This window comes from Pelobates fuscus, chromosome 5 (genome assembly GCF_036172605.1).
Source record: "Pelobates fuscus isolate aPelFus1 chromosome 5, aPelFus1.pri, whole genome shotgun sequence".
NCBI lineage: Eukaryota > Metazoa > Chordata > Amphibia > Anura > Pelobatidae > Pelobates > Pelobates fuscus.
The window spans coordinates 127,496,382-127,599,457 of record NC_086321.1 but is presented as its reverse complement, the minus strand read 5'-3'; the positions used below and the strand labels follow the sequence as shown (position 1 = coordinate 127,599,457).

General features: G+C 41.2%; 1 protein-coding gene across 2 annotated transcripts; it reads left to right on the top strand.

Moving 5' to 3' along the window:
• Window positions 1–284: 284 nt before the first annotated feature.
• CAMKK2 (calcium/calmodulin dependent protein kinase kinase 2) lies at window positions 285–87,323 on the top strand. Of its 2 annotated transcripts, XM_063454254.1 has the most exons (17): window positions 285–362; window positions 25,617–26,184; window positions 27,982–28,029; window positions 48,794–48,847; window positions 52,106–52,157; window positions 53,988–54,121; window positions 60,011–60,047; window positions 60,617–60,638; window positions 66,316–66,404; window positions 68,925–69,124; window positions 70,107–70,160; window positions 71,485–71,558; window positions 71,767–71,854; window positions 80,231–80,359; window positions 81,607–81,707; window positions 82,462–82,512; window positions 84,841–87,323. In XM_063454254.1, the coding sequence occupies exons 2-17, from the start codon at window positions 25,666–25,668 to the stop codon at window positions 84,911–84,913; spliced, it is 1,725 nt and encodes a 574-aa protein (XP_063310324.1). In that variant the 5' UTR covers window positions 285–362; window positions 25,617–25,665; the 3' UTR covers window positions 84,914–87,323. The 2 variants fall into 2 exon arrangements, with proteins under 2 accessions (XP_063310324.1, XP_063310325.1); XM_063454255.1 differs by lacking the exon at window positions 82,462–82,512.
• Window positions 87,324–103,076: the final 15,753 nt, after the last annotated feature.

The window sequence follows — 103,076 nt, the reverse complement described above, 5'->3', positions numbered from 1 at the left end:
ATGGAGCAAAGCGCTAAATCCTAGGACCCATTCTGTTGGTTTCCATGGTGATTGCTCCTTATTTAGCACAGTGTTCTTATCTCCCCAGATATCTGAACCAGTGCTTCCAGCACACTGCTGGTTAATAGAATCCTTCGCTTTGCCGTCAAAATAGAGTGCAGGAGCCAATCACAGGCTCGCTTTCATCTGCGCACATCTGGCCATTCAGAGCCAAGCTATGAGCTCGGGGAGAAGTGCAGGACGGTTATAATGGGGGAAGTCCTTCTCAGCCAATCACAGAGCAACTCTCATCAGCTGGTGGAAGCGCTGCTTTGGCAGGAGCTGGAGCTGCCCTGACCCTGTGCCAGTCACCCTGGAGGCAGGTAAGCTGTGTAGCCATGTGTTGCTCCCATGCTGTGATAGATCAGGGCAGTGAGGGTTTGGGTGCTCCCCTGGTAGGATGTTAGTAAATAGGCTGAGGATAAATCAGAGAGATACAGCGCCCATTACACCCCTGCCATAAACCCTGTGTATTTCAGCATCCTTTACTAATCCTGGCCACTTCGCCAATCAGCAACAAATTGTGTAAATATGGGGAGTTTTTGGCCCCCCATCAGTACATCTTTTCCGCAGCTTGACTGATTTATTATTACAAGTCTAAGAACCTTCTGCAGCCTGATTTTCTAAATGTGTGGAAATCTCTGGACCAACCCTCCCTTCCCCAAGAAGCATCCCATTGTAAATCCTTGGTTTTCGTGGGGGTTTTCAGTTTTTATATATATATATATATATTTTTATTTTAGCATTGCCAGTTACTGATCACTACAATGCGAATTATGCTCAAATGCTGACTGTGCGTGATGGGAGTTGTTGTGTAAGAAAACGTGTATCTGGCTGCTTGGAACTCAAGTTACCCCATCCATTAAAGTCCTTCTTTGGACTTCATAATATTATATTTGCCTGTACATATTCATAGAACTAGTAATTTTATGCTTCATATATGTTTAAAATGACTTTATTGCCTTCCAAGTATATTTTGTTTTTGCCTGTTGCTGGGACACTCGAAGCTTAAGGGTTAAATAGTTATAGTACAGATTGAATCAACAATCATAAGTGAAGCAAGATCATACAAATGTAGTAGAAAAAAAAATGATACAGAAAGAGTTCAGTTACCCTGTCACAAATTGCAAATGTACATCTGAAAGCCATCCAGATCTTTAAATATTTCCCACAATTTCTTCGTTCATATGAGTTTTTTTTTTTCCATCTTACATCTGTTTCTCAGATTCCTGTTATAGCTCTTTTCCTGTCCAGCAAATGCTAACCCCCATCAGATCACACACTGATTTGGGCAAAACTGGTACTGCAGCTTCTGCCTGCTTATGTTTCCTCCATAGAAAGCACCCTACCCAAGCCTTGGCTGTGCAGATGTTTATAAACTTGAATTATAATGATGCTTGGCCAAACCATGAACTGGCTAGTTATCATGGTTGATGTAGTTTACAATTCGGCTGAAATGTTGGGAAATACTGTTAACACACCTCTGCAGTACCAATGTTCGCTATCATTGCCCACATAAATTCATACTCCAAGCATGTACTAGCAACCTTGCACCCACACCTGCGGAAAATGTACTTCACAACAGCTGGAATGCCAAAGGTTAGCTATCACTGGTTTGAGGCATGACAACATAGCTGTGAGATTGCTTTAAGTCTTAGACGTTAAGTGCTCTTTGGTAAATCCCTTTACAAGTTTTCGGATTATCCCTATGCTTATCCGTATTAATTAACCGATAATGAGGTGTTTTTTCTCCTTCGTGATTTTTGCTAGATGCTAAAGAGACAGCCAGAGGCGACAATACATTTTGAATAAAAAAAAAAAAAATCTTTGCTCAAATAAACCGGTTTTCTTGCGTAGACATCAAAGGATGTTAGAGAGAAAAAAAAATAATGTTTTTATCTACCTGGAAAATTAGAAACGTTCATTGTACTCTACCTTCTTAAATAGTTTATTATAATTGTATGGTTTAGAATTCAGAGTAAATTAATGCAAATTGCTATCCTTACATTCAAAAGACTGAAATGCAAAAATATTTTGTGATGCAGTTCGGTATTTGTGATACAGTATGGTATAAGAACACACTGCTTGACCATTTATATCTACTGTAAAAGCTCACAGTTTTCATGGCGTGGTTGAGAAAGGTGCAAATATTGATTGGTTTAGTGCAGTGATGACAAACCTGTTTTAATGTAAGTAAATGCCTCTCAGGCATACAACATGACCCAGACCCAATTTTTTTTTATCAGTTTTTGTTACTTTATTGTCACAATTTCTGTTAAAGTTCCCCTTCTGTCCTCTTGTAATTCACTCCTTCTCTTCCTGATATTTGTATTCTGTTACTTTCCCCTCCGTATATAGCTCTCCTCTACATCAACTCCTCTTAACCACTTAACTCATAGCTCTAAGTCTCCACTCCACCATTCTTTCAAATTAGTTTTTTTTTTCTTCTCTCTCTCTGTGTCCCTAACACGTCTGTCTTCCGCTTCTGTATAAGACCCCCCCCCCCTTAACATCCCCTTCTCTTACAGTTTTGCAGTTCTATTTCAGTGCTCACTCTTGACCCTTTCCATATCTGTATACACCACTCACACAGTCCATTATATTTTCCCATCTTCAAAGAAGTCTCCACTCCCACTACAACAGTATCCTTCTCCCACATCATGTCAGTCCTCTTTTTTTCCCATGAAATTGGTTATTTCCACATTAGTCTGTCGGTTCTATTTCCTTCATAATAATAGCCCTTGTCTTGATCCCACTATTTATGTTTGCATGCTTTCTTCCACTGATAACACTGGCTACCACACTCACTCTTTTCCATTCTTCCCATGTGGGGTTTATCCCCTTTTGTCTACTTAGCACGATGCTTTAGGACAGTGGTAGGCAACCTTCAGCACTCCAGATGTAGTGGACTACTTCTCTTTTGATGGTTTGCCAGCATTCTAACTGTAAGAGTATTATGGGAGATGTAGTCAACAACATCTGGAGTGTCACAGATTGCCTACTCCTGCATTAGGATGTCCTGTTTTATAGGATCGATGCTACCCTATAGGCAATAGAAAATGACCAAAGAAAAAGTTACCTGCGCTCTCTCCTTAATCCCTATGTATATTTAGACAAATGGAGGTCATTTAGTTACTCCAATGGCCATTGGAGGGATTGCCCGCCTGCCAACGTCAAGGCAGACCCACAATGGCCATCCTTCCAACCAATGGCCATTGGAGTAACTAAATGACCTCCATTTGTCTAAATATACATAGGGATTAAGGAGAGAGCGAAGGTAACTTTTTTTTTTTTGCACTATATATTGGGGTTGATGTGTACTGTGGTCGTTGCTGTCACCCAGGAGTGATGGAAGTGAGCGCAGGACTTGTCTTTTTGTATTTGTAAACAGTACATGCGAATTATCATAAAATGCATTTCTGAACCAGAATGTAAAATTCATGCCCTAATCTAGCAATCGCAAAACTATGGACATAGCAATCTGACATAGTTTTGCGATTGCTAGATTAGGGCATGAATTTTACATTCTGGTTCAGAAATGCATTTTATGATAATTCGCATGTACTGTTTTTTGCTTTCATAAACGCCGCATGACTGAGAGGATGAGTGCAGGAGGATTTTCATTTCTCCTGGCTATTGTACCATATGCCAGCTTAAACATGTTTATAACAATTGAGAGCTCATTAATTATGCTGTCCGTAAAAGAGGTGGCTGTGGATTAGTCTGATGGAATCTGCCTCATCTGCTTTTAATCATATTATGACACTTATAAATTCACATCTACTTGTAGCTATGTTATCTGGCTAGTGGATTTTTGATCTACTTTAATTTTCCTGATCAAGTAATAAAACCGTTTTGTTCATGAATATTGTTTCCACTGAATAATCTGAATAATTTGTTTTTTTTCTAATCGTGCGGTGTGGACAGACTTAGAAAATTTAAGCTACAACAGCTCAGATGAGAATATCTACCACTTCGTTCAATTTCAGTTTTTGACCAACCAGTTATCAACTTTATTTATTTTTGTGAGTGTTTGTTACATAGCTGAAAAGAGACTTGCGTCCATAAAGTTCAGCCTTCCTCACATAAGCTTTTGCTGTTGATCGAAAAGAAGGCAAAAAACCCAGTCTGGAGTGCTTCCAATTTTGCAACATACTAGAAAAAAATACCTCGTTGACCCCAAAATGGAAGCCAGATATCTCCTTGGATCAAGCAGCTATTATCCCACTAATTAGAAATTATATCCCTGTATGTTATGTTTTTGCAAGTATTTATCCAATTGCAGTTTAGAACATTGTCACACAGCAATTGTATTTCTGTCTTGTATTATCCTTGATGTCTTCATGAATAAGTTAATTAAGATTTTCCTATTTTGACAAGTTGAAATTTTCTGGACATGTTGACGAAGTCTCACATATTTGTGTATGTGGCGTTACCCTCATAATGTTTTTCTGCTTATTACCGATACACCCACAGGGAATTTAAATGTATTATGTTTTTTCTTTTTGCAGTGATTTAAAGGTAGATCATTTTTGTCTTTGAAGCAGCTCTGTCACGCCAAACTTTTCTCTCTTAAGTAGATTCCTCTTCGTTTCCTCTCCAAATATGTTCTTCTTTTCTGATCTTCTTCTCGTAAAATACATAAGTCAAAGTTTGGACTAATTTGCCTTATGTATTTTTTTTTTTTTTTTTTTTTAAAACATGACAAAGGGTTGAGCTTAAGGCAAGTTTCACTAATTTTAAGTCCAGTTTCCCCACAATACTCGCGAGACACACAAAAAACAGGTTAAGCAATGACCGAGCCGATTTTTAAATCTCTTAAAATACAGATAATTCAGTGGAGTCTGTAAAATATTATTCAACAGTCCCTCCAATGCAACAAAGATTTGTTAGAATCCTGTGGTTTAATCAAGCCTCCTAACAGTCCTAATTCTGTCGGGATAGTCCCTATTTCAGAGTCCTGTCTTGCCGTCCCTATTTTGTCCTCTAGCAACACAGTGCGTGGCCATCATTAGATGTGGTTGTGCTCTGAACTGTCACTAATACTATGCAGAGAGAGCTTCAAAAGCAGGTTGTGTGCCAGTCAGGCAGGCCTGTCCTTAATGGGCATCACTTCTTTGGGAACACACCATAAGCATACCTCCCAAAAGTCTCAGTTTTTTGGTTTTGTCTCACTTTAGAACCCTGGAGGTAACTGTTCTCAGGCAGCAAAGCATTAGATGCACTCACACTGTGCGGCGGACACTAAGACCATGCAGGGAGTACTTCAGCAGCTCTCCCTGCATGGTCCTAAAGACAGCCAAGGTACCTGTCAGTGGTTGGGCTCACCCAGCCTCCAGATAGGCCCACCCCTTTTCTAGGCAGGCCTGCCCATTATAGGTGTTGATATTAATGCGTGTTGCATCACTGATGATGCCCTTTTTAGGGTCCTGTCTATTTTTTGTCATTTTTTTTTCTTCTCCCAATTGTTGGAGGTATGCTTCAAGGCCCACCCATCTTGATCTCACACCTTCCCAATTGTGCTTTTTGTACATTTCTAAAATAATATCAATAAGGAGTTCAGTTGACCTTCTGGGTTTATGTAAATGTGTCTCTGTGAGTAAGAAATGTAGACGGTAACGGTAACCCCGTTCTAGGGCGCCTTCCTTTATTTGAAAAGCCTAGACTTGTGTAGCAATCACTTTTTCGATGATTCTTTTTGACGTCTACAGATAATGCTTTGTGCTATTCAACCTGCTAAGCCCAGAGGTTGTGTTGTGACAGCTAGACTTCAATAATAAAATATGACCAATATAGATGTAGGATTTCAATCTCGCTTGTGCCAGGATATAAATGTCTCATTGGCAAGCTCTATTGTCATTATGCTCATGTTGGTGCTCTGCAGACCAGATGTGGCCTTCTGTGGATTTCGTATGAACATTTTTTGCCTTTTATTATTTTACTTCTTTAATAATAACCAGCTCCGGTCTAATGTGACCCTTTAACATTGGTGAGACTGTAAATTATTTTATTATGTTTATTCGATTTATCCTTGAATATCTGTATCAATAAAATCTAAATGTTGATCTGACTATAAGATAACATATATTTACTGAAAATTCTCCCTCTTATTAGAGAGCACCATTTCATTTTCAGTTTTTTGTATGTGCCGAATGTACTCTGCAGATCTTTATTGATTTCTCTGTTACTTTAACCGATACAATGGGTGCTGTTTACAAGGCAGTGTTTCGACGAAATGTTTAAAAAGTGAGGCAATCAGTCAGATCATTTTGTTGGTTTCCATGGTGATATCCCAAGTTTTATAAAGTTATCCTGCAATTTCTCCTTATAAATTACCACAATGTTGCTTGTTGCCATGGTATGTTTGTTTGCACGTGGGTAGCTAAAGGTTTCTCAATCGTTGTTTCATTCAAGAACACATTTGTGACAATTTTACGGATCAGTCTCTCCAAGCCTATAAATCTGCTCATTAGGCCGTCTTCTGCCTGCATTGTTAAGGGTCTTGTACCCATACAGTATATTCAGAATTATTAAGCCAGTGTGAATGATCCCTATGAGCAGTGTCTGGTTTACCTTCTAAGATTGCATTCTCCTTTGCCTGTGGGTTGTTCGGCTTTTGTTCAGATAAGTAGGCTTCATTAGAAAATCCTCCGTATCCTTGCGAAAGAAGAGACTAACCTTAACTGACATTCTGTTACGTTATCCCATGGCATTGCTGTATCATGCTAAACTACATTGATCTGCCGGTACCCTTGTAATGAGGTTATTTTTCAAGTACTTTTTCAGTGTTTGTTGAAAGCGAGCCAAGTATCTCAGGGTAGCAGTACTCTCCCAATGTCGTTATTTTTGAAAATTATTTATTTTTTAGAGGCGACGTTTAAAATTTGTTGTTTATACTTCAATCTCACAATTTCCATGTACTTCTTGCCTTGTTTGTGAGTGGGTTGTTATGTTCTCGATGGTGCTACGACAAATTTACTTCTAAAATCCATTTTCATAGCATTGATTTTTGTTTTCTCAAAATGCTTTCATTTTGCACCTCTGTGTACTCTCGTAGTGTATGTTTACTAATGAAAAGAAGTTGGAAAAAATAAATAAATTAGGAGTACAGGATTTACTGAAGTTATGGGTACATATGGTAAAATAGATGTATCTATTCATTTCTAGCCCATTTGGCTAGCACCGTGTATAGAGTAAGCTTACCCACGTGTTGCCTTCAACGCATTTGATCAGGTTTGTCAAAACCACTGTACGGCGCCAGGGGACTGTGGACATATCTTATATTGATGTTTTATTTTAGCATCTTTAGAAAAATGTGCCCAATGCCACTTTGTCTTTAGGGTTTACTGTTCCTTTAATATTCATAGCTTTGCTCGTGCTTCCAAATAGAGCGTGGGTGTAAGATCACAACCATTACATTTCAAAAAGAACTGTCTCTGCACTGCTGATGTGTAACTTCGGGCATCCTAGAAAAATGACATATGGAAGATTCATTTGCATATTCCGCCTGTTTTTTGTGTTTATTCTTTTCCAGCAGATTATTTTCTAAGTGCATTGAGCTGGAGCTATCAGATCAACAGTTTTGTTTTGTTTTTTGGCTTTAGATGTCTCTCTCAAGTCATTCTTAAACTCTTTGAATGCAATGAATGTAAGCCATGCTAAAATAGATACAGGGCAATTCTCTAAAGTGAAAATTCTAATTTAAGACTGGATTAACTGAACTGAAAGCATAACAGAGAATATTTCCAGTTTGGCTCTTTTGACCTTAAAGAGATACTATAGTGCCACAAATACAAAGCTGTATTCCTGGCACCATCGCTCCCCCTGCCTCCCCACTCCCTCTCCCCCCCCACCCAGGTGAATAAAGTTTTTAAAACCCATTTTATTTACTTGCCTTATCCTAGCGCCGATGTGCTGAGTCGTGTCTTCGCCCCCTCCGACGTCCCGCAACGAGCTGGCACTAATGCCGTGGGAATTAGACCTCCCTATAGGAAAGCATTGATTCAATGCTTTCCTATGGGGAAAAATCTGATGCTGGGTGTCCTCATACAAATTGTGAGGACGTCCAGCGTCAGATAATGGACCAAAGGTCTGTTTCAATCCAGAAAGTCCTCTAGTGGCTGTCTGGTAGACAGCCACTAGAGGCTGACTTAGTGCTGCAATGTAAACCGTTTTTCTGGAAGTGCAGTGTTTAACATTGCGGCACTAAGTGTAAAACGGACACTGCACCCAGACTACTTCAATGAGCTGAGGTGGTCTGGGTGCCTACAGTGTCCCTTTAAATTTGAAAAGTCATTGCAGCTGTAAGCCCACTGCCGTTTGGTTGATATTAGTGGGTTCACACTAGCGCTTTTCTCAGCTGTACAAGACCTTGTACAGCAAGTTCTCATAACTCTCAATGTAAATACTTGTACAACAGCTATGCATCCACTGAATAATTTCATTTGTGGAGGAAAAAACCATTAATGGAATTTTTCGGCAAGGTGACTGAATCCCTGCCACAGATTCTATTTATGACTTGTTTCATTCACACGGTGCTGCTGCACTACATATCTGATAAATGCACAGCACACCTAGTAAAGACAATGAATAGGCCCATGATTGTCTGTGAAAATTCTCAGCCATTTCTTTCAGATCTTCAGCAAATTCAGAGTTGTCATTGCTAATTTTATCAATAATTGGTCAATCCTGGCATATCTGTATGTTTAACGTAACTGTGTAGATTTGCATTCTCCCCTCCCCCCATTTTTCTTTTTAACCGTGCCTGTGTGTTTTTATAATAAACCTTTCTAATTAATACCAAACAGATTCTGATTTGTGTTGCCTATGGTGACCGTACATGTGGAATGATCTGGATTGTAAAGAAGTAATTTGAAGTGCTTGATAATTTGTCGCGTATCTGTATGCTGGTCATTTACTGTAGGCTATTTCCCCATACGCACTAGACATATGTGAAGAAATTAAACTTCCTCCCAAATACCAAGAAATGTTGCTGTCTGTTGAGGTTTGTTTCATAAACCGTGAGTTTTCATGAACTAGGTTAAAAAAAAATAAAAAAAATTATATTTCCATATAGAGTAACTGTACAGGAAAAATCTGTAACCCTGGCATATGCCCAAAATGGAAACCTCAGATTTTGATTTCATATAAATTAGCTAAATGTTTTGATCACTGACTTTTGATATCTGTTCATAGCAAAACACGGAAACCTAACTTGTATACATTTAAAAAATATTTTTTTTGAAGGAACACTCTTTGCACCAGAACCGCTTCATTGGAATGAAGTTGTTCTGGTTCCAGGAGGTCTTCACGAATTGTTTAGGCTTCTATCCAGTGCTGTTTAGCTCGTTCCCCCTGTCATTTCACATAGCTAATTGGCTGAGAGTGATCAGCTGACTCTGTCAACCATTGAGCTAGCTGTTCTCAGCCATTGAGTTAGCTCTTTTGAACCTTTGACAGAGCTTCTGGCAGAGAGGTGGGGACTGTGCCGGGTGGACCTCTGGCAAAAAGTCAAACTGTTATAAAACAGTATGGCTACTTCCAGTAGGGGGTGGCAGGGCATTTGTTACACCATAACCATTTTAAAAGAGTGTCCAGTCTGCTTATAGAAGCAGAGCTGCTCAAGTAACCAACTTATTGTGTGTAGTAGTCTGCGGCCAGATGATGTACCTGTTCCGACCATTGTGGTTGCATTGAAATTGCATGGTGACGATTTTAAAACATTGCGTTGATCAGTGGCTGTAGACAAGAAAACTAAAATAATTGTAATTTTGTTTGTCAAACGTCAGTTTGCCCCTAACAGTGAGACTATTCCTGCACTGAAACGGTTAATAAAGCTACACTACCCTGTGTGCCTATCTATAATGTGAATCCTATTAATTCCCATCAGAGATGAGCCATTTGTAAGGGAGAGAAACTGTGAAATCTCGTTTGTTCCCTTCTCAGATAAGAATTCGTGTCACGCAGCGAGGGTGCATTTAATGAGCAGAAGCAAAGTATGTAGCATGAAAAAGGGTCAGGCATTTTAAGATGACAACTGATATGAGAATAGGAGAAACAAAGGAATAGATGTTGTATGGGTGTCAAGTAAGTCGTTATCATAGTGAACCAACATCCAGCATATTGGCACCTGTGTTTAATAGTTAATACTCCATAAATGTGCAGTAGTTAAAATACTGAATTGTAACCTCATGCCAAGTATGATCAATGACGTCTTGGTTAACACTACATCAATCAATCCGTCAATGTGTAAGACCTCTAAACGCATCTTAGTATGAAAAGTCATTAATTAAAGGGACACTATTGTCACCAGAAGAACTACAGCTTAATGTAGTTGTTCTGGTAAATCTAGCATGTCACTGCATGCATTTTTTTTATTTTTTTGTGTGGAAACACTAGCCTTGTCAGAGAAAAGGCACTGTTTACATTACTGCCTAGAAACACCTCTAGGGGCAGTCACTCAGACAGGCACTATAGGTGCTTCCTGTGTCATGTGCAGCACTGACATTCAGAGTCTCTGCTTTACTTTCCCCTTATATAGACGCATTGATTCAATGCATTTATATGAGGAGATCCTGATTGGTTAGTGCTATGTTTGGCTCCGCAAAATCTGATAAATTCTGATGATGCCAGCCAAGGAGGCGGTTCAGGGGTGCTGGAAATAAGGCGAGAGAACACTTTTTAAGGAGGGTGGGTGGGTGGGGGGGGGGGGGCACCTAAATAGTGCTTTTTAAAACTATAGTGTCGGGAATACATGTTTGAATTCCTGACCCTATAGTGTCCCTTTAACCCCTTAAGGACACATGGTCCTTAAGGGGTTAAGCTGCAGAATTAACATCAATCCAATGTACAGGAGGGATACTGCAGTTTTTTCCATTTCAGGAAATTACATCAAAACAGAGCTAAACAAAGATACATGGAAAGACAGAGGAAAGCAAAAATGAGCTAATCTTAGAAAACTCTAGGAAATAAACAAAGAAGAGGGGGGTTACTTTAAAGGAATAAAATAGATTATTCACTGCACAGGAAAAGGTAGTAATGTAATGGAAACATTCTTTGTTTTCTTATTTTTTGCTGTGCATCAGCATGTTAGAGACAAGCTTAACCCCTTAAGGACACATGACATGTGTGACATGTCATGATTCCCTTTTATTCCATAAGTTTGGTCCTTAAGGGGTTAAGGTACCCCAATAGCAATCCTCAGGCATTACTTCATGCATTACATGTGAGGGACTTGAAAGGCATGCACAATTTTATATTATAAGCTGGCATAATTTTCATTTTGGTGCATCCCTAATTATGTTACTAATTTATGTCATAGCTTTTAAGTTCTATAAGATGCATTGCATTGGTGATAGTGGTGATTGCCATGAATGCTATCTGTGTCCAGAATGACTTCATAGGATTGGAGATAAGAGATTGTTCCAGTTTAGGAATAAAGGTTCGTAATGGAGCTGTTGAGAATAGTTTATCTGTTGTATGCACCATGCATGTGCCACTGGCAAGATTTTAACTTAATTATACACGGCTTTCAAAAAAACTTTAGCAAAATTTTTAGCTTACTTTTAGCGAATCATATGTTTGTGCTAAAATGTAAAAAAAGACTAATTACTAGGGTAAGCCGGCACAGAAGAGACTGGCATGCCTATTGAACAGGTGAATATGGTATGGAAATATATAGAGAAAGTGGGCATATATATATGCTGGACCTGCTGGCAAAACTGCCAATGGAAAAAAGGGTAAGTTAACATAGACATTGGTGTGACTGGCATGGAACCACATGGGCAAGGCAGGCACGGAAATACACTGAGAAATGGCACATTTACACATAGTGGACGCTGGCATTGATATGCACATGGCATCATGGTATGAAAATGCATGTGATCAGTTTTTATATCAACCCTCAATAATTATTTTTATTGCACCATAAAAGTGCATGCTTGATCAGTCTTTAATATTTGTTTCTACCTCTATTGGTGGCATTTGTGCTGCTTCAATGCATTATAGGACCCGTGCACAAATAGAGCTTTTATTTTGCTGTCCGGCCATGCATACACTCCAGAGCATGTGTGACTGGGTAATAAATAAGGTCAGGACAATCTTTTTGTGTTCTTGCTTTTATCCGCTGGGTTAGTTGCATATCAAATTTTTCTACAAATATTACTGTAGATGCTCTGCCTTTACAACACATGATAATAATGGAAATCCCTATGTGAGCAATTAACTTAGAAAAATGATACACTGCTCAATAAAACATTGCAAGGTAGGTTATTGTAGATGCATTTTCACTAAAACTTGATGGTGTTTTATTGAATTTCAAAATTAAATCCTCTTTTTAATAATTTTTGTTTGTTTTCTGTTATTATTCTGAAAAAAAAAAACAATCTGTAGAGGCTGATCTCTTTTTATTTTGTAGAATTTTTTTTAGCTTATCACAAATACTGAAAAGAAATTTGTGTATTATTTGTAGACAGGAAAATATAAAAATACTGCAATTTAACGAACCCCTGAATTTTTAGAAATATATTTTAGAAATTTTTTTTTATTATTCTAAATTCTTGTGTGTATGAAATGCTTGAGGTGTTATGCATGTGTTCGATGATTTGCAGTGTTGCTGTGTTTGTGTCGGGAGGAAGATGGACCTTGTGGAACTGTTGGCATAAGTTGATATACAGTTTCTTCTGGTTTGATTTACTATAAAGCATTTGGATACATGTAATATCCATATTGTATATCAGATGATCTAAGTGTCTTTGCTGACACTGGCAGTATTTGCACCTTTTGAACATTTTGTATATACCATTTTATAAATAATCACACTTTAGTTCCTTTTGCACCTTTGAGATGACTAGGTGCAATATGTTGTTTAATGACTACCTTCTGCTAGATATACACTTTACATTTTTCACGGCTTGTCATGTATCCGGTTTCATTTACGTTTAATGCACAAATTTATTAGCTAAAATGGTTAACAAATATGGAATCACATCTCTATATGTATATGTTGTGACTAGGAGAGATACAGTGTAGTGGTGTGCATGATGTGGTACACCAATTCAGCTGGGAGGCAGTCAGACAGATGTTTAGCAGCATCATGACCATAAACAGGGCAAATCTGCTTAGATTTTGATTTATTATTATTTATGTGTAACTGTCTAAATACGAACTTCCAATTTAGGACATAATGTGTTTTTTATAATATACAACTGTTCTGGGTTGGCATATCAGGGTTGGCAAGCATGAAATTTGAGTTTCTTGTACCTTCTATATATACAGCTCTGTATACCTGTACACTCTACCCCCTCAGTATCCTAGCTGGCTTTCTCTATAACCCCTGTTTAATATTTGCCATCAAACAATGTTTTCCATTAAGTAGTTTTGTTTTTTTTGTTAGCTTTTTTTTTTTCCTGTCAACCGAGCTGCTGAAGCCCCGTTTTACTATCTATTCATTGAGTATGTAATACAGCATTTGTGGCAGCATTTTCATGCTCATAAGAATACCCCAGAGAATAAAATCACAATTTATCAGTCTGTGTTCTACATCAAAACATTGTAAAATAATTCCCATGAGTCAGTTGGCACTGTAGAAAATGTTATTGTTGGTTGGTCCTTCTCTCCCCCCCCCCCCCACCCCCATCAACTTTTTTGGTAGATACAGCACAACATATCATAACACAGCTCACATGCATTGAGCTAATTTGAAAAGTATTTTTTTTTTTTTTTTTTAAATGCCAAGAACATATGTTGGACTGAAAGGGTAGAACCAAACACAGATAGAAATTGCCTTAATGCAAAAATTATATCCTTGAATGTGATCTATCTTGCATAGAAATGTCAAACTTGGGAAGCCTTGTTTCCTCTTTATTTGAGATTTTAAACACCAATGTAATTGTTTGTCCCAGCAGTTAGCTTTATTTAGTGCTGTCCTCGAATTTCATAATAATGGATTTCAGTCAAACAGCAATAATTGAGTTTGTGTATAAATTCATTGATGACATTCCCTGATATTGCCACTTTGCATACCTTACAAACTGCTGTTCCTATGACACTAATTAACACTTCAAGCTGCTAGGTGATGTAGACTTGTCACCATATCTCACAATTTACCCCATCTCTCAATCAAGTAGTTATACATGCAGAACATCATTCAGAAAATTAATTTGAGTGTTTTTGTTAACAAAACCACTTACGTGTGTGTGTGTGTATATATATATATATATATATATATATATATTGGAAGTGAGCAAGGCAAGCTCATTGGCTAATGCATCATAAGAATCTGTTCAACCCTTGGGTCGCAGGTTCAAATCCCAGCAGGGTTGACTCAGTCCTTCATCCTTCCAAGGTAGATAAAATGAGTACCATGATGTTGGGCTAAGGTAACACCCCCAGGATGTACTTGAAGACCAGGGTAATCGGAAAGTACTGTTCCTGGTTAAATACTTTGATTATTATTATTATGATTATTATTACGTGAAGGTGAAGTGGATGCCTAATGTCTATAATGCCATTACAGACTGTATAGCATTAAATACTAACTGCAAACATCATTTGTAATTGACATGTATGCAGTAACACATATCTTCTTGTAATGTATATTATATATTGTGCATTCAGTCTCTTTTGTGGTAGGTTTAAGATCTGTCTTCATTCACTACATATATTTGTGTGATTCCGGTGTTTCATATAAAATTAATCACCGTGATCGTTTTGTGGTAAGCTGTAATTGCCACAGTTTGTACAACCTAAAAGAAAACTTTCGTAATACCTGCGTGCAGGATCCACATACGTCAATTCAATAGCTATTTTTTTGCTTTTTGTCATTGAAGCACTATCAAGCATTAGCCCCATTCAGCGTCATCCTATGGTAACACTAAACCTTTTGAGAAGTAAAGGAAAAATGCAGTTCTATGCAATATCTGTTTGATATCCACTAGAGAAGTGTTTTCTGTAAAATGTAATCAATGTGTTTCTCAGAAACACTGGTCCGAGAAGAGGCAGCCTCTATGCACCAAAACTACTACAATAAGATCTAGTGGTTCTGGTGCTTAAAGTGTTTCTTTAAATATTGATCTAACAAATGTATAAATAAATAAAATAAAAAATATTTTCTCTTTTTTTAATGTAATACTTTTCCCTTCGTATAGTGGCAGTACTTACAAGTGGGATGTTCCTTAGGATTCTGGACAAGAAGCTTCCCCTTCTTTAGAATTTAAATGCTGTGCTCCGCCTGCTGCCTCCATATAAGCTGTAACTCAGAGACACTCACCAGTTCTTCTTGTCCCGGCAACGTGACGGACAGGTTCCCCCACAGTGCAGGTGGAGATTTGGTGCGTTCAGCACAGGTTGCTGACCGGGAGGTGAGTGCCCGATTGTTTCCCGGGCGGGAACTGAGCGGCAACAGTACTTCCGGGTTCGCGTTACGGAACGTGACCTGGTACTGTCTTTTGTGTTTTTTTCTGACGGAGTTCCCAGGCGGTCCTACTTCATTGCTCATTACGCATGCGCACAGCGGTGGAACGCACGCCCGGGAGGCTTTGCGTTCCACCAAACACAGAATCGCGCTACTAAGCATGCGCAAAACTGTGTTTGGCGCCAAATTTAAGATTTGGATACATGGCTGTGCAGGACCTTCCTGACCCCAAGGGTGGGTGTACAGTTCTGGTTCTCCGTGTCACCTGCCCTCCTACACGGATCTTAGGTGATTTAAGGTGAGATTTAACTATTGAACTCTCCTTTTTTTCACCTTTCTTTATGCATGCTTCTCGAAAGTCCTATGTCTCCAGATAAGACAGATATAGACAAGATGTCAACTTCTGTTCCGAAAACCACAAGTAAATCTAAGCACTTATGTTGTCTGGAATGTGCGTTACCTCTACCTGATGGATGTCGCAAAAATACATGCAATCAGTGCGCAACGGATAGGCTAGAAAAAGCCGAGCAGACTGATATGGCATCCTTCCTGGGCTGGTTTCAGGAAAATTTGTCCCAGACATTTGAAGCTTATAAAGATGCTGTGTATAAAGAACTGACTATTCGGGAGAAACTGCCCACACAGCATAGGAGGAATAGATCTCCTTCTGTGTCTGACGTCTCGTCACCTTCGGATATTTCCAGCCTGGCTTCAAGTGTGGAGGAGGGTTTTCCACCAGAAGAGCTGAAATTTTTTTTAAAGAAGTGACGACGGCGGTACAAGAAACTGAACCTACCAAGGGTAAGGTTAAAGGTTTCCCAATGTCTCCTTAAATCTTGGATCTCCATCATAGAGAATGAAAGAATCCTGAAGACGTACGTTCATTTCAAAACATTTTGAACTGCTGTTCAAGCTACAGTCTGGAGAAAAATGGGAAGATCTTCCTAAGTGGATGTTCAGATTGCCCAGCTATCAAAGAAAACCACTATACCCATTGGCGAAGTCTCAGGACTTAAAGACCCAATGGACGAACGGGCCGAAACTTCGTGTAGTAGAATATTCCAGGCCGCAGGATATCAGTGCTGAGCTGAATTTGCAGGCTCAGAGCTCAGAGCGTTTGGCTACAAGCCCTGGAGGATTCCCTTATGGGAAATCTGATACAGATCCTTCCCATCTCTTGTTCCTGCTGAAAGATGAGTTTTCTTCGTTTATCAGCGAGGATTATGGGTTTGTCGTCAGTAGCCAGAAGAGCTCTTTGGCTACCAACATGGACAGCTGACTCTGCGTCTAAGGCATCCTTATGTGAATTACCCTTTGAAAGGAACAAATTGGCACTCCTTTGGAAGACATTATTAGACAGATGTCTGATACGAAGAAAGCCCTGCCTCTGGAATCAAGAACCCAGGGATATTAAAGTTTTCAGTACAAGGGTCAGAGGTCCTTTCGTTACCAGGGCGGTTTGGCAGGTTTCAAAAGCATGATGGCCTCTGGCCATACCAGCCTGAAAATCCCTGATCTTGTCAGATCTCAGAAGACATCCAGTCTCGGGCCTGGTTAGTACTTGTATGGGAGACCAACTAGGTACCTCAAATAAACAGCCAGTGGTCTAGTCAGGAATCCAACAGGCATGACAAAAGAGGAAGTTTTTGACGCCATAAGAGTGGGAGGACGCCTTCGGTTCTTCGCCCAAGACTGGGAAAGAGTGCTTCATATAGGTGGATTACAAGGACCATTTCAGAAGGTTACAGAATAAAGTTGCATCGAAACCACGTCCATCCTTCCTACTGTCAAGCTATCCATCAGGAGTAAAACAAATGCTCTTCTTCTTTAAGAAAGGTGGTAGAGTGGTACCCAAACGTTGGGAATTTCAGGGAGTTTACTCACGCCTTTTTTTCTGGTTCAAAAACCAGATGTATCTTTCCGGCTGATCCTAGACCTGAAACTAGTAAACACCTGCTTACCATGACAGAAGTTCCGTATGGAACGTATTTTTGTCTTTTGACACACATTTTACAAAGGGAGATTACATGGCAGAGTTGGTTTTTAAATATGCTTATCTCCATGTACCGGTTTCAGAATCTTCCCGGAAGTTTCTCAGGTTTGCGGTTCTAGCAAGAAAGCGAAGGATTCTCCATTTACAATTAAACTCTTCCCTTTGGCCTGTCCTCAGCTCTTCGAGCTTTTACGAAAATCTTGGCACCCATAGCGGCGGTTTTACGTCTGAAAGGTATCTCGATTGTTCCAGGCCTGGACGTTTGGTTCCTGAAGGCCCAATAAAGACAACTGCTGAATCTTCATCTCAAGATTACAATGAAGGTTTTAAGAGATCACGGTTGGATCCTGAACCTGGAAAAATCCAAGCTGACTGCGTCACGAAGTCTAGAGTTCTTGGGTCTTAGAGGAAATTCACAGTCCCTCTCTCTTTTTCTACCATTAGTGAAACAAATGAGGATTTTAAAAGCCGTATCAAAGCTGCATAAAAACCTAAGTTCAATCAGAGATGCTATGAGGTTCTAGGCCTCCTCGCTTCTGCAAACCCAGCAGTGGCCTGGGCAAAGGCAGAAGCAATACGATTGCAATGGGACTTCCTTTTCCAATGGACACGATAACAGGTAGATCTAGACTCTCCCTTCCACCTATCCAAAGGGGTGAAAGGACTCCTGAACTGGTGGAAACACAGAAGCAAAATCTCAAAGGGCCTATCGTTTGCTCAGAAACAATGGTTTATGATATCCACATATGCCTCCCAGATGGGTTGGGGCGCCCATCTAGCTTCTCAGTTCCGTCAGGGTCTTGGAACAGAGTGGAGGCAGGCACTTCCTGGAGTTTCAGGGATTAAATGCGGTTTGGAAGGCACTGGTTTCCTTCCGTTCAGCCATCACCAATCAGGCAATGAGGATTCAGTCGGACGATGCCACTACAGTGTTTTTTTTTTTTTGTATCGCCAGGGTGGCACGAAGGTAAAAGCTCTGCAAGAGCTCTGCTACCACATATGTCTTGGGCTCAAGCGAATCTTCTCGCTATATCAGCTACCCATATCAGAGGGTCTCTAATCGTTGTTTCAGATGGCCTCAGCCGTAGACTTTGGTCTCAGGCAGACTGGGCACTGTCAAGCCAAGTTTTTTTTTTTTGGAGCTGGGTTCACGCTTCGGCAGGCCGGAGATAGACCTGTTTGCCACAAGGAGAAACAGGAAAGTACAATGTTTTGCTTCTCTCCATTCAGGATTTACCCAGTTGTCCTAGACGGTCTATAGATTCCTTGGACCTTCGACATGGCTTATGTTTTCCCTCCTGTCGCTCTTATACCACGGATTGTTCATAGGTAAGATGGAGAAGGCAAGTAATTGGCAGTCCTGCCCTTCTGGCCGAACAGGAGTTGGTTTTCGGAAGTGGAAAACTTGACAATCTCGCGTTGGCATCTCCAGTCTCTTCTCAAGTATTGGAGAATGTGACTCTTCCCGTGGAAACTCTGGAGATTTTTCACCTGACGGGATGGTTGCTGCAAGGGTGATCCTTCAAGGCCATGGTCTCTCTGACCTTTATGTGATGTGTTGCTGTCTTCTGTCCGCTGGTCCACTTCGTAAATCTATTTCAGAGTTTGGATGAAGTTCAGAACCTGGTGTTCACTTCGAGGTTGGATCCGGCCAAAGCCTCTATCCCGGAAAGTCTTTCTTGTTTGCAAGATGGGTTTGAAGCCGGCCTGGGAGTTTTTTACGCTCAAACGCCAGATTTCAGCTCTAAATCACTTCCTGGTTTGTGACTTTGCCTCAAACCTGCTTTTTTTCTAAGATTTCTTAAGTCCATAAGGCTTAAGAGGCCTCCTAAGTTAGTACCTTTCCCTACTTGGGATCTGTCTCTGGTGCTTCGAGCCCTTTGTGAACCACCATTTGAACATTTACTGGAGGTTCCTATCAAGTTTCTTACCTTCAAGACGGTTTTCCGGGTGCCTATCACCTCTGCTAGTTGAGTAGGTGTGATCCGAGCTCTCTCTTTCTCTCCGGAATTCACCTTTTTTTTTCAAGACTAGGTGGTCCTGCACACCAAGCCTTCTTTTTTGCCTAAGGTTATTTCTAGTGCTGCAATTACCAACCTATTGTCCTACCGGGTTTTTGTCATTTTCCTACGTCGGATCTGGAAAGAATGTGACATCTCCTAGATGTTAGAAGATCCCTGAAAATCTGTCTTCAGAAGACTCAGGGATTAGATCCTTAGATCTATTTGTATTCTTTCATGGCACTAACAGGGGTTGTGCTGTCTCAGGACCCTCTTTGGCCAGTTGGCTAACGTATACAATCAGGTTGGCTTATCAATCCAAAGGGATTCCCCTTAGTTTCCCTTTAAAGGCTCGTGCCGCTAGAGCTATGACGACCTCCTGGGCTGAAAATGCAGCCGCCTCACCTGAAGACATCTGCAAAGCTGCTGCTTGGTCTTCCTTACATACTTTTATCAAGCATTGTAGGCTGGACGTATTCTCATCATCTGAAGCTGCTTTGGGCGTAAGGTGCTACAAGCTGTGGCCTGCTGAGTTCCCAACCTTTGTTGTATGCAGGGGTCTTGCTATATCCCACTTGTAAGTACTGCCACTATACGAAGGGAAAAACAGTAATTTTACTTACCGTAAATTCCTTTTTTCTTAGTATAGTGGCAGTACTGGCTTTCCCTCCGCTTTCAAATAGATTAAATTCTATGCATCATTCGGTCTCCGTTTTTGGTTCTTTTGTATTACTGGTGAGTGTCTCTGAGTTACAGCTTATATGGAGGCAGCAGGCAGAGCACAGCATTTAAATTCTAAAGAAGGGGGAGCTTCTTGTCCAGAATCCTAAGGAACATCCCACTTGTAAGTACTGCCACTATACTAAGAAAAACAGTAATTTTACTTACCGTAAATTCCTTTTTTTCTTAGTATAGTGGCAGTACTTACAAGTGGGATGTTCCTTAGGATTCTGGACAAGAAGCTCCCCCTTCTTTAGAATTTAAATGCTGTGCTCTGCCTGCTGCCTCCATATAAGCTGTAACTCAGAGACACTCACCAGTAATACAAAAGAACCAAAACGGAGACCGAATGATGCATAGAATTTTATCTATTTGAAAGCGGAGGGAAAGCCAGTACTGCCACTATACTAAGAAAAAAGGAATTTACGGTAAGTAAAATTACTGTTTTTCCCTTCGTATAGTGGCAGTACTTACAAGTGGGATATAGCAAGACCCCTGCAAACAACAAAGGGTGGGAACTCAGCAGGCCACAGCTTGTAGCACCTTACGCCCAAAGCAGCTTCAGACGATGAGAATACGTCCAGCCTACAATGCTTGATAAAAGTATGTAAGGAAGACCAAGCAGCAGCTTTGCAGATGTCTACAGGTGAGGCGGCTGCTCTTTCAGCCCAGGAGGTCGTCATAGCTCTAGAGGCACGAGCCTTTAAAGGGAAACTAAGGGGAATCCCTTTGGATTGATAAGCCAACCTGATTGTATACGTTAGCCATCAGGCCAAAGAGGGTCCTGAGACAGCACAACCCCTGTTAGCGCCATGAAAGAATACACATAGATCTAAGGATCTAATCCCTGAGTCATCTGAAGACAGATTTTCAGGGATCTTCCAACATCTAGGAGATGTCACATTCTTTCCAGATCCGACGTAGGAAAATGATAAAACCCCGGTAGGACAATAGGTTGGTAATTGCAGCACCAGAAAAAACCTTAGGCAAAAAAGAAGGCTTGGTGTGCAGGACCACCTAGTCGCGATGAAAAAGGTGAATTCCGGAGAGAAAGAGAGAGCTCGGATCACACCTACTCAACTAGCAGAGGCGATAGGCACCCGGAAAACCGTCTTGAAGGTAAGAAACTTGATATGAACCTCCAGTAAATATTCAAATGGTGGTTCACAAAGGGCTCGAAGCACCAGACAGATCCCAAGTAGGGAAAGGTACTACTTAGGAGGCCTCTTAAGCCTTATGGACTTAAGAAATCTTAGAAAAAGCAGGTTTGAGGCAAAGCCACGAACCAGGAAGTGATTTAGAGCTGAAATCTGGCCTTTGAGCGTAAAACTCCCAGGCCGGCTTCAAACCCATCTTGCAAAAAAGAAAGACTTTCCGGGATAGAGGCTTTGGCCGGATCCAACCTCGAAGTGAACACCAGGTTCTGAACTTCATCCAAAAACTCTGAAATAGATATACGAAGTGGACCAGCGGACAGAAGACAGCAACACATCACATAAAGGTCAGAGAGACCATGGCCTTGAAGGATCACCCTTGCAGCAACCATGCAGTCAGGTGAAAAATATCCAGAGTTTCCACGGGGAGAGTCACATTCTCCAATACTTGAGAAGAGACTGGAGATGCCAACGTGAGATTGTCAAGTTTTCCACTTCCGAAAACCAACTCCTGTTCGGCCAGAAGGGCAGGACTGCCAATTACTTGCCTTCTTCATCTTACTTATGAACAATCCGTGGTATAAGAGCGACAGGAGGGAAAACATAAGCCATGTCGAAGGTCCAAGGTATCGATAGACCGTCTAGGACAACTGGGTACTCTCCTGAATGGAGAGAAGCAAAACATTGAACTTTCCTGTATCTCCTTGTGGCAAACAGGTCTATCTCCGGCCTGCCGAAGCGTGAACCCAGCGCCAAAAAATTTAGCTTGACAGTGCCCAGTCTGCCTGAGACCAAAGTCTACGGCTGAGGCCGTCTGAACTAACTTTAGAGACCCTCTGACATGGGTAGCTGATATAGCGAGAAGATTCGCTTGAGCCCAAGACATATGAGGTAGCAGAGCTCTTGAAGAGCTTTTACCTTCGTGCCACCCTGGCGAAAAAAACCACTGTAGTGGCGTCGTCCGACTGAATCCTCATTGCCTGATTTGTGATGGCTGAACGGAAGGAAACCAGTGCCTTCCAAACCGCATAAAACCCTGAAACTTCAGGAAATGCCTGACTCCACTCCGTTCCAAGACCCTGACGGAACTGAGAAGCTAGATGGGCGCCCCAACCCATCTGGGAGGCATATGTGGATATCATAAACCATTGTTTCTGAGCAAACGATAGGCCCTTTGAGATTTTGCTTCTGTGTTTCCACCAGTTCAGGAGTTCTTTCACCCTTTGGATAGGTGGAAGGGAGAGTCTAGATCTTCCTGTTTTCGTGTCCATTGGGAAAGGATGTCCCATTGCAATGGTTTTGCTTCTGCCTTTGCCCAGGCCACTGCTGGGATTGCAGAAGCGAGGAGGCCTAGAACCTCATAGCATCTCTGATTGAACTTAGGTTTTTATGCAGCTTTGATACGGCTTTTAAAATCCTCATTTGTTTCACTAATGGTAGAAAAAGAGAGAGGGACTGTGAATTTCCTCTAAGACCCAAGAACTCTAGACTTCATGACGCAGTCAGCTTGGATTTTTCCAGGTTCAGGATCCAACCGTGATCTCTTAAAACCTTCATTGTAATCGTGAGATGAAGATTTAGCAGTTGTCTTTATTGGGCCTTCAGGAACCAAACGTCCAGGTATGGAACAATCGAGATACCTTTCAGACGTAAAACCACTGCTATGGATGCCAGGATTTCCGTAAAAGCTCGAAGAGCTGAGGACAGGCCAAAGGGAAGAGTTTAAATGTAAATGGAGAATCCTTCGCTTTCTTGAAACAAGAATGCTTGGGCACTTCCGGATTTGAACCCGGGACCTCTCGCACCTGAAGCGAGAATCATACCACTAGACCAACAAGCCAGTGTTGCTAGAACCGCAAACCTGAGAACTTCCGGGAAGATTCTGAAACCCGTACATGGAGATAAGCATATTTAAACCAACTCTGCCATGTAATTTCCCTGTCAAAAGACAAAATACGTTCCATACGGAACTTCTGTCATGGTAAGCAGGTGTTTACTAGTTTCCATCTGGTATTTGAACCAGAAAAAAAAAGGCGTGAGTAAACTCCCTGAAATACCCAACGATTGGGTACCTCTCTACCACATTTCTTAAAGAAGAAGAGAATTTGTTTACTCTTGATGGATAGCTTGACAGTAGGAAGGATGGACGTGGTCTCGATGAAACTTTATTCTGTAACCTTCTGAAATGGTTCTCGTAATCCACCTATGAAGCACTCTTTCCTAGTCTTGGGTGAAGAACCGAAGGCATCCTCCCATCTTATGGCGTCAAAATTTCCCCTTTTGTCATGCCTGTTGATTCCTGTCAAGACCACTGGCTGTTTATTTGAGGTACATAGTTGGTCTCCCATACAAGTACTAACCAGGCCCGAGTCTGGATGGCTTCTGAGATCTGACGAGATAAGGGATTTTCAGGCTGGTATGGCCATAGGCCATCATGCTTCTGAAACCTGCAAAACCGCCCTGGTAACGAAAGGACCTCTGACCCTTGTACTGAAAACTTTAATATCCCTGGGTTCTTGAATCCAGAGGCAGGGCTTTCTTCGTATCAGACATCTGTCTAACAATGTCTTCCAAAGGAGTGCCAAAAAAAAAAAAAAAAAAAAAAAAATAATTTTTTGTTCCTTTCAAAGGGTAATGCACATAAGGGTGCCTTAGACGCAGAGTCAGCTGTCCATGTTCGTAGCCAAAGAGCTCTTCTGGCTACTGACGACAAACCCATAATCCTCGCTGATAAACAAAGAAAACTCATCTTTCAGTAGGAACAAGAGATGGGAAGGATCTGTATCAGATTTCCCATAATGGAATCTTCCAGGGCTTGTAGCCAAACGCTCTGAGCTCTGAGAACCGCTGAACCTGCAAATTCAGCTCTGTACTGATATCCTGCGGCCTGGAATATTCTACTACACAAAGTTTCGGCCCGTTCGTCCATTGGGTCTTTAAGCCCTGAGACTTCGCCAATGGGTATAGTGGTTTTCTTCGATAGCTGGTCAATCTGAACATCCACTTAGGAAGATCTTCCCATTTTTCTCCAGACTGTAGCTTGACTTGAACGCACGTCTTTCAGGATTCTTTTATTCTCTATGATGGAGATCCAAGATTTAAGGAGACATTGGGAAACCTTTAACCTACCCTTGGTAGGTTCAGTTTCTTGTACCGCCGTCGTCACTTCTTTAATAAATTTCTTCAGCTCTTCTGGTGGAAACCCCTCCTCCACACTTGAGCCAGGCTGGAAATATCCGAAGGCGAAGAGACGTCAGACACAGAAGGAGATCTATTCCTCCTACGCTGTGTGGGCAGTTTCTCCCGAATAGCTTCAAATGTCTGGGACAAATTTTCCTGAAACCAGCCCAGGAAGGATGCCATATCAGTCTGCTCGGCTTTTACTAGCCGATCCGTTGCGCACTGATTGCATGTATTTTTGCGACATCCGTCAGGTAGAGGTAACGCACATTCCAGACAACATAAGTGCTTAGATTTACTTGTGGTGTTTGGAACAGAAGTTGACATCTTGTCTATATCTGTCTTATCTGGAGACATAGGACTTATTCTAGAAGCATGCATAAAAACAAAAGGTGAAAAAAAGGAGAGTTCAATAGTTAAACCTCACCTTAAATCACCTAAGATCCGTGTAGGAGGGCAGGTGACACGGAGAACCAGAACTGTACACCCACCCTTGGGGTCAGGAAGGTCCTGCACAGCCATGTATCCAAATTTTAAATTTGGCGCCAAACACCGTTTCGCGCATGCTCAGTAGCGTGATTCTGTGTTTGGTGGAACGCAAAGCCTCCCGGGCGTGCGTTCCACCGCTGTGCGCATGCGTAATGAGCAATGAAGGAGAACCGCCTGGGAACTCCGTCAGAAAAAACCACAAAAGACAGTACCCGGTCACGTTCCGTAACGCGAACCCGGAAGTACTGTTGCCGCTCAGTTCCCGCCCGGGAAACTATCGGGCACTCACCTCCCGGTCAGCAACCTGTGCTGAACGCACCAAATCTCCACCTGCACTGTGGGGGAACCTGTCCGTCCCGTTGCCGGGACAAGAAGAACTGGTGAGTGTCTCTGAGTTACAGCTTATATGGAGGCAGCAGGCGGAGCACAGCATTTAAATTCTAAAGAAGGGGGAGCTTCTTGTCCAGAATCCTAAGGAACATCCCACTTGTAAGTACTGCCACTATACGAAGGGAAAAAAGGAATTTACGGTAAGTAAAATTACTGTTTTTTCATTGAATATTGTGAAATAGCTTTAAATAGGCCGTCAGTGTGCTGGTACTTCAATATGATGTCTCCATTTTATGTAGGTCCCAATGGGAGCAGAATAAGAACATACATGAAGGTTGGCCATACACCATGTCATCATGCGTGTCCAAGAGGGCTTCTTCTGAGAGGTCCATCCTACAAGAGGACAATGAGCATTCAAACCAGCCTCACGTCGTTTGCAACTTCTCAACTCTGAGCATCGACCTAGGCATGGAATCCGTTATCGTGGTCACAGAATATGATCCTTATATTTCAGATATTGAGCATGGGCATAATGGAGAGCCGGTTAGTGAAGGTGTGGAACCAAATGAGACCGGCAAAGATGAGCCTGATTTTCATAGACTTACTGAAAGTGGATGTATACTGGAGGACCTCAAAGGGCTTCCAAATGATATCAAAGATCCCAGGGCCAAACTCAATATGACAAATAGGAAGCTATCCCTCCAAGAACGTTCTTCATCTGTGCAATCTCCAAGCAACCTAGATATGAATGGACGGTACATTTATCCATCTCTCCCCTATTCTCCGGTAACCTCACCACAGTCTTCTCCACGCTTGCCACGGAGACCAACAGTAGAGTCTAACCGTGTCTCTATTACGGGTTTTCAGGTAATGTTAAATTCCTTCCTTTTAATGTATATTCTGTCTCTAGAAATGTCTTGTTGCTCCTCCTTCCAGAGAAAGTTAAATATTCCAAGAACAATTTTAAAGAGTTCATACCAAAATAGGCAAAAATATTCTGCTGAATTCAGTTACATATGGAAGTCTAAAGATCTGGGATATTTAGTATCATTGCTCGCATGCTGACATCTGAGCATTCGTGAATTCAGCCTGTTGATCTTTCTCCCAAGCATAAATACAAAGTAAGGACAACGCTAAGGAAATAGTTGGCGTAAGCCCCTCAATTATATCTGCAAACCAATACATTGTCAGTGCTGTATTTTGTTAGACTATATATTCAATGCTCCGTACATCGAAAAGCGGCCCATATATACTTCTTTGTGTGAGATATAAAGCCTGGTCAGATTATACGCAGCTGTGGGTGGTTATAAAGAATCCTATTAAAAATAGCTCTGTGCTAATATAAATTCTGATGGCTCTAAAAATAGCTCTGGACGGATCTAGAGACTGATCACATGTACTGCTCCATGTTGATCTGAAATGAAGCTACCCATATTGTTCAACTAATGCAATCAGTGCTAATTTAAAATTAATAATGACTTTCTAAGGACAGTGTGTTGCACAGTTCACCCAGTGTTTGGTCTGTTCCTTTGTATGCCTTGTTAGAGAAGTTGAAGGGGCAAAAAGTATCTTTATTAGGAAAACCATGACGGCATAAATGTTAATGTAAGTGTTTGGACTCTTATCGCCATGATACATGGCCATGTGTATTTTTGAATTTAGAACTACATTTTTCAATCCCAACATGATTTGTTCAGATGATTTTATAATCTAATACTGACCAAACAGAATTAAGACAAGCTGGAAATACAGATTTTTTTTTATTTATTTTTTAATTCGGGATACTTACATCTTGCTGAGCAGCATTTGTTATTTTGTCCTACAGAATAAATTTTCTTTAATCATTCCTCAAAGTAAGACTATTCCTTTAGAAATAGAAATGTGTATTCCTACTAGAGTGTCTTAGTGACCATTTAGGTGACCGTCCCCTACCCTCAAGGGTTGAAAAAGTAGTTTAGTTTATTTACATTTTTTTCCCAAATCGCGCTTCTCTCTCTGTGGTCGCCCCGCATCCTTGAAATCATCGATTTTTTTTCATAACAGCCAATCCAATGCTTTCCCATAGTAAATCATTGGGAGGCTACTGCACACAAGTGCTTCAGTGTGCCAATCAAATGGTCTCTTTGAGTTTCACTTTTTGGCAGATGCCTTACTAGTGGTTGTCAGTGGCTGCATTCCTGCAGAACGGCAATGTTTTCACTTACAGGGTTAAAATTACTGAGGCATGGCATCCAGACCAATTCATTGACATTAAGTGAATTGGGTGTCTATACCGTCCCTTTGAAGTGTTTGTGTGTGTGTGTGTATATTAATATACAGGTTGGTTATATTATGACAACAAAACAATAATGCAGCCTTTCTTGAGAAAAATTTCTGCTCTTATAGTAAAAAAATTATTTAAACTGATGTCTATTTATACATGTGTTATCTTTTTCTTTCCATGCTGTGCCTGACATATATAGCTGTGATTGCTTTAACTTCTCTGCCTAATAGAGGTATCTGTATTATACCTGTGCTGGATGCAGTGTTAATTGCCACTATGAGTCTGCAATCTCTACAACAGTGTCTCTTACCATGAATCTAATTGCATCCCATTGCAATGTGGTCATTCGATGTTAAAACCCATAGGATAATGAATTTATTTATTTATTTATTTTTTTTCAGGACTGTGTCCAGCTTAACCAGTACAGGCTGAAAGATGAAATTGGAAAGGTACATTTAAGCTCTTGATATTTCTTTAATCTCCTGTATTATTTTAGGTTTTATATTTAGAGTGTTTAAGCATTGTGAAAAGCAAGCTATCCACTAACACTTGGCTGACCATTCAAACAACTAACACAAGGCTTTGGAGTCAATTTAATTCTATTGGCTGAAAATAGTAGATACCGTATTTATCGGCGTATAACACGCACCTCATTTTTAGAAAGAAATTCCAGGAAATTTCCCCCCCTCCCATAGTATTCCCCCCCCCCCCCCCTCATCCCATAGTATTCCTCCCCCCCCCCCTCATCCCATAGTATTCCCCCCTCATCCCATAGTGTTCCCCCCTTTCCATAGTATTCCCCCCCCCATAGTATTCCCCCCTCCCATAGTATTCCCCCCCTCCCCTCCCATAGTATTCTCCCCCTCCCCTCCCATAGTATTCTCCCCCCCTCCCATAGTATTCTCCCCCCTCCTCTCCCATAGTATTCTCCCCCCCTCCTCTCCCATAGTATTCCCCCCCTCCCCTCCCATAGTATTCTCCCCCTCCCCTCCCATAGTATTCTCCCCCTCCCCTCCCATAGTATTCTCCCCCTCCCCTCCCATAGTATTCTCCTTTCCCCCATAGTATTCTCCCCCCCCATCCCCTCCCATAGTATTCTCCCCCTCCCCTCCCATAGTATTCTCCCCCCCTCCCCTCCCATAGTATTCTCCCCCCTCCCCTCCCATAGTACTCTCCCCCCTCCCCTCCCATAGTATTCTCCCCCTCCCCTCCCATAGTATTCTCCCCCTCCCCTCCCATTCTCCCCTCCCCTCCCATAGTATTCTCCCCCCTCCCATCCCATAGTATTCTCCCCCCTCCCCTCCCATAGTGTACTTCCCCCTCCCCTCCCCTCCCATAGTGTACTTCTCCCCTCCCATAGTGTACTTCCCCCCCTCCCCTCCCCTCCCATAGTGTACTCCCCCCCCTCCCCTCCCACTGTGTACTTCCCCCCCCCTCCCCTCCCATAGTGTACTTCCCCCCCCTCCCCTCCCATAGTGTACTTCCCCCCCCCTCCCCTCCCATAGTGTACTTCCCCCCCCTCCCCTCCCATAGTGTACTTCCCTCCCCTCCCATAGTGTACTTCCCCTCCCATAATTACTTACCTGTCCTGAAGCGTGGGCCGGCTTCACAGCTTGCACCGCGGTACAGGAACTTTACTTTCATGTTCCGGTTTTCCGGCGGGACTGGATGTCTTGGGGCAAAGTGCGAAGATTTTTTACATGGTCGAGATGGCCTTACCTGGCGGACCCGCAGACTTGTTAGCCATCAGGCGGTGTATCCAACGATCTGTTTGTTGGGCAACGCCAATACGGCATTAGCTACTGAGCGGCGCAAGGCAATACTCATAAAAATTGAGCCTAAGCTAGTGAATCTAGCTATTTCAGAGCCTGGACCACAGGCAAAAGGCCTCCTATTTGGGGACAGTTTTGTCAAGGAATTAGGCACGTAGGTAGGGACCTTCACGTCACTTGATAAGGAGCAAGCCAATATGAAACGGGTGTTCTCCCAGAGTCGGACTGGAGCTCTCTGCCCTTTACCAATCCAGCCACGGGCCCATCCATCTGGCCCATTAAGACTCACTCTCATTTCATCAGTCCATAAAACCTTAGAAAAATCAGTCTTGAGATATTTCTTGGCCCAGTCTTGACGTTTCAGCTTGTGTGTCTTGTAAAGTGGTGGTCGTCTTTCAGCCTTTCTTACCTTGGCCATGTCTCTGAGTATTGCACACCTTGTGCTTTTGGGCACTCCAGTGATGTTGCAGCTCTGAAATATGGCCAAACTGGTGGCAAGTGGCATCTTGGCAGCTGCACGCTTGACTTTTCTCAGTTCATGGGCAGTTATTTTGCGCCTTGGTTTTTCCACACGCTTCTTGCGACCCTGTTGACTATTTTGAATTAAACGCTTGATTGTTCGATGATCACGCTTCAGAAGCTTTGCAATTTTAAGAGTGCTGCATCCCTCTGCAAGATATCTCACTATTTTTGACTTTTCTGAGCCTGTCAAGTCCTTCTTTTGACCCATATTTCTTTTTTTTTTCTATTCTTTATTTTTGTAGTGCATAAGAGGTAACATACTTGCGCGAGGTACCCCGTCGGCAATCCTCTTGCAATGTCAAAGAGTACATAACAGTGGGGTTATCAGAAATACATGCACAATTTTTATATTTATAAATGAACAACTTCGGTTAAATTACGTTGAGTATGCTTGGATAACATTGGATAACATCAGGGTAACAATAGTAATGTTGGGGTAGACTAGGCTGCCAGGATACAGGTCCTGCAGATAGGGTATACTAGAAGAGGGTTCACTATATACATGAGAGCAGTACTTTGCCATGTCTAGGGCAACTGGGAGGGTATACTCATGTTACGCTATGAAGATGGTAATCTCAAGACATATGTAGGTGAACAGATGTTATTGCGGTACTCAGTTAAGATAAGGGGTTCACGTTGCTGCAACAGCAGGCACCAATTAGTACGAGAATACAGGTGAGACAGTGTTTTAGCAGGCAGTACCATCTCTAGGGTAAATGGTGTCAGGCGCCATTTTGACTCATGCCACCGTGACTGCTTCAGGGTAGGGTAGTCTAGAATACAGAACAGGTAAGAGCCTTGCCCAGTAAAGAGAGTACGCGATCTTAGCTGCCACATTGCTCCGGTATAAGGAGCGCAAGGTAACACTATGACACTGGAGCGTGTACATGTTTGCTATATTATGTCATAAAGTAGGTAAAACGTATGTGTACATTAGGATAGGTTAGGTTATACATTTCAACTTATCTGGGCACATGTAGAAGGTGGGTATCAAAGCATCAGGGCTCCCCCAACATTGTCTCATAAATTGTAAGCTGGAGAGACAGGAGTTTGGCCCCCAGCTCCACAGGCCAGTCCCCTAGCCTACGCCAACATGGTCCATTGAACTGTCCAGCATAGACATGACTTGCCAGGGAGCGGCTTGCTCGTTTGGTGAGGAGATACTCGGCCACAGGTAGCATGAGTGTCGGCTCAGAGGTGACCGGGGAGTTCTCTCCATGAAGTTGAGGACAGACGCCTGAATGACGTGGCTCGTCACTCTGCGGTAGCGGCTGGCAGGGTGTCGGACTACTCTTCGCCACCCTAGCTGGTCGTGCGGTTTCCGCGGCTGACGTCGCTTTACTCGGTTGGGAGGCGGGTGCTTGTTCTGTTTGGATCTCATGCCCGGCTTCGTTCGCATTGGAGCCGAACCTCGACGTTTTGGGGGTGGGAATCCTTCCCTGCCCCGGTGCTGCGGGAGGGCTGGAGTTTGTATGCTACCAGCCTGGGGACCCACGAGACCCAGGGTCGCCCCTTGCGGGGTAGTGCAGTGAGTATCCTTCAGTCGCTGGCTCGGTCGCTGTGCTGCTCTCCACCAATGTGGCCGGTACCTCCGGACCATACCCTTCGTTGTGCTCAGCCCGGGAGGGCTCTGGGTGTGTGGAGCTGAAGTGTGGTTCCCGTCTTCGGCTCTCATCCCTGCGGCCTTTTGGTAGCGTGGGGTTGCTGGCTGCATGTAGGCCTCTAGTTTCGCCCAAAAGCGATCAAAGATTCTGTCAATAGAGTCTCTCGTGCAATCTTTTTTTTTTTTTTTTAAATTCTTTATTTTTGGTCGTGACATGCAGTGAAATGGTTCTCAGACGTTGCAATGACACGGCTTTCGCAGAAGCCCACAGTAGCAGAGGAAAAGGAAACAGAAAAGCCAGAACATTTACATGGTGGGACAGTCTCATATTAGTATATTCATAAGTGCATAATTGGTTCGCCCCCTGTATTGAGGAGGAGACAGCTGTGCCGGTCACGACACCCACAGGCATCTCGGTCGGCCGCCCTGCGGGGGCCTGTGTAGAGGCCTCACTGCCAAATCGCACTGTTGCTTATGGGAACAGTCATGTCATCTGCCAAGAGCCTCATTGCATATAGTATTTCTGTGGCTATTTCAGTGGTCACTGCAACATGCTATATGGTCAACGTTAAAGTTTTAAAACATTAAATCTGCGAAACTGTGTGGTGAAGTTGAAACACCTAGCAAGATTTGAGGAGGGAGGAGAAGAAGCAGAGGAAGGAGGAAAAAGAAAACGAAAGGGGGAGAGGGTTATAAGGCAAAGGAGGGGGGGGGGGGGATATACCCCCTGTCGGGAGACGGCACAGGCTGGCGGGGGTGGGGAGTACGGGCTTATGGGTCAATGAAGACTTCCCATGGTTCCCAGACCTTGATGAAGTGGGAGTACGTGTCTCTCACCTGCGCCGTGAGCTTATCCATGAGAAACGCTTCCTTGATGTTACCTATGACTCTGTCCAAAGGTGGTGTGTCTGTTTGGAGCCACGTTTGCGCCAGAGCGCGTCTGGCCGCCAAGTTAATCTTGTTAACTAGCTTCTGTTCCCTGGGTGGGAGACTGTCAATGGGTTTGGCTAGTAAACACGTCCAGGGGTCTGGCCTAATCGGTCGGTTAAGTACGTCAGTCAGGAGTGTAGCTACCTGCTCCCAATAGAGGGCAGCTTTCGGGCACGACCACCACATGTGGAGGTAAGTACCTTTGGCTCCACATCCTCTCCAGCAGATATCTGAGGGCGTTTTCCCCATCCTGTGTAGCTTCACTGGGGTGGTATACCACCTCAGGAGTGTTTTATAGCACTGTTCCTGGTGAGCAACACAGATTGAGGATTTGGCCGCTGCCTCCCATATGTCCTGCCAGTCCCCACTGTCAAGAGTCTGCTGGAGTTCCGCCTCCCATTGTAGTATATAGGAGGGTGTGTGGGAGTCGTTTGTGGGTGCGCTTAATTGCTCGTAAAGGCGGGTAATGAGGCCGGCACGTGGTCCATCAGACAGGCATAACGCTTCAAAGAAAGTGGGTTTGGCCCTGGCCGCTGCCGCTATTTCAGGTTTCCTGGCAAAGTCCCTAAGCTGAAGGTAGCGAAAGTAGTCTTTGTTAGCTAGTGGGGCCCTCAGTTTTAGGTTGTCGAAGGTGTGAAAGGAACCGCCCTGGAACAGATGACAGTAGCGCTGAACACCCGTGTTCTCAAGGCCTCGAAAATCTCGAGGGGTCATACCTGGCGGGAACGCTTTGTTACGGAGATAGGGTGTCAATGGAGAGATCGGGTGCGCGAGGGCATATTTGTGGGCAGTAGCATTCCAAACCCGAATCGAATTGAGGATGGCGGGGCAGGAGGTGCCAATCTCTGGACGGTCGGGCTTCGGGACCCACAGCCAGTACTGGGGGAGATCAGTACCCATAAAGTGCGTTTCTAGGTCAACCCATCTGTGTGTGTCGGTTGGGGAGTGCCATTCAATTATTTGCGCTAGATGGGCGGCTAGGTAGTACAGGTGAAGGTTTGGGAGTCCCAGTCCCCCCTTGCTTCTCGGGGTGTATAGTGTATGCCTCGCTACTCTGTGCCTCTTCCCCGCCCAGATGAAGTTGTCTATTGCGGTTTGCAGGGGTGTAAGATAATTTTTAGTCACAGCGACAGGCAGCGCTTGAAAGATGAAAAGGAGGCGTGGGAGGAGATTCATTTTGATGGCATGTAGCCTACCCAACCATGAGATGGGCTTATCATGCCATTTATCTAGGTCCCGCCGTAGCACCGCCATGATTCTCTGGTGGTTTTCCTTATAGAGGTCCTCGTAAGCCGGCGTTAGCCTGACCCCCAAATATTTAATGGGTTGTGTGCTAATCTTTAAGGCTATCACCTGCTGCAGCCATTGGATGTCCGCCTCTGTCATCCCTATTGGCATGCCGACCGACTTGTCAATATTGATTTTGTATCCAGATACCTGGTGATATCCGTCGAGAATCTCAAGTACCCGAGGAATGGTGGTTTTAGGGTTTGTTATTGTGAGTAAAATGTCGTCGGCGTACGCCGATATTTTGAATTCTTCGGTGGCCACCCGCACCCCCCGGATCTCCGGGTCCGTGCGAACGAGATGTAGTAGGGGCTCCAGTGCTAAGATAAAGAGGAGGGGGGAGAGGGGGCAGCCCTGGCGGGTACCGTTCCTTAGTTCGAAAGGGGGCGACTGTGCCCCCGGGATTGATATCTGTGCTCTCGGGGAGGCATAGAGTGCCTTAGTCGCTTTTATGAATGTGGCAGGGAGGTGCATTGCCTCTAGTAGAGCAAACATATAGGGCCATTGTATCATGTCGAACGCCTTCTCTGCGTCCAGGGAAAGGATCAGAGAAGGCGCTCGCGTTTTGCCCGCCCACCACACTATGTCTACCGCCCGTCTAGTATTACCATAAAGTTGTCGGTTGGGGACAAAACCCACTTGGTCCGCATGGACCAGTTTGGGGAGTATGAGGTTAAGTCTAGTGGTCTCGTGCAATCTTTAGTTGCTGCTGTAGCAGTTTGGTGCCTTCGCTTGTCCGACCTTTGCATGTCAGAATGTTCCACCATCTTGGGGACCCCTGCCTCCATTTCGTATAGGGAGGTCGGTGCGCCTGTCTCTCGGTGCGGAGGCCAGAACACCCCATCCGGTGGGGACCGAGATATCCCCCATCGGTCCATAGGGGGGGGGGTGAGTTTTTCCTCACTCTTAATGCGGTTGGCATCTGGCGGGAAGGCGGCCGTCCGACCCCCGTGCCTCCGCTAGGCCTCACGTTGCCGCTGCGGTTCCCGGTCGAGTACGTCGCCATGGATGGTACCGACAGGTCCGTGGGAGCTTTCTCCGTGTACTGAGCTCAATTGCGGTAAGTCTCCAGCAGTCAGATTCGGGTTATACGCGGTTTTTGGACTCTCTCCGCAGGAGCTCACACAACGTGCGACTTGTCGGTTAGCTGGTTCGGCTCCGCCCCCCTCTTTTGACCCATTTTGCCAAAGGAAAGGAAGTTGCCTAATAATTATGCACACCTGATATAGGGTGTTGATGTCATTAGACCACACCCCTTCTCATTACAGAGATGCACATCACCTAATATGCTTAATTGGTAGTAGGCTTTCGAGCCTATACAGCTTGGAGTAAGACAACATGCATAAAGAGGACGATGTGGTCAAAATACTCATTTGCCTAATAATTCTGCACTCCCTGTATATACCGTTTTTTAGAGGGCAAACAGGGATTTAATTTTCACATATACATAGATAGATTCTCATTAATTGAAAGTTACAGGTCACAAAATATTTAATAAATATTTGTTTATTTTTTTCTCTGAAAAGGCGGTGTTTACATGAAAATGCCTGAAGGGAGCCATTATACTCACCAGAACAACTACATTAAGCTGCAGTGGTGACTAGTGTCCCTTTAATACTGGCCATGATCCAAAGACAGTGCATAGCGTATGGGACTGCGTAGCTGTAAAATGGTCAGAATGCCCATGATGATGACCCCTGTCCATCATCAAAAACACCTTTTTTGAGATTCAGAACTGGACTATGGAATGTTGCCAGGTCTGATGAATAATTTTCTTTTATATCCGGTAGTTTTTCAGGTGTGTGTCATTTATCTGGGGAAGAGATGGCAGCAGGATGCACGATGAGAAGAAAGCAGGCTGATTTGTCAGGGTTCTCATCATGACATCCAGACTTTGCGGTCCTGGGCCTGCATTCTACCTTTGAGCCACAGCAGTTTTTTTTTTTTAGCTATTCCAGTCCTGTTAATCCTGGCTTGTCTGCAGCACTGGGGGCTGGACGTTGACTATTGCTGTGCATCACCTGACCCTGATCAGACATCAGCAGGGTATATAAACACAGCCTCGCCCTGTGAACTTTGTCAAGTCTTTGATCCTTTTATGTGCGTTTCGTTCTTGTGTTCCTGTCTCTTGATCTACAACGTCATATTGACCCCGGCTTCTGACTTCGGCTGCTCCTTGACTATCCTGCTGTTTGTGTCCTTGCCTGTACTGCGTCTTGGTGCTTTTTTCTGCACAGCCCCGTGCACAGATTCACAGTCCAGGTGGTTTCCTATCTGCTCTCCTGAACTGTGTCTATTTGGTCCAGGAACATGACAAACGGTTCAAGGTGTTGCCTTGGCCTCAAAATCCCCAGATCCAAATCCGATTGAGGGTGTGCTGGAAGAAATCCGATCCATAGAGGCACCACCTTGCAGCTTGCTGGACTTAAATGTTCTGCTGCTTAAGTCTTTGTGCCAGATGCAACAAAACCCATTCAGTGGTCTTGTAGAGTCCATGCCTGGACACATCAGAACTGTTTTGGCAGCACAAGGGGGACCTACACTATATTTGGGTATTGTATTACTTGCTGTGCACATGAAACGCGGTGTAATGTGCAGATTTAATATGATTCAGGAGGGCAATCAATTCATGGATGCATTTCTTGTTATTTGATTTCCTTTCTGCAGCATCTGGATTTCATGACTGCTCTTTATATAAACAAGTGATGTCTGCAAGGAAGTATGTTTGGGTTTGGCTTCTTTTCCTCCCACATGGCTGTTCATGGTTGAAATCATTTCAATGTGGCAAAATCGAAAAATCCTGAGCAAATTTGTCCCTAATGCATTTCTATATTTATGGCTAGATTGTCAGTAGTAAAATATAAAATATTGTGCCAATTTGTAACAAATTTGAGTTTTAGCAATGCTTTTTGATACCTTTTGTTCACAGGCCTATGTCTCCTTAACAAGACTCTTCACAATGAGTTATATAAACAAATACGAATTAAATTGGCTCTCCAAGTGCCATGACTACCAGGGCTGTAATGGGTGTGGTTCCAGAAAGGCCCCAGTGTAATTTGTCAAACCATGCATACCTTGCGTCCTGGATTCTCTTTTTAGAGTATCTGGTTAGCTCTTCTAGGCTAAGCAGTGCCATGCAGGCTTGCACTCATTTGCTGAATATAGACATCTATCTTCTCATGCAGGGCTGATCATGCTTGGTCTTCTGAGATGGCTAGATACTCTGAATTTTCTTAAAGGACACGGAGGCTCATATTATGCTTTATGTCTTTCTTTAATCCTCAGCAGCAAAGAAAGGATACTGTAAATATTTAAAGAAAATATACAACATGTACCCTAAAGGGTTAACAATCCTACAACATATTAACCAATAGGAATGCTCCTTGCTCTATAATGTCCCATGTGATCTAAAGCCCTTCCTCATTCTTTGCTGCTGCCTCCTCAGCTAAGTATCACTCCAATTTACTCTGTATTGATTTTATTATTTCTATAATAGATCACAGCATTGGTGTATATTTAGTCAGTGTATACATTGATTTTTGTACAGTTTTTTTTATTTTTTTTAAAATTTTTATTCCTACTGTTTGTGTGGTCTGAGAGCACTGCTCCCTCATTCCCTCCCTTCAGCTGTCTCCTCTCCCCCACCCCCTACCCCTCTGCTTCCCGGTCAGTTTGTTTATTTCCCGATCTGTTTCTTCTGTCTGCACCGATCCTACAACCCCTCTCACTGCCAGGTACCGCGGTCATGGCCTCGTGTGTGGCTGGCGCCAGGGCCGGATTAAGAGCACACTGGGCCTGGTGCTGACAATTATGATGGGCCTAATTACGGAATCTTATTGACCAAAAACACTAAAACAGTCATACCTCCCAAGCGTCATGTATCTGATGGAGATGGTGCTGGAGGGAAACTCATAGGATGCAGCTATAAGAAAACACATACTCTATGCTAATCTCTCTCTAATTTATATCTTTCATCTTTCAATTAAATCCATAACCCTTAACAGCAGTGTCCAGTGAAGCAGGCAGTCAATGGGCAGGGTAAAAGGGTGGCCACTGGTGCGAATCACGTGACCAGACCTGCCAAAAGGGGAGAACATGCCCAAAAAGGGGGCATGTCTGTCCAAAGAATTTGAAGGACAGCCTGGCATGAATGCATGTCAGGCTGCCCGCCAATCATGCAGGCTGTCCAACTAAGGGCATACTATGCAGGCAGCACCCTGAGCTTAACATAAATGCGTCTAATGATGCGCTCACTCAATGCTTTCTAAGGACTGTCCCCTAGCACTCGCTGGTCCACTTGTCTCCTTACCTTCTTACTAGCAGGCAGAAGTTCCTGGTATATAGTCTGAGACAGATAAAATGTGTATGTAGTGAGTGTAGATGAATGGGGACTTGCCACAGTGTTAGAGAGACCAACGTCTGCATTACCTAAACTAATTTTATTGTCAGCCAGTCCACACAAGTTTTGTTCCCACACATCCCTCTTAAGCTTCCAAACTTAAAGGGACACTATAGTCACCAGAACAACTACAGCTTATTGTATTTGTTCTGGTTAGTAGAATCATTCCATTCAGGCCTTTTGCAGTAAACACTGTCTTTTCAGAGAAAATAACTCCACTGGCCACTCCTTAGATGGCTGCTAGAGGTGCTTCCTGGGGCAGTACTGCCTAGTGTGCAGCACTGCCATTCAGTGTCTCCACCCTCGGCATGCAGACACTGAACTTTCCTCATAGAGATGCATTGATTAAATGTATCTTTATGTGGAGATGCTGATTGGCCAGGGCTATGACTTGTGCTGGCTCTGCCCCTGATCTGCCTAGTTGACAGTCTCAGACAATCCTATGGGGAAGTATTGTAATTTGCTCAGACCACCACTTCTGATGATGTCAGCAGACAGTCAGTTCAGAGGCAGAGCTAGCAGCTGCAGACTTGAATACAAGTTATATTTTACTATACTTAGGGAGGTAAGAAGGGGGCAGGGTGGTGTTTTTAACATAATAGGGTCAGAAATACATGATTGTGTTCCTGACCCTATAGTGCTACTTTAAGCAAGAGTATGTGAAGAGTAGTTAAGGTTGCCACCTTTCTTGGAACAAAATACCAGCCTTAATCCTTTGTATAATCACAAGGAGTGACATCAGAGAAAATTCTGTAAAATCACCAACAAACTACTCACAGTTTGATTCTGCTGTATAGATGGATTGCTCCCAGTGTCTCAGTCTCGCAAGTCACCCAGTGTCTCAGTGTCCCTATGTATCACAGTGTCAGTGTCCCCATGTCGCCCAGTCCCCTAGTCTCCCAGTGTCTCAGTGTCCCAATTTCTCCCCGTTTCTCAGTGGGTCCCCATGTCACTAAGACACTGAGAGACCTGGGGACACTGAGAGACCTGGGGACACTGAGAGACCTGGGGACACTGAGAGACCCGGGGACACTGAGAGACCCGGGGACACTGGGAGACATGGGGACACAGACATTTAGGGAAACTGGGAGAAATGGGGACACAGACACTAGGGACACAGACACTGGGAGACATGGGGACATTGAAACATTTGGGGACACTAAGACACTGGGAGACTAGGGGACACTGGGAGACTAGGGGACACTGGGAGACTAGGGGACACTGGGAGACTAGGGGACACTGGGAGACTAGGGGACACTGGCTGGGAGACAGACACTTGGGGACACTGGGAGACATGGGGACAGTTGTGGACTTAGACATGGTGACACTAGGCACACAGAGACATGGGACACAGACACTGGGAGACTTGGGGACACTGAGACACTGGATGGGGGACACTGGGAGAAACAGCGTCCCCATGTGTCTCAGCATCCCCATGTGTCTCAGTGTCTCAGTGTTCCCAGGTCTCCCAGTGTCTGTGTCCCCATGTGTCCTAGTGTCTGTGTCCCCATGTGTCTCCTAGTGTCTCATTGTCCCCATATGTTCCCTAGTGTCTCAGTGTCCACATGTGTCTCAGTGTCCACATGTGTCCCCTAGTGTATCAGTGTCCCCATGTGTCCCTGCTGCCTTTCCCCCCCATCCCTCACTTATCTGAGCTGTAGAGCTGCTTTCTGGACTCTGTGCTGTGTTGCTGGTCCCCACGGATCAGTGAGTAGTACAGAGAGGCAGGGATATGCATAGACATAAAATACTAGACGCCGCATTGACTGCTACTTCCTATTAGCGCTGATGAGCTGCGGGGCCGCCATCTTGGATCGGTCACAGTGTGATCTGCAGCATAGACATATATAGAATATATATGTCTATGATCTGCAGAGCAAGGTCCTGAAAGTAAACATGGTTAGTCTTAAAATCCACCTGGAGGGTGTATAGATCCAGTAGCATGATGTTTAATCCTGGGATATTAAATAAAATTAACTGACATTTGCTGCTTTAAGACCTCTGTGGTTATTTACGTTATCGACTAAGTTTACTCAATACATTGAAATTATTTGAATTTCCAGATTGAAACTATGCGTTGCATTTGGATTTAGGTTTGCTAAAATTATAAGTTTAGTGAACTAACCCCACAATCTATCATCTTAATATACATATTTTAAACTGGGACTGGATCTTTGCCTGATTTGTAATGTATTTACTTTTCACCTATTTTTAACTAATATGGATTTTGGAAATGTGCAAAGTAAAATGTAGATATCTACAACTCTTTATTATTGTGAGCTCTGTCTTTTGCACTTTGAAGTCCGCATGGAGATAGCATAAAGAGAATAGGAGAAATCAAACAATCACATCACTATTTACTAAAGTGAGATTTGTCACTAAGGCAAAGTAAATTAAAAAAAATAGGGACAGAAGTCCTAATATATAGACATATAATACCACACCGGGTGCCCGCATTTCATGGCCCCCCGAGGTCAATGCGGCGTCTAGGTATTATATGTCTATGGGGATATGCTGTAACTTCCTATCCCTGCCTCTCTCCACACACAGTGACCCCTACTGGCCGGTGCTGGTATTGCAGAGTAATCTCCACTTATTCTGAGAAAAAATACCTGCATTTGTATTGCCAGTATTACTGCAATACCGGCACGGCCAGGCAGTCTCAAATACCGGCTGTGCCAGTAAAATACCAGTCAGGTGGCAAACCTAAGAGTAGTGTGTGTGTAAAAAAAAAAAAAATGTAAAAAAATAAATTTTTTTTTTTTCAATGGGCCTATTCCATGGGCCTGGGCCTGGAGCTGCAGCTCCATCAGCCCCTATGTTAATCCGGCCCTGGCTGGCGCTGCTTGCTCATGCGCACATCGAAAGTGCGCATTGTGGCGGCCAGCTTGCGATTGCCAATTTTGTCGCTTTTTTCTTCCGTGGCCAATACCACTCATGTGACTGAAGCAGCCTCCCGGTGTTTCCCAGGACCCGATCATGAGGGAACACTCGGTGAGCTTGCATATTTTTTTTTGTCAGTGTGCCTAGTTATTATACTTGTCATTGTGCCTAATTTATATACAGCTGATTCTGTCAGTCCCTATATTCAGTTCCTCTGCCTCTCTAGGGCTCTGTCCATTACTGTGGGTGTGATTCCCCTACCATTTTATCTCTTATTATCCTCACATACACTATTGTATTTACTGTATCCTATTGTCCCACAAGGAGTAGGAAGTTTCCGCCGCCGGTTCTTCCACTGGGGTCACTAAAACCACTGCGCCCCTTGTGGTGACCAGACCACCCACACCAGCTATGCTGGATGAAGCATGACAGGAGGAAATGAATTCTGAGGAATTTCATTCCCTCCTGGATGCTACCATGGCGAAATCAGTAATGCAAGCCATCTTTTTGGGTATATGGGGACCATGTCTGATAACCTGCCCCACCCAGAGACCACCTACTTTTATTTCCCCTGGACCCCGAGAGAGTAAACTGTCACTTGGATGACGGACAGGGTACCTCCTGTCACAGAGGATGTAGTTGCACCACAACAAAGCGTCATCCACCAGGCAAAATCGGTGAAAAACTGGAAGAGGGCAAAAGCCCTAATTGTCTTCTCTTGTTCTGACTCAGATTCGGGAGGCACTGAGCGAGTCCGATGATGAGGACCCTTACGATTCAGGCGCATATTTACCCAACCATGGCTCATTGTCAGGGCCTGGGGTTGAATCTAAGGTTGGGGTGGATGACTCCACCATTCTTGACCCTCAGGGTAACCCTCTCTTTGATCCGGATAACCTGCAGCATCCGAGATCTTCAGAGTGGTGCCCATTGGATCATGTGGCGAAATACATTGCCGCCCGCATTAGAAAGCCGCTTGACAAAGTCTGAAGGAATAAACTCAGGGCAGAATGCCCATGGCTCACTCTTCCCGATCTGGCATGCACCACACCGGATGTGGACTCAAAAATCGGCCTGTATTTTTCCTTGAGGACCTGCCAGGATAAAATCCTGGATGTCTTGGGGCAAAGTGCGAAGATTTTTGACATGGTCGAGATGGCCTTAGTGGGCGGACCCGCAGACTTGTTAGCCATCAGGCGGTGTATCCAACGATCTGCCAATACGGCATTAGCTACTGAGCGGCGCAAGGCAATACTCATAAAAATTGAGCCTAAGCTAGTGAATCTAGCTATTTCAGAGCCTGGACCACAGGCAAAAGGCCTCCTATTTGGGGACAGTTTTGTCAAGGAATTAGGCACGTAGGTAGGGACCTTCACGACACTTGATAAGGAGCAAGCCAATATGAAACGGGTGTTCTCCCAGAGAGTTTTTGGCAGGGCCGGCAAATATCAGGGCCGTCTGACCGGCCGTTCCTCCCAGGGTTCATAACCGGGTTCCAGGTACAGTCACTCCAGGTTTCAAGCACTTGAACCCAAATCCAATTCACTGTTTTTCCTGGTTCGAGGCAGACCTTGGCAGCCTTGCGGACCCAGAGGTTCTTCCTACGGCCTTATGGTGAGTTCAAGTTCATGCCATTTCACTTCGATATCAGTAGGGGGCAGATTGAGTCATTTTGTAAATAATTGGGTCATTCAAACTGTCCTAGGCTTTTCCATAGACTTCGTACAATACCCTATTCAGAGGTTTTTACCCAACCGCATCGTGTTCTCCGCACACGACCAGCACCTGGTGTCGCAAGAAATACAGTGACTAGCATCCAAGGGTACAATCTTGAAAATTCATCCTCACACCCCAGGTTTCCTGAGCAACCTTTTCCTAGTCCTAGCCCCCAAGAAAGATGGGGGCGATCGACCTGTCATAATTTTACGACCACTGAACGCTTTTGTCGCATGCCACCATTTAAAAATGGAGGGTATTCACTCCATTCAGGACCTTCTCCTGTAGGGAGATTGGATGGTCAAACTTGACCTACAGGATGCATACATCACTGTCCGAAGACTCCCAACGATTCCTGCAATTTCGGTGGGAAAAGACCATGTGGCGATTCAAATGCCTTCCATTCAGCCTCTCTTCTGCCCCATGGTGCATCACAAAACTACTAAAACCAGTAGTGGCCCTTCTGTGCAGCAGAGGCATTCGCCTTATAATATACTTGGACGATATCCTCATAATGGCGCAGGACCCTCACACACTCCACATACACTTGTCCTGGACGATGGTCTACTGAGCAATCTTGGTTTCCTTCTCAATTGGGAAAAGTCAGTCCCCGAACCTTCTCAATCCATAGAATTCCTGGGGCACTCCTATTACCACCCTCCAAAAATCATGGCCATCAGGAAAGAAGTCTGCCGGACGTTAGCCCTTCCTGTCCTGACCGTGAGACAACTGGCCAGAATTCTTCCAGCATCGATTCAAGCCATATTTCATATATTACAGAGCTTAGAACTGTTAGCAGGCTCATTTTCTTGGGTGTATCGACCAATTGTTTCATAATCTTACGGATGGACAACGTATCAGCGGTTCGTTACATCAACCATCTTGGGGGCACAAAGTTGACAGAATTCCTTCGCTAAGTTTGCTAAAATTGTTAATTCTGCCTGGATCTCAATATTTCGGTACAGGCGGAGTACTTTCCTGGGATGTCAAACATAGTGGCGGATTGGAATTCCAGACACTTGCGTGAAGCCAGCGATTGGTGTCGAACCCTTCCGTTTCCCCTTTGCTTATCTCTTTGGGGACCTCTGCAGATTGTCTTTTTCGCATCACATTTGAACTCCCAGCTACCAAAAATATTGCATATCAGCTGGAGACCAGATCCAGATGCTCTGGCATCAGATGCCTTCCTACAACCATGACCGAACACTCGCCAGTATGTTTGTTTTTCCACCTTTCTCTTGGACACTACTACACCTCAGACGTCACCGGACCTCCTTGATCCTCATAACCCCATTCTGGACAGCTCAGCCTTGGTTCCCTACACTCATGGAAATGTCCATAGACTACCCAAGATTACTCCCTGTCTTCTCCGGCCTATTGCTGGATCCCAACGGGAACCCACATCCCCTTCTCCTCCAGGGTCATCTCAGACTATTAGCATGGCTCCTTTCCGGAAACTCTATTTCGTCCCTCACGTTTCAAGAACAACTCTGGAACGCCTGGAGGGATCTTGGGCACCAGGAAAAAGAAATCCTATCTCCATGCCTGGAACTCGTGGAATGGTTGGTGCATGGTACAACACGTGGATCCCATATCTGCACCTGTGAGTCAGGTCCTGAGTTTCCTCACTTCACTGTTTGACCACGTATGTTACACCCTACCTGGGGTATAGATATATAATTTCACGAGAAGTATACAGTCGTCATGGTAATGTGGTTATTTACCTAATTGATTTATTTCTGTTGATGTTAGCGTTGAAGAATTGGATATTCTGCTCTGTTTCTAGATGCACTGCGTATAGGATTTAATATCCAAGGACATATTTTCACTTATTTCTTTGTCTTTACAGCCTCCTAATTAGTTTCACGTCGGTCCCTCACACTTTCGAACGGATGTGTGCAAGTTTTATTCGTAGTTCCATCGTTGGATTATCCCGGAGTCGCTGTTCTTAACATTTAGTTGGTCATCTACTTCGGTCTTGTTGTAATGTTCCTCGGCACCAGTATGAAAGAGGAGTGGCTTAAGGTCACATGGGACATTATAGAGCAAGGAGCATTCCTATTGGTTAATATGTTGTATGATGGGTTACCCTCTAGGGCACATGTTGTATTTTTTTCTTTAAATATGTACAGTATCCTTTCTTTGCTGCTGAGGATTAAAGTAAGAGATAAAGCATAATATGAGCCTCCATGTCATGACTTTACGTCATAAAATTTTAAAAATCTGGTAATTCTCAACATTTGTTGTAGGAGCTCATGTTCTGTTACTTTAATGACTTCTGCAGAAATACTTACAATTGGACTCTAAGCCTATCCATGTTCTTTCATTGCCAGTATAAAAACAAAAAAACAAAAAAACAAACAAACAAAAAAAAACTGTGCATATCACATTTTTGTTTGTTTACGGATCAGTACAAGCCATACAAAGAGACGACCCTTCTATTTTCTCACTCTTCGTGTTTTGCGGCACTAGCCAGCCTTTTTGAGGATTAGAGCTTTTCGTCTTGCAAACTTGTATTTCACAAACCGAGAATTGCACTTACTATACTGAATGTAACAAATAGATTCTTGACAATGAAAAGATTGGAACTTAAACATTGCTAGTGCTTTTATCTCCTGGTATCCTCCTAGTGTCACCAGTTCAATGAAGAAACCTGATTAGTCATGAGAACTTTGCCTGTACTCACCTATGATTTATCATCTGGAGGAACATTCAGGATAATCACAATGCTATCCTGTAGCTGGAAACTGGCCAGATGTGACAAGTCATTTATACAGAAAGGGGAGAAAACTAGACTATCCAACAACACTAGTCCCCAGAATATTATATCTAAATCAACACAATTTTATATTAAGTAATCAATAGTATATACCAATGCTTTAGATTAGGCTTATGCTTGCTATACTTTTACTAAGTATCTGAAAGGCTATATTGCATTTGCCCTAGTTACAGATCCACCAAGTAAACATAACAGAAACTTCATCAGTTATAACTGGTACTAGACTTGTAAGATCAAACTAGAAAAAGCAAACAAAAGGTAAAACTGCTGTCTAAGTTAATTAGCAAAACATTTTGCAGGAGATGGCAATATATCATCCGAGGCAAGGGAAGGTGTATTAAATGTATCTTTAAAATCATCAGACCCAATTGAATACAGTTATGCAGGCCCATTGCACTCCCAGACCCCACATCACCAGCTTCAAGAAGGTACCGGAACCAATAAAAATTGTTATACAAGTACCGGAACCTGCACGCAACTTTTCCACCACACCATGTGCGCAGGGCAAAGTCCAGAGACACCCCCTTAACCCCTTAAGGACCAAACTTCTGGAATAAAAGGGAATCATGACCTGTCACACATGTTATGTGTCCTTAAGGGGTTAAGCTCCATGCCTAGGAAGGGAACGATGGACTGAAGCACCGCTGGATGACCGTTTGGTACCAGGTGAGTTGAACTGAGGTGCCTGCTCGTTGGTCATATGATATGAGAAAAGCCTCGCTCTGCCCTTGTTGTGTCTTCTCCGGTGATGGATTTGATGTGGCATGGTTAGCTGCAATCTTAAGGGCGCTCAAGATGTTGTGTGTTTTCAGACGGGTGAGTGCCCAAAGTAAGTGTTCCTAGTAGATAACTGTGAATATCTAAGTTGCTGGAGCCCTGTTACCACCCGCCAGTCCAGAGGTGATAACGGGGCTCAGGTAGATTTGTCAATAAGCGCAGGGAATTGGCCGCATCCCCTCCCCTGCCTTGTCTGATTGAGCAGACCTCAGGCAAGTCTGGTGAACACCATCAGCCATTACTGGATACCACTGCCCAAAAGAAGGGGATGGTGTCCTCAGAACAGAAGAGAGATGGGGGGGATCGTTTTCAGGCTGTAAGTATAGATTTTCAGCGTTTTGGGGTTTTGTAAAGGAGTCCCTGCGATATGTGTCCAGCTTTGTCAACAGCCCATTCCCACCCTCATTAAACAGATCTAAAGGTTGATAAACACATACAGTACAAATAATAATAAAAAATAATAATTAGAGTAGAAATTTTTCTTGTTCAACTACAGTTCCCCCTCCCCACCAAAATAACTTTTCCAGTTCATCTTCATTATGCATTGTAATTATCACTCACTGTTAACGTGCAAAAATCACATGGCCATATGTTTACAGAGAAAGCAGGGTAATTGCTGATCTGAAGGCTTCTGTACTGAGTACAAAATGTCAGGTTCTTTCACATTATTAAAAATTGAAATCAGCACTCTATTTAATGGTGGCACCTGCATTTCACACACGTTGCTCATTTTGTGATGTACTGCTCCATACACCGACATCGTACTTCAATAGCAGCAGAGATCTGCCTCCCTTGAATCTAAATGTGCAAGCAGTGACTGAAACCGTGAGTATATTCTTACAACAGGACTCTCATTTGTGAAGTGGTGACACGGAAGATCGACCTCTATAACCCCACTCTCTGACGTTCTCTACACACTGGGCTGATGACACCTGCAGTTACTCGCTAAATGGTTTAAACAGTGCAATCTTCCACTTCGTGAAGATCCAATATCTAGCACATATCTAACTCATTACATGATTAGGTTTGCTGCACAAACCTATCAATAGATTTTATTCTGGGGAAAAGGAAGGCAGCGGTAAACATGCTATGACGCATGTTACAGATGTAATATGGAACAAATATTATGCAAACCAGGACCTGTATGAAAGCAAAAGTTACTCAGCACCACTTAAAGCAAATAAGCTGATAACCGTGCAGGAAGTGGCCTGCCGTATCTTGCTATCTGTCTCATATGGGAGAAAACAGTCATAAAATAAAAATGTATTTGTTCAATGTGTTTATACATAAGGTGGATCACTACCACGGAAAGGGTGTGAATGCATTGGACTTTGAATGTGTGAACACATTTTAGAGAAGCACTCGTGTTATTTTTTTAAAAACATTTTTAATGCAAACAAAAAAATACTATGTAATATATATTAAAATTAATTTATACACGTGGGTCACTACTCCAGTTATTTATTTTACTTTATATATGTGTGCATCGCAAATACTCCAAATTTATAATATCTACATAAACTCTGTACAAATTTAAGGAGTGGCTCAAACAAATCGCGTGACCCATCATTTTGATGTTGAACCTATACATACAAATTGCGTATTTGTCAGCAGACAACAAGACAGAGTACTTAGGGGGTCTATTTACTAAACCCCAAACAGCAAAGAACTATACTAAAATTGGGTTTGCTCACCGACAAATAAGGACAGACTTTCAGACATCTTTTTGGTGTGTATTTATCAGGGTTCCTTACAAAATACCGAAATTCTCAAAGTAATTGCTCACGTTACTCCAAAATAATCAAACCAGAGACATTCTCCAACTCGGCTATTTAGGTCTCAAAGGTACAATTCCCTGGTAATTTCCTCCGTTTTCAGTTTACTAAATAATTGGTTGGTACATTTTTTTATATATACTTCCTGACGAAAGTCCTGACATACGACTGAAATGTTGATCACTCATGGCAGTTGCTGAATAAAGCTAAGTTTATTTTTTCACCCTCTATATGAAGTCCTTGGAGTGCTTTTCATAATAATGGGGGTTTAGTTAAATTTATATGATCATACATTGTGGCAGGCTTATGCAATGTATGATCATATAATGTAACTAAACCCCCATTAAAAAAAACGAATACAATCTGTCAACATTGAAGTTGCTGTTTAGTGGATAGGTGAGTGCGCTGGATCTTGTGTAATAAAAATATATATATAATACACAAGATCCAGCGCACTCTCCTATCTACTAAACAGCAACTTCAATATATATATATTTTCCACTTGTATCACAGATGCTATAACATTTTGTGAATGTATTATTTAACTAAAATTCATTGATATTCTGTGAAACCTTAATGTGTTTAAATTAGTAAATACTTGATGTGATGTGCATCTGAGTGTGTAACAGAATTGATTTTAGTCCAAGAATAGGTTTTATCTGTAAGCCACATTCTGATCCCGGCTGTAGAGTTTAGCCCTAAATACAGTGTATATTTAGTGTCTCTGTACCTTACGGGATAATTACCAGCTGTACACTCTGTTTCTGCAGGGCTCCTATGGAGTGGTGAAACTTGCATACAACGAAGATGATAACACGTACTATGTAAGTAAGGAGTTTACACCTCCTGCCGACACAGGATTAGTGCAAACAAAGTGCACTGGGTGGGTTAAAAAGAATAATATTTCTATTTAATTCCTTTTGTTTGTGGATGAGTATGTCACTCAGTTCTGATAAAACATTTTAATCAATAGTCAGATGCTTTTAAATGCGCTATTATATAATGCCTGCCGTTAATTTACACATTAATGAGCTCCAGTCCTTGAGAATAAATAGAATGCAAATGTCTTGCGTATTGTTCATATCGTTGTGCTTCCTGCATATAAAAGTATTCTTGAGGTTGACTAATCCCCCGATCCCCTTAGAAGGAGGGGAGGTAACTTTTTTTTCCTTTTATTTTTTTTTTATTTTTTATTTATAAATTTTCTCCTCAAACGAGCTTCTGAAGCACCATCTTGTGATTGTGATATGGCGCTCCTTAACATTTACAGGGTTATTAACTAAAGTCATAGTTCAGAGGTCACAGCAGTGAAACTTGGAATTTATCAGTCAGTAAGTCAGCAGGGCCGGACTGGGAACTAAAAGCAGCCCTGGAAAAAATTCTACACCAGCCCAATAATGCATCGCGCCAGCATAGCTTGCTGATCGAGAGGTGGAAAAGAAAAATTAAAATGGAAAACTATTACTCCTACGAAAGGAAGCACTCATAGGGCTTCAAAATAAACATAAGAGCGGCTTTATTTTAAGCAGATGTATATTTGCATGTAATCAACGTTTCAGTCCAACTACCTTGACATCTTAAAAAAAGTTTGGAAATGGGACTGATATGGTGAATATATGCGGTTGCACAGCTGTAAAAAAAATGAAGTTATTTGGTTTATTTTGAATTTCTTGGAGTGTGCTCTTCCCTTTGAATATGTTAACGTGCTGGAGTATACACCTAGCAACAAGACTGGGCCAATGCGTGCTTCTTACATATATGTTCTATATTAATGAGATTTATGTGTGTATTATGTATATACACTGCCTGGCCAAAAAAAGTCACCACCTGGATTTAACTAAGCAAATAGTTACTGCATGGGTGATTATCTTTCAGCTGGCAACAAGTTATTTAACCTCAACTGATGCAATGAGTAGCTGCTCATTTCTGTTTGAGAAGGGTCAAATCATTGGCATGCATCAAGCAGAGAAAACATCCAAGGAGATTGCAGAAACTACGAACATTGGGTCAAGAACTGTCCAACGCATTATTAAAAACTAGAAGGATAGTGGGGAACCATCGTCTTTGAGGAAGAAATGTGGTCGGAAAAAAATCCTGATTGATCGTGATCAGCGATCACTTAAACGTTTGGTGAAATGAAATCGTAGAAAAACAACAGTGGAACTCAGGGCTCTGTTTAACCCCTTAAGACCGCAGCCAAATGTATACGTGATCAAAACAAAACCTGGCATTTGCGCTATATGTCTGTCCAACCGTAATTCACCTCTTTAAAATTAAATGCACCGACACTTATTATATTTCATTTTATTCAGGGGAAACAGGGCTTTCATTTAACATCAAATATTTAGGTATGGAACATAATTTAATATGAATAAAATATAAAAAAATGGGAGAAAATAAGATTTTTTAAAGATTTTTTAAAAATGTTCTTAGTTCTACGTGACATTTTAACTGTGAATGTCAAAATACTATTTGCTTTTACTGCAATAAAATACACATATTTGTATTCAGCGATGTCTCACGTGTAAAGCAGTACCCCCTATGTACAGGTGTTATGGTGTTTTGGGAAGTTACAGGGTCAAATATAGCGTGTTACATTTTTCAGTTTTTTTTCACATTGAAATTTGCCAGATTGGTTATGTTGCCTTTGAGACCGTATGGTAGCCCAGGAATGAGAATTACCTCCATGATGGCATACCATTTGCAAAAGTAGACAACCCAAGGTATTGCAAATGGGGTATGTCTAGTCTTTTTTAGTAGTCACTTGGTCACAAACACTGGCCAAAATTAGTGTTAATATTTGAAAATGCAAAAAACGAATTTGAACGTCAATTTTGGCCAGTGTTTGTGACTAATTGGCTACTAAAAAAAAGACTGACCTTGGGTTGTCTGCTATTGCAAATGGTATGCCATCATGGGGGTAATTTCCATTCCTGGGCTACCGTACGGTCTCAAAGGCAACATAACCAACCTGGCAAATTTCAATGTGAAAACACTGAAACGCAAGCCTTATATTTGACTTTGTAACTTTTGAAAACACCATAAAACGATTATATCGTCAGTGTGCCATTTGTGTGTGAAAAATGTGACTTCCACTGACGATATTGTTGTTGTAATACATTTTTACTGTTTTGAAACACTAATATTTGTGTTCAGCGAAGTCTTCCGAGTAAAACAGTACCCCCCATGTACAGGTTTTATGGTGTCTTGGAAAGTTACAGGGTTAAATATAGTGCTAGCAAATTAAATTCCCTGAACTTTCGGCCTGGGTTGTCACGCAGGTCCTGCAAATTGTAATTAATAAAATTACCTAATTATGTAAAATGATTACATAAATATATACGTAGAAATATTATATATATATATATATATAATATGATATAATTTTTTTAATTATTTTTATTTATATATAGGTGTGTATGTGTGTGTGTATATATATATATATATATATATATATAAGTATATATTGTTTAATTTTACACTGTTTTAAACGTTGTTTTTTTTTGTTTTTGTTTTCCAGACAGCAGGGGGAGTACCTGTCATTACAGGTACTCCCCCTGCTGGCAATGCCTTGGGCGGCTATGCCGTCCATGTGATTGCGAGGTCCTCGCAAGGACCTTGCGTTCACATGGCCCAGAGGGTCCGAAGAGGAAGGAGGGGGACTCCTTCCTCTTCGGCTCCTCTCATTGACAGCCACCAGAGGCACTTCCGCACTTCTCCCTGTGATTTTCACAGTAAGAAGACGCCAGCGTCCATAGGAAAGCATTGAGAATGCTTTCCTATGGACTGGCTGAATGCGCGCGTGGCTTTGTTCCAAATAAAAGTTCATATTAATGACTAGTTGTAGTGGAACCCTAAATGTCATGAATCGGGGATGAATGTGTTTCAACTTTGGATAAACTCCTTATGATATGGAAGCGTGTTGACAAAACATGCTAGTTCATTATTTTCTGCTTTTATTCACCCATCGTGCACTCATTACACTATCAATGCACAAGCAAATAGTGCAAGGAGGAAATCCATATTGTTCTTGCTTTATTTTCTAACCCAGATCTATTTTCTATGTCTGATTTACATCGTAGGCAATGAAAGTTCTGTCAAAGAAGAAGCTAATGAGACAAGCAGGATTCCCACGTGAGTGTCAAATGAGTCCCTAGACTTAACTCTTATGGTGTCTGTCCTCACCATTTCCAACCCAGATCTCCAACCTAGAACACACTTGTAGTCTGCTCAATATAAGAATTCTGCATTTGTCTTGGCAAAAGGAGTCGTCGTAGCTGGTAGAGCTATGGCCTCAGTTAACTACAGTATTTCGCAGTTTGAAATAAAAAGATGATAAGCTGCATTTATTGGTAATTTCACACAAATACTGGTTAATAGAGGGAGATAAAACATATAAACTCTGCAGAGGTGTAAATAGAGGGTGATCAAATGTATAACCGCACACACATATTCTTTGTGTTCTGGACAGATTACTAGGAGTCCAGCGTAATAAATTCCATTCTACAATTACTGGGGCCCACGTCTCACTGCACAACATGGTGATGCACATTGTTTTATCTCTAGAGCCTACTGCCAAGCTTCAGAGATATAGAGGCAGATTGCTACACAGAAAAATGATCAGATATTTGTTTTCCTTGCTATCTCTATCTCAAAAATATGCTGCCCTATTAACACAACATGTGCAGACATAATACTGGAGACCATACAGACCATGTGGCTGTATCTGTTTTATTCACCCAGAGATTAATTTACTCAGACAATGCCTTTTTGTATACCCAGCTAGTAATTTGCATAACACAATAGGTTTATGGCTATCTTATATCCCGACATTAACCATTTTGCGGCTGGTCTCTAGCACAGTAAAACTAATAGAATATTGTTGCACAACCCTAATATGTAGGGTAAAAAAAACCTAGATCGGAATGAGAGACTCCTGATTGGTGGCTCGCATTCCTAGAGTAGGAATGGTCCATTTCCTATAGCACTTGCCTGTACAAGTGTTGTCTAGTGTTTGGAACGTTAAAGGTAATAAAGAGACTGTCACCTTCAGGGATCTTTGAGTATTTTGCAAAGACTTGCGAAGGTCACATCTCTGCTCGGTGCGCTGCAGCCTTACCTGAGGTTCTCTCTTAATGATCTTCAGTTCAGGACCCCTTATGATATCTTTTAATTGAGGGGGAATATTAAACTTCAAAGCAGTCAACATGAATATTTCTATCTTTATAAAATACTCGAATGTTTCCTTTTTTTTTTTTTGTGACATTGTATTTTTTTCACTTTAATTGTTGTTTAAGTGTTTTTACATAATTCTTTTGAATGAATGGTTCATATACTGCTTAAAATATGGTTCACGTCCTGCATTTAGACTGATTATAATTTAATGACTGACTATAAGCTGCTGTACCATTTGGAATTTTAACAAATAATTAATTACGGTTACATATTATTACTGTATTATTGAAACCGGTTTTAACCCCTTAAGGACACATGACATGTGTGACATGTCATGATTCCCTTTTATTCCGGAAGCTTGGTCCTTAAGGGGTTAAGGACACAACTTCTGGAATAAAAGGGAATCCTGACGGAATATTTCCGTCATGTCTCCTTAACCCCTTAAGGACACATGACATGTCTGACATGTCCTGATTCCCTTTTATTCCAGAAGTTTGGTCCTTAAGGGGTTAAGGCGTTGAGTGTATTGGCCACATAATTTTCGTCTAGCTACTGACTATTATTGTAACCTATTTTATACATTTGAGTAGATATATCAAAGATACTGCAGGAATGGAATGTGCTAGCTGTATCCACGACAACTGCCCCACTTTTAGTACTTTAGAACATTTTTTTTGTAATGCACATTTTCAGAAATCAGCCCAAGGGACACCAAATATTATTTTCTCACTGAAATAAGCAGTTATGTTCCATTTTGCGCTGTGTTTACCAAGCGTCTTTATTTCACAGGTCGCCCTCCTCCCAGAGGTGCTAAACCAGTAGCAGATGGTGGTGCACACGCCTTGGGGCCAATTGAGAGGGTGTACCAGGAAATTGCTATACTGAAGAAGCTAGACCATCCAAATGTGGTCAAGTTGGTTGAGGTAAATTTTTGGCAGAATCTTTTTAATATTGATGCTATTTGTACATGAGGTTACTATGCATTGTAAATACTGTGCCCTCAGCAAGAACAATGTAATGCTGAATTATACAAACTGATTGCACATGGAATGTAGGGATTACACAGTACCCTGTCACATCTCTCTGTCAGTGTGTCATTTAAGCATACATTACTACTTGCATAGTGGCTTTTCCATCTCAGAATGGATTGCATTGTTGACCAACTTTTCAGAAGCTGAAAATTAGTTTGAGTAGCATTACATGGCAAATGGCTTTGTAACATATCTGAAAATTGGAAAATGTTTAGTGCAAAATACATATTTAAAAAGTAATGCTGTACCCATTCTGATTCGTCCCCATTGTGGGCACATGGTCCGATCAGCTGTGCAGTGAATATTCATGATGTAGTTTCATCAGGTCTTGGCTAAAGGTCATTTTGAACTTTTGTCCCTTTCAGAGATACTAAAATTCTTCATTTTGAGTTTGACACCTACAGCGTTTTTTTTTTCAATTTATTTTTTTTGTTTTTTTTTGGTAAAGATCAGCATATCATGAAGTGGTGAAAAATTAGCCCTTTTTCCTTAACATTATAAAAAATTATTTTTATGTAACAGAAAAAAAGTGTTCTATTTATTAAAGACGTGATGTTTGTCTGGCAAGTAAAAAAAAAAAGGTGACAAACGGCAGATAGTATGAACTCTAGAAAATAATTTTATTTGTGACAAAGAACAGAAATGCATCATATGCTTTGACATAACTGAGTAGACACAAAAGCAACAAGAAGTAACATGCTATGACATCCTTTAAATTGGGGATATTTCTTCATGTGTTTTTATATGTATTGTTCTTTATATGTTGTACTTTTTTTTTATTCTGAAAGTTTTACCATATCTGAGTACTTGTATATCTTCAGCGATATTGGTGTTTAGTAGAAAGGAAAACTGCATTGATTTTTGTGAAATAGATATAAATATACCGTAACCATTAGCAGCATGTGGGTATGGGGCTGCAGTAGAGAATACTGCCCCTCCATCACTAAAGGGCTTTTGGGGTTAATCATGAATCCTTTTCAAGAGACATATAGCAGATCCTTGGTTTGGTTTCCTTGGAAACGTTTAAGCGGGATGCAATGTATGCAAAATCTGAATAAGTGTGGCACGATTATCCTAGTTTTAAAATAAGAAAATGCTCCATATTCTCAAGTGTAATGGACTGTTATGAATAATATTGAGGCAGTAAAATTGCTTCTATTAATTGGAAAGGAGTTTTATTAACTGTTGTATTGTCCTTGCGGTTTGGGCAATAATCCCATAACGCACAACATTGTAAAGGGTTTAATTTAAAAAAACAATGATGTACTGAATTTTAACGCAATTCTATTCACCCAAAACATAACTAGTATGCTTATCTGCCTCCACAGACATAATACAAAGAGGAAAAGTCTACTCCAGACTCCACTAATGTTGTAGCTTAAACACCTCAATACAATTGCAACTATTGGTTTGAATGGTTAATTGCTGTTAATAAAAATAAAAAACAGCCAAAAAAACACCCCAAATTGCTAAATTCAAGCTAAAGTACTCCGTCTGGGGCTATAGTGGACATAAATAATTTTTAATCTCTCAAAGTATGGCCTCATATATTCATTTTTGTTTTGTCCGTGGAAATAGAAATTGAGTAAGGAAAGTTATGTAAAAGTCATAGTTTTTTGGGGGGGGCTTGTTTGTTTCCCTGGCACTATAGGATCCCTTTAAAGGGACACTATAGTCACCTGAACAACTTTAGCTTAATGAAGCAGTTTTGGTGTATAGAACATGCCCCAGCAGCCTCACTGCTCAATCATCTGCCATTTAGGAGTTAAATCCCTTTTGTTTAGGAACCCTAGTCACACCTCCCTGCATGTGACTTGCACAGCCTTCCATAAACACTTCCTGTAAAGAGAGCCCTATTTAGGCTTTCTTTATTGCAAGTTCTGTTTAATTAAGATTTTCTTATCCCCTGCTATGTTAATAGCTTGCTAGACCCTGTAAGAGACTCCTGTATGTGATTAAAGTTCAATTTAGAGATTGAGATACAATTATTTAAGGTAAATTACATCTGTTTGAAAGTGAAACCAGTTTTTTTTTCATGCAGGCTCTGTCAATCATAGCCAGGGGAGGTGTGGCTAGGGCTGCATAAACAGAAACAAAGTGATTTAACTCCTTAATGACAGTGAATTGAGCAGTGAAATTGCAGGGGAATGATCTATACACTAAAGCTGCTTTATTTAGCAAAAGTAATGTAGGAGACTATAGTGTTCATTTAACTCATCCCCACTTCAACCATGTCCAGTGGTGTATCCTGGTTCAGGGACCCCCCCCCCACCAACCCCAACCTGCCTTCTAAATACACATACACACTCACTGACAGACACATAAATAGTCTGTGTAAGACACACATACACTAGCTAACAAACATACACACTTACTAACAGACACATACATTCACTAACAGACACACACTCACACAGACTCTCTAACACACACACACTCACTAACTAACTAACAGACACCCACACACTCACTAAGTAACAGACACACACATTAACACACCTCCTTACCTTTGGGAATGCTGGGGTGGATTATCACTTTCCGTGGGGCTGCTGGGCGGCCGGCCGGCCGGTGACTGCAGTCGGCGAGGGAGCACTGATCCTCCTGTTCAGCTCCCTCGCGCGCCGCATAGTGATGCCGGAGCCGGAATGACGTCCTATTCCGGCTCCGGCATCACTGCGGTGCGCGTGAGGGAGCTGAACAGGAGGATCAGTGCTCCCTCCCTCGCTCCCTCCCCGCCCGCCCAGAAAGCTCTGCCGCTGCAAGCCTGGGGGGGCTCTGAGGTGGCCACCCAGCCAGCTCCTGGGCCCCCCAGGACAAGAGCGCCCCCCAGAAAGTGCCACCCAAAGCAAATGCCTTGTTTGCCGCGGGTAAATACACCCCTGACCATGTCTCAGTCTGTTCTGTTGGCCAGAGCTGCAGATATACTCTTGGCAGGCTGCCCGCTGGATAGACACACTACAGACTAAATATAGTATCAATGTTTCTTTCAGAATTCTGCATATCTGGAAAATATATATATCTATTTGGTTACTTTGTTACTTTAAATGGTTTCCACTAAATGGGGATTGACCTTCAAATTGAAAAATTAAACTGTAACATTAACATTTCCAAATCTGCCATTTTGTCTCACGTTTTGCAATTTGGTTTTAGCTACTATAGTTCACTGTTTAGTGAATAAACCCCAGTGTGGCCGTGCATATGTTTTAAAAATGATGGGAAGCAAACATACATTTTAATGTTAGGGGCTTTCTGATCCAATTTTATATATTTATCTTCTTTGCCCAGATATGTCAAGATTTGTTTTTGGGTTTTTTTCTTAGATCACGAGGTTATGTTTTTTTTTTTTATTTTCATTTGGCTTGTTTTGTATCTCTACAATTGTCTTAATTCCTGGCCAAAGTCATACTTTTCACTAACAGCCGTTACATTCACCAAGTCCTATGAGCGTCAACCAGAGATCGCAAGATTAAAGGCAAAAATTGAAATAAAAGTGTCAGGCAGCTCCTAAAACAGATTGGCTACTTACTTGGCTGTTCACTTGGAACATTGCTTATTTTGGATATAAACTAAACTAAGCATGAGCCATCTTTCTGTAATCAATCATTCTCAAATATTCCAAAACTCCTGTAACGTTTTTTTCATTACCTCGGGATCTTACAGGGTTGTTTTGGTTTTGTTTTTTCACACGACAAGTGCTTGACTAGCCCTGCAAGGATAACAGAAAAGTACAATCCTTTCTGTCATTTATCTTAATGTTAAGGGAACACTCCAGACCCTTAATGCACTTTAGAGTGTCTTATTTTTTTTTTTATCAATTTGCCAAGAGTATCTATTTAAATCGGAAATTGACACTTTTATACCTTAACCTGGTTATAACTTTCAATCAGACAACCAGTCCTGTTACTTCCTAACTTAGTTGGCTCAGTGGAGCAAAACTTAAGAGAGGTAATTGCTCAGAGCACCTGTCTTGAAAAGACTTCTCTGAATTGGTAAGTCTGTGATTGGACAGCCATACAATGTCTGGACGGGGATACAAGGGGAAGGATTTGCATAAGCTGCCGACAATAGAACTACAGGTTTTGCAAGCTGTTTTTAGATTTACTCCCAATGAAAAAAGCATGCAAGTTATAATTGAAGTATATCTACTAAACAATGATTTAAAATATATATATATATTGTATTTGGGCAGTACAGTGTCTCTTTAATATATTATTTCACATTTGTGGAATTCAATAGTAGACACTGAATGCTTCTTGGAATTCTGGTAGGGACAGATTTAGTTTGGCATGTTATTGTCTTGGTATTCTAAAATTAAGCAACATTTTGGGACATTTGCTGCATGACCCGTATTATTCACTAATTTGTGAATTGTTGGGAATTCCTAATGAATAAGGCTAAAATAATTGAATTGGAGAATATTTTTAAGCCAGCTACATTTTCAGTCCTTTTTTTTTGGCTTCCGATTTGAACTTCACTTTGAATTTATGACAGTTCACACATTGGTGAATAACCCTGAAAGTGATAAAAGGGAGGAGATGGAAAGAATGGATACTTGCTTATAGCTCTCCCTCTATGTAATGCCACTCTCTGGTTCTCAGCAGATTCAGATTTCTTTATTTAAAAAAAATAAAAAAATTGACTCATTGACCGTGTAGCTTTAAGATTTACTTTGTAGGGCTTTATATGAAAATCTGATTTTATAAATGTAACCTTTGACCTGAAACAGACCTAAGAATTTTCCCTTGACATTGGCAGCTGAGCTTACACTTGCAATTAGAAGTGTTAAAATACGCTGTTATGCCTGTTGCTCATAAGCCCAAAATGACGAACTGGAGGGAGAAGAGACGCTTTAAAGCTCTTTCTTACACTTTAAATATTTTTTACTTTTTACTCTATTCTTTTTATCTTGCATCCCCTCCCCAGCATTAACAGAAACACATTACAATCATACAACCTAGAACAAAACAAAAGGGCAATAGTAATGCACAAGTCTACAGCTTCCCCGACGGATGACAACCGAGGTCACGGCCCCGGGCCCATAGCGGAGCCTCGGGAACTGACCCCCTGGAAACCCAAAAGAAAGCACTCAAACCCTACTCAGGCCCACATTAAGTCCTAAAGGTACATCCCCCACAATTACTGTTTGCATGTGTTGATAAGCAGAATGACCACACCACCCGATATAGCGTAAACCATGTACTCCACTCATATGACTTCACCCAGTTAATTTCCTCACTGTTATTGTTCTTATTGTTACTACTGGACCTCCTAATGCATTCCAGTGTAGTAACCATATTACACTGACTGAATAAAACTCAAAATAAAGAATTTTAAGATAAAAAAGCACTGCTGTGATCATGTATATAGGCTTTTGGGATAGTGTGCAGGTAATGGTTTTAGTTTGGTGTGCCTACACACTATTTATATGACACCTAGTTTATATTCTTGATTTCTGACCTTGGACCCATGCCATACTTTACTCCAGACCATCCCAACACATCTTCATCCAGACCATCACTACAAGGCCTTCCCATCACCAGGGTATTGAACCTTTCAACAACATTACAAAGCCTTACAAATTTAAAGAGTGTTACATTGGAAAAAATAAATAGAAATAGAAGGGAGAAAAAAAAATGTGTGTGTATTTTTGTTTAGAGGAAATACTTGCAAGCGTTAAATTACTTTCCACGCAATATATTATGTTGTGCATTTTTACCAAGCAGAGCGAATGTGAGTTTACTTTTCATATAGCTTACATCAGTCATTCTCTTCTGTTGCTAGGTGCTGGATGACCCCAGCGAGGATCATCTATATATGGGTATGGAAGCTCTCTTATTCTTATGTAAGATCAGAGAACCGAACAAAGAACTGATAGCAAGCAATCTCCCTGCTCTGATCTAAAGCGTGTAATGAGTACATGCATGTAAAGGTTAGGCAATCAGATGTCCCTGTTAAGGGAGATACTGAGAGTAGCTGCATCCTGCAGGGTAGCTTTGTAATCCTGCCTTTTCTGTAGCCACTTTCATTTAAAGGATCAATCTTGTCTTGTTCAGAGGACTTACCAGTGGGTAGGTTTAACGAATATCCCCACCAAGTGTGCCAGGCTCATTTCCGCAGAACAAATATCAGAGGTAATCCACACTTGAGCACTTGAATATTAGTTGCTGTCAGTCATTTTTGCTGAACCTACTGATGTGATACAGGGATATCCTAAGATTTTAATAATTTGAGTATTTGTACTACATAGTGTGTGTTTATTAAAATGTTTTTTTTTGTTTTTTTCTTGAAATGACGTATTCTGCCACAGAGCATATTTTAGCTTGCCGTGATTGCTGAGCTACCCCCAAATATTCATATATATTTAATTATTTTTTATTTTTCTTTCAGTGTTTGAACTGGTAAAGCAAGGGTAAGTTGAAAAAACAACAACTATTTTACTTGGTTTGCACATGCTATATAATATATAAAAAATAACAACTACCACAGTTGGGAATCTTTTAACCCCTTAAAGATTCAATGTTGTTGTCACAGGGTCATTTACTAAAGTGAGAAATTACATTTAAGGTCAGAGAAGCTGATTGGGACAAATCTAATGTTGATGTCTTCACAATATGGTCTCTGATATCCTTGTGCCACCATAGGATATACTGCGTATTTGGCTTATGCAGTCATGCAGTTATGAATTCAGAGGGTCATTTTTGAAATACAATCAGTAACGGATGAATTGTTAAATGACCGTCTAGATCAGTCCTCAGTGCACACAGTTCATGATTTATTAATGTCCTCATTCTGTTCCAGTAAGGCTACTGGCAAACGTGGACTCTTGTTATGCCTGGAGTACTGGATTGGGAACCTCTAAACCAACATTAGCAGTGGAGCCCTTGAGAGTAACTCCAGTACTTTGGAACTCAAGATCCACTGTTTCAAATGTATAATAGCTCAAAAAGGCTCATGGATTTGTTCCTACTACATAGAAACATAGAGTGTGACGTTAGATAAGAACCATTTGGCCCATCTAGTCTGCCCAATTTTCTAAATACTTTAATTAGTCCCTGCCTTTTGCTCTTGCCTTATGCCTATTTTTCACATTCGTAAACTCCTTCACTGTGTTAACCTCTACCACTTTAGCTGGAAGACTATTCCATGCGTCCAATACACTCTCTCTAAAGTAATACTTCTTGATATTATTTTTAAATCTTTTCCCCTCTAATTTAAGACTATGTCCTCTTGTGGTAGTTTTTCTTCTTTTAAATATAGTCTCCTCCTTTACTGTGTTGATTCCCTTTATGTATTTAAATGTTTTTATCATATCCCCCCCTGTCTCGTCTTTCCTCCAAGCTATACATGTTAAGATCCTTTAACCTTTCCTGGTAAGTTTTATCCTGCAATCCATGAACCAGTTTAATAGCCCTTCTCTGAACTCTCTCTAAAGTATCAATATCCTTCTGGAGATACGGTCTCCAGTACTGCGTACAATACTCCAAGTGAGGTCTCACCAGTGTTCTGTACAATGGCATGAGCACTTCCCTCTTTCTACTGCTAATACCTCTCCCTATACAACCAAGCATTCTGCTAGCAATTCCTGCTGCTCTATTACATTGTCTGCCTACCTGCCTTACCAATGCATATGTGAGGAAGGCTGAACTTGATGGACACAAGTCTTTTTTCAGCTATGTAAGTCATCTGAAATAATCACCCCTAAATCCCTTTCCTCAGATGTTGAGGTTAGGACTCCATCAAATATTCTGTACTCTGCCCTTGGGTTTTTACGTGCTAGATGCATTATCTTGTACTTATCCACATTAAACGTCAGCTGCCACAACTCTGACAATTTTTCTAGTTTACCTAAATCATTTGCCTTTTGGCTTATCCCTCCTGGAACATCAACCCTGTTGCCTACTCTTGTTATATCTTGTCAACACTTTCTTCTATATTTGATTTTTGATTTGGTGATTTAAGAAATACATTTTATTCTGTACTTGTTATTTAAGGCTACGTGCCAAATGAATAGGCAAATAGATTACCAGATGGATGGGCATTCAATTTAACACCATATTCATAAATTAAAACCACATTAATTAATAACTCTTGGTTATTAGAGAACACGGTAAGTCATTGATTGAGTGTATATATGCCAATTATTAAATTACAAGACTATCGATAATGTTTCATGTTGATTCAATATAAAGATGACAACTTCATGATGACATTTACATGGTACATGATATGTAAATTAGTGTGTTAAGATTATAGCACAGCCTGTAATCTGTCATCCCTCCTGAAAGATGAGGAAATGAAAACTGCAGCAGTGAATATAGCTGGCTTGTTTGTACATTTCTTAAGCACTTATTGAGTGGGAATAATGTAACAATATGTATGAGTTTAAAATTCTCACTTTAATGTTTTGGCTATCACTATTAAAGTGTGTGTGTGTGTGTGTGTGTGAGATAAAGTGTCATCGTTGTGCCATTGCTTACACGAACATTTGATTTTAACAGGAAAATAAAATAGGTAATCCCACAATAATCTGGCTTTGCAGCACAACTCGTGTCATACACATTTTAACTGTCTTTAGGTCTCTCTATTTTATTGTCACCATAACAACAGCATGCAGGGAATTAAGATGAGTACCTTTTAACCCCTACACTGGGAATAAACATGCACAATTAATCTGAGAATGTGTTGTGTCCTATTATAAAGCAATGGATAGATTGTGGTAGGAAATGGATGTCTTTAATAACACAACATACCTTCCTTTTACTGTAGATATTGGACTTGATAATGATCCGAATGAGAGACTGTTACTGCAGTTAGTAATAAACTGCAAACTATTCCCAATTGTGGATCGTTGTTATTTGTAAACTGTGCTGACATTTTAGGAACTTTAAAGGCAGCTAGACTTAAATGGTTACATACTAAAGTGAGAATTCAAAGTGAATGTCCAATTCAAGGCCAAAGTAGCTGAACTGATTTTTTTTTGCAGATTGGCTATTTTGCCGTCAAATTTGAAATTCACTTTGAATTCTCACTTTAGTGCATAACCCTGTAAATAATAATAATAATAAAAGTAAGATTTTTTTGCTCCAATAAGCCATATACAATGGAGCAATGTTGCTATAAGTAATCGCTCCAACAACCTCAAGGAAAGATACAAAATGATATAAAATAATATTAAGAAAAGCGTCACACTCGTGTAGTGGACAGATATATACAGGCAGCAGCATTTGAAATCCCTGCTTCGGATTGTTACGTGGATCAAAATCCTAGATGGAATGCAGCCTCTCTTGTTTTGGTGGCCAAGTAGAAATGCTCTGAATGTCCTGCAGCTTGATGCAATGCCTTGCTGGACTTCAACACATTCTGAAATAAACGAGGGGGAAAGATACCAAATGGTGTAATATTGTGGTTGTTGAATTAGTATATATTTAGGAATGGTCTATGTGCACAATTTTTCAAGAAAGTAATGTTGCTCGTAGTATAACGGCTTTGGTGGTTTCTGTCATCACCAAATGGACTTAAACCGAGGAAGCTTTATCTCTCGTGCACAAAGATTAAAGCATAATATTATTCCAGATGCAAATGGGTACAAAAGACTAGCATTACATATGAGACCCAGCACAGTCTCTGAACTGGACATTTCAGCTACACTATCAATCGATGCTGTATTGTAAAGAAGACATTCCGGGCTTTCCAGTGATATGTAATGTGATAGGTTGGGATGCTGGGAACATTTTCTTCCTTTTCATCAAAAATAGATGGCATTTCGGAAGACAATTTTTTTTTTCTCCGGTCCCAGGAGGACCTATATATTTAGATTTATTTTCATATATATATATACTTTGTTATTCCAAGTATCTCTTCCAGACTCAATCTTCGCAATCTTTTTTACATTGAAAATTCTATCAATCAGAAATACTCAAAAGTGCACACAATTCTTCATGTAAGCCATATTACTATAATGTAAGAATACTGTTCAATATAAACATGACATTTTATACAAATCTGCTCTCATAACCTTTGTTACCATAGTGATGGAAAAGCATTATAAAAGCATATGTTTTAATTCAAACATCTAACCCTATTCTAAATATCACATACAATAGGCTTCTTAGAAAATAATTGGTTAACGGAAATAAGTTATTTTCTTTGTAGTTTTAACTTTAGATATGATAGTGAGATGTTGGTTTCCATAGTAACATGAAGTCTCTGGAACCAAACTAACCTATTTAACCAGGAATCCGTTGATTTTGACTGATTAAATATTTTAAGGAGATACCCAAACCACAATAATTAACCAGTTTTAGATAGTGAGAGTAGAATAAACATTGGGAGCTAAACCACTTAAAAAAATGTAAAAAAAAAAAAACCTTTATATGAATGGGATATATCGATTAAAACAAAATCTCATGTATGAAATCACTGCTCGTTAAAGCATTTTTGCGTGATAAATAAAATGCTTTTTCAAAATTATTCCAGAATTAAAAAGCCATTCTCATATTTGTAAAAATAGATCTGAGAACGATACATATCAACTTCTTTAACAAAAGTGATTGTAGATTTTTTTTTTCAAATTTAAAAGGATTAAAATGCTAAAACGTTATGTTTCTGATTTGAGGTAGTTATTGAATAATAAAAAAAAAAGTAGTTTTGCTTTACTAAAATCTGACAAGCAGAGGGAGCGAATTAAACCTGCCTAAGAAACATGGCTACTTAACTGCATATCTATAATGGTCAATTTTTAATATAAAACCAAAATGTTAAATAAAAGTTGGTGGTAATGAATCAAATTAACCACTTCCCTATAATGTGCTGATTACTCACAAAATATATCCTTAATTTGTGTTTGGATAGGCTAAAATAAATTTCCAATTTAAAATGTTAACATCTTAATTTAAAGAGAGTCACCACAACAACTTTAGCTTAATAAAATCAGTTTTTGTGTATAGATCATGCTCAATTCACTGCCATTTAGGGATTAACCCCTTAAGGACAGATGACGGATATATTCCGTCACAATTCCCTTTTATTCCAGAAGTTGTGTCCTTAAGGGGTTAAATCACTTTTGTTTCTGTTTATGCAGCCGCAGCCACACCTCCCCTGGCTGTGACACACAACCTGCATGTAATCAAAATGGTTTCATTTTCAATCAGATGTAACTTACTTTAAACGTTTTTATCTTATGCTCTAATTGCATACAGGAGGCTCATGCAGGGTCTGCATAGTTATTAACAGAAGCAGGAGACAAATCCTAAATTAAACATCCTAAATTTGCAATAAAGGAAATTCAAACATTAGATATCTCTTTACAGGAAATTTTTAGAAAGCCATGTGACTCACATGCAGGGAGGTGTAACTAGGGATTTATAAACAAAGTGAATTGAGCAGTGAAACTGCAAGGGCGTGATCTATATACCAAAACTGCTTCATTAAGCTTAATTTGTTTTGGTGAAGATAGTATCTCTTTAATATTGACTGTCTTACCTTCAATTATAATATTGTTTCTTTAATCAATAAAGGGGTATTCTACTTTTTCCAACGATGACTGCAACAATAATATTTAGGACAATTCTTTTAAGAGGGGGAACAATACAAAATTAAATTAAACAAATAAAAATCCAAATTAAGTCCCTCATTTACTAATGTTTTAATTTATAAACCCACTCCATCTCCTTTCTCCCTAGGGAGTTTTTAATATTCCCTCCTCTCCACGTAACCTTGCATTGTCTAATTACTATAAATGTCTTGGCAGTCTGGGAACTTTATTGTGACTTAGAAAATGCTTGGAGACAAATTTCTATTTTTTAGTTACCGTATCTAGTTGTCACACCTATATACTGGAATCCTCAAGGACATTCGAGTAAATAGATAATATCTTTGAAACTACTTGAAATCCTTTCTCTCCAAAAAAAAAAAAGAAATGTTAAAATATTTATTCGAAGGGGCAAATGCACACATCTACTCAGGTGTCATTCTCCTAGTTAGCTGGGGCCTGTGACCAGCTGGCAAATCCTAACCTGCCAATATGCATCTTAAAAAGTACAAAATAATATCCTTGGATTTAATGTTATTGCATATTTTACTTTCAGACCTGTGATGGAAATACCAACAACAAACCCATTTTCAGAAGACCAAGGGCGTTTCTACTTCCAAGATCTGATTAAAGGGATCGAGTACTGTGAGTCCTGGTAGTATCACACATATGGAGCATTGGAACTTATTCGCTTAGAATTAGACAAAATTATTAGAACCGTAATTTACTATATTGCATGGGTTTGCTCAGCGAAATAGGAGATGCAGTTTAACAGTGTAATATTGGTAATTTGTCAAACACTCCAAATGGCAAGTGACTCTAATTTAATGTACTATACAGATAATGTATAAAATAATCTGATAAATATAGCTACATTTAAGGTCCTGCTGCTGTTATATTTACATAGGAAAGCAACAGGAGACATCCTCTTCTGGTCCGGGATGACACTACACTAATCGGGAGCCTCTCATCCTGCTTTATATGGGGCCAACCTGTTGGGGGTGGCCACTGGGAAGTTTCCTTATAGGCTGCTCCTGTTTGGGCCAGAGAGCTGGGCAAGTGGCTCTTTAGCCATCCCCCGCACAACCATTCCCTCTGCTAGGCTCCTTCTGCCTTTATGTTGCTGAGAATCAGTGGCATAGAGCGTGGAGAGAAATTATGAAATAGAGACTGCAAGCTTTGGGGAAAAAGAAACCGAGGAGGAAGATGGTGGTAAAATCTGATGAGGGAGCATACACAGATTGTAAAGAGATGGGAATCAACACTGTGGAGGAAATAAACAACTGATTTAGAATATTTGCACCTTCCCGTGTTCACAGCTGTTTGCAAACAAAGGAGGGATCCGCACTCATCACTTGTAGACCTCAGTTCACTGTACATAGGGCGGGCAAACCCCCATTCCATATAGTGAAGACAATGTAGTCCGGGCACTTAGGGTCTTGTTCAAAAAGCAGTTTTATTGGAGAAACATGGCAAACACAGCAACGTTTCCACACTCAGATCTTTTGTCAAGCGTGAATCATAAGCCTAACCAACTATGAGCAGGTAGATGGGTACAAGGTACGTGTTTTCCCCTACTATGTTACAGATCTGGTGTTTAGTTTTGCAGTTGCATCCTCCTGGCTGATGATTTCAGTTTGGGCAGCACTGTCATGCATGCTCCGCAGTAGGGCATATTTGTTCTTGATGGGGTATAAGAGTGAATGATGGGGAATCAACATATTTTAGTTTAACATATTCTCACTTAGTGCAGTGAGTTGGGCAGCAGAGTCTAAACAAAATTGCACTTACATTTCAACCGATGAGCACCTCAATCTTCCTTCATGCATGTGGGTGCCAGGTATCATTGTCCCATAAAATCATGCGTAAACATTCCCTTTAACAGGCAACCCACTGGGAATTATAGGCCATTTTACTTGTTCACTGTTTGCCAGTCTGTGCATTACTTATGATTTTTGATTGGTTATTTTAACTATAATGATCCTTCTTCTCTAAATTAACTGCCCCTTTTAGGTCCTCACCTGTAAACTAACTGTATTGCAGCCAGTCCACCAATATAAGACCATTGCAGATGGTGGATGTGGATTCTTGTAGGGATACTGTAGGCACCCAGACCACTTACTCTCATTGAAGTGGTCTGGGTGCAATGTCCCTGTCATTTTAGACCTGCAACTACATACACTGCAGAGAGACTGCAATGTTTGCATTTCACGGTGTGTATTCCTTACACTATAGTGTTCCTTTAAATGTATGGTTTATTCAAGCACTTGATAGGACAATGTTTCAACTCAAGTATGGTCTTTCTGAAGCTTACATAATGCCAAAGATGTAATTGGAAATGTATTATTATAAAAATGGTAGAACGCGTACTATAAATACCATAATAACCCTATGATCTCCCCCCAGCCGGCATTGGCTGAGCCACACTCAAAGACTGGAACTTACCACTCACCATTCCTCTCCTCACGGCTTCCGCTGACACAACTCTGTCTAACCACATGAGTTCTCTTTATCATAATGCATTAATCGCTGGCCTCTTACACCACTCTGCATATCTCCTAGGGGACTCAAGCTACCCAGTAAGGCGTCCCTACAACCTCCTGCTGAACTGTCTTGCAGTGGCTACCTCTTAAACCAGCTACTCTTATAAGCATGTGTCATCTCAAATAACACTTGTTATGCCTTTCTAGCTAGCTGTACTTGGCAGGGATACAGTTCAACACATTTCTCTAGACACGACTTAGTCTAGTCTGACTCCAGGCTATACAGCCCACTAATCTTGGTAAACACACAGCCTGTATACTGTATATTAGCTAGATAGACGAGATTAGCCAGGTTCCTACCCTGTCATATCCTAAGCCAAGCTAACGTTTCCTTTCAGTTTTTTGTCATTATGACGCTTAAGAAATAATCCTGTTTACTTATACTTACAAAAAAAGTGCAATGTCTTATTAATGCCATGTGATCATATGTGAATATAAACCTGGTTGCACCAGCTGTTGTGGCAATGCACAACCTCATGTTACTACTTTATCTGCATGAATAAAATAAAGAATACCATAATAGCCATCAACCAAAAAAAATAAAAATCTTTTTCAACAAAAGTAAAATAAAAACCAAAAGGTGATCGATAGTACAATGCAATATATATGTTTTCCTTTACAGTGCATTATCAGAAGATTATACACCGTGATATTAAACCATCTAACCTCTTAGTGGGAGACGATGGTCACATTAAGATTGCAGACTTTGGTGTCAGTAACCAATTTGAAGGGGCCGACGCATTTTTATCAAACACAGTAGGGACGCCTGCTTTCATGGCTCCTGAGACCCTGTCTGAGACACGCAAAATATTTTCAGGAAAGGTAACTGTCACACAGACCCCTCTTTCTAAAGAGCACGTACAGACTGAATAGTTGGTTAAGTGTGTGTATTGTTGTTGGTGGGTTTTTTTTCTTTGTTTTTTTTTTTTCAACCTTATATCATTTGTTATAGAAATAGTTTGTAAAATATGATTGTTTACAAGATTTTCCGATACGGGACATCAAGTACATCGCATATATTAATCTCCTTCTTTGAAAATGAAATGTATTTTTTAAAAATGTGGGATCCTCCACAAGTTGTTGCTCTTCAAATCCATATACCGTATATACTCGAGTATAAGCCGACCCGAATATAAGCCGAGGCCCCTAATTTTACCCCCAAAAACTGGGAAAACTTATTGACTAGGGTGGGAAATGCAGCAGCTACCAGTAAATTTCTAAATAAAATTAGATCCTAAAAAAATTATATTAATTGAATATTTATTTACAGTGTGTGTGTATATAATGAATGCAGTGTGAGTGTGTGTATGAGTGCAGTGTGTGTGTGTAGTGCAGTGTGTGTTTGTGTTGCAGAGTCTTGGTGGGGGGTGGGCATTTTTATAACTTTTTTTAATTATTATTTTAAAATTTTTTGTTATAATATTATTATTGTTTTATTATTATCATTATTTAATATTATTATTATTTTTTTATTTATTTTTTTTCGTCCCCCCTCCCTGCTTGATGCATGGCAGGGAGGGGGGCTCTCCTTGTTAAATAATAATAATACTAATACAGACAATTGACTCGAGTATAAGCCGAGTTGGGGTTTTTCAGCACAAATACTTATACTCGAGTATATACGGTAAATATCTGCTATTAAATTGTTTTGTGCTAGCTAATATCCCCAATCCCTCTTCCTGTATTTTATTTGTTTGCACATTGTGGAGAAAGACAGAGGAAGTAACACAAATACTGGACTGTAAATATACTGCCTTCTGTGATTCCTTATATTTATTTATTTATTCTTCTCTTATATTTTAAGGCTCTTGATGTTTGGGCTATGGGAGTCACCCTGTACTGTTTCACGTATGGTCAGGTAATTCACGCTCCTTGTATATGTATACGTATATGTATATGTATGTGTGTATATTAACTCTTGCAAGACTGAGTAGAACTTTTCACTGTTTCCTTGGTAAAGGAATTGGTTAAGATATTGGAATTGGTAAAGGGTGTTTGGTTTGTGTTTCTTTAGTTTTTTTTTTTTAGTTTTTTTTTTTTGTGTCCATACAACTTATTGCATCATACACCTTCTTGTAGGGAGTCTTAATATGATTATGCACCACCTTATATGAATCTTTTATCATACACATAGGCTCATGTTATAGTAATGATTGATTGATGTTGCATTTATAATGTATGTTTTTCAAAAGTAAAACACATAACAGTAGTAAAAACACAGTAATTACAACAGCATAACATTCATTATAAGTGCAATACAATTCAAAGATTGTAATAAAAAAATTACAAAAAATAATGGGTACATCCCCTCAAATATTGACACAACATTTTAGTCAGGACTTGATTTAGTGTATTCTCTTGTATATATTGTGTGTGTGTGTGTCACTTTTACCTGCCTGCAGTTTGTTAAAGCATTTTGTATATATTTAATTTTTCTATTGAAAGTCTATATTTTGGGGTAACGTAAAACCATTTTGCAGTACGATTAACATTAATGTCCATACCACATTTAAAGGGAAACTCCAGTGCCAGAAAAACGATCCGTTTTTCTGGCACTGGAGGGTCCCTCTCCCTCCCACCCACCAATCCCCGGTTACTGAAGGGGTGAAAACCCCTTCAGTGACTTACCTGGGACAGCGGCGATGTCCCTCGCCGCTGCCTCCGCGACGCTCCTCCTAGTGATTACGTCGGCCGGTGGGCGAGACTAATCTCGCTCACTGGCCGAGGAGACCTAATGCGCATGCGCGGAAATTCCGCGCATGCGCATTACGTCTCCCCATAGGAATGCATTGAAAAATAATTTCAATGCTTTCCTATGGGGTTTTGAGCGACGCTGGAGGTCCTCACACAGCGTGAGGACGTCCAGCGACGCTCTAGCACAGGAAACCTGTGCTAGAACCCAGGAAGTGACCTCTAGTGGCTGTCTAATAGACAGCCACTAGAGGTGGAGTTAACCCTGCAATGTAAATATTGCAGTTAATGAAAAACTGCAATAATTACAGTTGCAGGGTTAAGGGTAGTGGGAGTTGGCACCCAGACCACTCCAATGAGCAGAAGTGGTCTGGGTGCCTGGAGTGTCCCTTTAATGGCATATAACCTACATAAGTGTTTATGTAGTATGTGGATAACTAAAGGAGTATAATCATAATTTTGGATTTATTTTTTCTATTTTTCTATTTCAGTGCCCTTTTATGGATGAAAGGATTTTATCTCTTCATAGCAAAATAAAGAACCAACCTTTAGAATTACCTGATCAGTAAGTCCCCTACTTGTTTTGACAGTCAGTACTTAGGAAATGGTCCAATGAGTATGTCAGTGCGAAGGTGTGAATAGGAATGATGACTGCAAATTGTAACTTCAGCATTTTTATGTCTGTGAGTCTCCTCCAGGCCATAGTCAAAAACTAATGGAAGCAGAAAGAAAATCTATATGGTTTGATTTCATTTTATATCTTGTCTCGTCAGGCCAGATATATCAGAGGACTTGAAGGACCTGATTCTACGGATGTTGGATAAGAGCCCAGAATCTAGAATTACTGTCCCTGAAATAAAGGTGATCTACACTGGTATAGAAAATTAAACCGTTATGTACCGGAATTCTAAAAGTGAATGTTTTTATCCAGTCCAAGAGAGATGCCGGGCACAGATTACATTTCCATTTCTAAATGTAAACTTGAATTCGCACAGGTTCCACTTTTTTTATTTTTTTTTTATTTATACTTTTTTATTAGAGTTTGGATACTCATAGTATATCTTGCCGTATTATCAGAGTAATAACAAATTTAAAGTAATAACAAATTTAAGTAATAGCAAAAATATGACTGTCTCAGAATACATTTTGCTGTAGTTTGGAGGTGCCAATATGGTTACGTCATCGATCCTAGTCTGGATGCGATTGTATCGATAACTGTGCGCTATTAATGAGAACTGGATTAAAGTAATAACAAATAATAACAAATTATGACAGTTCCTTTAAGTCCTTTTGCTGTAATTTAAAGTGTCACTATGGTTGTCTCGACAGTCAATAACTGGGTACACTAATAACAATCGTTTGCAGGATCTGCAGTTTGGCAGAGTGAGGTTTAGGTTGTGGCCCCTGCGCCGCGGCTGGTCAACAGTGCGGGAACTGAGGGTGCGCGTGTTGCAGCTGTGAATGGTAGCTTACGAGTGTCTCTTAGACATGGTCGATATATACATGCTCTTCTTCTGACCAAGGCTGCTTTTGGGCGTACCCTGCGCCCCCTTGTCTTCTTCCCTTGGTTCTCTATTGTCGGTCTCGGGGAGGTGCAACTGGCGGTAGAACTCCGTTTGGTCATCTATGGAGGTCAGGGCAAGCATCTGGTTTCCCCGTGGTACCGCCAGGGATCCATCTGCTCCCCATCTGTATCTGACTCCTGCTTCCCGTAGGTGTTTGGCCGCTGGTGCCAGTTGTCTCCGTTCTACAAGTGCTGCGAATGGGATATCCCCATATAGGGCCACCGTGTTACCCTCCAGTTGCACAGTGCCCAAGTCTCTGGAGCGGGACATGATAGCGGAACGAGTCGCTATGTCCTTTGTGACCGCTATAATGTCTCTGGGTGCATCTCCCGGGGCTGTTGCCGCTTTACGGATTCAAAACGCTGAGAGTATTGTGTTGGAGTCAGTACCTCCCTTGAGGCCCATTTTAGATATTAGACGGTGGATATAGGGTACTAATGCCCCCTCCTCTACGCTTTCAGGTATTCCTCTAAGGCGTATGTTCCACCTTCTGTGTCGGGCTTCCATAGCGGTGACCGTCCGGGTAAGCCTCTGGATTTGCGAGGAGATAGTCTGCATAGAGTCTTGGGAGTGCTGTATCTGGTGTTCCCTAGCGCTTTCCCTGGTTTCCAGTGCTGTGAGCCTTTGTTGGAGGTCCCCCACCTCTTTCTGTGTGCTTAGTATGTCAGCTCTCCACACCTCTCTCATTTCCGTTAAGAGGTCTCTTATGTCCTTTTTCGTTACAGGGGACGATTCAGCTTCTGGTTCTGAGTCAGGACATGGGGGTTCAGACTCTGCTGGAGGTGAGGTAAGGCTGTCCCTGTCATCTTGGGATTCCTCCTTCTCCTCACTGCTAACTGCGGGCGCCATCTTGGCGGCAGCCTGTGGGGTAGGCCTCATAAACGAGAGCCGAATATCGGGCGTTTTGAGCGTCTCTGGGTGGCGATTTTTCTTATTTTTTCGCCCCATTGGTGTCTCTGTGTGAGGGGTGTATTGTGGCCGTGTATGGGAGCTGTTTGCCGGGTATGTAGCTTACTTTGTCGGGCGCTGGTGCGGAGCTCCACACACTCCCGCCCAGGTTCCACTTTAATCTTCACTTACACTATAAAAGCAGAGCAATCAAAACATAAAGGAGAAATAAAAGTAGAGCAGGCATTGACATTGTCATAAAGTCGTGTAGGCTTACTTGGTCCCAGCACTCTTAGCAAATCAGTGCCATCCATTTTGGATGAAATATGATAATACAAAAAACCCTGTTTTCCTTGTCGGCATACTTCGAAATGGTTTGATCTAAAAACCAAAGGGAAGGTGCTCAAGCTACAGTTCCTACAATTACACAATGCAGTAATTTAACATTTACCTGTGTGTTTCAAATGTATTCAAATGCTTACCCCAATTCCACAAAAACTGTAAAAAAAAAAAAAAAAAGGGACTGATTTGCAATGTGGAAACACAATATTTCAGAAACAAAACCTTATGATGTATTAATTTGGAGTTCTATAGAGGATTTATTTTAATAAATTGTGAGTTTTGGTCAATGTCAGTTGCACATTAGAAATAGTAAGTTAACTGTTGATTTGTATATTTTGAATAATATTTGTGATTCTGAGATTTTCTTTATTTAATTACAGCATACGTGATTTGCATTTGCTGTTTCCTAACAAGACCGTTTTCCATTATGGAATATTTGCAGACACTCTGCTGGCATTTGCTATTCTTTTCGTTACATACTTTTTTTACTGTCTAGAATGGTAGTTATGGTGCTGATCCCTGGAACAATTCTAAGAAGTCCATATTGAGAATCCTTGTTGCATTCTCCAGAGTAATCACTAGCTTAAGACCCAGTTCAGTGTATTAATTATTTTCCCCAGTGATACAAAACAGATTTGTCCTAATACTCCTTTTTCATTTTTCTGTCCTAACGGCACACTATATATGCGTCTGCATACTGTAATGTGCTGTAACTCTCGTCATTGTATATACTATATCGCTGTTACATCCTTTTAAGCACTAGTATGAACTGAACTCTCTTCATTCCCTTGTCTGTTGTAACTGCCGTTTGATAAGATTTGGCCAGGAGATATAACCATAAAAGCCCTGCTAGCAGTTTCCTCTGGTTGGTTAAAGAACAAATCCGTTGTACTTTGTGAGGAAATCACGTATTAAAATACTCTTTTTCCTCATGGTTTCCTAGACAAGCTATCACATGTACATATCAAACACTGCATTGTTTAATAGTTTAATAAAACAAACTTAATGAAATGTTCCAAGGCATATTATTCATAAAGCCCTCATCTAAGTAGGTATTTAGAAACTGATAAACGTGACATATATAACAAACATAAAAGGTTAAGCTGGATAATGTTGGGCATTTTGTTTCAGGCTTCTATTGGGAAAAAATGGTATCAGATAATATTGCAGGATTGTATAAAGGTGTTTGCCTTAGAAAAGTAGATCAGCAGCTCAGGACAACCAGCTGTCCCAGAATTGTAAAGCAATCTAGTAATTTTGTCACAGGATATTTAAGGGGGCAAAATAGCTGTAAAAGTGTGCAGTTCAGATTTTTGCACTTGAGTTAAACACAGACTTGTATCAGACATTTGTCAGAGCTGTCAGAAAACTCGCACTGACAATAGATGTTATAGTTGCATTCTCTTGTATATTAAGATTCCAGTTAGGCTTTATACATCGTACAAATGCAAAGCAAAAAAAAAAATACAATTAAATGCTTGATTAAATATCACTATTTGTAGATCTCCCTTTAAATTCACCAGTGTGGCTATATTTGCCTAAATTTTGCTGTACGTGCCGCCCCTCCGAACAGAGCCTATTAAAGTGTATTTTGCAGAGCCAATAGTCCTGAGGCAGGAGCCTGGTAAGCAGGTTCCTCCAAGAGCCTGTGGCGAGGTTATTTGTGGCGAACATAACCTCGCCACGGGCTCTTGGAGGAGCCTGCTTACCAGGCTCCTGCCTCAGGACTATTGGCCCTGCAAAATACACTTTAATAGGCTCTGTTCGGAGGGGCGGGGCCGGACCGCCATGCTGAGCGGACACACAGAGGAATAGCCCCTAAAAACCTTCCCAAACAACCTGCTGTGCCCTGGTGCAAGAAGCAACCCTGGTCCCGAGGAGAGGCTTGCCGCAAGGTTTTATTCCCTTTGTGGGGCAATCCCTGTCATGCAAGATGGAGACCGCTCGGGCGGTGAGCGGGGTGGACGGCCGCTGCCCAGCAATCCTTCCCACCAGCGGTACGGCAGAACCAAGAAGCTAGGCGGGTCTGGCCCTGTTCCTCCCTCCCCCCACTGGGCCGGCGGGGTTAATCCCGGCCCCCATCCTGTGACCCAATGAAGTGCCACAACACCAACGAGAGTCCGATCCCAAGATGACGGAGACCGCATGGCAACTCCAACGAGAGAGCGCCGGACGCACCCTCCTCTCCTGCTCCCACATGGGCGGATGGCTGAACCTACCAGAGAGGGTACCGGCGAGTAAGAGCCAAACTTCCACGAACTAAGGAGGAGCAGCACTAGAGTCCGACACAATGGTGGGTACTGACCCCGAAGAGGGAAAACGTTCTAAAGCACAGGACTAACCTGCCACATCGCCCAGCTTCCTGCAAAGGGCCTGAATCAGAAGGTCTGCCCACCCATAGCCACTATTCAGGGACTCTCTCCACGCCTAAGACAGGCCCCCCGGTTGGTCAGCAAGTGACCCAAGAAGGGAACCTAGACCCCCTTACAATACCACCCTATGGGACTAAAAGCACAGCGGCAGCCATTAAGCATTCTGCCTTACTACAGTGACCTACGCCGCATACTGAAGGGTCGCCATAAATGCCGACAAGGACTCTTGCCGGACCGACTCAGGGTTAACATGGGCTGGTAATTTTAGGCGTTAAAGCACAATCCTTATTGTTGACACTACTCTTATGTTTTAAGCTTCAGTTTCTAACATGCGCTCCAAGCTCGCTCAAATCTATTATTTTCCATCTTGTGACCTACATATTTTACTACAAGCTTAAGTGTACCCAACTATGATACTCGAATGTTATGAATACTTAGCCTAGCATGTTATATTATACAAAAGAATGTGCAAGTTGTCTACATGCCATGTTGATGTTACATCTAGCAAACCGCGCTTGTGAAAGCTATTGTGGCTATACAAGCACTGCGCACCCAAATTTTTTATTTATTTTTAAAGGCTACGTTCGTCTAATTTGAGATTATATTGTTCGGGAACCGAACAACCACACAAACCAGAGACCACCTGTGTGCTTGTTAAGCCCAATTGACACCTTGTAATGAGTTCCACTGCAGTGTTCTAATTGTTCTGCTGGGTGGCCGCAATTCGTACAAACGACCACGAGCGCAGGCAGCGGTGTTTGGTCATCGAGTTCATGGAACTGAAATCGGACATTGAAACTCTCGAACATCGCTGGACTTCATCGCCTGCAATCGGTTCCATACAACTTAGAAGGGCACTGTTCAGTGGCATCGTTCCCACGAACAAGGTGAACAAGCTACACATGTTAACTATAGATTCAGTTTGGTATTTTACGAACTTTTATACTTCCGAAAGAGACCAACCGTTTGCATTGATTTCATGGATTTTGGACATAGGACCATGTGTGTGGTCCGTCAAATAATTGACTTCCATGAAAAAACTGAACCACTGAACCGATCTGGGTGATTTTTAGATATGTTGGTCACCCAGATCGGGGCTATACGAAAATGTATGTGGGGTTTCTATGGATTTTGGGGGTACTTTTGGGATGTTTATAAACTGTATGGGTTTTTTTTTTTTGTTCCTCTGAGATTATTCAATTATATGTTTGCTTCTCAGATAATTATCTCTCAGGCACAAAGGATCACCGGAGGGATTTCCCTGTATTCTTGTACTGGAAACCCCTTACAGGGGTTTTTGCATAAAAGGCTGTGTGTAGTCTCCAATAAAATAGTTTAACCCCAGCAATTAATCTCGTCTAATGTTTGTGGGGGAACGCTATACCTGCTATAATCACTTGCTATACTGCTCTTTGGATTACTATACCTGCTATACTCTCTTGGAGGAGAGGTCTTCCCACTGGGAACTGGATCCAGGTGTTGGTCCAGGGTGGGAAGGGACGGCGAGACCCCAGCCAAGCTGTGGCGGCTAAGGAGACTATGGTACTTATAGTACTTGTTGATACTAGGAAGCAGAGATTGGTGGAGGTACCCAGTCGGAGTGCCAGACGGTCCGCCACACTATCATTTTATATTGTCAGACCATATCGAATCTTTGGCTTTATCCTGAATTCTATATAGACAACTATGTGTATTGGACTTAAAATTAAGAAATGTCCGGTGTTCTGTTCAGTTTAAACATACAAACAATGTATATGTTCAACTTATTGTTTCCAAATGTTTAGCAGATAATCTCTTCTTTTATTTGTCAAGTTGAATTCTCAGTTTAAGTTCTAAATTTTCATCAAAACTGGATGAAAGTTTAGACCTGGGGTGTCCAACCTGCCGGCCCATGCGGCCCGGTTGCAGTCTGGGTAGAAAGGGACTGGACTGGCCTACCCGGGCAGACAGCTCTAAAAATAAAATATAAATGCCATTGAAGTAATTTTCTCCTCGGATTGTGACAGCCTGTGTCAGTCCGAGAGGATTAATGAATGGGGCGCTGGGGGCTGCTGCAGCTGTGTTTAGGGTGCTGGCCGCCGGAGAGAGCAGTGTCAGGCTCCCTTCACAATTTTCGTCAATTCCGTGTTTATGCTCCACCACTGCACACAAGCTCCGCCTCCCACACATAAGTCCCACCCCCAGATGCAAGCTCTGCCCCCGCACTCAAGCAGGAAGGGATCAGGAAATGGCTCCCAGTTTCTTCAGTGTGCTTGCTAGTGAGTGTCAGTGAGCTTGTATGTATATATACACTACATGGCACAGTGATAAATGTAATTTTTGTGTATGATTTGTCAGTGATTGTGTGTGGTATGGGGTCTGTGTGTATGTTTGTGATTGTGTTTGTGTAAGTCAGTGATTGTGTTTGTGTGAGTCAGTGTGTGGGTCTGTGATTGTGTGTGCATATCTCTAATTATGTGTGTGTCTGTGATTATTTGTTTGTAGTTCTGTGATTGTGTGTGCATGAATGTGATTGTGCGTATAGGTCTGTAATTGTATGTGTGTGGGGGTCTGTGATTGTGTGTGTATATCTGTGGTTATGTGTGCATATACATGTGCATGTATTTAGTAGATGGCTCCCTGATTTGGTATCCTTAAATATGGTAATTCCACATAAGGATAACAAATAAGGGAGTTATCTACTAAACAAAATTGATAAAAGGGTTTTTTATGTTTTATTATATAAATTAATTATATTATAGATTGTATGTGTGGCCCCAGACAATTCCTCTGCGCTCAATGCGGCCCAAGGAAGCAAAAAGGTTGCACACCCATTTTAGACCAGTGATGGCTAACCTTGACACCATAAATTGTTTCAGGACTACATTTCCCATGATGCTCAGCTAGCTTTAGTTTAAACCAGTGATGGCTAACCTTGACACCATAAATTGTTTCAAGACTACATTTCCCAAGATGCTCAGCTAGCTTTACATGGTGGTTTAAATGAAGTTCAGTTACCAAGGTTTTATTTGATCACACAATCCCTTTCTTGTCTTTAATTATAACACAGCCAAGAGAGCTATGGTTGCTTTTATTTTATTGGCTTTTCTTTACTGCTTTTAGGAAAGCTGCCAAAAGCACTTTGAGTATAGAAATGTGTTACTAGGGAATCATAAAGAAACACATCCATTTGGAATGTTCACTGTTCTAGAAATGATTTTAAAAAGTAATGTATCAATGTGTTTGTGTGTTAGTATATTATATAATGTATAATACGGGGCTCCAGTGCTGCTAGCCAGACATAATAGCTACTAGCCACTGCGTGATATGATCTCTGTTAATGAAGATGGCCATGGTCCTTATTTAATTAATATTTTTTTTGTCTTTGCACATGTATGTCTATGAGGAGGAGAGAGGCACTTACTTATGATCTCCTTCTTCTATAAATCCATCTGTGGGCCTTTTGTTGCAGCATTTAGAGTACTTTTTTTTTTTTTTTTTTTTTTTACAAACTCTATATAGCTTTACCTGCTCTACTGTTAAACGAACACTGCAGGCACTGTCTTCATCTCATTAAATAGTTATAGTATCTGGAGTCTCCAAGTTCCATAATTTCATTTAGTGAATCCCCAGCAGCTGCCTGGGCTAATGAGGAAATATTAGCCTGAGCTCTGATTGGCTGAGAGTGTCAGCTGACTGTTTTAGGCTATCAGAGCTCCAACTGACTGCATGAAGAGTATGACTACAAGGAAGTGTGTAATCTCTGCCTTAGGCACACCTCCAGAAGGGGCTGGACTGTGGGTGGCCAGGGATCCTTATTTAGCGTGAAACTGCTCGAACATGATTTAACACTGAATGGAGGGACAGTGCCTGGGGAATCCACACACTATAAACAATTTAAACAATTCAAAGAGATGAAATAGTTGTAGTGACTAAATAATTTAAAAAAATGCATTGAGATGGCATAGCAAGGCATTGTTTTTGTCTCCGCTGATTGAAGTATAAATGTTTCTTCTTGCAAAGAATTCTCATTTTAAAATGGAATCTTTTTAGTGTCCTTTAATGCAATATTTCATTTTTTTTTTTTAAAGGTGCATCCTTGGGTAACCAAACATGGTGCTGAGCCACTGCCAACAGAGGATGAAAACTGCACTTTGGTGGAAGTGACTGAAGAAGAGGTGGAGAATTCAGTCAAGCACATCCCAAGTTTGGCCACAGTGGTGGGTTCAAACACCAACTAAACTCTACATTGCCTTGTATTTAGTCACTCCGTACTGTCCTTAATTACAGTTCATTTGGCATATTTTGTTCAATAGCAAAACATGCTATAGTGGATTGTTAGGTGGTAAGACACAAAAATAGATGGTAGACATTTTATTGTTTTCCACCTCCATGAAGTGCACAAGGTAAACAGCATGTAGCATTCTACTTTAGGTCGTAGGAGACTAGCATTCCCTGATAAGTATCTACAATAAGTATGACTACTGCAGTTAACCAATCATTTGGATTTACCTATTGCAGTGTTTGTCTGTGCGGAATACTTTGTACCATTATATCCCTTGATCTCCTGTATTCAGTGTGAAATTAGCCTTAATTTTCAGTACTATGCCTTTATTATGTTAACCATGTGATTTTTATGTGTTCTTGATAAATATCTTAGGGCAACACATCTTCTCTAAAACGGCTATGGGGTATGCATTAATGTTCTCACTCTTGCACTACAAATGTTTCCTTCCTTTCAAAGAAAGGCCTAAACAGGCCTAGTAAGACACTGCAATACACATATTGGACCAAGAGATTGGCAATAATGGGTTTTATTTTAAAGGGACACTGTAGGTACCCAGACCACTTCAGCCCATTGAAGTGGTCTGGGTGCCAACTCCCATCACCCTTAACCCTGAGCAAGTAATTATTGCAATTATTATAAACTGAAATAATTACTACCTGCTAGGGTTAAGTCCTCCACTAGTGGCTGTCTACCAGATAGCCACTAGTGTGACTTCCGTGTTCTTGCACGACCTTGGGTCTTCTAAACGACACTGGACGTCCTCACGCTCTGCATGAGGACTTGTAGCATCGCCGGAATTCCCATAGGAAACCATTGAATAATGCTTTCCTATGGAGAGATCCTAATGCGATCGTGGCCATCGCAGCGCATGTGCATTAGGTCTCCACCGCCAGAGGTGGGGGAGGAGCATGGGCGAAGATGAGCGAGCGCCTCGGGAGGGGGCCTTGACAGAAGGGGAAGCTACAGTGCCAAGAAAACGAGTTTGTTCTCCTGGCACTATAGTTTCCCTTTAATATTAAATAATTTAGCCATTGGGGTTTAGTAAAATACTTCCTAATTTTACTTCACTACTTCTAACATTTTCTCTGACCATTTTTGAAAGAATGCATATGCTTGGTTGCAAATGTGAATTAATTTCTTATAGCGTTACATTAGTACATGGCTATTCTTCCTTCACAGATCTTGGTGAAAACAATGCTCCGAAAGCGTTCTTTTGGGAATCCTTTTGAGGGGGGTAGGAAAGAGGAACGATCCTTATCTTCACCAGGGAACCTACTTACGTAAGCAACCTTCTTATTTCTATATATCATTTTTTTATATATATATATATATATATATATATTGTTTAAGTGACCGGTATCAATGGTGTAAAAAAAGATGAATTTTAGTACAACCAGTGCCTATAGAGGACAAATGTGATACCATTCTTTTTGGACGCTCTGTGAAGTTAATTGCATTCAGAAAGGTTGGTGTAAACTTGGGAGGGAATTGATTGGTTTTATTGAGTCTTTTTGCTGCATGTTAAATAGGAAATCTGCCAATCTGACTTTGCAAACTTATATTATGTATACATAATTTGTTCTGGCATTTTATATAAACTGGGCAGGTGGGGAGTTAGTACATAATTTCCAGATACAGGTGTATGGGGTTGTAGATCTGTGTGTATTTAAAGGGATTATGTTGTATAGAATATGAGAGAGTCTGTTTTTTTTGGGGGGGGATTGCATTTATTGCTCCTTCTATATATCGTTCTTGTAGTTTAGCAGGCAAATGCATAAAGATTATTTGACATATCTCTGCTACATACGTGCATGGAGAGACATCAAGATAGCTTTGAGCAGGCAGATGCCCTCAGATTACTTGTACAGCAACCTATATTGCTTTCCACTAGGTTTAGAATGGAAATATTTGCTGGCGATATTTGCTGCAAATGTATAGATTGAAATTGAATACCTACCTGATGCTAACCGTGTAATCATTGTCCCTTAAAGATGCAATATTTCATGATTCTTACCAATTTCCTCTCAATTCTAGAAAAAAAAAGTCAGGAAATATAAGGCATACCTCCAGTCATAGAAGCAAAAGGTAACAAAAGGACAGCTTTTGGAATGAGCACTCTTACCTATGCACCTTATCTAACACAGCTTTGCATGGTACATAAACACCATGTATTATTCCACGCATTACGAGGCTTGGCACATTTTACTGATCTTACATATATTCAGTCTGATTTATGTTTACACCAGTGAAGACACACATTTTTCTTACCATTGTGACACACAATGGGTCCAACAAATTTTTGCTGTTCTGGTACTGATGTTATATACAGACTACTACAAACGAATCAGATGCCTTTTAATTTACGCCCAAACTAATTTACTTGTGGGGTCTTATTCAATAGCTCACAATGTAAGTTCAAGCTAATTGATCCATCCCTGATTTAACTGCCTCCACTGGTAAATCCTGGATTAATTGATTTGTTTGGGTGTAGATTAAAAGGAATTTGATATTATTATTAATATTATTATTGCCATTTATATAGCACCAACAGATTCCGTAGCGCTTTGTACCACCTGAAAATAATTTGTGCAAAAGTCTACATACAGGTGATACTCGAAAAATTAGAATATCGTGCAAAAGTTAATTTATTTCAGTAATGCAAGGTAAAAGGGGAAACTAATATATGAAATAGACGCATTACATGCAAAGCAAGATAGTTCAAGCCGTGATTTGTAATAAGTGCGATGAAAACCCCAAATCCACAATCTTAGTAAATTAGACTATTGTGAAAAGGTGCAATATTTTAGGCTCACAGTGTCCCACTCTAATCATCTAAGTAAGCCATAACCCCTGCAAAGGGTTCCTGAGCCTTTAAATGGTCTCTCAGTCTGGTTCAGTAGGAATCTCAATCGTGGCGAAGACTGACGACCTGACAGTTGTGCAGAAAACCATCATTGAAACCCTCCATATGGAGGGAAAGCCTCAAAAGCTAATTGCGAAGGAAGTTGGATGTTCCCAAAGTGCTGTATCAAAGCACATTAATAGAAAGTTATGTGGAAGGGGAAAAGGTGCACAAGCAGCAGGGATGACCGCAGCCTGGAGAGGATTGTCAGGAAAAGGCCATTCAAAAGTGTTGGGGACTTTCACAAGGAGTGGACTGAGGCTGGAGTCAGTGCATCAAGTGTAGATCTCTCCAGCTTTGTAGCCACCGCTATATTGGGATTGTTTTTGTAAATGTTACAGAGAAACAAAACCTTTATCCCCCCCCTTGCTTAAAATAAAGAAAGCCATGAATCATATTCAAGCAATCAAGCATTTTATTTAACAGGACATTTTATTGTGATCTGGTTCTGCTGTTTATAATAATTGCTGGGCTCAGATCAGAAAAACAATTATCTTTCTAAAACCAGTAGTTGATCGTGTTTAGAAAACCTTTAGACCACCTCCTCTGTATTGACCAGATCCATAGAAACACCGACTGCATGTGTGTGCTGGCGAATTAACCCTTTCAGTACTAGTAGGGTATACAAAAACATGTTGAAATAATACAAAACAGAATAAAAAGGCTCACATGCCAAAAAGATGAGTCAAATCACATTTGTTTAGAAATTAAGTATGTTGCGAAAAAATCATTTAGTCCAAATAGGAGCATGTGTCGTCAAAGTCTGTCATGGGAGGGAGAAAAACATACATTTCACTGCAAGAGAACTGGCCAGTCAAAGGTGTAAAACAGGCTGACATTATGCAGCGATTCTAGTGTAAAAACAGCAAGTGTTGGGCGGACGACTCTACAGCTCTGCTACACTTACCTCTTGAAGACTGAAAAAGTTAGTTTAAAAACTGGGGGGTACATATATTTTTTTTCTTTTAAATTACTACTTACCTTTATTATGTTTTAGTGCGCAAGTGGTCTATTTTATCATTTAATTACATTTCACTCACAGTTTTGTGTGCTGTTAAATACCACATAAATCAGGGTCGACATTGTCGATTTTCCACCTTGATTAATTCTTTTAGCTCTTTCAAAAATACTTATACATGGTCAAGTTCCATTTAAAATTGGTGAAAGTGATCATCATAGTAACACTCTTACCAGTGGTTCAGCGAGTGTTAATGCACTACAGACCAGGCCATCATCAGGGGACCACAAAAATGTAGAGCTGATAAATCTTTTTTTTTTTTTTAAGTGTCTTTGCTTTAAATAGGGGTGGGGGTATACAGCATTTCTTTGGCATTCCTAATGTGAACTGAATATAGAACCAGTATGTTTGGAAGGGAGGTAATATGAAGTGTGGTCTTGTCTGTATGTCAACTGATGCAGCAGATTGCAAAGTGATAATCTTTCTGACTTTAATCTCTGCTCTTTCATACTCTGTTTCCATCAGTAGTGTTTTTGTTGTGCTTTATATACAGGATACAAGGCAGCGAGGAGAGCCTGAGAGAGAGCGACTTACAAGATGTTGGGGAGGACGAGGTTTTGTCCTGATTGTCATAGGCCCATTTATACCATCTTGATACAGAAATTCCTGTCGGAGGAGAGACATCTGTGTGTAAACACACCATGACTTCGCTGTGCATGTTTCTACTGATCAGTACAGTACTCGATGAAGACCTTATGTTGCCGCATGCGCTAAAGATCATTCTGTCTTGCCTTGGGATGTAAAATCCGTTGTTAAGTCGTTAAACGTATTGATTACTTTGCTACGGGCTCGCTCTTCCAAGGGGACTGCTGGGAACTGGTCCAGAAAAGGTGCTTCTAATGTATGTTGCAAAAAAGAAAAACGATTTGAAGTGGCTTGTAGCATATGTCTTAATGCCAAATACTACACACATACTGCTGCACTAATCGAAAAGTTATCAGAATGCTAAGTGTTTAACACGTTCACTAGCAGAGGCTTGAAATCCACCACTCTTGACATGTTCCTTGGCAGCACAATTGTTAAGGGAACGCTGCAGTTTTATACCGCAAATATATTATAATCCAATAACATACAGTATTTTAAAATGTGCTGAAAATTGTAAGCACTGGAGTTTTACTGGCCATATCTCTGCCTTACACTGTAGTATATCCTAAGAAAAGTATCTGCACTATTGTGAGTGGCGTTGTCCATCCAGTGCAGATTCATTCTCCTGCTTGTATATCCCATACAAAAGATCAGTGGGAAAGTTCAGTTGGTAAATGCTCTGACTGGAGTGTTTATTGCAACCTAAAGAATTAAACTGTAATGCCCAATTGGGTGAACTCATCCTTTCATCTTTCCAAGTTCAATAAAATGGGTAACATTGAGCTGGGTAACTATCTCCTCTATATCATCTGTTAGTTTGGTTAATTCCGCTTTGGGGAAAGTACACAATATTATAATTATTATGTGCTACACTTGTGTACAAAGCTCATCTAGCGAAGGCTCCTTTCCTTTCTCTGCTTTGTCAGATATCTGACACTTGGCAAGATGCCATTAAAGTGCCCCATGCATTCAGACAGTCTTGTATTTTTTAATAGAGGAAAATGTGTTGGTGCTTGAGTATATGTGCTGTTGTGAAGCCTCTGATGACCACTTCCCTTTTCTTTCACGTTGTTTGAGACACACTGTATTACCTAATCACAGTGGGGAATATTTTCACTGAGGATCTATCTCTGATACATATTTAATAGATTTGTATATAGTGTCGACTTTTTTAAATACAGAATGCCAAGCACAGGGAGAAAATGAGAGCAGCGCTACTAGGATATGCTGTGTGCACAAAGTGCTACAATAGTGATTTATTTGAAGTGCTACAGTGCTACAATAGTGATTTATTCATCAGTGTGAATGCCCTTACAAGACAAAGTCATCTCACCAAATGAATAGGCAAAAAGTGCTCAAAACCACCTCCCCTTTGGAAAGTCTACTCCATGCTTCACCCAAGACCCACTCCAAATGCATTCCCTTTGTAAGTACATATTCCCCATTGACCACAAAAAACAAAATGCAATTCCATCTAATTGGCACATTTTGCAATGCGATACACAATATGGACATTAGTTCACAGAACCACCTTTCTTTGCTACCAAACGGGGCAGGAATATCTGAGATATGGTAGTAAAAAATGGCACTGTTTATCAGAAGAAACAACTATTTCTTTCAAAACCTGTGCATGGTACACATCCCTGCCTCAATTGTAGAGACTGCAGTGGTTTCATCAAAGGGAAACCATGTAGTCTGGACAGGGTTTCACCACTCAGCAGCGGTGGTAGTAGGGACTTTTATTTTTAAGGGAGGTTAGTGGATGTGTAGACTGGATACAGTGTCACCTAATGATCTCAATGAGAAGCTTGGGTGGCACTGGTTCCTGTAATACACATCCCCTTCAGTAGCCCTTGGTGCCCACTGCAAGATGAGTCTGGGTACCCCCTCTTATTGAATTATTCACTTTATCCTGATAATATTGTACTGTAAATATGTTTATCTTTCCCTCTCTGAGAGCTTGATATATATACATTAATACATTAATCCAGTGTATTTACATCAATAACTTATTGCACACATAACTTCGGTGTGTTGTATGCTGTGCATGCTATCTTCCATTTTCACTTGCTTTACTAAGAACTAAGATGTGTTAACTACATTTCCAGACACTCTGCTGCATTCCAGTTTCCAGTGGTTGCCTAGCAACACCAGGTCTAATTTTTTTTCACACTTTTATTTTAAGTTTTTCTCTAATTAGATTTAACAGCATGCCAGCTACTTGTGTAGATCATCTTTTTTGCAAAGTAATAATTTTTTACCAGTTTTCAGAATGTTTGAATGTATATTGGTTTCCATAGCCATGGCTGACATATGATGTCACGCTATCCTGAGAGTACCCAGAACCATGTGGGGAGCAGCAAGATTGCACCGGGAAGCAGGATGACGCTCTTCAATGTTCTGTGGGGGGAGGTGGTTATGAGCACTTTTTAGTTTATTTATTTGGCGAGGTGACTTTGTCTTGTAGGGATGAAGGGTTGGTTGGACCCCAAAACGTTTGCTGTGCCTTTCTATGTCTTCAAATAAATCACTATTTTTTTTTTTTTTTTCAAATTTATATTTTATTGTTTTCAGCATATAGGTGGGGTACAGAAGAGAAAGGGGGATGGGTTAATGGGGGAGTACAAGTGACAAGTTATACAAGATGATTTGTAAGCATTGGAGCTCAATATATGGTTACATACATTATTGCTGGTACAGTGTGTTAGCTATCAGCATGAAGTTATTACAAGAGTCTCATTTATTTCCTCTATTGCATCTACTATTCAAAGCAGAATACCGGCTGGGTTGGGTGCGTCTTCACGGCCCAGTTGGCGTATCTAAAGACCCTACTCGGTGTTATCCGCTATTGTCTACGACACTCTAGGGAGGAGCAGTTGCCCAGCGTGGCCGGGAGGTCTTTATCGTTGAGCTTGAGATGTGTCACAGATTGGCACCTCTCTTTAAACTAATTGGTGCATCAGTGGGTATTCCCCATAGTGGGCAAGAACTGGGCGTAAGGTAATGGTAAGGCAAGGATAGGTTGAATGGTGGGGGTGGGGGCGAGAAATGGGGCGGGGGAGAGGTAGGTAGAGTGTGTCAACACCCGCGTATATATTATGCTCTCAGTTAGGTTCTGGTAGGACTAAATCTAGGGAACATTTGCCTGGGGCCACAGTGTCAGCTCGTTTCGTCTTATTATTTCACACTAGTCGTTTCTGTTTCATCAACCCCGTCCCAGCCCTCCCAGCATTTGTCAAACTCGAGTTTCTTGAGCGGAGACGTGATAGCCATCCGTTCGTAAATTTTGTACTGGGTGATTTTGGTTCGGAGTTGGGCTAAAGACGGGCAAATTGTTGATTTCCAGTGTGATGCTAATAGGTTTCTCGCTGCCAGTATGGTGAGGGCTGTGCTCTGCTTTTGTCCAGGGGTTAGGGTATCTGGGAGTATTAGCAGGAGGCACGAGGTTTTGGTTAGGTGGAACTGGGGGATGTCGAGTTGTTTCAGCGTCTTGGTTACGGCAGCCCAAAGTGGCAGGATATCGCCGCATGACCACCACAGGTGCTCCAATGTTCCCACAGTTGCTCCGCATCTCCAACAAGTCTGGGGTGCGTTAGGGTATATTCGGTGGAGTCTCTGTGGGGTCATGTACCAGCGGTAAAGGAGCTTTCTATGGGCTTCAATGTGTGTGTAGCATTTGGTCCACCTGGATAGGCCATTAAGGGCCCGCAACCAATCTTCGTCAGTCAGGGTTATCCCACAGTCCGTTTCCCAGTGTGTTTTATAGGGATTTGTTTTGGTCGTAGTGAGCTCTTGCCATGCTTTGTAGCATAGTGTGAGCATTTTAGGTCTTGTGGGCGATGTCCAGCATCTGTCTATGACTAGACTTGAAATGATTCTATCGGGGTTTTGTGTTTTGCGTATTGATGGTGCGTGTGCCTGCAGGACACTCTTCAATTGTAGGAAGGAGAAAATTGCCCGGTTTGGCACTCCCCATCTCTGTTGTAACTCTGGGAAGGGGGTTATGCCCCCAGTGTCAAATAAATCACTATTTTAACACTTTAGCACACAGGTCTCATTTTTCCCTGTATTTTGCATTCTGTATTACACCCCTGATCAAGCAACGTGGGCTGGAGTTGACATCAGCACGGAGGTACCTTTTGTTTAATTTTCAGGCTTGTTTAAAACCTACGGTATACTTTTTACATACAACAGTTTAAAACAAATGTTATATATATATATATATATATATATATATATATATATCCGTACAAATTCTGGCAATCTGTTATGATAAATGAATCCAAATGCACCAATTTTGTGAAGCGCCACATTAGCAGTATAGGCTGTCCTGGCAGATTGGCACAGATGGTCATATTGTGCTATTAACACAATCTGTGCATACAGCTTAGATGTAACCATGTTCTATGTTTCCTGCCTGTTCACATGTAACCTCTTTTGCTCTAGTGGCTGGCTTATTTTTACCTACAGTCAGTCACCATGAAAAGAAAATAGTGGTTACATTTTATTTAAAGGGAATTGACCTCATTCTTGAATATGTTCTTTTAAATGTATGTGTAATATGGCATATATGTATATTTTATAGGGATTTGGCATTTTAACTTAAATCTGATTTATAGAAAGAAAATAGATCAAATAAATGACCAGCTAATAAATCTAGAGGTTAACTGCGTTAATGCTGTTACTAACGTAATTAAATCTGTTATAGTACAGCAAGCACTCTTCTTCTGCAGCTTACTGCACAGGCTTTGAATTTAAACTTCGAAATCGCTGGTTCAACCTGTGGTCTTTTTTGGATAAGTCCTAAAACATTCTATACGGAGGCTGTATGGATAATGGGCATGGCCAAAAATAAAACTCTATCCAAGCTGAAATGAATGACTGACATCAACAGTACAGTAGCTGCTCATGAGTGGAGATGCATAATATGCCTGTTCTAGAACAGGAAAACCACTTATTAAATCTCCATTATAATTGGTAATCATAACATGTTAATATTAAAGTATCCAAAGGATAATCCTCGTATAATTAATATGCCTGTTGTACACATGGGTTTAGTTGAGGGATCAGATACAACAGAAATACAAAGCCACTATGATTTTTTTTTTCTTCTATTTTTTAAATGTAAAACTTTTCTGTAGAAGGTAAGGAGGAATAGAACTGTTGTAAACGAATGAAATATATGTAACTGCATGTGCGCCAGTAAGATGTATAAAATGTTTAAAATTATATTGTAGACACCAAAGCAACTTTAGCTTAACAAAGCAGTTCTGGTGTAGAGATCATGCCTCTGCCGTCTCAAATTAAATCACTTTTATACAGCCCTAGTCAAGCCTTCCTGCATGTGACTTACATGTAGAGAGAGAGATCTAATAACTAAACTTTATTTATTTATTTCGCAGTCTGTTTAATTTAGAATCTCTTATTTCCTTGCCATCTAGACCCTGCAGGTGCTTCCTGTGTGTGAATAAAGTAAAATTTTCCCTACAGGCTATAAATGCTTCTAATTTAGGTTAATATCTGATTGAAAATGAAACTATTTTTTTTTTTTATGAAGGCTGTGTCAGTCACAATCAGGGGAAGTGTGGCTTGGGCTGCATAAACCGAAACAACGGTGATTTAATGCCTCAATGACAGAGAATTGAGCAGGAACTACAGGGACATGATTAATATACCCAAACTGCCTCATCAAAATAATAACCTTAAGCTCATATGAAATGGATACTGTAAGTAATTGTAAGAGATCTCTTTGACTTCTGCCGTGGCCAAGGAACACGTTCTCCTGCAAATCTGTTTGATCTTATTATGGAACACATGGGGTACAGTAGATCGTAGACTTTTATGGAATGTGTTATTTAACATTTTAAAAGTCACTTCAAAGTGACAAATATCTTCCTTGTCCCAACTGGCAATGAAGTGTGGTATTATTGTCATTAAATTAGGAGAGGTTATGTGATAGGTCTAAAGAGGATTGAGCTTAGGAGCAGTCCCACCAAACGAGGTCAGATGACAAATGGTGGCATAGCGTGCAATGCAATTGTTAAAGATGTTCTGTGTTACTCACAAGTTTTAGGAAGTTTCAGATGCCATAAGACGAGATAGGAATGTTTTCTGACTGTGGAAGGCTATATTTGACTTGTGACAAATTCCCCATAAGATCTTTTAGATTCTGTTCAGACTATCTGTGAATAGGATCTAGAAAGTGCTGGAGGGATAAGTAGAATGGAGATTGAACCTTTCTACTCATGCATTGCAATGTGTGAGGACAGTATTGAAAGTGTCAACCTAGATTTAGTACTAGTTAAAGAAAGCAAAGACGAACTGTGGCTAATTTAAATGTCAAATGAGACTGCAAGTTAATTTAAAAATAATAATAATAATCTCTATCAAGATTCTGTTTAATAGGATTTTGTCCATGAAGAATTGCTGCCAGTACAGATTTTATAAGTGTACTCTTAACACTATAGAATTCATTTAAATCATCACTGCATCCACTCCTAATGCTATAGTGTCCTACAACCTACTGAGATTCAGGCCCCACTAAATTTAATAAAACAAAAGCGTTCTACTTATCCTTTTACCAGCATCGCGGCTCACTCCATGCAGCTGCCCGAGCATCTCAAGTGACTTTTTCCTGGCTGTTTCTTTTTCATCTCCTCATTCAATCTAATGTTTTTTTTTTATATAGAGAAGCATTAGAGACAAAAAGCACATGTGCAGCAAGCGTTGCAGTCATCCAAATGCTTTTCATAGGGAAGCACTGAATCCAGTGCTTCCTTATACTAGGAGAGTAATATTAGAGTGTTTGACATCCTTATGCAATGTGTGAGGGCATCAAAGTCACATAACAGACTCTGTTACAGAAACAGAAGTGCTTGACAACCACTAGAGGTGTATTTAGCCCAGTAATGAAAACATTGCCATATCTACAAAACAGCAATGCTTTTTATTGCAAGATTAAAATGAAATAACCACTGCATCCTGACCACTTAATTGAGATGAAGCAGTCCTGGTACCTATATTGGTCCTTTAAGTGGTTGCTGATTGTTTTGTTCTAGCTACAAGATCAGAATTTTATTTCTTCTTGATACTAGGGTTTTGGTTCTCAGAACTCCTTCTACAGAGCTCTCCAATGTTTGAGAGTGATCCAAAGTAATTTTAGGGCCGCCATTCAAGCCAATGTCCGTATATCATACTTTTTTATCTTTATTAAATGCTTAGAAATGATAGAACCTCTGTAACTTCCTGTATGAGCATTTACGTCACAAGCCTTTGATATTAATCATTTTAAAAGGGTAATACTTTACAACTTTCTGTAAACAAAAATCTGCATATACTTTTGTTTCTAAAATGGACTACACCAGATCCTTTGTAATACTTTTTTTTTTTTATGCATCTTATTGTCTTTATTCTATCATAGGCAATCTTTTAAATAGATTTTTACTATTTAACCCCTCAAGGACACATGACATGTGTGACATGTCATGATTCCCTTTTATTCCAGAAGTTTGGTCCTTAAGGGGATAAAGCAGGTAGCTGATGGTGACCCTGTGCTTATCAATGGGTTTAAAAAAACACATTTGGAAATAACAGCATCAGGGGGACCAGTTTGGAACAGTTCTGGTTATTTTAATTTCTAAACTATTAAATGTTTCTAACTACATTTTATAATTAATGCTATTGTAATGCATTGTATTTTTGTGTACACATGCCAAGTCCTATACGTTTTCTTGTTTCAATTTTATTTGAGTTTCAATTACATTTCAAATATCTACCTCCAGGGCCATTTAGCACTTAGATCCTCCTTGCTTCTCTTCAATATTCAGGTCTAGGTATGCATATCAAGGCATATCCATATCCACTTAGGGCTCTGAACACCATCAACTGTGGACTATAATTCCTATGATGCCCAGTTTGTCAAAAAGCTGGCTCAGCATAGTGTTGCTTCCTTGTTCTGTACTTGATGAAACCCCAGGTTAACAGGCTTTTCACTGCCAGTTTGTATTACAGATACAAATCTGAATACATTTCCACATTTTTAATATTGGACATGAATAAAAACCAAAAACAGGAAACACTGAATCCTTGGAATTTAATTGAAATATTGAAGGAAATCTCAGTTGGCCCTTGCTACATGTTAGGTTGAAATTCTGTGCAAAGTTCGATGAAATCTCAGAATGTGGATTAATGTTCTCTCGTTTCTGTATTGGGATGGGATTTAAGTGATTATTTCAAGGGTTTTGAGTTGAAGGATATGCAGTGAGTTTTTGATTTCTCGGTCTTACAAAATATAACATTTTTCTAAGTAGTTAAAATGATAGAAAGGATTGAATAGTTACCAAGACTAATTACATTGTAAAAAAAATATTCTCAAATGAAAAAAGACCATTTTATAAATAGAATATCATCATTTCTATTGGCTGTAGAACACAAAAAGTCTCCAAAGGATTTATGTACAATGGGTACGTGTTTCTGCAGTACTGTTTCATAGCAAATATTTTTTTTTAAAGTAACTCTTCAGCATGCTATCGTTTGAAAGATCATTAAAGTTTGTACCTATCAGGCATCCTCAATATCATTGATTTTTGTTTCAGTGTGAAGCCTTCTGGGCATACCTTTTATTGCCTTGAGTGCTTACACTGAATCCAACAAGAATTCCAAACCTTAGACAAGATAAAAACATCAAGAATTTGTAATATGTGGACAAGTCTCATGCACATTAACGAGGTGAGTGATTCATACTTTTAATATGCATCAATGTTGTCCATGCGTCTGGAGTGAGCCTGTAAGTACAGTTTTAGATTCTGACAAATGTTCGAAAAGAGGTGGTCTATACAGTGTGTATCCATAGTTAGACACCGACTTTAATATAAGATATATTTATTATGTCATGCAAAAAAATGGACATCTTTTCTGTAAGTGGCTGTTTGCATGATCTTAGATCCTCTCTATTCTTTTAACTACTGTGATGTTGGATTGTGTTTAACTTGTATGGAGTCTGAGCTAATATCTAAACTCTCAAGAACAACAACAGCTATAAACCCTTTCTCCGTGCTAGAAAATGTGGTTGCTACTGCGCCGAGTAAACGCCACATGCTTTCAAGCCATTTATAGATTTTGTGCTTTACACTTTTTAACTTAAAATAAAGTCTGCTTTTTTGTAATCTATTGCTCTTTTAAAGTGAAATGTGTATGAATAATGTCTACTAAAAAAAATAAAAATATACAGTTTAACGTATTATGTATTTTGGCCAAATAGCCAAAGATTTCACTTTGTCTTGCAGGCATCCTTCCATTCCTGGGAAGGTTATTTTACTTAAATATAAGGGATGATTATATAAATGCATTTTTAAACTCATTTTTAAAAATGTTGTATCGGAGTACAAATCTAGAATGCAGATGATTGAAAAACATGTACGGTATTGTTTGATAAGCAACATCTGTTATTTATTGCATGGAAAATGTAGTATCTAGATCTATGGAGATGTACATTTGGGGCATAAATCCCTAAGAATAGCTGCTAAGAATATATATCTCTACATGTTTTATATATGCTTTTGTATGGGTTGCACAAATGTTTTCTGACTATTTAATAAAAGAATGCCATTTTGCATACCACTTGTTTAAGGCTTACGTGCTGGTAAACGTCCACAGTTTGGTTGGAGTTGCATATGTTGCTTTGTGAAAATATTTAGCCATATAGCTTTTTTTTTTTTTTTTACATATTTTTTGCTTTTTTTTTTTTTACTGCTTTGATTTAAAGCCTGCATTCTAATATTTTACTATGCATTATTATCATTTATCCAGTTGTATAATGTTTAAATACTGTGTATTTATCACTTACTATTACAATAAACGGATTAACCTTGAACCATGTTTGTCTATCATACATTTGTTGCAGTGTCCCTTTAAGTAGTATGTGTTTAACCCTGTACTAAAAAACACGACATCTGTAGACTCAATGTAAACCTACTTTAACTCCTAAATATTAAAGTGACTCTATAAGCACCAAAACAACTTTAGCTCGATGAAGCAGTTTTTGTGTATAGATAATGCCTCTGCAGCCTCTGCGCTCAGTTCTCTAACATTTAGGAGTTAAATCACTTTTTTTTTTTTTTTTTTTGTGGTCAATCTATCCTTTATTGAGGCAATTTAAAGGACGGTACAGAAAGAAGAAAATGGAGTGTTATCAAGTAAACAGATATCACATTTGCAACAGTAGTGTAAAATCACATAAACTGCAGCCTCATTTTATAATAATAATAATAATAGATGGGAAAAAACATGTTGGTTATCAACTTAAAAAGAAATGTTAAATGTCGCTGAGCAGTCATTTTAAACAAGATAATACATTTTTAAACATCTGGTGCGTTTCACAGGCTAAATATACATGTCTAGCTTAGGCATTGTGGCATATTCTTGAATAGATGATATTACCAAAAAAGCGCGCTAGAACCAATAAGAAACAAATCTGCAAATAAGCAAAAAATCATTTAGTGCACACTATCTGAATGATGTAATGTGTAATGGGGAATAAGGGAAAGAACTCACATGTACCAGAGCCCTATCACCCCTGACTCTGTGTTTGCAAGGCTCCACTTGAGAGGGAAAAATCCCACATTGTGTAGATAAGGTCTGTATGGTGTGCTCTCTGTAGTCAGACTGTTCTGTGTAATATAGAACAGAGAGGCAGGAGCCCCTTCCGGTATCCTATAGGAGTAAATTCAAAATACTAACCCTTACCCATAGAGCTCTAAACAATCTAGCCCCTGTTATATTTCCTCTAATTCGTAGGTAGGCCCCTTCTTGGACTTTCTGTCCGTTGCTTGCACCCTCACTGCTAATTCACGCTTGTAGTACTTTAAGAGGGCAGCTCCTTTACTTTGAAACAGCCTGCCTTTCCCCATCAGACTCTCCCCTAGTCTTCAATCATTTAAGAAGTCCCTCAAAATTTACATATTCAGAAAAGTGTAACTTCTATTTCACAAATCTGCCTCTTGCTTTCTCCCAGTGGACCACACTCCACTCTCACCTCCAGTTCTGCTACATTCCCACCTTGCTGTTTAGTTGATAACCCCCACGCTGCCCTTCCTACTGTGTTTTTATACCCAGGGCCGGACTAGCCCACCGGGATACCGGGAAATTTCCCGGTGGGCCGTCGGCACCTGGGGCCGGGCAGGCAGCTGGCTCACCTGCGGCCGCAGAGGGAGCCCTTCTGGCGGCCGCTGGCTGGGGGAGTAGGCTGCTCTGTCTCTGCTCCCCCTCCCTCGCGCACTAGAAAGAGACCGGGGCCGGAATATGACGTCATATTCCGGCCCCGGTCTCATTCTAGTGCACGAGGGAGGGGGAGCAGAGACAGAACAGCCTGCTCCCCCAGCGGCCGCCAGAAGAGCTTCCCCAGCCAGCGGCCGCCAGAAGAGCCAGCTCCCCCATGGGCCAGGTTATATCAAGCTGTTAATGTTAAATATTTGGAAAGGAGGAGGGGGGTGGGGGCTGCCCGACCACCATGCTGACCGGTTGCTTGCGGGAAAGGCTCTTGCAGATTCTGGCCTTTTTGACTGATAACCTGGGCTCACAGACCTAATCTGAGCAGGAAGGGAACAGCACTGAGTTCGGGCTGAAGTTGGCGCAACAGCAGCAGGGGCGAACTGGGGAGGGGGCTATAGAGACACATGGGAGCTAGGGAGGGGGCTATATGGACACATGGGGAATGGGCTATAGGGACACATGGAGGGCTGGGGGGCTATAGGGACACATGAAGGGCTGGAGGGGGGATAGGGACACATGGGGCTGGGAGGGCTATAGGGACACATGGGGGCTGAGAACTTTTCAGCCCCCATGTGTACCATTATAGCCCCATGTGTCCCTATAGCCCCCCAGCCCTCCATGTGTTCCTATAGCCCCCTCCCCATTCCCCATGTGTCCTTAGAGCCCCCTCCCCAGCTCCCATGTGTCCCTATAGCCTACCTAGCCCCATGTGTCCCTATAGCCCCCTCCCTAGCTCCCATGTGTCCCTAAAGCCCCCCTAGCTCCCATGTGTCCCTATAGCCCCCAGCCCCATGTGTCCCATTACAGCCACCCTCCCAAGCCCCCATGTGTCCCATTATAGCCCCATGTGTCCCTATAGCCCCCCAGCGCCCATGTGTCCCATTATAGCCCCCTCCCCAGCCCCCATGTGTCCCATTATAGCCCCCTCCCCAGCCCCCCATGTGTCCCTATATAACCCCCCAGCCCCCATGTGTTCTATCATAGCCCCCTCCCCAGCCCCCATGTGTCCCTATAGCCCCCCAGCCCCCATGTGGCCCATTATAGACCCTTCTCAGCCCCAATGTGTCCCATTATAGCCCCCATGTGTCCCATTATAGCCCCAGCCCCCATGTGTCCCATTATAGCCCCAGCCCCCATGTGTCCCTATAGCCCCCCAACCCCCATGTGTCCCTATAGCCCTCCCAGCCCCATGTGTCCCTATCCCCCCTCCAGCCCTTCATGTGTCCCTATAGCCCTCCATGTGTCTCTATAGCCCATTCCCCATGTGTCCCTATCGCCCCCATGTGTCCTTATAGCCCCCTCCCCAGCTCCATGTGTCCCTATAGCCCCCTAGCTCCCATGTGTCCCTATAGCCCCCAGCCCCATGTGTCCCATTACAGCCACCCTCCCAAGCCCCCATGTGTCCCATTATAGCCCCATGTGTCCCTATAGCCCCCCAGCGTCCATGTGTCCCATTATAGCCCCCTCCCCAGCCCCCCATGTGTCCCTATAACCCCCCCGCCCCATGTGTCCCATTATAGCCCCCTCCCCAGCCCTCATGTGTCCCATTATAGCCCCAGCCCCCATGTGGCCCTATCGCCCCCCCAGCCCCCATGTTTATATTGAAAAGCCTGCAGGGACAGGATATAGACACCAGAACCACTACATTAAGCTCTGTGTGTGTGTGTGTGTGTGTGTGTGTGCGCCTTCTACTGAGTGAGCTTGTGTTTTTATGTCAATGACCTTATGTATGTCAGTGAGATTGTTTGTCTGTGAGGCTGTGTATCAATCAACTTGTGTCAGTGAGATTGTCTGTGTCTGCATGTGAGTATGCTTACTGTATAATTAAAAATTTTACTCTGAAAGGACCAATATTTTATATTGGAAAAAGCTATATATATATATATATATATATATATATATATATATATATATATAATCATCTAGGGTGCAAGACATAGCCTTACATATTACATACGACAATATATGGCGCAATGACTTATGGGGCTGGCATAGATTATTTTTTTTCCAGGGCTGCTTTGGAATCCCCAGTCCGGCCCTGTTTATACCCCATCTTCTCTATATATGAGCTCGTTTGAGCAAGGTTTTCAGCAACCTATTGTTTCTGTAATATTTTGTAATTGTATAGTTTATTGTTTAATTTTCCTCTTTATAAGATTGTGAAGCGCTGCAGAATAAGCTGGCACTATATAAATGCCAAAAATAATAACCCAAAAAACAATAAGGTTTCCTATAGCTATAATTTAGGATTCCCCTTTGGTGACAGAAAATATAGATTTTATTAAAGACATGAGGTGAATATTATGCAATCAATAAAGTTTGGTGCACTGTAACCAAAAAGACAATCAAGCTCGAAATGCTCAGTAACCAATCAACATGAATCACAATCTATAAAGGAGATAACCCCTACGTAATATTCCTCTTTTGTGTTGGGAAATTCAAGGAAATATAAGAATAACCAATCTATAAAGAACAGCTGGATGGAGAAATTGAAGAAACATTTGTGTTGAAACAACAAGACCAAATGAAGGGTGGGTTATTCGGGTGGGATAATATTCGCCTCATCTCTTTAGTAAAATCTATATTTTCTGTCACCGAAAGTTAAGAAAATCTTCAATTTTTATCTTAGGCTACTCATATTATGTATGTTAAACGCTAACAAAATATAGGTATTAAAAACAATTACAAAATCACTGAAGAAAAGGCAGGATTTCTGAAGGGCTCTGTATAAATTGTGAAACTTCTGATTAGGCCTTGAGAAACGCACTAAGTGTGGTCCCTGTAACCAATTTGAACTTTTTTTATAGTACTTTTTATATATATATATATATATATATATATATATATTATGTAAAGTTAACTCTTTATATATATTATATATACTTACCTTACCATCCATTTACCTTCACTTTGCTTGCTGGTACCTGCAATATCCTAAAATAGGGATTATACGACCAAGGCTTACACTACTAGAGCAAGTCCTGCTCTGGGAATTGTAAGTACAATTTAAAGAAAAATTTTTTTTTTATCTATACATACATACTTACTTCACCATTGGAGTATCTTTTGCTTCTGTTTCCACATACTGTACTGGCATTGCCTAATCTGGAGAACTTCAGTCATCTGACCTACATAAAATGGGGATTATACCGTCCGTGAGCAATTCAGCAAAGGTCTAAGTTAGCTCTGAAAAATGAAAGTGAATTTTCCGCATTAATCTTATTAATTTTATACATTGTTAAACTATATTTCACTATTATTTTTCTTGTCCTGTTCTTTATTGAGGTTACTTAATTGGAATACCCCGAGAGATTCATGTATGTACTATTTGCACTTTGAGGGTATCGTTGTGGTACGGAGTATCCTTTCCTTTCTGGTTACGCTTGTATATGTAGCGGTACTTACCCTCTCCAGGGGCCGGCCGGGGTCCTCTCTTCTCGCCGCGCGCGGTCCTGCTCCTGCACGAGCCGCGCGCGGCTCAGCCAACGATATGATCAGTCAGGCGGGCAGTGACCGCGAGAAGCGGTCACGTGTCCCGCCCGACACTAAGAGCGCGCCGCGCGTCTCGGGCGCGCTCTTAAAGGGACAGTGGGAGACTAAATTAGAATCAGTCTCCCATTGGCCCCTGTCAGGCCACATTCCCCATACACTCACGTTTTGGGGGCGTGGATATGACAGGGGCCAATCAAAGTGAACCTTAGGGTATTTATACTCACCTGTTTCCCTTGCTCCTTGCCCTATCGTGGTTTCTGTCCAGTTTCCCTTTAGTGCTTGTATCGTTCAGTTGGTTTTTTGGTGCTTGACCTTGGCTTTGTTCCTGACTCCGCTCTCTCTTTATCCTTGCTTGCTTATCCGCTGTTTTGTCCTCTGTGTACCAGTCCTTGGCTTGTTCTACGTTACGCTGTCTCTCTGTTCCCTTGACCTCGGCTTGTTCTAGACTCTGTCTTGCTTATTCTCGTCAAGTCCGGCCATTCTAAGGTCCGGTAAGACGACCCCTGGTTTCTTGTCTCCTGACTATCTGTACTATTCCTGCGTGTTGGGGTATATTACCGTGACATTACGATAGGGCCATGGACCCCGCAGGTTTAGGTCAACAGATGGCCACTCATGAGGCTAGATTCGCAGAACAGGATCACCGTATGGATCAAATGGCTCAAGCCATCCAGACACTGTTATCCAGATCAGCTCCGGTACCTGTACCTACGCCTCCTGTAAACCCTATACCGGACACAGCTAATATGCCTAATGCTTCTGCACATCTAACCCCGCCACCTAGGTATGGAGGGGACGCTAAGACATGTAGGGGATTCCTTAATCAAGTGGAATTCCACTTTGAAATGTACCCACGTTCATTTCCCACTGATAGATCTAAGGTGGGTTTTCTTATGCACCAGCTTACGGATAAGGCACTAGAATGGGCAAATCCTATTTGGGAGGCTAATGGGCCTATGGTACACGACTTCAATAGCTTCCTCACAGCGTTCCGTAGAACATTTGACACGACTAAAAGGTCAAAAAATTCCGCCAGGGCATTAATGAGAATAAAGCAAGGATCTAAATCTGTAGCCAATTATGCTATTCAGTTCCGTACCCTTGCCTCACAGGTAGATTGGACTAATAATGGGCTTACTACCGCGTTTATGGAAGGTCTGTCTGAAACTATGTTGGATGAGGTAGCAGCTAAGGACCTCCCTGTACCCCTGGAGGACCTGATTGACTATCTTATCGATATAGATAACAGGATCCGTGACAGGTTATATACCAGGTCCAGAAATAGACATTTTGTTCCCTTTAACTCCCCTAGAGCTGAGACTCCCGAGGGATCTAAGGGTTCTGAGGAGGAACCTATGCAGTTAGGGGTTGCTAAACTTACTGACGCTGAAAAGCTTTATAGGAGAAAGGAGGGACTTTGTCTTTATTGTGGTAGGAGGGGTCATATGAGACAAGACTGTCCCGTGCGTCCGGGAAACTATCGCACCTAAGACCGTATAGAGGACTGGCCTTGGGTGTGACATCACAGTCCTTACATTTGCCTCTTAATAAATTACTTCTTCCTGTTTCCCTGCACCTTGATAGTAACTGCATAGCAGGGAATATACTAGCCCTGGTTGATTCCGGAGCGGCCGAAAACTTTATTGATTCCAGTTTTGTCAAGGAGAATAACATACCCACCAGAGAGAAGGAGACACCCTTGGCCGTTGAGGCCATAGATGGTAGACCATTATGCTCTCCAGTTATCACACATGAAACTGTTCCACTACATATGTCTACAGGGGTGTTACACTCTGAGACCATTCGGTTTCAGATCATTACTTCTCCTTCCTCTCACCTCGTGTTAGGGTATCCTTGGTTACGTACTCATAATCCCACCATTGATTGGGAGTCAGGACAAATAGTTTCTTGGAGTGATTCTTGCCAAGAGTCTTGTATTGTTAAAGTCACCCCTTTGAATTCTACTAATATTCCTCCCGTACCTACGGTCATACCCTCTCAGTACCTGTCTCTTAAATCTGTTTTTGATAAAAGGGAGGCTGAAAGATTGCCACCTCACAGGCCTTACGATTGTGCAATTAATTTATTACCTGGTACGATGCCTCCCAAAGGGAGAATATATCCTTTATCTCCTCAGGAGAATCTGGTTATGGAGGAATATATTAAGGAATCTCTAGAGAAGGGATTTATAAGAAGATCCTCTTCCCCGGCAGGGGCGGGTTTCTTCTTTGTATCTAAGAAAGATGGCGAATTAAGGCCGTGTATTGACTATAGGGGCCTAAATAAAATCACCGTCAAAAATGCGTACCCCATACCTTTGATCACAGAACTATTTGATAGGCTTAAACAGGCCACAGTTTTTACTAAATTGGACCTTAGGGGTGCTTACAATCTCATACGTATCAAAAAGGATCACGAGTGGAAGACCGCTTTCAATACCAGGAGTGGCCACTACGAGTACACTGTGATGCCCTTTGGTCTTTGTAACGCCCCAGCAGTTTTTCAGGAATTTATTAATGATGTCCTACGTCAATTTATACATACATTCGTTATAGTATACTTGGACGACATATTGATTTATTCTACTGATTTACAGACTCATCACATGCATGTTAAATTAGTGTTGAGAACTCTTCTGGTTAACGGTCTCTATTGCAAACTCGAAAAATGTTCATTTGATCAATCTGAAGTCCAATTCTTGGGTTATTTAATCTCGGCCAAGGGTTTTCGTATGGATCCCAAGAAACTGTCTGCCATTATGGAATGGCCTCTACCCCAGGGGTTGAAAGCCATTCAGCGTTTTCTGGGGTTCTCTAATTATTATAGGCGTTTTATTAAAGGGTTTTCTGCCATTGTTGCGCCTATAACCAGAATGACCAAGAAGGATGGTAATACTCATGTCTGGAAACCAGAAGCACTCGAGGCCTTTGAATTCTTGAAGGCTACATTTGCCTCTGCTCCTGTTTTACAGCATCCTGTCCCTTCACTGCCCTTTATTCTTGAAGTTGATGCTTCTGAGATAGGGGTAGGTGCTATCTTGTCTCAAAGAGATTCACCTGAAAAGCCGTTACACCCTTGTGGCTTCTTTTCCAGACAGATGTCCAAAGCAGAGAGGAATTATGATGTAGGCAATCGTGAACTCCTTGCTATCATTTTGGCGCTCAAGGAATGGAGACATCTGCTAGAGGGTACTAGGGATCCCATCCTCATTTTAACGGATCACAAAAACCTCTCTTACCTTAGTGAAGCAAAAAGATTGTCTTCTAGGCAGGCCAGGTGGTCTCTGTTTTTGTCTCGTTTTAATTACATAATCACATACAGACCGGGTGATCGTAATACTAAAGCTGACGCTCTGTCCAGACAATTCGAGACTACTGACAAACT

Coding starts and splice junctions, on each gene's coding strand:
- CAMKK2 (XM_063454254.1), top strand. CDS start 25,666: ATGTCATCATGCGTGTCCAAGAGGGCTTCTTCTGAGAGGTCCATCCTA. Junction 71,855..80,230: donor TTACTGTCCCTGAAATAAAG/GTGATCTACACT, acceptor TTTTTTTTAAAG/GTGCATCCTTGGGTAACCAA. Junction 81,708..82,461: donor TCACCAGGGAACCTACTTAC/GTAAGCAACCTT, acceptor TCTCAATTCTAG/AAAAAAAAAGTCAGGAAATA.